The sequence below is a fragment of the Fundulus heteroclitus genome, chromosome 20, assembly GCF_011125445.2.
Source record: "Fundulus heteroclitus isolate FHET01 chromosome 20, MU-UCD_Fhet_4.1, whole genome shotgun sequence".
NCBI classification, from domain to species: Eukaryota; Metazoa; Chordata; class Actinopteri; order Cyprinodontiformes; family Fundulidae; genus Fundulus; species Fundulus heteroclitus.
In genome coordinates this window covers 17,525,711-17,648,355 of record NC_046380.1, presented here as the reverse complement: position 1 = coordinate 17,648,355, position 122,645 = coordinate 17,525,711, and the positions used below count along the sequence as shown (strand labels likewise).

General features: G+C 40.6%; 3 protein-coding genes across 6 annotated transcripts; all 3 read right to left on the bottom strand.

Moving 5' to 3' along the window:
• Positions 1 to 7,955: 7,955 nt before the first annotated feature.
• Positions 7,956 to 70,621, bottom strand: trim62.1 (tripartite motif containing 62, tandem duplicate 1). Of its 3 annotated transcripts, none has more exons than XM_012881383.3 (6): positions 70,521 to 70,621; positions 68,354 to 68,900; positions 25,864 to 25,959; positions 21,029 to 21,285; positions 17,011 to 17,126; positions 7,956 to 11,464 (listed from the first exon to the last, which is right to left on the bottom strand). In XM_012881383.3, exons 2-6 carry the CDS (start codon positions 68,759 to 68,761, stop codon positions 10,914 to 10,916), a joined length of 1,428 nt encoding a protein of 475 aa, XP_012736837.1. In that variant the 5' UTR covers positions 68,762 to 68,900; positions 70,521 to 70,621; the 3' UTR covers positions 7,956 to 10,913. The 3 variants fall into 3 exon arrangements, with proteins under 3 accessions (XP_012736837.1, XP_021163659.2, XP_021163660.1); XM_021307984.2 differs by having other exon boundaries at positions 70,517 to 70,580; XM_021307985.2 differs by lacking the exon at positions 70,521 to 70,621 and adding an exon at positions 70,281 to 70,391.
• A 1,240-nt stretch (positions 70,622 to 71,861) lies between these two features.
• On the bottom strand, positions 71,862 to 83,955 carry tnfrsf1b (tumor necrosis factor receptor superfamily, member 1B). Of its 2 annotated transcripts, none has more exons than XM_012881395.3 (8): positions 83,766 to 83,955; positions 79,872 to 79,977; positions 75,434 to 75,559; positions 75,177 to 75,335; positions 74,689 to 74,925; positions 74,496 to 74,588; positions 74,259 to 74,317; positions 71,862 to 72,578 (listed from the first exon to the last, which is right to left on the bottom strand). In XM_012881395.3, exons 1-8 carry the CDS (start codon positions 83,814 to 83,816, stop codon positions 72,048 to 72,050), a joined length of 1,362 nt encoding a protein of 453 aa, XP_012736849.2. In that variant the 5' UTR covers positions 83,817 to 83,955; the 3' UTR covers positions 71,862 to 72,047. The 2 variants fall into 2 exon arrangements, with proteins under 2 accessions (XP_012736849.2, XP_012736848.2); XM_012881394.3 differs by having other exon boundaries at positions 71,862 to 72,581; positions 83,766 to 83,954.
• A 5,390-nt stretch (positions 83,956 to 89,345) lies between these two features.
• On the bottom strand, positions 89,346 to 106,396 carry LOC105939267 (migration and invasion inhibitory protein). The gene is made up of 9 exons (XM_036124605.1): positions 106,043 to 106,396; positions 103,115 to 103,281; positions 98,785 to 98,890; positions 97,062 to 97,173; positions 96,901 to 96,986; positions 96,683 to 96,809; positions 93,140 to 93,236; positions 92,001 to 92,120; positions 89,346 to 90,524 (listed from the first exon to the last, which is right to left on the bottom strand). The coding sequence occupies exons 1-9, from the start codon at positions 106,281 to 106,283 to the stop codon at positions 90,396 to 90,398; spliced, it is 1,185 nt and encodes a 394-aa protein (XP_035980498.1). The 5' UTR covers positions 106,284 to 106,396; the 3' UTR covers positions 89,346 to 90,395.
• Positions 106,397 to 122,645: the final 16,249 nt, after the last annotated feature.

Genomic DNA, 122,645 nt, shown 5'->3' with positions numbered 1-122,645 from the left:
TTATTGCTCCTTTACGTAAATATTTAAGACCGCAGATACAGTAAATATTAAAAAGTACAAAATTAAGTGTACAAACAAAAAATGTTACATATTTATCATCATATTTTTCAATTAACTCTAAAAACTGTGTCATGAAATAACACATGGAGAAGTGCTGAATTTCTCCATTGTGAGATCAATAAAGACTATCTTATCTTAAAATAACTGTTCATGGTTAAACAAGCAGCTCACCGTCACCTCAAGCTACTTTAACTGAAGTTTTCTCAGTGGAGATTTTAAGCTCCCAAGGTTTATTTGTGATTTATCATGACTGCTGAATGTAGTCTAAGCATGTTTTGTTCCTGTCTGAGGTATAACCCTTGGATCAGGGAAGCTCCCCACCTCATCTGGAACAGAAATCAGTTGTGAAAGGCATCAGCAGAAAGTCCCTTTAACCGTGCTGTGGCACAGCCACTTATCACGAAAATAAACATTTACACCTTCCTGCCCAGTCAAATGTCAGACCTACAGTATTTACAGAGTGTCATTTCTTTCCAAGGTTCCTGAAAAAAACTTTCTTATAGATCTGTAAACTTTTTTAGAGGACAGCTATATTTACAAACAGTTTCAGTCTGGCTTTAAAAAGTATCACAGCACTGAAATTGTGCTTTGTAGGTTTTTTTTTAATTACCTTATAACTCTTAATTGGAGTACCCATGTTTTTCTAAACCGTTTCAATCCAAGTGCTGCATTCAACATTTGATTAAGTTGTTTTATCGAGGCTTTAGCAAAACAGAGGTTATGGTATTTAGGAGATCCCATCTTTCCAATACCAGCTATATTTTTGGTTATTTGTTATTCATTAAATTAGTAAAACAGGGTTACTTTTGTTGTTAGGAATAACTGTGACTTTTCTTTTCAGACGTCATTTTTTTCGTCACCCCTTGTATATTCTTTCTTTCTGACTTGCTGTTTTTTTTCCCCCTGGTTGCCTACTAAAAAAGAACATAAAACTAAAAACAGGTCAAGAAGAAGAACTTGATCCCTCTAAAATGGTCCTAGTTTAGGAGTGGATTAGTTAAACAAACAAGATATCTGTGCCTGAAAGTGTCAGCAGGTTTTTCTCTGCCTAGACAGACAGGGTCGTATATTTGCTCCCAGGATCCTTTGTGCCTCCGTTCGTTATTCTGTTTACCCACATTAACCCTTCTTCCGAACCCTGACCTAACCTAAAAAAGGTTAACCTTTTCCAATCCCTTGATTTAAATGTCCACCCACAGGTCAGGGACGTTGTTGCTCTGAATCTTACCCTGATCCTGATCTGCCTGTTACTCCAGTGTCACGTTTGTGCAAAACTCTGCTCCAAAACACTAATTAAAAACAAAGCCTTTTGTTTCTTTTATGTTAGAAATTAACAGAAAATTTGTACATTTCAGTAATTTAATTCAAAACAAAATGAAGCATGTTTAATATATTTTTGACATCAAAACACAGAGCCTGGAGGAACGCCCATATTTGCGAAACTGAAGCAAAAATAGGTTTCCTGTTTAATTTCTTTCAATGAAATGTTTCCCAATATTCGTCATGACTGCACACTGTCACACAGGTTTTCTAGGTTTTTCTAGTTTAACACTCCTCATTGGGAGGAATTGATGACCTCACCAGGTTGCCATCAGGTTCTGCAGCAGCCTGTTGCCAAGGCATCCCGATAAACGTGATGTGTTAAAGCAGGAAAACATGTAAAACCTGAAGAGCAGTGAGCTCCAGGGAAAGGAACCAGGAAACAATGAGCCAGCGGACTTTGCTGTTCCTTTATTTTCAATTAATAGAGATGTCTTGACATAGAAAGCTATGTTTTCCTTTAACATTAAAACCTTGTCACAGTGTTTAGCTCGTTTTACCCTGGATTTACCTTCCAGGACCTGTTGGATCCAACCTGAGCGTCCAGGAACTCTGCAGGTGGCCTCTGAAAGCGTTTTCCTTTTTTTTAAGGAGTTGAAAAGACGTAGCAAACCCAACAAATAGCCATTTATTTCAATTAGTAGAAAGCCACTGAACAATGGGATGAATTTTAATCATTTTTGTTTCCTATGTTATTACTAAAAGGTAAAGTTAATCCACTGCTTTAATTGAGCTCCCTGACTTGCTCCTGTGAGACAATATCAAGCCGAACACCAGATGGCGCCCTTCTACAGAAAAGGTCCTGAGGATGAAGGTATGTTGGTAGTTTGAGCTCTACGAGGAGAGGAATGGAGAGCAATAAGGGCTGTTAGCAGTCAATTCACCTGTGATCAAGGCCTCTGATCTAATTTGAAAGGGAAAGAGACATTAACATGGATGGTTTCTTAAAGTCCTCAGAGGTTCCCTTTATATGCTCCCGTTTTGGTCCAGGAGCATAAAAATACATCTGATAGATATATTTTGGCTGCAGGGTGGTTCAGTTGCTGGTTATGCATGTCCTGTGCTTGAATCTCTGCCAAGACCTTTTCTTTGTGGCGTTTCTTTTCTATTCCAGCTCAAAAATATGCACAAAATCAGAAAGTGCATATAACGCTTAAGGGATTTCTACTCTTTTTGTTTAAATTATTTAATTATGTCAAATTGATTTCAATATCAGACATTATGAACCTGAGTAAATAAAATAAATAAATCTCTTTTCAAATTATCAATGTGTGCGTAATAATAATTATTACTGTGAACTCACGGCTAAATACAACAAACACTTTTGAAGAGTGACCCATACTTTACATCTGACCATTTGTTTGGAAGAATGTTATTTTGCTAATTACTGAATATACGTTTGATCCCATTTCTTTAGAAGAATGCATCCATCATCTTCCACTTAGCCAATAAAGGCTGCGGGGGGCAACAGGAAGAAAAGGAAGAAAACCCAGACAACCTTCTTCCCAGAAACATCCTCCAGCACATTTGAGGGGATCCTAAAGCGTTCCCTGGCTTAATGGGATATAGTCACACTCCCTCCAGTGAGTTCTGGGGCTGCATCCGAAGAGTGCGCTCTCTTCTCTCTGGACATTTCCATTAATTTCCATTAGGTTGTGTAGGCTGTGCTTTACACATCATGTCATGCAAAGAATTGTGGGATTCCTCATAGTGAAACACATTACAAACATCCTATGCTAAAGAAGCTATGATAGGAAGCATAGAGACAAATTTTCCTACCTCTGCACTGTTTGGACAACACTAATCATGGAGACCGCTGATATAATTTTAAATTATATGGACACTACAATGGCAAAGTAGGAGAATAAAGGAAGAACAAGAAGAGAAAAAAAGAGAAGAGGTGAAAGAAAGAAAGAAGAGATAAAAGGGAAAGAATGATAAGGGATACCTATCTTTTACCTGACTCCGCCAGATAGATTTGCTTCGCATATCCATCTGGAAACCTTCCGTTGAAGTAATTTTGGGAAGGGCCGAAAATACTGGTTAGCTGATTGGCCTATGTTGGTGATAGACGGGCCAAATAAACCAATCAGATCAACGAAGCATATGATGTACTAACAGTGACGACGAAAACACAACCACAAGCCAAGCTACTCTTGCTGCTGCAGGTAAAGGCTCGTTAGCTCAGCAAAGAAATACTCTGTAATTCCGATAAAACTTGCTCCACCATAGCCGCGCTAACGCTAGTTTCATCGGCTGAAGCCGCCATGTTCTTTAGACTGAACTGTCGTGCTTCTCGTTGCGTCACACCTCAACCCGCCTCAAAGCCAACGCTGATTGGACGTTCGTTTGGTGAACGGCTCCAAATTTTCTTTAACGGAGAGTAGCCAGACTGATCTGCGAGTGAAACCTTGAAAGCTCGCGAGATCAGGATGGTCTTCGAGGCTAACCTATCTTAGCATCAGTAAGAAGTCATGTATGACATGTATCTTGAATTGGCGGTATATACATTTTTTTTTTTATTGAATTAAGGGACATTGCGGGGGTTCCTTCTTTATTGACTGCACTATTCGGACAGCACTTATCATGGAGACCGCTGACAGCTTTGGCTAGAGTCCTTTCTCTAGAAGGGTATTCGGATCGAGCCTGGGTCTTCTTAGGGGTCTACTCCCATTGGGACGTGCCCAAAACCTCAAGAGAAAGCCGCCCAGGAGGCATCCTGATTAGACTGTTATTTACCATCTAAACTAACTCCTTTCGATGCGGAGGAGTAGCGGCTCTACTTTGAGCTCCCCTCCTGATGATGAAGCTCCTCACCCCATCTTTAAGGCAAAGTCCAGCCACCCTCCGGAGGAAGTTCCCTTTGGTCGCTTGTGTCCAGGATCTCGTTCTTTTGCCCATGATCCACACCTCATGACCATAGGGGAGAGTCGTAACATAAACCGACGGATTAATCGAGAGCTTTGCTTTTCGGCTCAGCTCCTTTGTCATCGTAACAAACTGGAGCAGCGGCCGCATTACTGCACATGCAGATCCGTCTGTCCATCTCCCGTTCCATCCTACCAAGATACTTAAACTCTCCCCTTTGAAGGAAGAGTCTGACCTTTTCTGGTTGAGAAGCAGATAAATATAATGAAAAAAATAAATGACACAGTGACAAACATACAGAAGCATATATTACCCAAACATTACAGTAGATGGAGGATCTCTCACGTCCTGTCAGCTGTTATTTGTTTCCCACTGTAAGACATTGCTTGTCCTCACATTTTAAGCTTGATTTGAAAACCCTTTTGTCCTGTTCACCAGCTAAATAACTTATACCGTTTATTCGTGAGGCGTTTTTTTTCCCTCCACCTTTTGTTTCACTGCTTCATTAGAGCTTAGTAACAGGCCTCCAGTTCCGTCTAAACCTAACCTGACTCTAGCCAGATGGATGTCGCTCCGCCTAGCTTCACTCACATCCATCTGGGACTGATCCATAGGAATTGCCTTTATTGAAGGCTGGGCCTTATCAAAAATCCTTGCATATGATTGGATAAGCCACTTGTCTGTCATCTTTATCGACGTGCTATTTCAACCACTCACACCGAAGCTAACCCGTGACGCTGATGAGAGTGACGCAGGAAAAAACAAAAATTAATTAATTAATTTTTTTTTAAATGTGTTTGCGGCTCTAGTGTCACACGTTTTATTGACAGTGAGCTGACAGGAAGAGAGGGGAAGACAAGCGGCAAAGCGCCGAAGGTCGGAGTTGAACCCGGGCCGACCGCGTCGGGGACTAAAGGCCTCCTAATATGGTTCACGCTAACCGCTAACCGCTCTGCCACGGACGGAAAACAAAACTTGCCAAATCCGGTCGGGAGAAGGGCGAAAACATGGTTTCCGCCAATAAAAGCCTTCAGAGGCGTTCTCTGATGTTCTTTTAATGAAACAATATTAGGTAGATTGGACAACACGGAAGAAATAGCAGCATCAATGTTAACGCTTGCTTCCTCGATGCGAGCCGCCATTGCTGTCTAAATCAAAACAGTCTCACGTCACGGTCGCTTCTCCACTACGTCACATCTATGAAACTCCAGCCCTGCGTCCTGATTGGCTAAACAATAACATTGGTTGGAGAAATCACTCTCTATGGGAGATGTCCCAGATGGATGTGAGTGAAGCTAGGCGGAGCGATATCAATCTGGCTAGAGTCAGGTTATTCTAAACTAGTGTTGCACCGATACCGATACCAGTATCAGAAGAGGCGCCGATACCGCACTAAAATGGTGGTATTGGTATCGGCGAGTACCAACAAATAGGACACCGATACCATTTTGATGTTTGTATGTAACTTGAACGCAGCCTTCTCTCTCCTGACACTCACTAGTTCTACTAGATTCACTTTGTATTAGTCTTTTTCCTGCTTTACAAAAGGTAGCAGCTTGACAAAGCCAAGATGGCTATTATTTTACATCCAAGTAGTATGCTGTTCTTCATATATACACACACACAAATTTCAAAGTAATGCTATCGGTATGGAATCGGTATCGGCCGATACTGCACAGCCAGGTATCGAGTATCGGGGCCAAAAAATGGCATCGGCGCAACACTAAAACCAGCACTCCAAATAATCCCAGGCGATTTAAAAACGCAGATGCTGATTCTGTCAACGTTATAGTTGAGCTTCTTGTTGTGAAGCAGACTTTAAACACAGGCTTGATTTCTGCCCCCCCACCCTCACACTCCTCAGGAGGGCCATAGCAGACGGGAATCAAGAGTTTTCTAAGGAGAGTTCAGAGCCTCTTTAATGGACACTTTCCCCTCAGGAATAACGTGTCCCTTACAGGACAGGCGCTCAGTCCTCTGATAAAAAAAAAAAAAAATCACAGCAATGAGCTGAGAGAAGCGCTCACATCCAGAGGCTGCGTGATGAATAGATGACATGTAGTTTCTATGGGATCTTTGTCGTGGAGCAGCTGTAATCATGATGCAACAAGACTCAACTGCTTTCAGGTGTGAAGTAATGAAGCCACCCCGCGTTTTTCCAAAGAACTCCGACGTGGAGCGTAACTCGAGCGTCAACGTGTGCCGTGATTTCTGACATTTCTAACCATTAATTTTGCAGTTCACCAGCCGCGCACTTGGATGCACCGCAGATGGCACACAAAGAGGAAGAGGAGGAGGAGGAGGAGGAGGAGGAGGAGGGGGGGACTTGTCAGCGGCTGTGGCTCACTTTGCAGAGGAGGAAAAACACGCATCTCCAGGAGACATCTTCATTCGTCATGTCACACGCCCCGAGCCTCGCACCGTTGCCAAAAAAAACACTGAGAGGAGCGATGGAAAAGATTGCAGAGCCTCCCGCGTCCCGGCAGGAGGTTTGGCGTCTCTCCACTGGAATACGCGGGCATGAAGCTCCCTGACAGGCAGCAGGGATCAAGTGTTAACAAGCAGAGGCAAAGCATTCCTGGGTTTTCAGCGAGGACTCATCTGCTAATTATGTTTCACTTTTGGTTCTCCGTTCTCCAACAACTGCTCCAGATTTCACAGCAATAGGATACATTTCCTTTATTTGCAACAAAAGAACGCAGCTTTAAAAACAGCACCATCTTTTCACACCTTAGATTTTACGCATTTATGTTATTTTCATTTAAAAACAGAATTCATGGCGCAATTACGATTTCAATGATAGTCATAAATATTGATACATCATGAACTTTTACGGGCAACCCATCGAATCCTTATTTTAATTAGTCTTTCAGTTGTGCTAAAATAACAGCTATTATGAATATAAAATATTTAAATTAGTAGAAGACATGTATTTTTTAGACATGAAAACTCTCCTTATTGCCAAGTTATTGTAAAAAATTAAAGAGAAACTAGAAAAAGCTGTTCCTGCGTAACAGCGAGTGAGAATGCTAATCTGCAGAATGATTAAGCAGAAGATGCAGAAAACATTGAAATCAGATTTGAAGAATTTGAAAAAATTTAAGAATTTGAAGAGATTTGAAAAATTTCAAGAATTGGAAGAAATAGAAGAATTAGAAAAAAATATAAGAAATTTGTGAAATTTGAAGGATTTGAAAAAAAATGGAAGAATTTGAGGAATTTAAAAAATTTGAAGAAATTTGGAGAATTTGAAGAAATTTTAAGCAAACAGAAAAATTTGAAACATTTGAAGAATTTGAAGAAATTTGAAGAATTTGAAGAAACTTGGAGAACTTGAAAAAAATTGCTGTATAGCATTCTCACTGACTAAACTTACATGGAAGAAAGTTTGAAACAGGAAAAGGTTTGGAGGACATCCGACAGCTCATGCTGCAAATTGGTTAAATCACCATTAATCACTAATTTGCACAAATCCAAATTTTTGTTGTGAATTTGTAGCAAATAAGAGCTAATCTTTTAAGTGTATATATATATATATATATATATATATATATATATATATATATATATATATATATATATATATATATATATATAAAAACTTTATTAAGTTGAGACTTCTTTTTGGACTTACACGCAGACCTGGCTTTGGGCTGCACCGCACTGCAGCACAAATGTTCATTTCATGAAAAACGTGAAGAAAAGTGTCAAGTTTTGACAGCAGTTTATTGTACATTAAAACATTTCCCACAATTGTCCAGCAGCAAAAGCCCACTGGAGTGTTTTTTTACACAATGATAGGTGTGCAGAGGCCATCGTCCTAAAGACACAATCTTCATCATATCCATATAAAGTGTCATAGTTATGAGCAGTATATATAGATTCAACCAGTGACCCATCATCGCCTCATAATACTCGTAATATTCCCACAGCAAACCGCAGTGAAACTCTTTAAAACCTGCGTGTCGAGATTTACACTGAAGGAAAAAATTTTTTTAGACCAACAGATCAGAGAAAAGAAAATAAATTGTAGTGAAAACTATCCTCAATGTGTGGATCTTTATCCTGAAAACCTACAAAATAAATCCAAAAAGCAGGCTTTGATGGACGGTGAGCAGGTCCAGGTCTTGCTCTGCACCGTGACTCACAACTCCTGAATCGTCACAGGCTCCTGCAGATCTGTGCAAGTCCAAACAGCCGCCGACACGCACTTTGGTTCGCTTTCCTACGGCACATACCAGAATCATCTATCAAAGCGAGGGCACTGCCCCGATTTTCACTTTAGGAACCGACAAAGACGACGCACGCTCACAAAAATGCAGAAAATGTAGTGGAAAAAGGAAGGCGGCTGCTTCTGTGTCATCATTAAACCTCCTAAGACTGCTGTGCAATTAACACTTTTGGGCCTCATTCGACACAAACGAAGCTGGAACGGAGATCCCGGCCGAAACCAGGCGGCACAAACTGATCCCAGCTCCTCCCGACCACAAAAAGACATAAAAACAAACCCTCTCCTCAGTAGTCTGCCTCTGCTGACTCTTGCAGCAGGACGTCTGTGTGACTAATGATGAAACGAGCACTTGAGGCACGGCGGACAGAGACGGACACAGCCGAGCCTCGGGGGAATCATCTGCGATATTTTTATTTATTTGTCATCATGCAAACACCAGCACACCAACCCGACGCCTTCTCTCTAAAAACTCTCAGCTCATATTTCATCTAATAAACGAGCCGAGCTTAAACTGGCTCTCCACATCTCAAGACAACAAGATTCAATATTTACTTAATTTAATATTCATTTAATATTAAGACATAATGAGGAACGAAACACTAACTCCATTGCTGGAGGGGGTGTTAGGAAAGAGACAGGAACCTAAATACCATCCGACTCCACTGGAGACTCGTTCCTTTTTCACCATTTCTACCTTATATACAAACTGGAAGGTCCTTGCTCCACCAATAGCAGCATATTCCTACGCAATGTCCTGTCCCTTTAATAACACCTGCCAAGCACAGTGCCTCACAAAAGTATTCACACCCCTGAACCACTCCACCTTTCAAGTTACAGCTGTGTTTTCTTGGGATATTTGGTGAAAACAAGAGAAACTGTTGAGAATAATAGAAGTTTTTAAACATAGAAATCTGACAAGAGTGGCATGGATTTGCATTTAGCCCTCTTTACTCTGACATCTACAATAAAACTGCCTTCAAAAGAGACTCAAACCTACGGTAAAAAGAGCAACAATCAGAGGCAGCTGAGAGGCCCATGGTAACTCTGGATGGGCTGCAGAGACGCACGGCTCAGGTGGAAGAACCTGTGAACAGGACGACTATTAGCCTTGTGCTTCACAAACGTGGCCTATAAAGCAGAGCGGCGAGAAGAAAGCCATCGTTTTGGTTCTCAGTTCTCTACCGGAGAAGCAAACAACCTTTTTGACCAATATTGACCAGCCTTCACTGGAAATACCACAAAGCCCTACTAGAGACTGCAAGATCTTAGACCAGGGTTCATTTTCCAGCTCTACAAAGACTCCAAACATGCAGCCCAAGCAACAGTAGAATACCTGTGTTGGAACGGCCTAGTCAAAGTTCAGACCTAACCAATGGAGAATCATAGAAGGTCTCCATCTAATCTGACTGGACTAGACTGATTTAGCAAAGAAGGGTTAGCAAGTAGGTTGACTCAGAGGGGCCCCGACTAAAAATGCAAGCCACACTTTTCAGATTTTAATTTCTACAACTTTAGCAACCACGTATTCATGGTCACCACTTACTGCCCGCTGATGTGTCAAAAACAAAATCTAAATAAAAACCACACTCGACGTCTTGAGTTTTTCCACATTTTTTTGCCCCATTCCAACCAGAAGTGTAAATACGTTTGCAGGGAACTGCAGGTAGTGCTCTTTCACTCACTGAAGACTTTAGAAATTAAATAGACTGAACACACACACACACAGGTTTATCTTCACAATGACAGACTGTACAGAAAGTGACCAGAGGAAGAAACTTAATGGTCCACAACAAATATTGATGCTTTCTGATTTAAGGCTTTTTGAAGCCAGAAAAATCAACGTATTAACTTATATAAAAATAATAATAATAATAATAAAGATACAGCAACAACCCCAAGATACCAATACACTTGATATGAGTGAATCACTGTGGATAAAAGAGGAAAAACAGGGGGTGCTGTCAATCACATCCCGCACAGGAAGCTAAGCCAGCGGTACAACTGAGAAGACAAGCGACCGTCGTTCACTGCGCACTTATTTGGAAACAAACAGGCGACATGGAGCCTGACAGCCAGCAGTTTATAGTGGGTGAACCGCCTGGCAGTGTGCGAGGTGCGACTCAGACATTTACCCTAAGAGGAATGTTCTTTATCTCAGTATTTATCTGTCAAACCCCATGACAAACCCCGGTCTCTCTGCTTCTAGTCATCTTTGTTCCTAAAATAAAAAAGATGCTAAATGAGGTCCAAGTGCAAACAATGACTTTAAGGTCCTTAAAAAAAACAAATAAAATAAATCAACGTTTTAGAGAGCAACATTGAGCAAGATTCCTGACAGAACGTAACAATTTAAACACCCCATTAATCATCATTAAACATCTTCCCATCATTTATTCATCCGTTTTGGTCAGCTGCGACCGCGGCGCAGTCGCTCCTAAAGCCGCACCGTGTTGATCCGCAGCGGCTGCACGTTCTTGCCGTTGGCGTGGCTCTGGCCGGGGCTGAAATACGGGAAGACCTTGGAGGTGAATTTCTCCCGGTACGTGTAGAGCCAGGACATGTCGTCCGCGTTGTAGAAGATGAGCAGGCCTTTCGGGTAGTCCAGGAACACGCCCACCTTCTCCAGCTTGTTCTTGACGTTGAGGCGCGTCCAGGGCTCGGTGCAGGCGCTGTACTGGTTGCCGTCGTGCATGACGATGCAGTAGAAGCCGCGGCTCGGCTGGATCTGGATGCTGCCCTTGCGGCTCACCGTCTCGTTGGCCACGCCGATCATCCACTGCGTCTTCTCCGACACCATCACCTCCCAGTAGTGGACGCCCGACACGAAGCCCTCGGCCCCCAGGACGGACACCTCCACGTCGAAGCGCCGGGCGGAGTCCTGCAGGGGCTGCGGGTGGAGATTCCCGTAGGCCACGATGGTGCAGTCGTCTGAGAGGATCAGTCTTTGGTGGGCCGTGATGGGGTCAAGGGTCAAGGCTGCTGGCACTGTTGAGATAAAAAAGGAGACTGTTGCTGCTTACAGGTTCCATATATCAGAAAAATAACACCACAAATGTTAAAATTGGTAAACATAACTCGAAATAACCTTTCCGTTGATTTTCACAGCAGGTTAATCATTTTAAAATGCACTTTTCTAAAACAAAAATTGTGCTTTCCTGATTTGAGCCCACCAAAACAGGAAAGCACGACCATATATGGAGGATATCTCCCGGGATAATCACAGAACAGGTAATTTTCTTGTTATAAATCCACAAAAAGAAATAGTTTTCAAACTGATTTACAATATTAGATTTCAAATGGATGTCAAGCCGATAACTCGCTACACAGAAACAAGAAATGGTAAACTGGTAGGGAGGATAGAGCGCTTCTCATCCACCAAATACAGTTTCTCTACTGGAAATCCAACCAGCATTATAAAAGGGAAGCAGCAACTTAAAGCTGAGATGATAAGGACATAATATGGTTTAAGCCCCAGTCAGGAAGGATGGCTGGAGCAGGGAGTTAACAGCCGGACCACTGCGCGTGCGGTTTAAAGCCAAAAAGTTTATCGGGGAAGAAATGCCTTCATTTACGATAATTGCGTAGGTGCATTATCAGTTTCTCTTCTCGAGCTGAATAAAGGCGTAAACCTTTGAGTGCATGTGTCCTCAAACTTATTTATAACGGTTTATTGTTTAACAACCATACTGTGGTGTAGCTAAACCCTCACGAATAAAACCTAGAATGATTATGTGCAGTAAAGCGTGACTACAAAGCTTCCTAATATGAATTATTTGTTACTGTGATGAATTTCAGGCAGGTTGGGCTCACAGAGTTTTTAAATACCTGGGTGGTGTGCTGGTTTGGTAGGTCTCCACGGTACTACACTCAAACAGTTCTCCTGACTTCCGCATCTCCACCTTATGTACACAAATTAAACTTGAAGACTGCCTTTATGACTTTTGCCTCAGGTGTTCATCGTCTTATGTACCGTCTCTGGTTAGTTTACATTTTTCGGCCGTAACTGTAACATTAACATTAAACTTCATGACTTGGAAAAAGATGTCAATGTTACTCGGAGTCATGCCAAAGAGATTTATTGTGAGCCGGTTGGTAAATATACTAAAGCTGCTGATAAAACGTAACAAAATAGGTGTAGCCACAGGCCCAAAATGTTCCTGCTGATTAAAACGCCACGATCGGGAATGAGAAACCAAAAATGCTTCTTTGGACAACAGCTGCATCCATGATGATCCAACTACACCATGTTTCTTTTTATCTTCAACACCACCGGTCTTCAAAGTAAAGTGTCCTGCAGGGCAGCTCATTTTCAGCAACATCAACCTACGCCGGGAGTGTAAACAACACAGACAGACAGTAATTATGGGGATGGGAGGAGCAGTTTCAGTTCACAGCTCTGTACGATGTCAAAGTCTCTGTGCAGTTCTGGGTTTTAGGGAGGGTTTGTGCCCAGTGGAGCTGCTTGCAAGCATGGCTTCTGATGTAGAACCCCTAGGAGCGCTGTAATAGGGTGTAATAATGCATTCAGATTAAACATGGGGAAACAAGAGCAAATTAGTTTTCTTCAATAGAGTAAAGCTTTCAGAAATCCGTAAATGTGTAGACCGGTCCAGTTCACAAAATACTAGTCTGTATATTGAGTGTAATAACAAACATAGCACTTTCACTACAAAGATCCACTATGCAGGTCAGCTTAGATGCAAACAACAAATAAAGAGGACAAATCTCAACCACTGAAAAACCTCTCAAATACTTTGTGTCATGATTATTTAATAAATGAAATATTTGATTTTAAGAAAGCAACAATGCAGTTCAGGGGACAGTTAGGACTAGACGGCTCATTCAGGAAAGTAGGGCTGCACGATACTAGAAAATATCTACAATTATCACCGCCGCAGACATTAGTTGCGATAGATGACAATTTTCTTTCATCGCTTTCTCATGTGTGCGTCCATCACTCTGTGACCTTTAGCATTTTTGGCAATTCCATTTTATATCTGCTGCTGTGGGGCCGTGCAGCTGGCTAAATGTTAGATTAGCCTGTAAATTTCAAGTTTATACCCCTTGGAATATATTAGCCAACAATTATTTCACTCTAAACAGTCGTTAGTGATATGAATATCGCACACACTAATATTGCGCTGACAATATATTCACAATATATTGTGTAGCCCAAGCAGGACGTCATCAGCCAGGTCAATGTAGAGATTGTTTATGATTACAAGTAGGGCTGAAACTAACAATTATTTTATAATAGTCGACCAATCTGCCGATTATTTTTCAATTAGTCGACTAATCCCGATTATTTATGATCTCCATCATATTTTGTAATAAAAAAAGAACACTTTGGTTGCTAGTAAAACCTTTTAGTCACTTATCGTAGTCTACACACCTGTAAATGTCCCTTTATTGCCTCTTGTAGTCACTATCCTTTATTACCCTTTATCTTTATAAATTAAAATACATACAATATTCATTGTAAATTTAATTGACTTTAAAAAAACTTTTTACAATCCTTTATGTTTCCCAGCATAGACATTAAAGAAAGCTGCCTGAATCATTCATTACCAAATATATTCTCCATCGCTCCAGTTAGACATTCAAGGTGAATAAAACTATCCCGTGATGTAGCTTCACATTAATCCTAAAGCCCCAGTGTGTAAAATGTTCACACAGTGAAAATTAATTACAAACGACTTTGCTGTTAAGCGCATAATAATTACCACAGAAGCTGCGGAGAGTCATAAATGTAACAATGTAAAAACATGTCCTCCATGTATTAGCTACTGCTAATAACTAATGGCTACGGTTGACTAATTCTTGCAGCCTTAATTATAAGGTTTATGAAATGAGATTATGATAATTGACGATTAGCTGCAGCAGCATTGTTTTTGTCTGTGTCTGACTCAAATGAAGGAGAAAATGCCTGACAGCAACTTTAATGTTTCTCTTTTTTACTTAAGTGGTAATGACGTTAATGCATCGAGAATGCACATTTATGACCAACGATGCTTTAAAGAATCTCCTCAGTGTAGAGCTAGCCAGTCAAGTAATACAAGGTGGTGTTTAATCTCTATTGACAGACTAAAAACTAATTCAGGACATAATTGAATGATACGTTTATTGTTTGACCTCCCCTGCTTGTCTTGATTGAATGCCACCCTGGGCAAAGAGCCATATCACTAAAACCAAAATCTAGCCCAGTTTGCCTGCTGCAGGGAAAGGTAAATTTTTTTTTTTAAACCCGTTTGAATTTAAATCTGCAAGGATAGATGGAGGTGAATTCTGTGGCCAGCGGACAGGACGGCTTGTTCGCTGATCAATGACAACTCAAGTGTTCGTTACAATCAGCTCATTAAAGATTCATACCCTGAGCGCCGGTTTGGGTCGAATGAAGAAACGGAGGAGATTCAAATTGTCCTGCTCAACATAAGAGGGGGTTTTAAAAACAGCTCAGAGTCCAATAGTTGTTCCTCCTTCCCAAACGGTGGATTTCAGGGCTGAGAGATAATGGGAGGAATGTCTTTGTTGCCTCTCTGGCAACTGCTGCTGATGGATCACAACCAATTGTTCAATTTAGCAGCCAGTCAAGTGAGGCCAAGAAACTGTCTGGCCTCCCTGCGGGCTGAGAAAGGGAGAACTGATTGAGAGTAAAAAAAAAAAACAACAACAAAACAACCAAAAACCATGAAATCCTCAGCGTGATCGTTGAATTATCAGTTTTGAGTGAATTATAGCTGTAAAAAGTCTTGCTCCACTCAGGACCTTCAAAAACCCAAACACACCACCTGAGAAGAAGCCCAAGGCTGTGCAAAACACCTTTTCCTTTCCATCAAAGCTCTCAGGTCTTTTTTAGATAAAGCAGAGGCCTGGCACATCTCGACTTTACATTTTTATTTCGCTCTTCTTTGCAAATTTATTTAAAGCCCGTCCAGCTGCAGCTCCCCCCCCCCCCGTAGCTTTTCAATTAGAAACAGGTCTGGGCTGGGAGTGAGGCATTCAGAGCGCTGATCTGCTGCTGAAGCCCCTTCAATTTTTCATCTGGATGAACGCTAAGGCTTGTCGTTGAGCTGAAAAGGCAAAAATCTGTCTTCATCTTCAGCTTCCAAGCAGACAAGCTTCAAAACACGGCCCCGAGCTACATGCTATCCATTATCATATTACCATAACATCTGCACAGTGTCGTTTTTCTGCTGCGAACCGTTCATAGAGTTACAACCTGAAAAACTAACCCTGGTTGCGTCAGACAATAGAAAATGTTTCTAGGTCATTATCGTAGACTAGATGTATACTTTTGCACACCGTAGCTTTGGTTAACATTTTTTTTTTTTTAGGGTTTTAGCTGAAAGTCTTTGTAGCCCAGAAATTCAGGCGAAATAACCACAACATTCAGGTTTTTTCTAAGTCTATTTATGGGACGACAAGAAGTCACCCTGTTTCCTCACTCCATCAGTCTTATAGGAAATTTTTTTATATTTTTATTTTTTTTATTAGTTTATTTGTCAGGGACAATGCAGCGCGCATTACTACATTCATAATTGTAATAGGCAGAGCCATAACAAAATGTGTAGATGTGTTGCATGAAAGGTTTCTAGCCTATAGGCTAATTTGCAACCCCAGTCAGGCCTTTATAAAATACATTTTTCTAAAACATAGCTCACATTGCACTATCATATATAAAATACATTATAAAAGACAACCATTAACATTTTACACAATCCTAACAACATTACACAAAACAACACCTCACATCCAACATAATCATAATGACTTTTTAAAAAAACAAACAAAAAAAAAAAACAGATCCTGCACCTCTAGTAGGAAGATTTCCCTTTATTGCAGGTAAAAGTAAAAACTACCAACTGGTATCGGCCTTAAACTGGTCGACTCTGGGTGCAGCCACCTCCTCAAATAAATGAAATGTGCATCATTGTTCACCTGAATTAAGTAAATTTTTTTATGTTTTTTGTGCCGAATATAATCAAATATTTCAAAACGTTTTGATATATCACATTTCTTATATTACTAGCACCACCAGCAACAAAATAAAAGGTAGCTTTCCTCCAAAACGGAGTGAATTTTCCCTCTTGCTAGATCAAGGATGATTAAATCCAGCAGGCGGCTCATAATTTATTAACAAGCAGCATCTTGTTTGTTTAATCTCAAAGCTTATCCTACAAATTGGGACTGCCAACACGCACGCGACCCGAATTCAGCTGCTTCAGCTATAAAAGCAAACCTAACTAAACATGTGAATCAGGCCCCCCTCCTTCGGCATCATACTTATAGAAGGACATGGTGGGATTCCTGGCAGCTTTGAACAGACTGAATTATTTTACTTGATCATTTCAGTGTTTGGCTTGAGGCCCCAGAGTTTCATACATAAATGCTTTGGTCTGCCTTGAAGCACCACTGGGAACTGCAAAAGATCTATTTTACAATGTTTTTTTTTTTTTTTGCAGAATCAAGCCTAACTAAGCAGCAAACACGTTTCAGATCTAGACAACCTTCAAGCCGTCACGCTCCCTTACCTGGTGAAATGTCCTGGAAGAGGGATTTCCATATTGTGTACTGTAAGGGCCCCATGTACTTGGAGGTCGGGAAGTCCTCGTACGTCAGATTGGTCTCGTGTATCTTCCCTTTAACCCTGAAAAACAGATCAATAACCGTCTGAACCGAGGTCGTCGTTCGCAACTTCATATCGACTCTCGTGCTAAGCAGCGCCGACGATTGATTAAAAAGATTTTTTTATTAATGCATTTTGAATTTTCCATTAGCTTGCAAACGGCATCATTAATCACGGCGCCGCATGGATGAAGCTGGCAGAACAGGTGCGGGGTTCACACATCCAGATATGCCCCTCTACGTGAAGGACGGTAAGCTGCTTTACATGCAGACACTTTTTCCCCCCACGCCAACATTTCCATTCACGTGTTACACATCCATAAATAATTAACACCACTTCCTCAGGCTTCTCCTGTGCCAAAATGTGCATCTTATCCTGCAGCCATCCTGCTCTGCATTAACCCCTCCTGCTGTATAGCAGGTGTTGTCTTTCTGAGTGATAGAAACCAACAAAAATGGACCAGGAGAACTAAAGCTAATTTCCTCAGTGTGTTCAGGCAGCATCAGACCAGGCGGCTTAAACAGCACTACTCTGTTCCTACAATATTTCCATTTTAAAGCTCCTTAAATATGATTAACATTGTGCTTACTGACTGATTTTATGTGGTACAATGCACTCAAAAGAAAATCTGTTAATATGTGCAAGTACGACTTTGGTTAGCAAATATTCAGAACATCACGGTACATTGTGTCACTACCTGATCGGACCCCTGAGCTGTCTACAAGACTGCCTGACTGTAATGATTAAACTAGAAGTGCATTCATGTAAGGCAGCCTGGGCCCAGGGTACGCGCTAGCAACAATAAACCAAGTAAATTAATTCAATATGAAAAGTTTATTTTGGCTTTATGTTAGAAACAAGGCAGCGTAGTCCAACTACTCTGTCCTCCCGGCAGAGATGGATCGCTCTCCCTTTCAGGAGAGAGCGATGCAAACAGAGGGGCGGAGTGATATTACACACAGACATATATACGTAGACGCGTCATAGGGCGCAGGTCCGCACGTCAACGTCACCGCCATATTGTATGTGGCAGAAAAAAGTTGGGTTCTGTTATTTTGAACGTGGATCAGAGAAGATGCCTCATTCCTGTGCTACAATAAACACACACACACACATATACACATATATATACATATACATATATACACACACATATACACATACATATATATATATATATACACACATATATATATACACACATATATATACACACATATATATATACACACATATATATATACACACACATATATATATATACACACACACACACACACACACACACACACACACACACACACACACACACACACACACACACACACATATATATATATTTTTTTTTGTGTGTATGTGTTATGAATATAAGGATCAATTTGTTAAATCTAAACATTGTGGTCTTCATTATTTCATAAAACCGTGTCACATGTGAACCTTTAGGAACAGACTTTTTGGGTGAGTATTAAAGAGGTAAAATTAATAATATGAGAAAAAAAGTCCTAGGTCAATAAAGTAAAAATAAACAAACAAACAAACACAAAAGTGATAATGTTATGATAAAAACATCATATTATGAGAATTAAGGGGGAACATTTCCAAAATAATCACAGTTTGCAGAATTATTTCACTCCTGGAGTAATAGGTCCAGGTTAGATTATTTTAAATATTTTTATTCTTTAGGAGAATAAATTCAGGAGAATGAAGCTAAAGGGTACGAAAATAAACTTGTAATATTACAAAAAATACTACGAATACAAAGTATATTCAGAGATTAAAGTCCCTCTGATACTGTTTAAGTGACTGAGTAACTGCAGATTTGCCACATTTAAGATGGCGGACGCTCTGACGCATCGCAGCATAGGCAGAACCCGCCCAATGACGCGTCTACTCTTATATTATGTCTATGATATTACACACTTGGGAAGAATATTCAATGCACCTTAAAATCCGGTGTGCCTTATGGTCCAAAAACACTTTTTTTTTTATTGCCTGGGTTCCTTCAATGTTTTTAAATTCCCAGCAACTTGGAGACATGAAGGATGCTTTGTGGTTGCAGCTCTAATTCAAAGATTCACTCCTCCCTTAAAGCTGCAGTTCATAGTTTACTTTTTCAATACTTTAGTATTCAGTCTACTGGTAAATGCTTACATGTTACAAGTAAAACTGATCAACACAGGTGATTAAGGATTTTAGGAATGTTCTACTTTAGAGAAGAAGTGCCATTTAATAACCTCAAGAGAGCTGAACTGCAAAGTTAAACCTGCTTGACTACAAAGAGCTCTCAAAATTTCCACACCTAATTTTAATCATTGTATTTCTCGGACTATAAGTTTCACTTTTTTTTTTCCATAGTTTGGCTGATCCTGCTACTTATATTCGGGTACGACTTATAAATCAAATTTAAATAGTAATTTATAATGACCAACATGAACCAAGGAGTAAACATTACCGTCTATAGCCACAAGAGGGCTCGCTAGGCTTGTAAAAACTACCTTGCTCCTGTGCCACTTAAAAATTTGTTGAAACATTAACTTATAGACAATAAAGACTGAACACATGTTTGTATATTGTTTCGTTGTTTCAGTATATGCATTCACACAGGGGAGCGTTTCGTAGTGCAGCTTTAAAGTAGAGGGGCTGTCTGTAAAGCTAATAGCAGCTAGCGTTAGCTGACAGGTAGGTTGTCCGGGCGTGTGATCAGCTTCAGTGATGCATGTGAGCTTTATATGGTTCTCAAACATCCGCGTCGTACTGTTAGCTTAGCACGTAGCACCGTTATGCGCTCGCGGTATAATTTAGCTTTTACTTTGATTACTTTCAGCATAACGGGCCGTTGCTGGTTGGAGTTACTAATTCAGCCCATTCATCCTCCCAGGTGGGTTCCACGTTATTCAGCTGGTTGTAGATGCAGCTGTGTTATTTAATAAATTCACTTACCAGATTAAATATCAGTGTTTAGTCTTGGATTGTGTGAAATAAATGTCTAAATAAATGTGTATAGTCTGGTGCGACTTGCACGTTTTTTCCCTTTTTATGACGCACTTTTTGACTGATGCGACTTATATTCCAGAGCGATTTATAGTCCGAATAATACGGTAATTATGTTCAGTATTGTAAGACAGCAATTATTATATCTTAATTTATTTAGATTTATCAATTTTATAGTAATAGCTACCAGCATATCATGCTCACAATTCTGCCTATAGTAATAGCCATCTGTACATATATTCATAGTACATGTAAACTCTGTTATAATAACAACCATCTGTATATTATGCTATTGTACATATCTGTAAAACTCTATAGTAATATCCACCTGTATATTATATTCAGTACATATCCAGCTGTAAATTTAGTTCACAATACTAGTTATCTATACATTATATTCATAGGACAAATCTATCAGTAAAATTCTGTCTATAATCGTATCCATCTCTATATTTATTCAGTAAAAACCCATGTCCTGTACTTATGGAACCATTGTTTATCCTGCACTTGCTACTATTGCACTTCTGGTTAGACCTAAACTGCATTTCCTTGCCTCGTACCTGTGTACCTGTGTAATGACAATAAAATCTAATCTTAATGAAAAATTGTGTTTAATTTGAAGAATCTTTGCCATTTAATGTCTTTTTTGCCATTACACTATTCTACCTTTTTTCTGCCTTCAGATATTGAACGGTTAAATTAAATCCCCATCCACCTCCTGATTAGACATTACGGCTGGTTTAATTCAGCCCCAAAGCTCCATCTGTTCAGGGATTAGCTGGTGCTGTTGCTCAAATCTCTACTTTCTCCAACTGGTCAGCAGCTTTTGCACGACGCTGCACCCACATTTAACACCTTCTGAGCCATTTTGACAAATATTCTCGGACTCCCGAATCCTTCTTTGGAGGACGTTCACTCGTGACCACACATACCTCTCGGATGTGACGGCCACGCCCTCCAGGAAGTCGTGGCGGCCCGTCTCGTTGAGGCGCTCCTGCAGGATCTGGATGCCCTCCTTGACGTCGCGAAGCTGCTGGCTGTAGCACTGGATCTTGTGCTCGATGTCGGACAGCTTGCGGGCCGTGTCCATCTCCAGCTCCTCCAGCATGCTCTTCTGGCGCTCTCGGAGGAAGCGGTGAAGCCGCTCGAAGGCATCCCCGATGGTCGCACGCAGACTCTTGGCTGAGGACTGGAAAAAAGGAGAGGCGAAAGGTTTCCGGGTTAGGAAAGCTGAGCTCATTCGTTGACAGCTTAGGTCTAATTACGCAGAAATCAATAAATCCAGGGTTTGTTGAGCACTCTAAACTGTGCTAATATGACAAACAGTAACTCATTGACGCAGCATGTAGATGCAATGATTTTAAGAGGCTCTGGTGGGCAACGTAGGAACACAACCTCCTGAATATTAGGAGTATTTCAGAATACTGTACACAAGCAGGGAAGGAGAGCCTAGGGCAGGGTTCCTACAGCATAAGGCAAGTTAAATTCAAGACTTTTTAGGACGTTTTAATGCCACTTGAAATAAAAAGTTAAGACCAAATTCATGATAAACAAGAAAAAACTTGGTTGCGACAACTTCACCCAAATGTTTATTTTAACATAAACCATTACTTTCTGGCCCAGTAGACATGTTTAAAACTTTGAGAAGCATTTCATATAGGAAGAAAGCTAAAAAACACAAATTACAGATATATTTTTGACAACTACTGAACTGAATTCTCAAACTTTGTTTTGTTCCCTACTAAAATAAACTATTTTGGTATCTGGTAAACAATTTTAAGACCTAAGAAAGACTGATTTAAGACATTTTAATGCCAATTAAGGCCTTAGTTTTAAGTTACAGAATTCAATGCCTTTTAAGACTTTTTAAGGATCCGCGGGAACCCTGGCCTAGGGGAGCCTGGGTGCACTGCAAAAATGGAACTAAAAGTAAGTAAAATTTTCTTGAAATTAGGTATTTTTCCTTGATTTGAGCAGCTAAATAAGACTATTTGCCAATGGAATAAGAGTTTTGCACTTAAAATAGGAACAATTCATCTCCATCATCTTATTTCAAGTGCCGGATATCCAATTATCTTAGGGGTACAATTACTCATTCCATTGGCAGATAGTCTTGTTTAGCTGCTCAAATCAAGGAAAAATATACTAATTTTAAGAAAACTTTACTTACTTTTAGCTCCCTTTTTGCAGTGTGGGAGGACCAGTGGGCAGACGGAGGAGCTAGATCCATTAAACATTCCAGCAGTTTTAAGTAAAACCGAAGAATTCAAACCGATGAGTAATTTAGAGCTTAAGAGGAAAAAAAAAAAAAAGTAATGTGTCAAAGGAAGCGATCACAGTATTTGCACTAAGAACTAAAAATACCCGTTTAAAGGCAAACATGTCGAAGCCTGTGTTTCATACAAGCAGACGCGTCTGGATTAATAAAAATGAAACCGGTATATTATATTGATCCCTTTACTGTGGTGAGTTTTCATCCAACCTTCACCGCAACTTTAATTAAACAAACAGCCTTCTGCAATCTCTAAACTTCATTTGAATTTTTTCCCCGCACCCAAAACGTCGTCGTTTCAGCCGACCCGCTCCTGCTGGGAGCTCGTTATAACGGCCGTCCCTCAGCGAGCCAAAGCTTCCTACCTAGTTAGGAGCTTAACTGATGGTGTGGAGCGAGGGGAGGATGACTGCAGCGGAGCAGCCATCAGTCACGCTGACATGTTTGTTGTTTTGGCCCAGCAGGCCGTGATGGCACCGAGTGGGTGTCTGCAGCCTTCAGAGACGTCAGGCTGGACACTTCTCACGGCGGCGTGTCATCGAGTGAGCCCCTGCGGAGGTTTTCAGGAAATCTGACATCCTTCGCAGTAGTAAAAAAAGTTTTAAATAAAAAAATAAATTAAAAAAAAACGCAACCACCTCGCCTCTGACTAAACAAAAATAAAGAGAAAAAAAAAGCCGGGAGTCATTTCATTGTCAGCTCCCCTAAATGCACCAGAGATCAATGCGGTCAGAGCGTGGCCCACTTCCAGGAACAGCACTCTCTGCAAATGGATGTAAAACTAATGAGATCAGCTCATTTCCAATGAGCTAAAAGACCTATAACAGGCAGTTGGAAAAAAAAAAAAAAAAAGTCGATAAAACGGACCAGAACTGCAAGACTCTGACTGGGCAGAGGGACGGACAAGAAGGCAAGCGATGCGGAAACGTCGCCGCAGAGGCTGTAACCAACACAGCTGAGCAAATAAAAAAAATAAATAAAAAAAAACTCTTCTCTGTGGAAATCAGAATACGACTGACGGCTAATCCAGCTCCTGGTTTTGTTGTTACGGGAGAGAATAATGACAGTATCTATGCAAAGGGTGCGTGAGAGTGAGTGGTTGAGCAAATATTTATGACTCACTTATTAACACGAGTTCTTAAGAAGAAAAAAGACACACAGACCTGGTTAGGTTAGAAATCACCTGTGATAACCAGGAACCAAACACACCACACCTACTTAAAAAACACACAAAAAAAACTATTTCCATCAGAATAGTTGAATTATAGATGGATTTTGGCATTTTACTTTGCAATGCTTGAAACTGAGGCCAAACTCTCTCTCTCTGTCTGGCTTAAACTACTCCCTTTCTGTTTGATTCAACACTACTACTCTACGTCCATCAAGGAACCTGCAGCACCTCCTTTTCTTTCATGCTTTTTATGTTCACCTGTGGAATTACAGTATGATTATGTGACAGCATAATGGTGGCCTAGTGGTTAGAGCATCACGCTTGTCTCATGAGAAGGCTTCAGGAACCCGTTTCGAACCCCGCAGACTTCCATTATGGGTCCCCTGAGTAAGACCCTTGGCCCCAGATTGAGCCGCGGGCGCAGGAAAAGCTGCCCATGGAACAATCCCCTAAGGGCGATGCTGAAGAAAATTTTTGTTGTAATGTACGATTAAATGCAAGACGACTTCTTTGAAACACAACCCTGGGTCTTTCTGCATGGAGCTTGCATGTTCTCCCTGTGCATGAGTCCAATAACAAGGCTGTTAGGTTAACTGGTCTCTCTAAGGCTACGTTCACACTGCAGCCTGAAGTGACCCAATTCTGATTTTTCTGCCCATATGCGACCTGTATCTGATCTTTTTATGACAGTCTGAACGACACAGATCGGATTTTTTCAAATGCGACCCAGGCTGCTTGGATATGTGGTCCTGAATCCGATACGTATCTGAACTTTTCAAATGCGACCTGTGTCTGTACGGCCGGGTCGCATTTATCCGACCTGTACGTCACCGATACTCGACAAACGTCACTATTCTGCTTCCTGCTATGCAGAAGCGGGAAGAAAAACGACACCCATAACAGACTACAATGAGAAGAGCAGTCAATGGAGGGAAAGCTCCGGTTAGAAAATAAATTAATGACCACCAAATGCGCGGCAGCATTATAATCCATGTTTACTTCGGCAAACACTGAGGACGCTTGCTACGTGTGACGTCATCGCGTCCTCGAGTGCGCATGCGGGACACTTAGGTTGAACGCATTCAGTTCACACAGGAGATCATATACAAGTCGCATATATTTGGAAATGTAAACGGACACGCAAAAAAATCCGATTTCACAAAAAAAAAAAAAAAAAAAAAAAAAAAAAAATCGGAATTGAGCATCAAGACCTGCAGTGTGAACGTAGCCTAAATTGCCTTTAGGAGTGAGTTTGTGCAAGGTTGTCTGCCATGCATGTCTCTGTACTCGCGTTTCCATCACTGTTTTTAAATGTGCATTTGAAGTATCGCATTAGAAGGGTTTTTTTTCTTCTTTTTTTTTTTACACTTAATTGAGGTATTTGTCGTATCAGTTCTGACGTAGCGAATGTTTGCCTCACGTGACCAATCAGCTGTTTCTGTTGCTGCCGCCTGCTTGGATGTTCCCATAACGCTGGTAAACAGGTCTGGAAGCAACAACAGGTACGTGTGGACCAACGAAGAGGCGCGAGCATTACTAAGTCTCATCCGTTAAAAGACAAAAAAAAGAAAAAACTCAGTACATTAATTTAAGCCTCACTTCATTACTTATCTGAGGTCTGTGCTAGTTAGCAACATCTACTTCCTGTTTATTGCAGTCAACGTATGACGATGTTACGCTATGCGCCTCCTGGTTAATTCGCTACAAACCAGTGAATGGAAACACGTCTGATGAGCTTTTTCTTTTTTGCAATATTTTAAGTTTGCTCAAAAATCGCATGAGAATTGGATGGAAACAGATTTCGTGTCTCTGCGATGGACTGGCGACTTGTCCAGGGTGTCCCCTGCTTCTCGCCCAATAACCAAGAGATGAGCACCAGCCCCCTGGTTACCCACGGATAGGCAGGTGCAGATAACAGATGAAGGGAATTACACAGTTTTTATAGGCTTTAGGAAGAAAATTGGAACAAAAAAAATAAATAAATAAATAAATCAGTCGTGGCAACTGAAGCCCGATCAGTGAATCTCTAAATAGCATAATCATTTTTAGTTAAAATAAATAAACAAACAATCTTAACCAGTTACCAAGAATCACCAGCAGATTTGGGTCCTCAGATTGACAATGAATTGTTTATTTTTAGATGCATCATCACTGGAGCTTTAGACAACAGCGGGGCAGATCAGGGCTGCCGGGTTTAGACGCTACAGAGAAAGTGATCTTTATAGTTAGTCTTTGGGGAGATCTTTGCTCAAAAAGGTTCAGCTCTGTATGACAAATATTTGTTTTGTTTTTTTTGTTTTAAAAAATGAGAACGGTTACATTACCTTGGTCTCAGTGAGTTGTCTCTGCAGGAGATGCAGGGCCTCGGTGTGTCCCTTCTCGCTCTCCTGCAGCGAAGCCAGCTGCTCCTTCATCTCTCTCTGCAGCACAAACAGGAAAAATAAAATAAAAATCAGCCATCAATAGCCAAACAGCAATGTGTCACAGCAACAGATCTTAACTCGGTTACCAAACACATCGAGATGTCTTTCCTGTCAATTTGGAGCTACTGCTGTATTGAAACATTTCGGCTACTTTTGAAATAACACCTGAAAGACATTTCCTTCCCAACTCCCAATCCTGCTGTATTAAGATAAAAAATTATATTACTTGTGTAAGAGCTCCGTTTGATCGGATATGAGGCTGCAAAGATTTAATCCCCGACACCAAAACAAACAAGCCAGATGGAGAGTGAGATATGAAAGGGAATATGAAATCTCTGGAGGTTCGTGGCTGTGTCAGAGGAAACTGGGTCTCATCCCGCGTCAGACACCAGCAGGAAAAAAAAAGCTTTGCCAAACACCACCTCCAAGTCTGCCTGAGGCAGGAGACAGGTGCACAGATTAAAGCTCGTAATAGAGACTAAACCACAGCATGCTGATGGAGCCATGCAGGCACGGGCCTCCATTAACAACGGCTACAGCAAGAGATCCTGGTAATATCACGTTAAAGAAAATCCATTTGGCGGTCGAGCTGCTTTATAATCAAATACATTTTTGTTAACAGTACTAAATTGTTCCTACAAATGAATAGAAGTATGAAGAAAACACAAAAGAGAACGATTATATTTTCAACAACGTCTGCCTTCATACGAAACATGCCCAATCTTTTGTTATTATAACAAAGCTCTTAGTTTAAAATATAAAGAGTAGCCAGAAAAAAAAAAGAAAAAAAAAAAAAAAACTGGCAAAATGTTCAAAATGAGAAAAAAAAAAAAAGAAAACTATTTGATACCAGCATCTGAAAATTCATGAGAAACCAGTTGCGTTACCCCCATATAACAATCCCCTATTCATTAGAGGAGTAAATTACCAGTTTATCACAATACGCTGTTATATGGCTTTGTTTGGATGATACGATGTTTGCCGATATCACAAAGTCTGTTATGATACGATTTCAATTAAATTCACAAGTCTGTTATTACGCAATGCCATCTGCCCATCTAACACCATTATTTACATTAACAAAAAACAAAATATGATTTGATAATTTTATTTCTAAGCTCATATATGCATTGAAATAAAAAAAAAAAAATCAGCATTCTTCTAATCTAATAATAATCATTATCACCACCATCTCAGATCACCTGATCACTATAGTCTCATGTCCTGTGAATTTCGAATTAAAGTTGCATCTTAAAAATGACGATATGTATCGATATTTTCATTTAGCATCAATTCAATATTTGATGCAAATAATAACTGATGCAAAATGAAAAATATCGATACATCGTTACACTACTTTTCATCACAAACACCAATCAAGCCCACTGTAGACATCAATAGATCCTTTTTATGCTTGTAGAGGAAAAAAAACAACTATAAACATTAAATATAATTTCCCTGGCTAAAACTAGACCTCACGGCAGTTTTGTGTTCTTGTAATGATATAACTGAAACTTTTGATGCTTTTCTTTCCCATTTTCTTTAGTTTTCTAGAAGAATTCATAAAACATTATTTTGGCAAGCATTAACAGGACTATTTTTGTGGTAGTAATATTGGTGTGTTAAATATTAGAATATTTCAAAATTGACATTACAGCATTATTTTAAAGATAATTTTAAAAACAAAGCAAAAGTAGATCAGACCTCCAAGTGAAAAATCTGCTTTTTAAGAAACAGCAACAGTTTTCTGTCAAACCAAGCTGATGGTTTTAAAGTCCTCTTCAGAAAAGCGGTAGGGACGGCAGCTGATTGGACCATAGTTTTAGTAGCCCCTGCTCCACACTGCTGAGCACTGCCTGTCAGCTGGCTTAAAAAGGCTCATTTACTTCCCTCTCAGAGAAATTTGAGAAAGGAATTCAACAGCTGGGAATTATGCCCGGCTGTATTGACCAGCTGATCATAACAAGAGAGGTAGCTCTTCTGACTGTAAATGGTAGACGGCAAAAATGAGCGCTTCTCCAGCTCTAGCTGGCCCATTAAAGCATTTTACACCAGAGCCATGTTTGTTCACGCTTACAAATTCACACTTTCCTAATGTGGCAGGGGAGGAAGCTGGAATTGCACCCTAAACTTTCTGCTTGCATGATGACTGCTCCTCCCATTAAGCCACAGACTCCCCGAACTAAACGAGGCGAGCAACGAGCACATCCACGATCTAACCCACTGCAGGCTGGTTACCGGAGCCTCTGGCTATGAAACAGTCAGATTCTCATACCGGCCCATGCATGTTTGGCATTAAAAGGTTGGGGAAGCATTTTAAAAAGTACTGGCTGTCAACGTGCAAAAGTACAAAACGGTAAGACACGTCTTCTTGTGTTTGAGTCTGATTTGTTTTGATAAGTTTGGAGCGGGAGTTTATTTGGTTCTGTATGGGGTTCTGGGTGTAACCGGATGGTTGGGAGCAGAAGAAGAGGACCGCGTTGGGCGCCATTCTTTTCACTGGCCCCACCCTAAAAAGTTATGGGCATAGGGTGAAATGAGATTTGACCTGTGAGTTACTTCTTCTGGACAGACGCATAAAACGGAGTATAGTGAAATAAATGCATGAGGGGGATCTTTGATGGAAGAGAATACCTCTCACTCTCTCTCCACACACACACTTCATCAAAATGATACTAGAAGATTTTCAACTGTATTTTTCTGTCAAATTTAAGAGGTTTGTGGAAAAGAAGCCAGGTTCCTCTAAAAGACAGATGAAAAAAAAAAAAAGGAGAAAGATTGCTGGTGCAGAAAGGATGGAGCGTGACTCTCCATGTTAATGATAGGAGTGCAGCAGGCTCAGCGGGCTCACCGCCTCATCGCTGCGCATTTGTCTGCGGCGAGTAGTCGGCTGCTCCCACGGAAAGGTAGAGCGATGCTGACAGACCGGCAGAGAAAACATGCTCCCCCTCTCCTCTGCTGCCGGCTGACAAACGGACCGACTGGTCAAGAAAGGGCAACTTTAACCCGCCGTCGCACAGATGCATCAATATGAACTCAATCCACCGCCCTTCCTTTTCAATTTTAGATGCTAAGTTTGAACATTTCTCCCCACTCAGCTCTAGCTAATGAATGGCACTTAAAAATCAACTTTAAATGGAAACATGCAGATGTGGATTTGGGCTTTCATGAAGAGTAAGAATTGACCTTGGTGCTGGCATTACTCCCTTTAAGGTCCTAAACCTCCTTTACAAACATGCTATTGCATAATCCTGTAATCTTCCTAGAAGCAAAATGCACCCTTCATATGCAAATCTCGCTGGAGCGACATTTCTAGCAAAGGAAAAAAAATAAAAAATAGACAGCTGAAGATGCACACAGGGATGGGATGTAAGGAAATGACAGGTGCTGGCAAAGAAACATTCTAGTATACGAGGGAATATAGAAACTAAAAACGCAGGTAAGTAAATGCTGGGAGAAGCAAACACTGACGGCAGACTCTGTATGTCTTGTTTTGTGAGGCCTCTCCCTCCTGCATATCCAATCTGACCAACATGACTCTGACATGACATTTCCCCAGGACGCCAAGCTGCAGGGAAATGGGGAGGAGGGGGGGTCACGTCTGAAGGATTATAAATCTAAAACTCATTTCATCCGGCTGTCATTTCCTTCCTCCTCTCAGACTCCTGTCATGTCAGCCGCTCCTAGGTAGATCTACATAAAGAAAAAAAAACATGAATAAAATGGGGAGCAGTTTTTTTTTCTACCCCCAGGTTCCCTAATAAAACTGCACAAGGCTTAGGAACCTTCATGCCGTCGTTACAGCTCTGAGCTTCTATATATTCAACGGCTTCACTGCCAGCCTCCACAAAGAGCTAAATAAAACCACCACAGCCTGCGTCATTATGAGCAAACGGGACTACCTTGCTGTACATCTCAATCCTCTAATTAATGTGGGAATCTATCCATCTATATCTCCCATTTTTTTTTTTTTAAATATATATATATATATATATATATATATATATATATATATATATATATATATATATATATATATATATATATATATATATATATATATATATATATATATACTGTCAAACGATTACAAATTTTAACTATAATGTCAAAAGGATAAAATATGCGATTAATTTGCGATTATTCTCGAGTTAACTATCATTTCTGAAAGTGTAATAGCCTGTTTGGGCATTTTAATATACAAATTTTGCAATAAATGACACTAATAAAATACATGCTTGTACAAAACATATTTTTATGTTATTTTTCAAGCACTTTTCAGAATTGGAATGAAAACATCCTGGTGCCAAATGTTAAACTCTGGACTATAATGGCTAAATGACTAATCATGATACCCTGATGTTTACACAATGTGTAAACAAATGTGTAAATTGTCAGGATTTGTTTATTGATGAACTCAGAACACACACAGGACAAAAGTTTGAGAGGTTTATTGAAGGGTAGATGACTGATGGAAGATGTAACCAGAGGTGCAGGAATACAGCGGCTCAGGGGTGCAGGTGAAGGCAGGGACTGACGGCCAGGAGAGAGAGAGTCCAACAACGCTGAGCGGGGTGGCACAGAGCAGAGCCTTCTCAGAGCGGCTAGTCAGGTTAGCAAATCACTGGGGACACCAGAACACAGAGCAGAACTTCCCAGGAACAACGGTGAGGCACAAAGTCTTTCAACGTGGCAAAACTAACCTTAAATCCGAAAACAGAAATAGACCTTCCAAGGCAAGGACGAGGACTGGCATGGAGTGGATGATACAGAAGACGGACCAGCACTAAAGTGAGGCAGAGGGAGGTTTAAATAGGAAGACTAACAGGTGACATGCATCTGACTGAATAATTACTAACAGGTGTGACTGACTGCAAGGAGAGTGAAGTGAAGGCTGGGTGGAAGGGAGGGCTGAAGTGAGGGGAAGGAGAAACTAAAAACAATAAATAAAGTTAACCCCTAACTAAAACAAGGTGGAAAAACCGAAAACCAATGGCAACAAAAGCCGAATCAAAACTAAACCATGACATTACCCCCCCCTCAAGGCCGGTCTCCGGACGGCCTAACAAACTAAACAACAACCAACCTAGGGTGGGTGGAGGGTGGTACGGATGGCGGGCTCGGGTCAAACAAAACAGATCAAAGCAGGGTGGGAGGAGGGTGGTACGGATGGTGGGCCAAAATCAAATAAAAAAAAACTACCCACTCAGGGCGATCTGAAACAAAAGGAAAAACAAAAGCGGACTAAAAGGGGTCACTAACAACCCCTGGTAAGCAAAACAAGAACGTCTAGCAGATGCTGGAAAGCAAACATCGCCACAAGGAAAGTCAGGCGAACATTGCCACAAGGCAAAACGGGCAAGGCCAGACGTGCTAACGCCAGGGGGAGAACAGGCGCACGACAGCGGCAAAGGGAAGGAACGGGCGCACGACAGCGCCAAAGGGAAGGAACGGGCGCACGACAGCGCCAAAGGGAAGGAACGGGCGCACGACAGCGCCAAAGGGAAGGAACGGGCGCACAACAGCGCCAAAGGGAAGGAACGGGCGTACTTAACGCCAAAGGGAAGGAACGGGCGTACTTAACGCCAAAGGGAAGGAACGGGCGTACTTAACGCCAAAGGGAAGGAACGGGCGCACGACAGCGCCAAAGGGAAGGAACGGGCGTACTTAACGCCAAAGGGAAGGAACGGGCGTACTTAACGCCAAAGGGAAGGAACGGGCGCACGACAGCGCCAAAGGGAAGGAACGGGCGTACTTAACGCCAAAGGGAAGGAACGGGCGTACTTAACGCCAAAGGGAAGGAACGGGCGTACTTAACGCCAAAGGGAAGGAACGGGCGTACTTAACGCCAAAGGGAAGGAACGGGCGCACGACAGCGCCAAAGGGAAGGAACGGGCGCCCTTAACGCCAAAGGGAAGGAACGGGCGCACGACAGCGCCAAAGGGAAGGAACGGGCGTACTTAACGCCAAAGGGAAGGAACGGGCGTACTTAACGCCAAAGGGAAGAAACGGGCGTACTTAACGCCAAAGGGAAGAAACGGGCGTACTTAACGCCAGAGGGAAGGAACGGGCGCACCACAGCGCCAGAAGGAAGGACGGGCGCACCACAGCGCCAGAGGGAAGAACGGGCGTACGACAACGCCAGAGGGAAGAACACGCCGGGGCGTGAGGGAAACGCCGGGGCTTGGGGAAGAGAACGCCGGGGCGTGAGGGAAACGCCGGGGCACAAGGGAAGCAGAAACATCTAAAATGCCAAGGAACTAGAACGGAGGGCGTACTAAAACGCCGGGGAACCGAGGGCGTCCTAAGACGCTGGGGAACCACAAATCAGAGGGCATCCTAACATGCCGGGGAACCAAGAATCAGAGGGCGTCCCAACACGCCGGGGAACCAAGAATCAGAGGGCGTCCTAACACGCCGGGGAACCGAGAATCAGAGGGCGTCCTAACACGCCGGGGAACCGAGAATCAGAGGGCGTCCTAACACGCCGGGGAACCGAGAATCAGAGGGCGTCCTAACACGCCAGAGAGCCAAGAATCAGTGGGCGTCCTAACACGCCAGAGAACCGAGAAACAGAGGGCGTCCTAACACGCCAGGGGACTAAGGAACTAAGAGGCCAAAACAAAAACCAAGGAAGCTCGAACCAGCCAAAGCTAAGGAGCATGAAACAGCTCAGGGCCAGGGGTCAGAAATCTAAGTGAGCGCTAAGACCTAAGGAGCGCTGGAAACTAAAGCGCAGGACAAAAATAAAGAATCAAACCAAGAACTAGAAAATAAGGCAAAACTAGAGCAGGGATAACACCACAAAAGAAAAACTAAGGCAAAACATAAAATCAAAACACTAAAAGCAGAAAATGAAACTAAAGCTAACTACGAATGAAGGAAAAAAGAAAAACTAGGACTTGAACAAGTACACTAACGTGACAACCAGAGAGCTAAAGCTAAAATGACAAGGCTGGGCAAACCTAGAAAACTAAGGCAAAATCTAGACTCCTAAAACAGAGCAGGAAAAAACAAAGCAAAACAGAGACTAAGTACTCTAAGAAAACAAAGAACCCCCTAAATAATTCTAAACTGAGGAATTCTAAATCAATCAAAACTAAAGCCGAGCTTAAACAAAGTAAAACAGAAAGCACTGGCCTTAAGGGCGTAGGCAAAGACGGCTGCTAAGCCGCAAGAGTTCTCGTGGAGGTCGTCCTGGACGAGGCAGGCGGCGGAGCAGCATCGCCCGACTAAGCCCTTGAGGAGGGCGGCCCTGACGGGGCAAAGTCAAGCGGCCTGGAGACCGCGGTCGGCAGCTCCGGCCGAACAGAAAAGTCAAAGGCGGGCGCCGTGGTGGACGGCCCCGACGAGGCAAAGTCAAGCGGCCTGGAGACCGCGGTCGGCAGCTCCGGCCGAACAGAAAAGTCAAAAGCGGGCGCCGTGGTGGACGGCCCCGACGAGGCAAAGACGAGCGGCCCGGAGTCCGCAATCTGCGGCTCCGGCCGAGCAGGAAAGTCAGAGGCGGTCGCCGTGGTGGGCGGCCCCGACGAGGCAAAGTCGAGCGGCCTGGAGTCCACAGTCTGCGGCTCCGGCCGGACAGGAAAGTCAGAGGCGGGCGCCGCTGTGGACGGCCCCGACGAAGCAAAGTTGAGCGGCCCGGAGTCCGCAGTCTTTGGCTCCGGCCGAACAGGAAAGTCTGGTGCGGGCGTCGTGGAGGACGACCCCGGCACGACGAACTAGAAATAGGAGTAGCATCAACTAAGGCCTCATCCTGAGGCGAAACTACTCCCTCGGAGGCCTCATCCTGAGGCGAAACTACTCCCTCGGAGGCCTCATCCTGAGGCGAAACTACTCCCTCGGAGGCCTCGGCCTGAGGCGAAACTACTCCCTCGGAGGCCTCATCCTGAGGCGAAACTACTCCCTCGGAGGCCTCATCCTGAGGCGAAACTACTCCCTCGGAGGCCTCATCCTGAGGCGAAACTACTCCCTCGGAGGCCTCGGCCTGAGGCGAAACTACTCCCTCGGAGGCCTCGGCCTGAGGCAGGGCGGCTCCCTCGGAGGCCTCGGCCTGAGGCAGGGCGGCTTCCTCGGAGGCCTCGGGCTGATCTGCGTCGGCCGGCGGAGCGGAGCTTTCAGCGGCCGGCAGAGCGAAGCCTTCAGAGGCCGGCAGAGCGGAGCTTACGGTGGCCGGCAGAGCGGAGCTTACGGTGGCCGGCAGAGCGGAGCTTACGGTGGCCGGCAGAGCGGAGCTTTCAGCGGCCGGCAGAGCGAAGCCTTCAGAGGCCGGCAGAGCGGAGCTTACGGTGGCCGGCAGAGCGGAGCCTACGTCGGCCGGCGGAGCGGAGCTTTCAGCGGCCGGCAGAGCGAAGCCTTCAGAGGCCGGCAGAGCGGAGCCTACGGTGGCCGGCAGAGCGGAGCTTACGGTGGCCGGCAGAGCGGAGCTTACGGTGGCCGGCAGAGTGGAGTTTTCGGGTGGAGGCGGAACCATCTCTTCAGCTACCTCGGACGCTGCCGGGCTACAGGCTTCAGAGGGCGGGTCCTCCTGAACCCCCTCACGGGACCTGAGCGGAAGCGAGTCTTCGGAGGCCTTAAAGTGTCGGAGTGCCCGGCGTCCTAGCCGGGAGGAGCCAGACGGGGGTACAGAGGCTGTCAGAGGGGTGGCTGCAGGCCCACGGGGAAGAAGGTCGTCCCGGTCACCGTAATAGAAGCTCCACAGCTGGTCCTCCTCGACATGTGGGGCTCTGATGGATGGAACATTGAGCTTTACTCGGGGAGCCAGCTGCGAGTCATAGAGGTGGTGACATAGGCGATGAAGGGATCTGCGGCTTCTCTTCTCGTGCCCTGGGGTAGCGGCAACAACGCCCACGTAGAACACCTGGGGAGTGGAGTCGGCCTTGATCGGCGGCGCAGGGTCCTGGGCAGAAGCCATCCTGGCGTACCTCTCTTTCATCAGGCGTTCGCACATGTCCAGGTATGCACGGATCTCCGGGGTGTCAGCCCCTGCAGGTAAGTTCCATGTGGTGTCTGAGTTCATCCTTTTTGGCTGGTCCGTACTGTCAGGATTTGTTTATTGATGAACTCAGAACACACACAGGACAAAAGTTTGAGAGGTTTATTGAAGGGTAGATGACTGATGGAAGATGTAACCAGAGGTGCAGGAATACAGCGGCTCAGGGGTGCAGGTGAAGGCAGGGACTGACGGCCAGGAGAGAGAGAGTCCAACAACGCTGAGCGGGGTGGCACAGAGCAGAGCCTTCTCAGAGCGGCTAGTCAGGTTAGCAAATCACTGGGGACACCAGAACACAGAGCAGAACTTCCCAGGAACAACGGTGAGGCACAAAGTCTTTCAACGTGGCAAAACTAACCTTAAATCCGAAAACAGAAATAGACCTTCCAAGGCAAGGACGAGGACTGGCATGGAGTGGATGATACAGAAGACGGACCAGCACTAAAGTGAGGCAGAGGGAGGTTTAAATAGGAAGACTAACAGGTGACATGCATCTGACTGAATAATTACTAACAGGTGTGACTGACTGCAAGGAGAGTGAAGTGAAGGCTGGGTGGAAGGGAGGGCTGAAGTGAGGGGTAGGAGAAACTAAAAACAATAAATAAAGTTAACCCCTAACTAAAACAAGGTGGAAAAACCGAAAACCAATGGCAACAAAAGCCGAATCAAAACTAAACCATGACATAAATAAATACCTGTTTTCATGCCGACATTTTTTTGCCTATTTAACAAAGATAAACATGGTATTACATATAAACATACAAATTAATAAAAATTTTACATTTCAATAAAGTCATAAGTTTTGTTGATTTTTTTCACTCTCACACACATCTAATTCTGAGCTTTCACACCAACAACATTAATTTCTTTGAATATTTTTGCTTGCCGTTTATATCCACAGAGTTTAAGCCTGGAAAAAGGTTTTAAATTTCCAGCTCATTCCAGTGTTACACTTTGCTTGAAACTGGGCAGGAGCTTAATACCCTGAATGAGACTGTTTAACAACTGTTTAGTAACTCTAGGTCCTTCGTTTGGCAACGTATTTCAGCCTTAGTTTGTCAAATACAGAGAAAACGAATTATTAAGCATTAAAGTACGGTTTATGGGTTGGTTTTCTGCAATGTTCTCAGCATGTTAAAAGCTCATCTTCAGAACCAATGTCTGCTCAAAACAGGAAACACTTAAATTAACCCTAAATCTAGTAAGTTAGAGTTTTACTTCATGTGGTTATTACATTACACACCAAGCTGTCACTTTATTAGGTACGCCTGTTCAATAAACAGCTGGTCAGCCAATCACCTGTCAGCCACTCGATGCATCTAGATGTGCTGCAGACGACTTGTTGAACTTCAAACTGAGCTTCAGACTGAGGTAGAAAGGGAGGTCAGATGACTGAACGTGGTGCGGTTGTTGGTGCCGGACAGTCTGGTGCTCAAGAAATGGCTCATCTACTGGGGTCTACACATAAAAACCATGCCGTGTTTACAGAGAATGGTTTAAATGAGTAGAAATTATCTCGTGAGCACAGTTTTAAATAGAGAAAACGCCTTTTTGGAGTCAAAGGGCAGCATACCACTAAGGGGGCACTGAATACCATCTCTGACAGACGGAAAACTGAGACTAAAGTTAACACAAACTTTTCTAAATTAAGACAATAAGACTTAAACAAAAAAGGCTGCCTGGTCTAAAGAGTCGAGTTTAGCTGCGGCGTTCAAATGGTGGGGGTTATAACTTGGCATAAACAAGAGCCTGGCTCCATCCAGCCGTGTATCAACAGGTCAGGCTGCTGCTGGTTGTGTAACGATGTGCAGGACTCTCTCTTGGCACACGTCGGGCCCCTCGTTACCATCTGACAGCCATCTAAAGGCCAGTGGGTGTTTGTGGCCATTTAAGGAAGACGATGACAACAAAACACATTTTAGTTTTCGCTAAAAATCACCAGTTTGTTTGTAAAAAAGAGTACAAACAGAAAGGAAAATGTGATTTTTAAATCAATCTGTGGGTGCAAACTATTTAGAATATTTAAGAAATTAGTAAGAAATCCGTATACCGTATTTTCCGGACTATAAGTCGCAGTTTTTTTTCGTAGTTTGGCCGGGGGTGCGACTTATACTCTGGAGCGACTTATGTGTGAAATTATTACACATTTTTACCGGTATATCATTACACCTGTTATTTTCACACCAAACCGCAAGAGGGCGCTCTAGGCCTGTGTTGAATCAGACGTAAGCGACGTAGAAGCAGAAGTGGCGCATCTTCTACGTCCGGAGTTAACGGAGTTATTTGAAAGTGACACCGAGAAGTTATTTTGAGTGACATGGGCGCTTTGGTTAACTTCTTCGCATGTTATTTATGCTATAGTTATCTGAATAGCTTTTAATATGTTATGTTAACATACCAGGCACGTTCTCAGTTGTGTCATGTAGCGTAAGCTAACCGTACAATTATTCAGCCGGTTGTTGCCTCCGTTCTATTTTTATTTAAAATTGCCTTTCAAGATGACATGTCTGTTCTTGATGTTGGATATTATCAAATAAATTTCCCCCAAAAATGCGACTTATACTCCAGTGCGACTTATATATGTTTTTTCCTTCGTTATTATGCATTTTATGGCTGCTGCGACTTGTACTCCGGAGCGACTTTTAGTCCGGAAAATACGGTAACTGTGTCACTAATGACTTGAAAGGTAACAAAATAGTCGACATTACTCTTAGTTTCTGGTAAAATAGCAGAAAAATAAAGTTTGAGAAGTAAGTAAACCCATTTACTGAGAAGGTAAACGGATTTAATCTTCAACACTTACAGAAAGGAGCGGCCGCTTTGCTCACCTCAGTGGCCGGCTGTCTTGATAATGATCTGATGAAAAGTGACAAGCTCCTGTGTGCTCCCGTCTGCCCAGTTCAAGGACCCTTCACATCACTCAACGCCACGGGAAGAGAAGCCCGAGGACCGTGACGGCGTCAATGAACCAACAACTAACCTCAGTCGGTAAAGAGCAACGACTAACAAGCCTTCAGAGCTGAAGTCAGTTTTGTCTTTCATTGATCAGCCATGAGAAAGATTAAAGCGCTGATTAATAACATCTGAGACCGTGTCCCAATTATGGATAGAGCAAAACTAAACAACTGATCTTGGAGCATCTGTAAAATCTTCCTGCATATCCAAAGATGGGGCACTAGTTGTAGATTACCTTCAATGTAATCAAATTTGTTGTTCTTGTTTCTTGTGTAATTTGTGTTGTAGAATAAAGAGGTTAGATTAAGATTTCTTTTATGTTTGAACAAAGCGTTTTATTTTGAAGGGCTCTCATGAGACCTCGAGACTTCCGGTTTTTCGGAGTTGTTGAGAAAGTTAAAAAGAAAACGGTCGACATATTAAAGTGTTAAAAGGTTATTTAAGGATATTAGCTCCTGGCTAAAAGGGCACAAGGTTTGTATTGTATTTTGTATTATATTGTGTCCGGTTTTGAGTTATATGTTTGTTTTTAAATAAGTAAAGTATGTTTGTGGTATTGAGTGTTAGCATCGTGCTGATCTATTTTTAGCTGAGCTAACACGGTAATTTGTCTATAAAGGTTTAAAACACTGTTGGAACGTAATTGTATTTTTATTTTTTAATTTCTTTTAGCTCTTACGGTGAGTTCATGTGATGCCTTTATTGACCGTTCAAATAAAAAAGGATATGAACCATCAGTAAAAGAGTTAGACCATCTATTAGCCAGGGACGCTACACTAGTTGTTCAAACGTTTCCCCTGCATAGTGTCTTTTCTGTTGCCCTTTTAAAAAAATCCAAAATCATTCAACTTGCTTTTTATTAGGTCAAAACGAGCCTACTGTTCGGTTCAGACTTGTGCACGTACTTGCAGCAGTCACATCAGAAAGCATTAAAAGATAAATTAGGGTTAGGAATGAGGGGAACACAAACAGCAACAGCATAATTTTGGACGTTATTCTACGCATGGTGATGGTGGCATGTATTTGGTGCATTATCCATGTTATTCACAGAACACAAGCAGCACAGACTAGGCAAAAAGAATGTGAGGTAGATGGTAAGTATTAAGCTGCAGAGATGTTTGGCCCTTGCCCTTTCTACTGGTTACGCCTTACTCCCCAGTTTGGAGCATAAATTACAAAGAAGGGCGTAAACCTCTAAACTATGTGGGAACCCAGCTGCTCTGGATGACGGGAAAGAGAATCTGAAAGTTTTTAAGGTTGCAGTAAGAGTGTGGCGTCAAAGAAAACCCCTGATATCATATATGCAGATGTAGGGAGAGGAAAGAGACGTGCATTTGGCCGATAAACCTAATAAAACGTGATCGGACCCTTTCGTCTGCACTTTCCCGTCGCATCAAAAGGAAAAAAGTTGAAGAAAGACAAAAGTTAAATAATGTGGTGTCATGCTCCAAGCTCTTTGTGTTTCTGGCGTATATGAATCGGTCCAAGCTGTGCTTCACATTCCAGAGCGTTGCTTCTTCTGGCATCAGCAGAGCCTGCAGTTCTCTCTCGGGGGACCGTTGTGTCCGCGCAGCCTGAGCTCAGCCATCACAGCAGGCCGGAGACAGCTGAGCTGACTAAGCAGGCCGGCCTCACAGGTCTGGAGGAGAGCTGCACTATTCCCCTCCAACATCTGTCCCAACAAAACCCGCGCTGACCGATACCAGAGCCGCTCGTGCCGGGCTGGAGACAACTGACTTAGAGTAGAAGTATTTGAGGAAAAATGCACAGAATGGGGGGGAAAGAATATGATTCGACATGTAGCAACATGTGTGCTCTCTAGAAGGGGAGTCATGGTTTGACTGCATGATTAACTACAGATTACAAGAAGGCAATTTTGAGCCATCAACAGATTTGTACTGGGAAAGTCTCACCAAAAATATAACAAAGCAGTCAGAAAGCGTTGCTGTAAAAACGACACTTCAGGGTCACCAGGTTTTTTTTTTTGTTCCAGTGTGGACGGCTGGGTGTGGGGGCAATAACAGCTAGAGTTAGCTTATGTTTTTCCGAAGGTTTATAGCGTTCAAGAGCTTTACTGACTTTTGTGTGTTGCTCTCTAACATCCATGTTGTACTGGCCATGTTGCGGTCTAATTTCAGCATAACCTTTACAATTTACAGCCTAAACATTGTGCTAAAATGTGTTGGCGAGAACCATGCAGTTACTTCAAAGACCCTTGAGAAGCCCTAAAATCATAAATTGCACCAAATGTCAGGCAAAATAAGCAAACTATTAAAAGTTTTATTTTGCCCAAGCAACATCCTTCAACTTTTAGCACAGAGCTCTTTAATTATGGATTTTGTAAAAGACAAAAAAAACAACAATACTGAACAATAGTATTTTAGGACTCTAAACTTTTTTTTTTTTTCCATTTAAACTACCGTGGGATCCTTTTACCATAGAAACAAAATATAGGGGAACCAGAATCTGACAAAAGTTTGCAATATCCTTCAAACGTAAAAGCTTTAGTGCTGAAGAAATCTGACGTTCATTGAATCCAGGCAAAAATCTCCACCAAAAATGTGCAGAATTTGTCAATAATATATTTCAAGTTGGGTTTCATTTTATGTGATAGATTACAGATTATACATCTAATTTTTTTTAAAGATTGTTAGGGAAACATTGATCTATAAACTGCAATATTAAGACAACCCGTCTCTTTCACACAGCCCTGGATCCAATTTGATTCCAGTTTCAGACTGTTTAGAAAGCAGGTTGTTCACACAACATATGCAGCATATGACAGGAGCCAAAAAATAAGTAAAAAATTAAAAATCTGTGCCTTTATTCTATTAAAAACAACCAACACCAGCAACACTAGTGGGGAGTGAATATGCCAAAGCATGCCGCCCAGGTGACCCTGTTTAATTCAAAATTGGCTGTGTTTCTTGGGGAAACGAGTCAAATCTATTAATATTAATTTGTTCTTTATTTGCAATCTGGAGCACAACACGTGAAACACGTCAAGTAACAAGCATCAACGCTTTCACTTAAAAACCTGCCTTTAAGATGAATATATTTAAAAAAAACAAATGGCACACCGCTTTATTGACCTACCCGCAGAAACAAACAAAAGCTTTCACAGTCCCACTTTTCTAAATCGCTGTTCAGAAATCCATAGCAAGGGTGAAATAATTACAGATGCAGCCTTAGAAGCACACTAATCAGGCGTAGTGGTAGGAGTATTGACAGCAGCACTGCTGACGAAGAGATAAAACACACATTTAAATTGGTAGTTGGTCATCATACTGTCTTGTAGGCTTGTGGCACCACGGAGGTGTTCGTTTAACCTGGAAGACTACACAGACACCAAAAATATTTTCTATTATAAAAAACAGAGGTCTACATAAAAAGATCCGATTATGAATCTGATCGCTATTGACCCTTTCACCTAGTACTATAATACCACTGAGAGTTGAGGGAATTGCCTAATGCCGGCGGCCTTCATACGTCCTCTGAATATGGGGCACGTCATGCAGATGATAAATGCTCAGAGGCTGCTGCTCCACTTCCTGAAGGGAGAATAGAAGCATTGTGTGCAGATGTTTTATTCCAGCCACGAGCAGCTAAAATAAAAACTGCAATCTCTTGTGCTATTCCAGCTTTATAAAATATGGGAATTGCTGACCAAGGTCTACAGTTTCGGCACACCTAGTTGAGGCAGGTGCAGGACATTACAGAATAGCAAAGTAGGTTGTGATGTGTGAGGGGTTTAAGAGAGATGGGCAGATCTCAGACCGGTCAGTGTTACGGTGGACAATCAACACTGAGGAGAAGCCATTAAAGACGAACAGAAGGACTGTTGTTGGTGCTGGAGGGGAAATCTGAGGCGTTTCCTGGTAAGAGTCAGCCTGCTGCTTGTCCCTCACTCACTCTGCTTCACCTTCAGCCTCAAGGCTTTTACAGCTCACCCTTTGCTGCCTGCTGAGTGGTTTCTCCATCGTTATTCAAGAAGAGTAGAACATCTGACAGGTGGACATTTCAATTTATTCTTTAGGGCAGGAGGTGACCACAGGAAAATAAAAGGAACAGAAATGAGATGTATCGAAACAAAGACAAATACACAAAGAAAAAAAACCCAGACCATTATGTTAGAAAAGACAAAGAAATACAAATTTAAGCAACTGATTTCTAAAACTGCATGCTTGAGGCCAAAATAATGACTTGTCTTCTCTTCACTAAACTGGGAGTAGGTTTTTTCACTCCTCTGCATGTCATCAGGTGCAGCAGAAGCCTGTTAGACATCAATTTATCAAACAACACAGACAAGACAGTGGGCCCCAAGAACCAGGGTTGAGAACGTGTACTCGATATTGCTGACAACACTCTTCGTTGTAGATGGTGTGACTGAGGCAAGAAGACTCAAAAAGTGTAAAGAGTTTAAAAATATAAATCGGTCAGAAGACGCATGTGGGGAAACCATTTAAAAAGAAACTACTTTCTACAGATGTCCAAGGTTTCCCCCACTGTATTATAGGTCTTGCAGGCCATTGTTTATTTTAAATATGTTTTTTAATACACCAGTAACAGTAATACCAAAGATGGAATATAGAGGAGTTGTCAAAATAATTGATACCTTGATGTACTCTATACTAAAAAAAAAAATATTTAAAAGATACACATCTGCCCAAATTGTTGCACACTCCCGTCTCGTCTCTACAGCCGCACACTTTATCTAAACAAGGAGCTGATGTTGGAAGTTTTAAAGTCTGCTAACATGTGGAGAACAGCCAGAGGGAAACATGTGCCTCTCTTTGTAGAAAAGAATAAACAAATGCGTTGTACGGAGAAACTACTTCAGGTAGACATAACAAAAATGTAATGCTAAAAAGGTGCTACATGCTAAGCTAGCAGTACGACTGATATTTGACAGCAACATAAAAAGGACATTAAAGCTCCTGTATCTGCATCAGTGAAGTAGAAAACCTCCCAGACAACATAAGCTAATGCTAGTTGCTATTAGCTTGACGGACAGCCTAATGGCCAGGTTCTGTCAGTCTAAGCCCCCCTTTGAGCCAACGCAGTTGGAAAAACTACTGAAGCAACGAAACAAAAATGTGCCCCGACCATCACAACCCCAATATTTATCGCTAAGCTGTCAAAATCCTGGTAAGAATCCTGTTTAGTAGAAGTTCTGGGGTACGCTCCAACTAGCAAGTTCAACATAAAGAACAATATGAACGTATGTGGCTCTTCTATAACTAATCCTGCCATTGCAAACTGCACCAAGTAATAAAAGCTAACTAGAAAGCTTCTCATCATTAATGAGATGCCATTAAATCGGAATCTGTTTAATCGGCAAGTTGCTTCATACAATATGGAATTTGACTTGGGTACCACTTTGTGCTCAATGAAGACAGTTTACAAAAAAGGTAAATAGAATTGTTTTTCTTGTAAATATGAATATACACATTTTAACAAAAGAGGATTGGAGCAAATATGCTTGGTAATAATATTGGTGATTTTGTTGGGGACAATGATGAAGATGAAGGGAAATCACAATTTCAGGCACAAATAATTTGTACGTTTTGTTGCGTTCTTATTTCTTTAATAAGCAGCATATGCTTCCCATCAATGAAGGATGAGAGAAAGTTTAAAGCTTTAAAAAGGAAACAATCATGTTTTACACGTAATTTAACCTCAAGTCACATTCCAGAAAACAGGGATAAAGTAAATATTTATGTAGTTTAATACAGTACTTTTTCTTGGCAGGAACAAACTTTAGAAAAAAAAAAGCAGTCCCCATTCTGGTCTAGATTTGCATCATTCTGCAGAGATTTTTCTCATGAAGTGAAAGTCAAACAACTCAAACTCAGTCAGAGGAGACTCCTTCACTTTCTGCACACAGTCGTCTTTCTTTTCTTCCATTTTCTCCAGGGATTGACTGATTGAGAGGCAGCGTTTTCTTATCTGGAAACCTGACACACCGCAGGTAAGGTTTCCTGCATAAAATTACTGTGATGATAGATTCATGAAACAGGTAACACTAGGAAACTGAAAATCCTCAACTGAACTTGAAACGTTATTGGAGTATCATAACTTGAAAAAGAAAGGGGAGAGGAGTTATTTGTATAAACAAACAGTAAAATATAAAATTACTGTTGATATTACAGAAGGGTTGACTAAAACCAATCCACCAAACAATGTTTATATGTTTCCCAGCTAACCAGGATAAGAATCTTAAAAGTAGCTTCGGGTCAATTGACACCTTTATTAATTCATAAGTATCAGCATCTCAGCCCTTCTTTGGTTTCCAGCCTGTAAAAAAAAAAAGAAATGTGCCGTAGTGATGTAATTACAACCACAGCACAACCATCTACTTTCATTAGCTGCTAATAATTTTGTTTTATTAAATTTTGGATATAAATAGACCTAAAAAACTGTAAAATCATATTTAATTAATTATCTTCCTTTCATAATAATCTTTGTAATAAACTACTCCCATTACAATTAGTTCTGATCCCTATTCAGCCTGGTTTACGCTTAAAGGTAAATAAGGTAAACCAAAGTATACATCATTTACCTGTTGCTTGTATAGGTGAGCCAAGCATTATTCATCCCCCTGGCAGGTTTAAATTTAAAGCAAATATTTTAATGTAACCAACATGTTTCTTCTGCCTGGAAGTAGTACTGACATGTTGGAATCGCCCAGCCAGTCCCAACTTGAATTTGACAGAGAATCTGGGTGGGAGCTAAAGATTAGGTTGATGGGAAAGGAGGCCTTTTAATCTCAAGGACTTGGGGCTCATCACCAAAAATGAATCGTCGCATTACTAGTGGAGAGCGGCCCATCGCCAATAATATTTGATTGGATTGCTTTAATGTTAAACATTTTAAGGTCTACTTTTTCAAATAAGACCCTGTTAAGACCCTGTTAAGAATCCTGCATAAACTCTGCATCTTTTAGCTGGATATTTTAACACAGAGTTCCTTTAACAGAGTTCGGATAAACCGATGGGCCTAAAAATCCCAAGACAATGACAACAATAAACACTGAGAACTGGGTGGCTCTATGTTTTTCCAGTAATCTCTTATACTGGATAAGAGCCAATCTCCTCTCATTAACAACAGATCCCTTTTTCTACCGCAGTGTGACGTCAGCCTTTATTTCCCAAACAGTAAACACACCCCAGGGGAAAAAAAAAAACAAAAAAACATTGATATCTTCATTATTAACCCCTTTTAATTGCAACCAACTTCATGGACGTCAACCCTTCAGCTTCTCAGGATTAGTCAAGACTTCATACAGTCAATGTGTTAATTTAAAACTGTAATGTGCGTCAGTCGTCTTTAACTTGCAGCTTTGTAAAGACACAAGCGCCTTAAGCCACTAGTCCGCCAGTGTATTAATGTATAGCCATGTAGGTAAATGTGTAAAAACGTGACGTTATTGCAGGACAACCAGAGTTGAACAGCTCAGATAGCTGGTTTATTCGTCAGGATTTCAACATGGAAGCCGCTGTGTTGCATCTCTGCAGGCTACAGCTCCGAACAAATAAACTATGTGCCTGTTTCTCATTCGCCGAGTCCTCGGACTTCACATAAATATTTACAAGGTTTGCCCCTTTTGTCACGTCCCTCTGTGACATAACAGACTGAGCCAGTTCTGCTGTATCCATTTTAATTATGGTTTCTAGTCAGCTCTGCAGGTTTGTAAATCCCCGATGATTTCCTAATGACACATTCAGGCTCTTCTAGCTTTAGATGCAGTCCCAACAAACAACAATTGGCTCCAACACGCCTGCAGGCACAAACTAAACAGGTTTCGTATCAACCTTCAAGAGCAAGGTTTTCTCAAACAAAAAGTATAACTCCATATACTGCATTAGGGCTAGAGCAACGGAACTGATAATTTTAGTCAAAATAATTTATGGTACTTATTGCAATAAATGAGGTGATGTTAAGAAGAATTTAATTTGGTTTTTTTTTTGGCTATAAAATCTGCCAATGCATGCAGCCAGAGCCTCACAAACAAATAATGCTCTGGAAAAAAACAACAACAAAAAAAGCTATCAAACCATTATCAAACAGCTCCCTTCAAAGCACCCGTTACATTAAGCATTGCCACTGGACAGCAAATCCAACAATAATCGCATTTAACAATATCTGTTAATGCTCTCACTGATCAAACATTACAATAATAGACTGCAAACAGCAATCACCCCTAATTCATTTGGTTCACTTTATGATATTTTACTCGTTCTATTTTGTAATCCTTTTCATTGTATGGTAAAATTATGAAGCACTGGTCAACTTTTGTTTTTAAACATGCAATACAAATACATTGGACACTGACATAAAATGTTTTTTTTTCAGTGTGATTATGAGAGATTACAATTTATATAACTTTATTTCCCACCACCCTCCTCAAAACTTAAAGTTTTACACTACCTGCGCCTACAAATAGAGTATATACTTAATTTAATCAACACTGTCTAGGAAGGGGAACTACTTATGCAAGCTAACACTATTTGACGAGCACAGAATAGGGCAATCTCATAATAGATGTACGGACAGAAACATTTCTAAAATAAATTCTGCTTAGTCTTGCTAAAAAAAAAGGCAAATATAGCTGAGCTTTAACTATAAATGGAACTGTCAAAAGAATAATGCTGAGATTTAAGAGTGATTTGCTAAACTAATAAAACTAAATAAATGGAGCTGAAAACATTTGTAAGGCATCGGAGCTTCGTGGGAGTGTTGCTGACTGTTTTCAGATTAGTGAAGATTTAGAAAATCCACCTTTTGTTTGTTTTCTCAATCCTAACAACCGGATGTCCAACAGAGAGCTGTTGCTTAACTTGACATCATTTACCTAAGCCCACAGCTATGACTAAAAACTAGGCTTCCAAACAAGATGGAAATGGTCTGACCAACTGGAAACTTGTTGCTGTGGGAACAATACCAGGTTTTGGATCAGTTTCCCGTGTATGAGCACGGAAACTGATCAGACTTACGGCTCATTATTCAACGGGTACAAGGTCACAACAAAGCATTTACTGTCTGATGCATTTAACCAAATAGGTCTGACACCAGCATGTAGTAGAAGGTTTGTCTGTTTTTGGGCTGCACGCCGTCAGCTGCAGACGACCTTTCTTAAAAGGGACAGACGTAGACGGGCTGAGGGACCCTTTGAATTCAGGGTTACGTCTGTTGAGTAAAGGCCCATTCATACCTCACGTAAAAGACGGATACGGATACGTGTGGAGTGTTTTATACGTTCTAACCGTCGATTTCGTCCGTATTTTGACACGAAAATTGGGAGTTTACGATTACTGACGAAACGGAGCAATACTACCGGAAAAGGTGGGGGCGCTATTGAGTTTGTAGTACAAAATGTCAACAAAATCACGAAGGTTATAATTCTGGGCTTTAAACAATGGCGGGATTCGAGGAACGACTTGCGGAGCTTGTCCGCAACTACTGACACATATGATGTGTCGTGTCCGGGGCACAGGGACAAACAAAAAGTTTACTTACGGAGCAAATACAACAAAATCACGTCTTGGACCATCGCCATGTTTCATCAATGACGAATTATTGGCACCCAGCACTGCCACCTAGAGGAAATATTGGTTATTGTGCACCTCAACGGACGGAGGTATGAAGGAGTCAACGGATAGAACGCACGGACAGAAATACGGACATGTAGGCCAAACGTAGGGTATGAATGGACCGTAATAATTTCTCTCATCAAGAACTTTTTTTTTTCCCTCAGACAAAATTAGAAGAAAACTCAATAAAAGCCCCGTACAGTACAAGCAGAGCTGTAACAAAATATTAACCTAGTCTACATTAAAGTGTGAATTGAAATCAACACTATAAATCGTGCTATTAAATTATGTCACAGGCATTTTAGTTGTTTCTCTGCCCGTTAACTACTTCCAAACGCAGGCTTTTACAAGAGCTGCAGGTTCTTGTAGCTCGGCTCGCAGTTTGACAGGTGAAAACCTCCAGGATTCATGACTTTCTCCCAGTGACCCATGAGGTCAGAGACATGCATCTGACTGATTGGGAGCTTAAAACCAGGACTCCTATCAGCAGCTAGTCTAATTAAATCAACTCCAGCAAATCACGAACACTGGGATTTACAAGAGATTACAGCCTGCCCAGCCTAGCCCAGACCTCCTGAGAACAATGGCCCGTAATCTGTCTTAATTCCCCAGCTAATCAACCCGGGGGCTCTCAGTCTCCCGGCTGCAGAGGGAGGGAGCATCAGCTCACATCCGCCTAAACATTATAATAAATAAAGAGATTGCTCTTCAACCCTCATCTGCATCAAATGTAGAGCATGGATCTGCATTGACTTTAATACAAATTAACAAGCACTCACCAACATCACCAGTGGATTTCTCAGGCCTGAGAAATTAGAAATAATGTTTGCTGGGAGCCTCTCTTGCATACAAAACCTGACATTAAACAGAACTATATAGTTTATTGATTACATCGGACAGCAGTTTCATCAAAACCTATGATTGTCTCACATATTGCTGCAGCAATACGGGACTTTTAATTAAGGCTTTGCTAGGTTGTGTGAGCAGAGGCAGGACTTAAAAAGGACCAAACTTACTTTGATATTACGTATATTTAATGGTTTTTGTCTTTGTTTCACTTGGTGTTGTAGCTTTGTTAAGTCAACAGTAGGGCTGGGTATCATCTAGGATGAGCCGATTCGATATGATTCTCGATACACAGCTCGCGATACGATACGATTCTCGATATATAGCTCAGCTTGATTTGATTCCAATATCGATATTTATTACTTTGAATTAATGCTCAGTGATTCAATCACCAAAATCAGCCAAATATTATGTTTATGTTCTATTTATTGATCACAGACATATTAACAGGAAAATAAAGTGCATTTGCTTCAATGCATTTAACGTGTCACAGAAACCAAAAATGTGCCCAAACATCTGATTTTAGGGATAAAGGAGCTTCTAAAATCCTGTCGGCCGTTCCACAAATTCGTCTCACTTGCTCTCCTTCGCTGTGAACTGTAATGGTTGCGCTGTAATAACGCCCCCTAGAGGTTGGGAGTTATATCGATATTGAAAGCCAGAATATCGATATTAAATCGTTTTTAAAAATATCGATATTAATCTTTATATCGATTTTTATGCACAGCCCTAGTCAACAGCATCCCAGGTAATTTAAGATTTTCAATAAACTGAACTGCAATATTTGCAAAGGACTGTGTCAATGCTGGGTTTGGTATGCCGCTACATTTGCAGTGAATTTAAACTTCGCAGCATAATGATACATTTAAGTGACTCAACTATGAAAACCTGCAGCTAATTTTTTTGTCTCTTATTTGCTTTATTCCTGAAAAAAGAAAAAGAGGGAGAAAAAAAAAAGAAAACATCAGAAATGGTCAAAATTAGAATTCAGAGGTTAGATGGATCTCTGAATCATCCAGATAAAGCCAGATGGGTGTAGTAGTAGTATTATTATTATTATTATTATTATTATTATTATTATTATTATTATTATTATTATTATTATTATTATTATTATTATTATTATTATTATTATTATTATTATTATTATTATTATAAATATGAGTTGATTCGCCCTACTTTTGATGTGTAAATATTGCATAAATGATAATGTCAGATGTTTGAGTTCAGGGAGAGAGATGGAAACATTGTGATCGCAAGTAAACAAACCAGACTTAGAAAAATTGAATATCACCACAACACCTCACGTTTCCTAATGTAGTTAGTTTGCAGTGGTGGACACAGTCGCGTTAATCCGAAAGTAGACAATTGTGAATAGGGCTGGGCATCGATTCGAATTTCAAGAATCAATTTTATTCTCAAGATTTGGGACTGATTCAACCTGATCTCAAACTTCATGACTGTGTAGGTATGAAGCATATTGATACTAGTATATTAACATTTAACTGCAAATTAATAAAGTAGTGGTAGCAAATCGCGGCTGTAAGGACCAAACCCTCTCCCTGAATGTTGAGACATTTGCCTTCACAGACATGCTGTGGGGCAGAATACCCAAACAGGTCCAGGGTAGAAAATAGAGGACACCAGAGATATCTACAGCTGCCATTTCTATTCAATTCAAAAATACTTTATTAAACCAAAAGGGGAAATAAATTTGGACACTAACCTGGTGCATTATTAAAAATATGACATCAGAAATTCACCTCCTGGACTGAAGTGTGAAGGCTCGTCTGACACATGTTGCATCCATGCTTCCGACCACTAGGTGAAACTTGGCACTGTTTTGTCTTTGTCCTGCTGAGGTTTAGGAGCAGAACTAATAAACAGACTAACGCGGTTGTTAAGCTAAGTCGGCTCTCTGTGTGCTTTACTGATAAAAGCACAATATTACAGCTCCCCCATACATGGGCGTGCTGTGCGCATAATGTGAGCCACGCGGACTCTCCACGGACCTCTGAACCTTCATAGTTGCCTGCATTTGTTACAGTTTCCTACAATTCCCACAACTGGGTTTGTCACCAGCATCGCGTGAGGTGGAAGGAGACTGGACTTGGAGGGCTTCTGGGTCGCTGCATGGGCCAACGGGATTCATCCCCCCCACCACTAACACTTCTGTACAAAACACCAGCTATCTTAGTGCCTTACACCAATCCTCACGGGACATTTAACCAGCATGTGTAAAACAAGAAAACATGTTTCTTCTATACAGCAATGATGAAACTGATCTTTATTTATACTTTTCAATTCAAAAATAGAACACGTTAAATATATGATACCACTGATGTTACAATAATAAGTAACCCAAAACGTCACCATTTGTTTTGCGTTTGTTAAAGAATGATGATAGAGGGGGAAAGGGACCTCCAAAAAACGCTCAGCAATGTGTTCTGGGCTTCCAGCAGTGTTGCCATGTCCGCTAATTATCAGCGGCTTTGGGCTTGTTTATCTATACTGTTTACAAGGTATAGGTAATAGAGCAGAGATACCTGATAAATAATGAAATTACCTATTAATGATAAAAAAATATATCAAATAATATTCTTTCCATTAACAGTTGTTAGGTCACCCTCAGCCTTATGGTTTGTATAGTTGTTTTTTATTCTGGGGCTATGAGATGCGTATTTTATGCACTTGAGGAGTCAGCAAAACAGTACCCCCTACAGAATTTCGTAGAAAATGGTGTAACACCGGACTTTGACAACACCTTTGCTTCCTCAGCCATTCTAATGCCCTCAACACGTGCAGTAGTCCATTAAAGGCCTTTCTGTCAAACTCACAACGACAGCAGTCAATTGAACAGTAACAATGCCCACAAGGATAATTATAAAAGTTAATTATAGGCTACCATCATCATTTTTCAAATTTTCAAATAATTATAGTACTTGACTGAATACCAATGTCAATCAGGGGTATTTTAATGAAGGCTGATGGGGGGAAGAAAAAAAAAAACACAAGGAAACAGAATCGCTGATAAAACTCATTGATTTCTGCTCAGTGTGACCAATGACTGAACGGATAAGGCACCAGGATTAACTAAGCCTGACTGTTAGCCTGGTCTGGAGCAGGCTAGTTGCACAGGATAAATTGCCATGGTAACTTACGCGTTACTGCTTTTGTGAAAACAAAGCTTATGAGAATAATATTCTATCCATCTCAAAAGTTAAAGTTTAAAAGTAATTTATCCTGAACTAAAACGGCTGCTCCGGCCACGTGCGTGTCTCTTTTGTCTGAAGACGAGTGACAGACTGACAGCCAGTGGTTAGCGGCTAGCGTTAGTTTCCTCAAATTTAATTTACCTTCGGCTTAGCGGCTGCAAAATAAGCTAATATTTTTGAGTGCAGAATAGAAGTTTGCTAACCCTTTGGTCAGCTGTGCCCACCACTGTTAGTTTGAAAGAAAGAAAAATATAGTGCAAGGAAGAGCTATGAGAGATCAAAAACAGGGACTCAGGCATTAAACTTTGAGAAAGAGCAGCACCATCACCCGTCTAGCCACAGCTGTCCGACTTCCCCAGTTTGCTTTCAGGCTACAAATACTGTAACCCATACACAAGATCAACCAAAGAGCTGAAGATGACTTACTCCTTTTGTTTCGATAAAAAAACACATTTCTCTAATTTGCAAGAATGCCCAGCAGTTATTAACCATACCACATAAAATGTTTTCACATTTCTTTGAAAATGAATGTTTGACCGATGGGTGCAAAATCTCCCAGGAGATGTTTGGTTGGTTTAAGATCTGATTGGGTTAAGGAGTTCATCCTGCAATTGTTGGGTTGCCGGTTTGATCCCCCGTTCCGACCATCTCAGTCGTCGTGTCCTTGGGCAAGACACTTCACCCGAATTGCCTGCTGGCGATGTATGGCAGCCTCGTCTGTCAGTCTGCCCCAGGGCAGCTGTAGCTACTAACATAGCTCACCACCGTCAGGGTGTGGATGGGTAAATGAAGTACAAGCCATTTACCATTTATGCATTTTCCTGTAGCTTTCCCTTGAATCCTTCACATTTCAATTGGTGTTTGACATGAAACACAAGGCAAACTGCAAGATCTATTCCTCTTCACAAAATGAGCATATGAATATATCTAGCACACAACGACACAGCAGATGTGCAGAAATCTGACTCACTTAAGTGAAGCGTGAGCCGAGTAATCATATAAACAAGACCAAGTGCTCCATGTGACGGATGTGGCATCGGCTCAGTCTGTCCTCCCATCGGTTGCAGCTGTTTATCTGTTAATCTATCAACAGCGTGGGCTGAAGTAAACACGCCGCCCCGGTCTTCTCCTGCCTGCAGCATCATCAGCGTTATCAGTAATAAGTCCGGCAGGAGCTGCAGCTTCTTCCTGGAAGGGAATATTATGCCAGGAGCCTTCTAATGAAACGTGACTGATCCGACTTTCCCAGTGGCTTCAGGTTGTGGATGAAAAAAAGACTCTCTGATCTGCCTCACTGACAAAAAAAAAAAAAAAAACATTTGTTTCTAGGTTGTTTGGCAAATAGAGGGGGAACTGAAGATGCACATGTATCCATAGACTTTTAAAAGAAGGCTCTTTCACAGGAAGTGACATTGGAGCAGCCACGGGGGAGATGGCAGCCATGGGTGCCCTTGAAATTGCCTGACTCATTACTGCAGCAGCGGCAGCACTGCCATGCGTGGTGATGGCAGGCGCAGGGAGAGCTCACGGTCAGGCGCTGAAAGGCGGAGAGTGAACGACTGTGTGGTTTCACCCCCCCCGGCTACCAGGAGATCACTTCAGTGGCTGCAAGGCTCGGTCTCCTTTTTCAAAATCATCAACATCAAGAGAGGCAGATGGGGGGAAAAAAATGCTGTTGCATTCTCGATATTAACTTTCTGTCTGTGGTCTGATATAAAATAAAACTGGTTATATGATTGGCATTAATAGAGTCTGGAGCATTGACTGACATCCATGCTGCAGTGTGGGCTTCACCTAAACTAAAAAAAAAAAAAAAAATCAGCACAACTGCACAGTTTCCATTTGTTCCCTGACAGCCTATAGTATAACAGTCAGATCCCCAAACATGCATGGATAACAGCAGGATACAGCCCATTTCTCCTGGTATCTGCTCCTTCACTGCTGTTAGATAGAGCGGAAACGTATCCCGAGGGCGGCCCAACAGCAGGAAGAGTCGGTCCGGCGCTGCATCACCGAGGATGCACACAGCTCGCTGGCAGTCGCCGTCATCACATTTAAAGCTCAGCGGCTGCTGTGGCTTCCATTATGTCCTCTGCAGGATCTCGCTGTCGACTTTAGGCCACAGCTGCTTGATAATAAAGTGGCTCGCTTTGTCCAAACCCAGTTACTGTTACATCAACCTGGCCAGTTTCCAAGTTACAATTGAAGAATTTTCAAAATAACACTTAGCTTTAGTGTCATGTGGTGATACAGTGATCCACAAATATAACAATTTCCAAAACGATAGCGCCGATCAACCCTTGGATTAATTTTGACAAAACATCCTTTAGGGCTGCCATGGTACTTTTGTATAGTTAAAAACCTTTTCTGCGTGAGACAGTAGATACAAAGGTGGGTGATATGGACCATTTTTTTGGCCAAGTGCTGATACTCATCTTGCTATGTGTTTTTCATAAAAAAAAAAAAAAAAAAAGGCATCTCTGAATCAAAGCTTTACCTCGAAATGTCTCACAGGCATATGTTTTTAAAAACAAACAGCTGTAGATAAATGAGACATGGCTGAAAAATAACCTACTGGAATACATAGAAGTATAACTAGCATAGCATTGACCATTGATAAACAGTCTCATCTATTAAAAAAATAAAAATAGAAATTTTTAAAATCTCAATATATTGCCCAGCCCTATTAGATACTTGTTTCCATTCATCTGATTAATAAACCACTTTGCTCCAATCAATAAATATTGTTTTGCAAGTAGTCTTAATATAAAAGCAATTAAAACGACAATTCAAACCATGTTTATTTTCTTATGGAAAACTGGATGCTAAAATCTCAAAACAAAAAAGTTAGGAAAGTCTATTAAAAAAAAAAACTTGTGGCAGAACACACTTTATTAAGAAACCTGTAAAGTTTGTGTTTAACCACACTACGCAGAGACTTTTAAGGCCAAAAATCCCTCATGCCATTTTTTAAATTATTACACAAAATTACAATTCTGTGCTACAGAAGGCTACCATTTGAGGTAGGAATCATGATATCAAAAAGATGCAAAACCCCTACTGGAAGAACACATTAAGTTTAGACGAGGTAGGAAAACCGTGGCAGGACACACTATGGAAAAGTGTGCAGAAGCGAATCTGACTGGTTGTTGTAGAGAGCCTTTGATCTGCAAATATGATCATTATGATTATGGTGCAAATCCAACACCTTCCTTCCCTTGGTGCATGCTCTAACAACACTGCAGTGGGTCTTGATAAATGTAGTTAAAAAAAAAAAGTTTACAATTCAACTTCAGGTGTGTCACACCTCTTATGCCCAAATTTTACCCGCTAACCTGTTTTTAATAAACAATTTTAATTACTTAATGTGACAAATCAATTGTAATTTGCTTTAAAAGATTTTTTTAAGTTGTATTTTATTCATTTATGGTAAATTTATTAATGTATTGCCTAAATTGGTTTGTTCCATGATGTGAAGCCAATAAGAAAGAAAGGGTAATTCTGTTTTGCATATAGTGTTAGAAAATGAAGACTGAAAAATCAAGTAGAGGCCTTTATTATGCTCTTAAATGACACACATTAAAAACATTCAATGAATGTGTTACATCATGTTATTATTTGAGAACAAAAAATGGATTCTACCCAACCCTTGTTAAAAGTACACTTTTGTTTCGGCACTCCACATCCAAATAAGCTTCAGTGCCGACCCGCGCGATTGCCAGATCACATCCAATCACAAAACGTTTGCTCCAAGTGAAATCCCAGCGCCCTGATCCAAATGGCAGACTCGCAGACAAATCCTCCTCGTTCCCACCGTAATAGCCTTTATGTGCAAGAAAGCAACTATGTGCCGGGTGCCTGTGTGCCAGGTGTGTACACATCGCCGTGCAACAAATCGGGGATTCGGGGCGAGTACGTGGCTTAAAGCTTCGGCCATGTGGACACTTACGGGGTGGAAAAGGACGCAAATCAGCAGGAGGTAAAGCTCTCAACATGACGAGGCTTACGGCCTGAGGTCAACATAGTGACATGGCAGGCTTAGGGGATAACATCCTGACACACACACACACACTAAAAGCACGTGTGTTACTGGTCAGCCAAAAACCTGTCAACAGACTAATGGCAGAGAAGCCCTGACATAACGGATGGGTGACATAACTAGCCCTAGAAAGCCTCATGATAATCAGTATTTTAAGTTTCATTATAAGAAAAAAAGATTCTTATTACACAGGTATATCCAGAGCTATACTGGTCCAAACTGGCAAAAACCATCAAGTTAAAAGTTAATTCAGATCATTCAGATCATTCATAATGCCAGCCTATTGAGGCGTTTGTTTACTCAGGAACTCGCAGACAAATCAGCCATCGGCTGTCTGAAGGACGCCGTTTGTGCAAAAAAGGTAAACGAGTACATGCCGGCACTATTGTGCTTTTTGACTCCAGCCTCGGCGAGCTTTAGAGGCGAAAACAAAGAAATTTATGTTGTTTTCTGGGTCCGTATAATGAGCCCGTTTGGAGAAGGACGTCTGTGGTAAGCCTTTCATCTTGTAAACAGACAACAAATCCATCCATCAGCTGAACAATAAGCTATAACCTACACCATGCCACCTTTGCACAGCTGATTCAACATGGTGTTTACACAGCATACGAGCGGAACAAAGGGCCGTTTACATTTCCTACAATGTAGAGAAGTTGCTCAACGTTTCTTCAAAACAAACGGCAGAAGAATAACTCAATTTAATGTTCCTTTGTCAGGGGTGTGTAGACTTTCATCCCTTGGATCGGATGAGATTTCTGTTTATTTGGAGCAACTAGCCATAGGTTTGTTTTTAGCGTTTATTGTTATCAGCCCCTCTAACTATTAAAACTGTATCTTTACATTTCCCTTCAGGGAATTGCTTTCAATCTGAAAGAGCTGGGAAAATAAAACATGTTCAGCTGAGATATTATAAATCCTTTGATGGAAATAAAATGCGACGCCTGGGTCTCCGTTGATTCGTTTCTTCTGAAAGCCGGTGGGTGAACCGCTGCGTAGGGATGCCTGCACAGAGCTGCTAGATTCCCTGGATAATATTTTCCACCTCTCCTCTGAAGGTTTAGCCTGATGTCCAAATCAGGACGCAGCATCAGCTTGGCTGGGCTCTTAGTGAAATTAGGATTACTGTAGAGAATGCAATCTGGACCGACAAAAAAATTTGTGCATGTGCACCAATTTATTTCTGCCAATAAAGCCATTTTAATTAGAAGAAAGCGAAAGTGCCAGAGTTACTTGGGTTTTCCTTAGCTGATAGAGTACAGAGTAAGGTTCCCTCTTCTGCATCCGTCACAGTGCACTGCCTGCCAGCTGGCTGAAAGACGGCTGCTACACGTTCCCTCTGCTTACTGGTCACACTTTCTTCCATAGTTTGGCTGATCCTATAACTTCTGGACAGGTGTGACGCATATAAAATATACAACATGTTTTTAAATGTTAATATGGAACAAAATGAACCATGGAGTAAAACATTCCAAAAAAAGTAAAAAACAAAAGCAACTGGACTTGTTTTCCGTAGTTGAAGACGTTTCACTTCCTCTCCAGGAAGCTTTCTCAATTCAAAAATCTGGAGTAATGTGCAGTACCAAGCTTTATACTACTGCCAAACAAAGGCCGTGTAATGGCTTAGACAACATGCAAATTCAACAGAAACACGTCCACCCCTTAGTAATGGACGGTCGTTGAAGCCATTAAGCCAGCAGATCGAACAGAAACTGGTGCAACATTTGCATGTTATCTAAGCCATTACAAGGCCTTTGTTTGGCAGTAGTATAAAGCTTGGTACTGCACATTACTCCAGACTTTTTGAATTGAGAAAGCTTCCTGGAGAGGAAGCGAAACGTCTTCAACTACGAAAAACAAGTCCAGTTGCTTTGTTTTTTACTTTTTTTGGAATGACCATGACCTGGATGACTGAGAATCTTCACCAGCACATGGAGTAAACATTATAATCTATAAAAAGGCAAAAGGGCTCTCTAGGCTTGTGGAAACTATATACTGCTCCTCTACCACTTAAAAGATGTAAACATTAACTTATAGACAACAAAGACTGAACATGTTTATGTTTTTGTGGTTTTATGTGATGCAGGTCGAACAGGGAGCCCAGACCATGAGAGAACCCCGTCGCTAAAGCTAATAACAGCTAGCGTTAGCTTATGTTGTCCGGGCTGTTTACAACTTCTCTGATATACATTCAAGGGCTTTACTGACCTTTCTCCGTTGATGCTGAAACACCCGTGTCGTACTGTTAGCTTGGCACGTAGCACTGTTACGCTCACATTGTCTAATTTAAGCGTAATTTTACTGTTTCGCTGAAATGCACTGGATAAAACCTGGCTGAATAACTCGCTAGTTGGAGTTGCTTGCTTGTTATGCTAATTGACCCAATTCAACCTCCCAGGTATGTTTCATGTTATTCAACCCTTTGTGGGTGCAATTGTGTAATTGAATAAGTTGCCTTTCCAGATTAAATGTCAATTTTTAGTCTTGGACTTTGTGAAATAAATTTCTAATTGGTGCCACATAGTCCGGTGCGATTTCTCTGTTTTCCCCCCCTCTTTAAGACGCACTTTTTGAATGTTGTGACTTATATTCCAGAGCGACTTGTAGTCCATAAAGTACGGTACAAGAAAAAAAAAACACATTTGGTTTTTAGGAAATATTTCTCGCCAGAAAATTAAAACTAAAAACCAGAAAACAGACAATTAGGGTGTGGAAGGAAGTGCCACCCATCAAAGGTCACCTTACTAACTAACTAATACATCGAATTTAAAAAGAAATCCATTTTTGAGTGAAAACCGTAACAATATACTGCATTGATTTAGCAGCAGTTTGGAGTAATGTTCATTTTTTACAGTAAATAAAAACTATTTGATCATATTTTTGTGCAAATATTGACATCATTATGCCATCATGCCATGAAATTTTCATACAAATGCCTGTTTTAGCTGCAGCTTCCGTTTAGGCCATCTTTATAGGGCTGGGCGATGTGGGGAAAAAAAGAATATGGATAAAATAGAAATCATATTGATCGATAATCAACAATTTCAAAATATATATTTTAAGTGCAGCCCTGGCCATTTTATGCTGTTGCTTAGTGACCTAATTTTAGATACAGAACACAAACACTAAATTCAAACTCAACGTTTATTCAACCAACTTTTTACCTGAACAGCCAGTTTTTAAAAAGAACGTGTGCTCTCTGAACTCTGAAGGGGGCGGAGCTTGATGGCAGAGCGTCTCTGGGTCTGCATTTGTGATTGGTTGGGAGTATGTAATGACTGTAATATTAACCTACATCCCTAGAATGTAAAAAGGAAAACTTTTATTCTATTGAACTTTTTATTGACCAGTTTCCCCCCCCCCCCCCATCAGCGACATAAGTCTATCAATAAATATTGTTATTGAGTTATCGTCCAGCCCTACATCTTTATGAGCCAGAATTATGAAGGTGAGTGCGTTACGCTTGACACCTGATTTCCATGTTTGAGACTAATTTTCAATTATTTATTTTTTTTCAGAAGCAGGATACAAAAAGTAGGAACTGTAATCACCACCGTCCAATAATGCGTTAGAGGCTTGGTAACATCCAATCAGTGCTCAACTAAAGGCCTATTTCACAGTTTTTTCAATGTTATCACTAAAGCAAATGTTAACTCAAAGCTCCAATACATACATAACTGTACACTACCACACTAAATATAGATGTATAAATCCTTTTTGTGAGAAAGGGGATTTAGATTTAGATGTGTGCAATACTAAAGATCTCTACAATATTTAATTTTGTTATACATTAAATGGACAATAATTACACCATCATTAAAAAAAAAAAACAATAAAAATTGTTTATATTCCATTAACAATATAACTGGTCAACAGTTACAAAAAGCAAAACATTATTATGGTTAGATGGTACTACAACTGAAGAGCAGGGAGTTGACAGCCCCCCCCTTGACTATATATTTATCTACCAATCTCCTTGCATGTAAAACAAGAAAGCACATTAGATTTGTCAAACTGAAACCTCCATCAGCGGCTGCATAATGTTCCCGATGCAGCCACTCGGCCTGCTGTCACTAACAGCAGGAAGCAGTGGGAATTGATCGACTGTGAATCACCTCGGCGGCACAAGGCGACCATATAAACCCAAACTGGTGGCAGAAAACACACGATAGGCAATGAAGTGAAAAGATGAACAACACTAAATGAATACACTGTTGGAGAAAAAAAACGCACTATAAAAACAAAAACCTTTTATTTCTTTGGTTCATTCTCCCTCAGAATGAAACCATGAATACCCTGAAATGATTTGAGAAGTGAACAATATTTGCCGTTTTCTTTTTTCCCCCCATCTCAGATACTAAAAGATGAGTCACATCTCCCAAACAAAGACAAATTCAGAAAGCATAGGGAGGAGAGGGAGACACAGCTGAACCGCTCTGGAATACAAAACAGTTCAACAACAAAAAAAAGGGGCAAAGTTCTGGCTCTCTACCTATCAAATCCCATTTTGCTCATCAGCGAACTTTCCCACACTACAGACACTCTTAAGGTTTATTTCATAACATGCCACCAAGCTGCTTTGGCATGTGCCTGCCCCCCTCGGCCACATTAACGCCGCAAAGAGACCCGATTGCTGCCGCTCTTTAACACATCCTCATCATATTGTTTTGGCATTTAGCTAAGCACTGCTAAGCCTCATGTTAAGTGAAGTTTGCGCCTGCAGGCAGAGCTCACACACATTCGTTCCTATTTGACACAAAGCTCTCGTCTGTTTACTGGAAACAGAAACGAAAAGGAAAATTATGCAGGCAACAGCCACTATACACACACTATGCTATGGACCAAATTAAAAAAAGAAGAAAAAAACAACATACCCACTATTAAGGGCGGCCTCCATCTCATGTTTGTTTGTCCAGTAAGAATTAGACATTACATAAATCATCCAAAAAGGAGAGCACAGGGCCAAGCTTGTCGGGGGTCAGGGCTGCTTTTGGACGGAGCGCTCGCTCTCTTTCAGCGTTTGTGGATCTGGCTAAGCGTCCAAGGCTCTTGCCAGAATACAAAATGCTAAACTCGCCGCCTTGAAAAGAAGTCTAAGCAGCGATGAGGAGCTGGTGGCCAAGAAGAGAGAAGCATCTTGTGCTGGGCCTAATTACTTCTGTTCAAGGATTTCACACTGTTGACCTTTCTCAAGCGCGGCGCCTGATAGGAAACTAAAGATGACAGCGCCGATATTAGCTGTACTCCGACATGTTGGTGAAAACGCCAGCTCATAATGTTTAGAGGTTACACTTCTGACTTACCAAGATGGCTACTTAGTAGTGCGTCTAAAACCTTTAGTTAGCCCTCAAAAACATGCAAATTGATCATATTATAAGTCAATGCATTTGTATTTATTTCCCCAAGATGGATTGGGACTTAATATTTTAAAATCGGCCAACTGAGTAAAAGTTGTACGGATGAATTTATACTAGGGGACGAAAACAAAGTGATGAAGAAAGAGTGTAGAGAACCTCATGCAGTGCTGCAAAAAGCTTTATGAGGATGTCGGCTGGTTTAAATTTAAGCTCCACAAGGACTGCAGAAAACAGCTTAAGTAATTCAATAACTTTCAACTATAACTCTATAACTTAAGCAAGTTAAATATAACTTAATATAAAGGGGTATTCTTTGTCTCTGAATGGAAAAGCAATAGACTCCTAAGCCAGTTTACTGAACTTTAGCCTGTTGTAGTGCTGAAACAGTATTTAGCTACTTATTCCTGCTTTTAAACCAGGCATCCAAAAACATTCAGTCTCATGGAGAAGGAGCTTAAAGGCTATAAATTATCTAGACGTTTTGATTTCATTTTCCAAAGAAGCAAAAGGCCAGCTTCAGGAGCCCTAATTTAGGACATCTTTAAGGTAATTTCAAACTTATTATGGAAAGTTCAGACATAGGAAAAGCTTTTTAAGGCATTTAATTTGATAAGAACTTGACATTCTTCAGGTATTTCCTGGATTTCTTAACATTTTAGACATCAGCTTTCAGATTCCCTCTGCTGTGTGTCGTTTCTAAGCACCTTTCTTCACCACTTAAATCATCCGTCCCATTAATGGGCGTAAAGTTAGAGAGAAATCAACTATAGTCAAAATAACCTGCCATTGATCCAAACTGCTTTACGGGATTACAGAAGAGTCTGGCTGTGTGGGAAAACATGCAGTAAACTTACTAGAGATAATAAGATCTGCTGGTGATTAGAGTCGGACGATTTCCGGCTTCGCTGGTTCTGAGCGAAGCTTTTCCGATCAGTGATTGCTGCATCAGTGGTTCTCAGGAACAGGACTGCCCTTCGTGTTTTAGATGCAGCTCTGCTCCGGCGCTCCCGATTTAAATGACTTCTTTATAGTCACCAGTTGCAGCAGAAGCCTGTTAAACATCTATTTATCAAATATACACTGCAAAAATGGATCTAAAAATAAGTAAAATGTTCTTAAAATTAATGTTTTTGTCCTAGATTTGAGCAGGTAAATAAGATTATCTGCCAATGGAATGAGTATTTTTACACTTAATAGGAACAAATGATCTCTGTCATCTCATTTCAAGTACAGTATATCTAATTATCTTATTTTTGGGGTAAAGATACTTAGTCCATTGGCAGATAATCTTATTTATCTGCTCAAATCAAGGAAAAATACACAAATTTCAAGAAAAATGTACTTACTTTTAGTTCCTTTTTAGCAGTGTAACAGCCAGGTCAGTGGGTCCAGAGGACCAGGGTAGAGAAATGTCACTAATTGATAGCGGTGTCAACACTCTTCGCTGTAGATGGTGTGACTGAGACAAGACCGACTAATGGCGGATGTACACTGCACGATATTTCCAATCATTGTACCTGGTTCCTTTTTTTTTCTTGCATTCATCCCAATCCATATCGTTATCGCAACAATTACCAATATCGAAAGTTTTCCCAATACCGTGCAGCTCTAGTGCACCTCTTAAAACTATAGATAATTTAAATATGCAGTTATGATTTTTAGTTATAGGCCAAATCCCTCAAACCTTTTAAGCATGCCTTTGATCCATGCAATACAAAAATAAGCAGCCATAAATTTACTTTATAAAACAATCTCCATTTAATTCTTCATGCTCCTCTTGGGGGATCTGAGGCCAGCAGGGAAATGTAATCCCCCCCCCCCCCCCCCAGTGACTCGTGCTCTGAGCTCGACTGAACCTGGAAGACCTCTAAACGACATGATGGCTATTATTCAGCAATTCTGTTCCCTCATCAGATAGAGTTCATAATTCAGTCACAGTCTGCTCTCCGATTCGGAGCGCCAGAGCCAAATGGACCTCTCCGTGTCAACGGTGTATTTTTAGACGAGTCAAAGAGGACCGCATCATGAATAGTCAAAGGCTGCAGCAACCTCAGAGATGCAGCACAGCTGAAGCAACAATGTTGGTCATGTGATTTGGGATCTGACTGGCTAGACTAAATTTATTATGGGTTTTCTCCAATCTACAAAGAGTCAAAATATACATAAAGGCAGAAATATATAAATACATCTGCACCAATATTTGGTTAAGTTCAGCTCCGTTTGTAGCAATCAGGACGCATGTGAAATAATTCATAAAGTTTATTCAACTCCAGGAGTATAATGTCATCTAGTTTTATACATATTAAAACCAGTTTTGAGACATCTTAGAAATCACGTTGGTACAACCTAGATGGCCAAATTCAACAGTCTGGTAGAGCATCTGGTTTATTATTCCCTTAACCTTGTGTTCACAGTAGTATGCAGTCAGCACCATGTGCCACAGAGGATATTAGGGGTGGGTAATATTGGCCTTAAAATTGTATCTTTTTTTGTGGCATTTATTGTAATTACAATAAAAGATTGTTTTAAAAGTACTTTTTGGCAGAGTTTTCTAGACAACTCAATGGCTGTGACTGCATGTCAAAGCCCCTCCAATAAATGCTGCTCTTCAACACACCCATTTCAAAATAGGCACTTCAGGACACCTGTTATATAGGGAAGTGTGGTTCATACAGCAAAACTCGACACATTGAAGCAGCACCGTGCAAATTTTAAACCAAGTAAATTGAGATGTATTAAATGAAACTTTGGGTCAATATACAGCATTTGACACTTATAGATGCTCCGTGCGGGCTGCCCTTCTCTAAAACTCGCATTTTTTACCTGAGTGGATTGAACCCGTCACTGAACGCGTCATGAGACCTAGAGCGGCGCTTAAAGTTTAAAGCATGCAAACAGTGTTTAGGGTCTGATAAGATTCATATCCAAGCCCAAAAAGTCCCATAGAAGTCCCTTTGCGAACATTTTAAATTATGACACTTACCTGACCAGACATATTTTTGGTTCTCTGATGTAAGATTTAATCTAGAGGGATGAACGTGGGCTTGTCTTTACAAGTAACAGAATGACTTCTCAGACAGCTGGTCTAAACTGATCTGCTATCAGATTTCAAAACACGGAAGGAGATTTTTTTTTATTTTGCGGCAGCACAATGTTGTCAGTAGCCTTCAGGGGTGCTAAATCTGGAAGTTACATGTCTTCTCCTGCATTGTCTACATTTCAATTGTTTACTTTTGAATCACTGCTGCACCTTATACTGTACTGTAATTTAATTTTACTGCAATTTACAAGCTGTATGCAATGAAATTTCGTTCTGTAAACACAATAATTACAGTTTTAAAAAGAATTTTTGTACAATTTCTCTGCATACAAAATGACAAAGTTGTCTAAGTCTAAGTCTAGTGCCCCTAGTGGCTAAAAGTTACAATGTGCTGCTTTAACTGTATCTAATCATATATTTTTATTTATTGATTGATGTACTCATGGAACCAATATTGGAGAAAATAGTAAAAGTAACAACCCTGACAATACATTCACCATTGCTTTGAATTTGTGTTTGCCACAAGAAGTCAAAATTCTTTCACAATTATAAAAAAAAAGGTGGAGTGTCCCCTCCAGGTCAGTCTTTACCTCAAGCGGAGGAGTTTAAGCATCTTAACGTCTTGTTCAGGAGCGATCGTAGGATGGAACGAGAGACTGGCAGATGGATTGGGGGTTCTTCTGCAGCGATGTGGGTGCTGCTCAGGTCTGTTTTGGTGAAGAGAGAGTTGAGCCAAAAAGCCAAGCTTTCGACTTACTGGTCAGTCTACGTTCCAGCCCTCACCCATGATCACGAGGCATGGATCATGCCTGAAAGAATGAGATCTCTGATACAAGCAGCCCAAATTAGCTTCCTCCAGAGGGTGACGGGCTCAAAGTAGAGCCGCTGCTTCTCAGTCAGTCGAGTTGGTTTGGTCAACTAACCAGGATTGCCCCCTAAAAACCTCCCTTTGGAGGTTTTCAGGACATGTCCCACTAGGTGGAGACCAGGGGAAGACCCAGAACTCAATGGAGGGACTACATATCCTGTCTGCCCTGGGATTGCCTTGGGATCCTCCTGAATGATGCCGCTAGGGAGGGGGATGTCTGGGCCTGTTGCCCCAGTTCTAGCCAGTTTCTTTGATCTAAAGCCAACGGATAGATGGTTGAACGTGGGACAATCTGTTGTTCTGACAGTACACTGATAAAAAAAACTAATCAAAATAGGTTTTGGAACAAATACATCAGCACATATCAAGCTTCTAGAACAGCCTTAATAAAGACTCAGGCTAAATCCCATTTAAATTTGAGGAATAAGCTGAAAAGCCGGGTCTGTCCCCGGACACTAACCAGTTCACTCAACACCAACTCTTCAGATTATGACAACAGGAGTTAAATACCCAGACTGAATTTTACCAGAACCATGCATTCATAGCTAAATAACAGCACTGTTACGAGTAGAAGTTGCCATAATTAATTCAACCGAACATTAGCTGTGCTTACGCACACATCTAGGCCCGTCTGTGTAATTATGAAGCTGTGTGAACAGGAGATAATCCGCAATAAATCCAAACTTGCACAACCAAGTCTTGAGGGTGTTATTTTTTTTTCCCCACTCAATGATTATTCAATCCAGGAAAAAAAAATTAAAAATTAGAAAATAAAATATGAAGTAGGCCACAAACGTACAATCCCCAAATAATCGGTTTTCGCAGCCATGGTGGGTGTATGTAAATTTCTGACCAGAGCAATACATAGGTAATGTGAAGCATGAAAATTGGAGAGTATTAGAGGGGAGGAAGCTGGAATGCGTTCCTATGCATCGTGAAGCGCCAAAGGAACCGGATTAGGAGCTTTGTTTCACAGTTATTGGATTTTTGGCTCAGCGGGAAAGGAATTATTCAAACACGGAGAGGAAAGGAAAAAAACACTGAACCATTCTTGTTCACGTGGAAAACTCAACCCAGCATACAAACATATGACACACTTGAGCTTTTTAGGGGGCGAGTTTATGTCCTTGCAGCCACTGCCAGCTCCTGTCAAAAAATCCTGGATGTGAAGGGGAATGAATCATTGAGGGGTCAAAGCATTACACTGCTTGTACTTCACAAACCCTTTAAATCTGCCGGCACATTCAAATTTCATGTGCTGCTGAGTCAAGATCTCTAAACCGAGACAAACCAGACAAATTTCACATTTATTAAAAACACTACTGGGGCGTGAACGTGGCAGGAAATGTTGGGGGGAGAAAGAGAAAAGCATTGAGTAAAGAGATTCTGCCCCTCCCTTACCTGCCGCTGCACACTGCAGAGTCAGATGGCTGAAAACAGATCATTTCGGTTTTCCCTCGCTGATAAGAAATTAAACAAATGAATAAAAAAATAATAATAATGCATTTGGCTGTTTAATATTTCCAGTTTAGGAAAAACTTTGACAGTAATGGAGAAATAAAGGAGCACCGCCATCACTCCTATTGATCTAATATTTTAAAACTGCAGACGGGCTACCTGAGCAGTAGGGCTGTGCATAAAAATCGATATAAAGATTAATATCGATATTTTTAAAAACGATTTAATATCGATATTCTGGCTTTCAATATCGATATACCTCTCAACCTCTAGGGGGCGTTATTACAGCGCAACCATTACAGTTCACAGCGAAGGAGAGCAAGTGAGACGAATTTGTGGAACGGCCGACAGGATTTTAGAAGCTCCTTTGTCCCTAAAATCAGATGTTTGGGCACATTTTTGGTTTCTGTGACACGTTAAATGCATTGAAGCAAATGCACTTTATTTTCCTGTTAATATGTCTGTGATCAATAAATAGAACATAAACATAATATTTGGCTGATTTTGGTGATTGAATCACTGAGCATTAATTCAAAGTAATAAATATCGATATTGGAATCAAATCAAGCTGAGCCATGTATCGAGAATCGTATCATATCGTGAGCTGTGTATCGAGAATCGTATCGAATCGGCTCATCCTAGATGATACCCAGCCCTACTGAGCAGATAGCCTAACTAACCAGCTAACGGCTTCTCTTACATAAATTCCTCAATAAAAAAGGTGAATAAAAAAAAGGATATCCTGAGCTATAACCATGATTAATCAAAATTCTGTTAAAACGTTTGAAGCATTTATTCTAGATTTTAGCTTAATGTATAATCATGTTATAGAGTTTAATTTAAAACCTCTGTTGCAAGTTTGTGGATTTTTTTTATTTATTTAAAAAAGTACCACATCATCCCGGCCCATCAGTACCTGCTATTGGAGCAGAGGCGGCGTTCCAGTCGGGATTACAACCTTTAAATCCATAACTTTGACGGGACCGTTTACCTTTATTAGCCTCCACAGACGCTGAAAGCTGACGTCCATGTTTCACACTGCGAAAACGAAACTGAAAATAAGTCAAATTTTCTTAAATTAGTCTATTTGTCCTTGACTTGAGCACATAAATGAGTTGTTCTTATTTTAAGTGCAAAAATCTTATTCCATTGGCAAATCATCTTATCTCCATCATCTTATTTAGAGGGAAGAATATCTAATTATCTTATTTTAGGGGTCAAAATACTCACTTCATTGGCAGATCGTCTTATTTACCTGCTCAAATCAAGGACAGACTAATTTCAAGAAAATTTGACTTATTTTTAGTTCCGTTTTTGCAGTGGCATTTACGCGATTCGTTTAATATCTATGCTAAGGTTAGCTTATTTTATTTAAATGTTAAAAAAAAGTAAATGATTTTCACCATTAGGTGTAGGTTAAATGTTGTTTGCAAAAAAAAATAAAATGCCAACTGTTGTTTGGTGTGAAGTAAACAGAAAATGTGGACTACAGAGGAGCTTAAATTGAAACATAATATTATGTTTTGCAACCTCTGAGTAGAAATTTCAAAGTAGTGAACAGAGTACTGCCCCCTTCCCCACATGTTGTGTGTGGGGTAGATTCCCACCTTGATACTCTGATTTGTCCCTGCAGAAGAAACAACCACAGGCGTGGAAGCGTGGCCCCAGGAATCTACCCGGGATCCTGGAAAAGGTTGTGTCTGTCTGGCTGCACCTTACAAGCAGCTCGCCCCATGCCGTCTCGTCTCTTTGCTCAGTTCCATTTATCACCGCAGAAACAATGAGTTCAACACCCTCTGATTACAGCAAGAGTCACAAACCAGAATATAATGGCTACCTAAAGTCAGCGGACTCATCCTGGGCTTCAGTAATAGAAGCAAACTATTCACACAAACCCGCCCCAAACAGCTTTTACTGTGGGCTCTGAGGTTTAACTCTAAAACAGACCAGGCAGCTGCTGCGGTCTGAAAGAGCTCGGCTGTGAAGTTAGCGTTACTAAAAACGAGCTGCCGGAGCGCCTTTGCTCCTACTGACCTGGATCTCCTCGAACGCCTCGTCGATGGTGGTCACCTGGTGCTGCTCGTGCAGCGCCGGCTCGTCACAGAAGAAGCACACCAGGCTTTTGTCGGTCAGGCAGAAGAGCTTGACCTTCTCGTGGTCCTTGCAGGGGTAGGAGCTCCTCTGCGCGTTCAGGATGGCGTCGAGCGGGAACGCCGAGTACCGCTCGACGATGTTGGACAGCTTGAGGCTCGGCGACAGGAGCGGGTCGGCGAAGGTCCTCCGGCACTCGGGGCAGTCGCGCGACCCGTGCGGCTCCTGCCTGCTCCAGTGCTCGGTGATGCACTTCCGGCAGAAGTAGTGCTCGCAGCCGAAGCTGACGGGGTCCTGGTAGATGCTGAGGCAGATGGAACAGAGGAGCTCGTCCTTCAGACAGCAAGCCATTTGCAGAGGCGGAGGCGGAGCGGCATTCAAAGAGGGAACGGCGTTCTGAAGCGGAGAGCGCGCTCGGTTTAATCTGCGAGCAGACGGCTCACGGCCATGCGAGTGCGGACTGGGAAGATCGTAGGAATGCTTCAGGACGCTGTTGGAGAGGGGGAAGAGAGAAGATACGATGCATCAAGCCTTTAACCTGACTGGTCCCCTTTTTAAAAGTAAAAAGTGACATTAACTAAATGGACTGAGATAAGAGCTCATTAACTATTAAAGGGTTTTTATAACTTCACACGAGCTGCTACAGAGCTGAGTCTAACCTAAAGCTGGTGAGAGATTATTGAATCATACAAATCATTGCTACAACTCAAATAATCCTAACTATTAAGAGAGACGCTACAGAAACCAGAGCTTCCCGCCTCTTAAGGGTCAAGTGTCACCTGATTTCAGTCATTCTAGATGTGGCCTTGTGGCTGGAGCATTGTGCTCGTGTCCTGGAGGTTCTGGGTTCAACTCCCACAGACTGAGCAAGACCCTTAACCCCAGATTGCTCCCCGGGTGCCGCACAGTGCCAGCCCACTGCTCCCCGAGGTTAAATGGGTTAAAATGCAGAGAACAAATTTAATTTTAATGTATGTTGCAGTGACAATAAAGATTATTATTGCCATTTTACCCTGGATTTTGAATTTATTTGTGTCTCCTGGACTTTGACTAGGCCATTCTAACACATGAATGCACTTGATCCAAACCATTTAAAGTCACTGCCCTGCTGGTAATGTCAGCCCGTGCCATCCAGCCATTTGCCGCCTCTGAAAGGATTTCTTCCAGGATCGTCCTATATTATCTATCTTCAAATCCACTCAGGACAAGAGAAGAACCCGCCTGGTGTGTTCCTAAGAAGTCTTCAGGTCGACGTTTAATTCATTGATGTTTTTCTTCTAAATTTTTGGGGCTCACAGGTTGACTCTAGTGTCCAATTAGCTGATTGGTGGAGGAAGCTGGTTGATTTTATTTAGAGCTGTAAGGGTAAAACGGGGCTAAACACAAATACACACTCAGATTTCAATAATTAAAGAAGTTAATTGGCTGTTAGTTATAATTAAGATGCTGCTGCCTTATTTATACCCTAAACATATAGTTTCCGTGTAGATTCCATCTATTCAGCGCCTATAAAATAAAATAAAAACCCAGGTAAGTTTCACTTTAACAGCTTCCCGCTTATCGGCGTCGACACCTGGAGCGTTTTAAGGAAACGCTCTTTCACTTCCTCAACTCAGTAATTATTGCCCTCTCTATCTCTCTTTTCTCTCTCATAACGCCAACCACAGACTGCCAGGCGACCAACAGGCAAACACCTGCAGCCCTGTCCTCTGTTGCTGTCGACCTACCTTCCTACCCGGAGTCCTTTTAAATTCCCCCCCTCATCGGAATACTTTTCGACAGCCCCGAACAGGTCATTTCATTGCTGTCATCAATTAAAAACTACCCCGAGTGAGACACATACTATAAAAGAAGCACATGCTTCATTTACCTAGCTCGATTCGATACCTAGCTGGATCTGGAAACACAACAGACAAGGCAAGAAGAAAAAAAAGAGCCACGACAGGAGGATGAATGACACAATAAAAAGGCGTAGCATCAATCAATTAAACCTGCTGGTCAATAATATGTAACCTTATTTAAACACACACGGCGTGAACTTAACTTAACGTGACATTTCCCACGACAAAAACGCGTTAAAAGCGGAGGGAACAAGCGTTAACCTACCGACCTCTCCGCAGCGACATCAGCGGCTTCGGTGTGAGTGTCTTTTCAGGAAGGAGACCAACACACAGCGGCAACGGACGATACCAACTGCGTTAAACACGGAGGGGTGCTGGAAGGGGGTAAACAGTCTGTAAAAAATAAAATACGTGTCCAATATGAACACTTCAACAAAATAATATAAGTTATATAAATAAGCGGAGTCTTTTTAAATTAATAAAAAAAGATTTTCAGCGTGGAGTAGAGTGGTTTAAATCTAACGGATAACCCCCCCGCCCCCTCCGCATTTCTAAGAATGGAGTGACCCACACTCGGCTGCTCTCCCCGCTGTTAGCGGTTACATTCATGGGAAGAAAACAGCAAAACAGTCAAAGAAACGCTTAATTCGTTCAATAAATGGCTTTAGTTACATTTCGGTTTTGGGTCTGACACAAATAAAGAGATTTGTCACAGTTCGGAAAACGTTTTCATGGATCGAAAAAGACAGACTTAGCAAAGGGCTGCAGTGTTCGTCTTCCACCAGCAGATGTCAGCAGTGTCCACAGAAATCATTGAATTCAGGCTACAAGCATTAAATAAAGCTGGTAAAGATTTCTATCGCAGCTTGACTTATTACATTTAACTATTTAAATATTTATACAAATAACTAGAGCTACGTTTACTTGATGTATGCATTTCCATTTTCAAATTATTAAATCTGATATTTAATGATGCATTTATTTTGTGTCATTTTGCGTTTAGTTTTAAACTGTTAAGAACAAAATAAAGAACTTAAAATGTACTTTAAGAGGTTAAAAGATATTTTCAGTATGTTATCCAAACTATCATTGTTTTATCAATATATATTTTTAACCTTGTATCATGTTATTACAACCACAAACTACAATGCATTTTATTGGGATTAACAATTATGAATCAATTTAGTGGTGCATAATTCGTAAGAGGCACATTATATAATCCACTTGCTCTCCGCTTACTCTACTGGAGCAATTAGGATGCCCTACCCCTTAAAAACATACGGCTGAGGGCTAAATATTGCAAGAAAAGACACGAGAATCAGCCTAAATGTTATTTGTTCCATTTCTCACTCAGTTATCTGTGTTTGCCATTTTCTAGCCTGAAAAACTGAAAAATGTTAAGAATTAGAAAGATTACGATATTTAATCACACAGACAACCTTAATGCTGGTTCTATTCAACCATACTGGGTCATAAATAAATATGCTCTGTGAGATTTACATAAGGACTCTATAAGTTCACTTGAATGCTCCTTTATTTTGTGTCCACTGTACAAATCAGATATAAATGTAAGAAAATATTAAATAAACCTTGACTTAGAACTTTGTAAAAAAAAAAAAAAAAAAGTATTAAAACATTCATGTAGTTTACAATATATACACATAAACATAAAGTGACAGCTAAATTCAAAACAAAGCATTTGGTTTTTGGAGTGCATTTGTTTGTCAAAACTTTTTACAGTTACACAGTTTTCAGAAAAAATGTAGAAGAAGAAATGTTCAGATGGCACAGGAGTTTCATACGTAATAACTGGGACTCTCCTGGACTGACATAAACGACAGTTTGCCTGCTTCTTGTTGAGGAGAGCTGACAGACTCCTCTTCCTGTCCAAAGGGAAGTTTATCCGCGACGTGGTTGAAGTCTGTCGGGTGAAAAGGCGGCGTCCCACAGGAACCGTTTCCTATGTGTAAAGTGATGTTGACGTTAACGTGGGGATTGTTCGTTACGGGGCTCAGTATCAGCGGGCTTGTGGGCTGAGAGGAGCTCTGCGCGTTGACGCTGGGTAGAGCAGCGTGAGGATCCGTGATGGACTGTAAGGCCATGGGCTCCGATAGGACACAGCTTAGATTGTCACGGCCTAAAGTAGGTTGTAGAGGCCTGAGGGACTCGTGGCTGCTGAAACCATCCGCCTTGGTTGAAGTTTCGGTATCGCAGCTGCTCAGACTTTGGTCACTGGCGACGTCCCCCTTCCCCAGCAGACACTCCTGCTCCGGTGAGGTAAGTGTTAATGAAATCATCCGAGAATCTCCAGAGTTGCTGTGACCGTTCTGCTGAAGAAACAAATCAAGATTCAGCGGTTTTTTTTTTTTATATCATCGCAAGTATGTTCAGATAACTACAGCTAACTGAAGGTGATTGTTAAATTAGATTTAAAAAACACAAAATCTACCTTTTCTATGTGTAAAAGCAGACAAAAAAGATTGTCACACATTTTATTTATTACCTGTTCAACTCAATTGCAAAAACTATAATTTTAGTCTCAACCATTCTAAATACTTTCAGTGTTTTATTTACAGTGTCTTTAACATCCTGCCATGATAAAGAGCAATAAAAAGCCTTTACAGAGTCTATTTAGAAAGCTTGAACCCAATTGAGTACATTTACTTAGCAGGGGAATACATTTTTGGTTTTCAATGAAATTTTTACTTTTTGAAATTGATCAATCAGTGTCTCGGGAACTTTTGATTGGAGAACAATCAGACTTATGTTCCCCGAGTTAAAAATATAATGTGACTCAGACTCAGACCCTCATTCGAGGTTGTTTACTTGAGGGAGGAAGTTTGTGAAGTCACCGCACACAGTGAGCAGGATGGTAAAGCAGCTGAAAACAATAATCTTTCCAAAGCTCACTGTCACAGAACTGCTGCAGCGGTTGGGTTACCAGGTCCTCATAATACCCTTTAAATTAAATTTTTCTTTTAGGAGAAAAACAGTGTGTGGAGCTGGTGTGTAAACAGTTGAAGAACATGAGACAAATTACATCAGGCCTAATGTTAAGTATGGTGGATGATGTGTGATGTTGTGGGCATGTCTGTCTTCCAAAGGCCACTGTAACCTTTAAGAGTTGGATGAATCAGAGCAGTGACTACAGTCACAAAGAGGTGTCAATGACCTTTGGATTAAAGACAGGTCCTCTCATCCAGATTCAGTGTTTGGCCTCAGAAATGCACTTCTGGAAGGAAAAAAATTCCCTAAAACTCGCCGAAAATCTTCCCAGAGTTGCTGAAGCTGTTATAGCTGCACAGAGCAGGCTGACATCATAATAAACCTTATGAATCAACAAGGGGTAATCAAGTCCACATATGCATGAAGCCAAATGATCAAATATCTGTGGCAATATCTTATATGGTCCGTTTATTGAAAACAAAATCTGTTTTTGCTTCTAATGAATTTTTCAACTTGGAAGTAGGGTTTATTAGAAAAAAAATCTGAACAAAGCAAAAACTCTGCAAAAATGGATCTAAAAATAAGTAAAATGTTTCTAAAATTTGTGTTTTTGTCCTTGATTTGAGCAGGTAAATAAGATTATCTGCCAATGGAATGAGTATTTTGGCCCCTAAAATAAGATAATTAGACATCATGCACTTGAAATAAGATGGAGATGAGTTGTTCCTATTTTAAGTGCAAAAGTCTCATTCCATTGGCAGATCATCTTATTTACCTGCTCAAATCAAGGACAGATACACTCATTTTAAGAGTTTTTGCAGTGAAGTCCCAAAGGTTAAAACACGTTTTGTCTACTGTACTTAAATAAAAGCTCAACATTTTATGGTGGTTTAAATCACAGAGAAAATTGGACAGCAGAAATATTTCTGAAAAGATTTTCTAAACCTATAAACATCTGATAGAGCACCATTTATTTAATCACGATAGATATCAGAGATGTACTTTACTGTATATAGAAAAGAAGGTATGTCGGGAATGTGTTGCACAAAGACAAAACTCACATTTTCTGCAGTCTCACGGTTTCCATTTGCATCTAATTTAGGTGGGATGTTTCTAGAATCTGGGAAAAAAACAGGAAACAGAGGAAATTCAGTACGTACTGAAGTGAAACTGTAACCTGAACAGTTTCAGGTAAAGACTTAACAGACTCTTTTCATTCAGCAATTTAGATTAAAAGTAAATGTAATCCAGCTAGAGTTGCAGCTCTGATTGATAGACTCGGTTCAGGAGGAGGTTACCTTTGGCCCGCTTTCGTTTGCAAAGGATCAGCAGGAGGACGACGACGACGATAAAAAACAAAAGGGATCCAGCGACGCCGGCAATGACAGGAACTGAGCAGAGAGCGGAGACACATGCAACTCAAGATCAGACAAGACAACCAGACATACTGAAACACTGATAATACACCACTGCTTGATTTGAAGGCTGTACCAATTTCACTGATAGGTTGACCTCCTTTAGAGGTTTTAGTTCCCAGGATGGAGGAAGCCCCGGCAGTGTGAGTGGACTCTTCTGGGGCACGAGGCGTCGTGAAGTTTGAGCTTACAGTAACTGTGGTCATATCTGGAACTGTGGTCATGACTGGAACTGTGGTCATAACTGTAGTAGTACGAGGCTCACAGGGATCGGTGGGACACTTTTCGCACTTCACATCAGAGTTTCCTGTGCCTGATAAGAAAACACAGAAACGTTTCACAAGATCAGCACATCTGGTAGAAAAAAAACAAAGCATAATAACACTGATGTGAACGAAAACTAGAATGCCATAATAAACAAAAGACGTGTATAACAAAAGTGTTAGATGCACAGTCAAAGAAAAGCACAAATTCAGAATTACTGGTCGATTAAATCCACATGGTTCAAATAAAACATTTAAGATAGATGTATAAACCTTAATATTTGAATGATTAAAAATGTACCTTTCACAGAAACCCTGTAACCACGTTTGCAAACTGAATAAGGCACACAATGTGTGCAATAAGGGTCATCAAACTCCATCTCACAAAACATTCCTGCTTTGCAAACACACTTGGAGTCTGTGGTCGGGGTGCACACCTGGGCATACTCCAGACCTTTTCCTGGTCAAACAACAGAGAATGAACAAACACAGTTATTAGGAATAAACTATAGCGTGGATGAATACATTGCAACAGAGATTCACAGCACATCTACTGACTTTCTTTGCACTGGGTGCAGGAAAAACAGTTTTGGTAGAAGTTCCAGTTCTCCATGTACTGCCTTTGTCCGCATGGTACACACTGGCTGTCAGTGGCACGATCGCACTCTTGTTGCAGTCGATGCCCTGTGAAAACATCCATTTAATTACTGAACAGAAACATTAAAATCGTGGATTTATCCCAGTTGAACAAAGTCAACAGATCAAGTCTGCATTTGGCTGCAATGACCGTTTCTAAATGGTCTGTTGCTGTTGTGACGCCCCACTGAATTTTTACTAACACAGGATAGTTATATGATGTTGTGTTCTGTTCCATTTCTGGTCCGCTTCTCTTACTGGCTTCCATGTTTACAGGCTGCTGCTGTTTTGCCAAGATAAATTACCAAATGCTGCGCTTCGTTCTGGAAACCCTGGGAACTCTTATATGATTGGCTCAGGAACCAGGAAGTAAACACGGGCTACACACTGAACCAAAGTAGCTCCGGACCGTACCTCAAGATTTGAAAGGAGAAAAACTTGACTATTACATTGTTGATGGAGACGACCGTTTGTTTATTGGGAATGGGAACAAATGAGAATGATTTAAGTTTATTTTTCAGTAAATACCTCTAAATTCTCCTTTAAGTTGGGCTACGTACTGCCCGAATCCATTTTTAAACCTTCAAAACAACATGGTAAACCACTATCTTTAAAGAAAAAAGAAAAAAAAAGGACGTAAAAAGAATCAGAATTTATCATCATCTATAACGTCTGCCAGACTGGAGCAAGGACATGAGGTTGTGCATAGATCGGGTGTGTATTCTCCTGCAGGATAGTAATTGCTTGGCGGAGGCGACGAGTCCTCAAGATACCTTCCACGCAGGGGAAGTCTGGTGATGATTGTCTCAGCGGTTCTGATCACACATCTCAGGGATTTCCTCTTTGTTTTTGTGCAATTCGTGTACCAGGCTGTGATGCAGTAAGTTAAAACAGACTCAGTGGAGCAATGGTAGAAAGCCCTCTGTGGATGGGCAGACAGGTTGTGTTTCCAAGGTGTTTGTAGGAAGCAGAGCCGCTGGTGTGCTTTTTTTGATGATTTTAGTTTGTTGACATCCCATTTGAGGCCTTCTGTGACGAGGATTCCTAGGAACTTGAAACAGGGAACCATCTCTGCCTCTTGTGCTGCCTGAAGTCAACGATTTCCTTGGTTTTCTTGGCATTCAGGGTCAGATTGTTTTCCGTGCTCCAGTTCAACAGTGTGTCAACCTCCTCTGAGTAGGCGATCTCATCGTCTTGGGAGAGCTGACACGCCACATTGTATCATCGACAAATGAGTCTGATTAAAAAGAATTGGTTAAAAAATATCAAAAAGAAGTCACAGCAATGCTTGACATGAAATGCTGTCGGTATCCCTTAGAGAGAACTCTTAATTTTTCTTTTTTTCTGGGCGTGCTTTGGTGGCGCAAAGCATGAGATAACCCTTAATTTAAGCTTTTTAGATAAATGAAAGCTCAACTTTGGCAGGATGCATACAAATTTGGTTGTTTCATTGATGCATTTGCAGTTTCAGGGTGACTAGGGCATTATTTGACACCATATCCTCTTTTGTAGCCTGGCTTTAGAAACAGCCTCAGTGGCACTACCACCTACACGTGGAGTTCCCCAGGGTTCAATACTCAGTCTTGTTCTCTTCTCCCTTCATGGTGTGCTACTTGAATCTATTTCAAAACAAGATTGTTTTGCTTTTCATGATTTTGAAGATACCCCTCAAAAAGAACATAATAATCACATGTAGTGTTTCCAGAAAAACTTTAAGCCTGAATGAAAGAAAAATCTACGCCACTCAGCCGTGCTTTTGGCATCACTGTACAGGGCCGATGCCTCTGACACCACTGGTGTCAAATTACAGTTTTAAACTGGATAGGCAACTTAGGCTGTCCAGGCTAAACCCACGAAACTTTAAAGCCAAGTTTCTTTCAACTAACTTATATCTCCAAGCATGTACAGCTTTTGTATGTCTGTGATTTTGATATATCCCATCTCCTGAAGCTTGTCTAAAAAAGGTCATTCGTCATATTTCATATTTCCAGTGAAGTTGCCTTCCTGTATTGGTTTGATGTTTTTGTCTTGCCTGAACCTTACACTAAGGAACTTTTAGAAGTTTGCAGACCAGCACCCCTCTTTCTTGTTCCTACATTATGGCTGGACAACATAGGAAACGTGGTACTTTTGGCTATAGCGACTGGTGTTGCACCGATACCATTTTAATGTTTGTATGTCACTTGAATGCAGCCTTCTCTCTCCCGACTAGTATTATACATGTTAGATAAGTTCATGAAAGTTGCACTATTTTGGCATTTGAGAGCCAAAACTCAGGGTTTAAAAGAGATTATTCAATTATTAATGTAATTTTACTGTCTTACTGTTGCACTACTATTATACATGTTATAACATGTTATAATTTCATGAATATTGCACTATTTTGGCCTTTGAGAACCAAAAGTCCTTGTGCTAAAGAAGAGTTTTTGTATTGGTCTGATTGATATTGCATAATCTAAGTAAAAAACAATAAATGCAAAGCCAAGTGGAAATAACAATGGAACATTAAAGACTAATGCCAAAATAAAGCATCCACGCATGAAATGGTCTGTTTTAAATTCCCACATTCATCAGCTAGACATTTAAGACATGATTCATTAATTCTGTGGATGTGGGCAAGGTCTTGATTTACCAAAACAAAAATGATAAGCTGAAACAGTCCAGTAAAGCCGTATTTTAAGTCAAGCTCACTGAACAGTGAAGAACATTGAAAAGCTACTAAGTGCACTCTGGGAAGCAAAGATAAGATTAGCAGGAACAAGGCATCAAGTCATTGCTTGAACAACGGAGGTAGAAAAGCCTCCAAGTAAAACTCCACTTCTGCTGTTCAAACAAAACCATTGTTAACACAGAACTTTTGTCACCGGAAGGATAACCTAAAAGCAAAAGTCACTGCAGCATGGGAATGCTTGAAAGAACAAGTAATATTCAAAAAATAAAGAGAAGAAAGCATGCATTGTGTGGAATCCCCATTGAAAATGTGGAAGGAAGTGAATCGTGCAACATTGATGTCACAGATTGAGCAACCGTGAGCAATCTCGATTGATCTACATACCTACAAACAATTTCTCAGAGAGATCAAAGATAATGCACTTCACAAGCAATTCATTCCAGGGTTGCAAGAGAGTTCGTCAAAAAAAAAAAAAATCCCCTGAGAGTTAGCCTTGCTTTTCTGCATTTCCTTACAATTAAAAACATAAGTTTAGATAAAACTGTACCCCGTTTTCAATAATCGATCGCACTACAGCTTCTGTCCCTTTTCATGCTAACAGCCCTGACGCTAATTGTGTTCAAAACTAACAACGTTAAACTCCACGAGCAGAAGTGGAAACTGTGAGATCATCACTGCGCGTGCATAGTTTCTTTTGAAATGGAAAAACTACGGTACACACAGAACACGCCCCGCTCTTTGACTGCATCGGTAATTACAATCATCCCATTCAAAAAAAATTAAAATATGTGGAACTGCTGGTTGGCGGTATAAACCGTAAGAATACCCAACAGAACAAGTTCAATTAAAAAATAAAAAACCTTATTAAAAGCAGTCTTAAAGGGACATTTCACTCCAACAACCAGCGCTTCATTACCTAATGAATAAATTTACTGAACGAGGTGGCCACAAAATGAAAGATATGGAGCGGCCCAGTCAAGGTTTTCATAGTTTTCTTACCTTTTTGAAAGAAATAAACACTGAGATGAAGTTGTTTCCACCAGAGCGGCAGCTTTTTAGAACTGTATGCAGCCTTAGAAAGCATTGATAGCAATCAGCGTTCACACATAGGAACGCTGTACTACTTTAAAACCACAATGCTTACTATTACAAAACACCAAGAACGAACCTTAGAAGAGCCACACGATTACTCAATTTTAAGATTAGAAAGACAATGAAATTTGCTATAGCGAGGTTTTTGCTTAATATTGTAAAGTTTATTGGCAGAATAAATGTAATTTGTCAATTCATTATAATAAAGTGTCTTCTTTTACCACATTTAGTTTCCCCCCACAGTTTTCAATAATGCAATATAAGTAATGAAAAGCTTTTAGATTTGTATCTCATTAAAAGCAAAATTGGTAACAAAAAAAATTGAAAATGTACAAATTTTAGTAGTTTTTAAGTAGTACATAGCTCCACTTTAGGCTTTTAATTTGCCTGTCTTGTTCTGGAATACAGTAGGTGCATTTTTTATTTTTTTTTAAGATTTTCTCTCACACCTCCACGCCCAAAGTTTCACCACTGTGTTTCCAGATCTGCATCATCAGGCAGCTTTTTCTACTGTAGTTGGTTGCATGAGCCTTACAGGGTGAGAGTCTCTGTTCTGGAAACTTGTGTTTCATATCTTAGAAGAGGTAAAGCACTCACCAGGGGGGCACTTCTTGCAGCACGAGTTAGCAGATTCAACAAAGTACTCTGTCGTATGGTTGCGGCAAATTCCATAAGAGTCTGGTTGATAGGGGAGCGGGTGAACCTGTGGGGAAAAAAAGCAGAAATATGTGCACCTTAATTTATTTATTTTATTTTTTTTAAATATAAATGACTTTAACTCACATTTTAATACATGTGAGAACATGCGCTCACAGACTGATAGTGGCCCCCAGGCATTCATGCTCCCTAAACCTTTTCACGTTTCTGTTATACAAATACTAATTTCAGAGTACTTTATTATTTTCTGATAATCCAACAAAAAAAAAAAAAAAAAACAGTCCATAGATGTGAAGTGAATGAAAAACATTACATAGTTTATAAAATATATATTTTACAAGTAAAATCCTGAGAAATGGACTGCATAATTGGTCGGGCTTTCTGAGTCTGTACTTTGTAGACGCACCTTTCAATGAAATTGCAGCTGTCTGTCTTCAATTTGTAAGTCTTGACAGTCAACCAGATTATCAATTGCATTTGGTTCGATACTAATACTTCTGCATATGCATTAATCTAAACATGCCAATGCAGCAGTGGATGTTGAGGATCCTGATTCAGCATTAAGTCTTATGCAGCATCGCTTGTTTTTCTATGATTGCCATGTGTTTTGCTCCAGCCTTCCTTCTGAATAATAGGAACAACCAGGGGGGAAAGCATCCCCACAGCATGATACTACCACCTCTAAACCCTTTAATTATAGTTCTGGCTGCAGGCTGACCAATGGGGTTTGTCAAGAGGGAGCTACGGCGCCGCCCTCTTCAAAAATGTGGGGAACACGTATTGACACATTAAACATAAATTACAAATTAAAAAGTAATTATTACATCTGTTTTTTTCATAAAACGCATCTAACTTTTTTTCAGCATTCCCATTTGACTTGGGGGTTCCTGCATATGCCTAAATGCACGTCTCAATGGCGAGGGGCACCAGCCAGATGAAGGTGTATGCATGTTAAACTTCTGGCTTCCATGTGACATCAGGCTTGACTCCAATTGGCTGCTGAAAGATTCTCTCTGAGCTCGTAGCCAATCAGATTAATTTATATGCATGGAGCAAAGCCACACCACTGGCAGGAGAGAGACACAGCCGTAGTCGTTTACACATACGAATGCAGACAGAAGAGCATGAAAGTTGTATCCGGTTTTTATAAAATAATATCATCGCAAGGCTTTTGCTGAAGGAAAAAAGCGGATAGAGCAGGGGTCAGCAACCTGTGGCTCTGGAGCCGCAAATGACTCTTTGGACCTTCTTAATAACTACAAATTATATTTTTATTACGCTATTTAAATGTAATAAAGATAATAAATGCAGGTTTTAGCAGTTTTTCTTGGAATAATTGCTTTTAATTTTCATAACAGAATGATGCTAAAAGTGCCAGTAATATAAAATGTTAAATCAATATTTTTTCATTATGTTAGAAACTATGATTTTTTTTTTCTACATCATTATCCACAAATATCAACATCCTGTCCATCCTTTTTTTTTTTTTTTAAAAAACCTCAAAATAGACACAAAAGGACGTTTCTTTAACGACTACATCATATTTCCTACAGTAGATCTTTATCACAGATATAGATCACAACATTTGATGCTCAGAACGAGTTTAATTCAAGTGGACTGGAGGTAAAGTGGCTCTTTAGACTGTAAAGGTTGCAGGCCCCTGGGATAGAGGAACTCAGACTGGACCGACCAGACTTAAGAATCCAGCAGCAGGAAAGTGACCGTGGACACATTTATGTCCAGATAGTCTATCACTGTGTGTTTCAGAATTGACCTCTAGTGAACCTCCAAATCCCTCTAAAGTCTCTTGAAGTCTTTAACATCTTTACCTTGGGGATCATTCCTGTATTCAGCTCTAATAAACTCTCACCAGTGTTCCTGTCCTTTTTAGAAAAACAAAATAAAAGCTTCCCCACAGCATGATGCTGCCACTGTTATCTTTCCCATTATGTTTTTATTTTTTGCTGACGTGCCATGTCCATTATCCTCAACAGAGCATTCTGCTTGCAGTCCCAAAAACCTCTGTTTTGGTTGCGTCTGTCCAGCGCTCATTCATCCACCTTGTTCCATCTCTCCTGCATGGCTTCATGCAAACTGCAAATAGCACATCTAATGTATTTTTTCCCCCTTTTCTTTCGCATGATCCGATGACATTGTATACTTGTGCTGCTGACAGATTCTCCCACCTGAGCTATAATCCCTGCAGCTCCTCCAGAGTCACCAGAGTATCTAAAAACGTCTGGGGCCCTTCATCGAGAAGCTGCATTTATACTAAGAAGCTGTTCTTCAATTAGCAGCCTTCTGAAGGAAGTTGGTTGAACTGGAGTTTATTTATAGGTTTCAGGGGAAAGGGGGCTGAATACACCTACGCTTTTTTTTTCTTTTTTTTTTTTGCAGTAGAGGTTAAAAGCTGTGTATAAATTTCTCTTCCACATCACAAGTATGTCTTATCTAGTGTGGTGTATCAAAGAAAACCCCCAGAAGACACACTATACATTGGGTGGATTATCCTATCATCGACCTGGTAAAGTAAACCCTGGCCAGTTTCTCGGTGAAAACAGCCAATTTAAATTCACGAATTTAGTCATTTGCTAATTAGGGGAACAGACAGAGTGGCCGATGAGTGGTTATGTTATTTTAAATATAGAAGCCGGAGCGCCCACACCTGCACCCACCCTTTTCTGTTCTAGAGACGCCTGAGCTGCAAATTCAGAAGAGAAAAAAGGGATCCATTGTTTGAGCCCCCCTGAAGGTCCCTTTAACTCCGCATTCCTCTCTCTCTCTGCCAGGGCGCTGCGCGGACGCACAACCTAAAAGGTTGTTTGGCGAGGTGCAAGGAAGTGTGGCTGCCTTTGCAAGTGATCACACACACCTGGGTAAAAAAAAAAAAAAAAAAAAAAAAGCTGCCTCACCACAGCACCGATGACAAGCCAAAGGCAGGATTACGCTGACAGCAGCAGCAGCAGCAGTTTCTGGTGTTACAGGAAACCAGAGGCGGCAGTGTCGAAGCCCTGGGTTTTCTCTGGTATCTACGGGGACGCGTGCTGTTTGACCACGGACTGACGAGAAATACGCGCTGCAACCTGGTGTAGTGCAACATCAATGGCTTATCGCTCAGAAAATTCAGTTATTTCCTCTTGGCTGTCTGCCAGGAAGGGGGGAAAAAAAGCAACAACCTTCAACAAATTCATCAGGGTGTCTGAAACGGCATTAATCCAAGTTAACGAGACTAAAGACACTCACACGGGCTTACATTTCCACAGTAACGCATTAGACAGACCGAGAGGAGGGAACGGCGTTCTTTGAGACAGCTGGTGTAGAAATATGTGAAACACGTGTACCTTTTTTTTTATTTTGGCTTTACTTTGCACTAATTTTAAAAAACGTTATTGCTCATTTTTAACGTTTTTTTAAACGATCCAGCCCCATCGCATCCTCCTTATGATCTCAACATCCACGCACCTGTGAGAAACTCCGGTCAAGCAGCAATAAGTTGCTCCTCAGACATTAAAACTCATCTCTTTCCCACGGCTTTCAAGGCTGATTGTCTCTAACACGCTTAAACATGTTTCAGAAACCTCAATTCTGTGTTTTTTTTTTCTTCATCATCACTTTCCTTCTATTTATCATTTAATAACCGGCGGTGTAACTGTGAAGCCCTTTGGTCAACCCTTGATGCTTTTTTGAAGTGCTCCATACGCACATTTGACAACGACTTTGGATGACTTTCTCAACTTTTCTCTTTCTTTCTTTTTTTTTTTTTTTTGCAGAAGCAGCTTTCTGCATTTCTTCCCTCATAAAACAGACCGAAAGAAGAAGCTTGGTGGAGCCTACCTTGTTAGTATGGAGCGTCAGCAGAACCAGCAGCGGCAGTATGTCCTTCATTGCGTCTCCAGAGAGAATTAGCGCAGAGCAGGCAGCGTGTGCGTGTGTCTGTGTCGCTACTGTTCACGGAGGCGGGTCATCTGAGCGCAAACCAGACCCGTTTCCTCGGAGTGAATCTGAAGGGGAGGAAACGAGCATGCAGACTAACTCACATTCAGTTTTTATTTGCTCTGGTTATCAGAGTTGCAGCCTTGAAGTTAAATTGCGCTTTCTAGGCTATAGCTGTAATGTTTTTTTTTTTTTCTTTTCTGAATGTAAATCGGTTGCATTTTTTTTGTCAATGTGTGGGTAAGAAAAAAAAAAAAAAAAAAAACACAGAGTACTTCCAGTGGCGCCTCTAGAAATATTTCGTAGGGGTGGCCAGATGGAGCCACTTAAACTCTTGGGGCGGCACTAAACCTAAAAGTTGTAATTTCAGGATTTTATTCTACTCTTGCATGTAGAAAACTATCAGAAAGACTTAAGTAAACAGCTACTAATATATTTAGGTTTTCAATGGTTGTCTGAATTTTTAATGTTCCTAATGATCTAATGTGCATAGACCACTAACAGTACAGTTAACATTTTGAGTTGAACAAACATTCCTCTTTATTCTGTAATTATATTTAGAATAAGATGTACATTATTTAATTTTTTTAAAACAAAACAGTTACTAGGGGAAAGTAGATACTGGCAGATAGAAATAAAATGGCGATAGAAGGTCAAGAAGAGGGGCTGTCTTGCTGGCTGTGCCTGATGGGATGAAATGCTAAACTGACGCTACTATAATTTACACTGGCACAGGGGGGGGGGGGGCATGGCCACCCCTGGCCACCCCACTGGTGGCACCCCTGAGTACATACACAAAATACCTCACTAGTTAATTATTCACACACAGCGGCCCAATTAAAGTTTAAAGTTCACCTTCAGTGAGTCCTCGTTAGTCAAAAGCCTTATTTCACTTGGAGAAGAAAAACCCATGCTAAAACTATAGCTTCTTTATTGGAAAACGCAATGGTATCAAAGGGTTTTCTTCTGATTTCTTTTTTTATTATTATTTGCAAGTTTGTCACACTTAAAAGTTTCAGAATATCCAACACATTTTAAATATTAGTCAAAGACAATACAAGTACACACAGAATGCTGTGAGTGAAAAATTTTATCTTCAAGGGAGGAAAAAAAAAAACCCTGCATGGCCTCTTCTGTTAAAACATAACTGTGGTTTATCACACCTGGGTTAATCGTCTCTACTCACACCTTCTCAGTCAAGGAATCACTTGAGCGTGTTTTGTTGTGAAGCACAACAAAACACGCTCAAAAACCGGACATCACGCTGCGATCTAAAGAAATTCGGGAGCAAATGAGAAAGTAAGTTGAGATCTCAGTCTGGACAGAGCGATTTCTAAGGCTTTGGGACTCCAGAGAACTACAGTGAGAGCCGTTATTATGGTGAACCTTCCCAGGAGTGGCTGGCCGACCAAAAGTACCCCAAGAGCGCAACGACGACTCATCCAAGAGGTCAGAGAAGACCCCACAACAGCATCCAAAGAACCGCAGGCCTCACTTGCCTCAGTTAAGGTCAAACTTCATGACTGGGCAAATGGCCTGCATGGTAGAGGTCCAAGACCAAAACCACTGCAGAGCAAAAAGAACATTAAGGCTCATCTCGTTTTTTTTTTCCAGAACATCTCGATGATCCCTAAGACTTTTGGGGAAATATTCTGTGGACCGGCGAGACAAGTGGAGCGTTTCTGAAGGTTTACATCCGCTGTAAAAGTAACACATAACGACAGTAAAACATGGTGGTGGCTATTTTGCTGCTGATAGATTTCAAAGATTTGCTGTGATAAACAGAACCGTGAATTCTGCTGTCTACCGGAAAATCCTGAAGGAGAAAATCTGGCCATCTGTTCGAGAACTGAAGAGCTGAAACCAACTAGGGTTCTGCAGCTGGACAATCATCCGATACACACAAAATAACGACTATGGAGTGGCCTAGTCAAAGTCCTGACCCAAATCCAGTTGAGATGCTGTGTCATGACCTTAAAAAGGCTGTTTATGCTCAAACATGCTCAACCTTCCAACATGGCTGAATTACATCAATTCTGTATAGATGGATGGGCCAAAATTCCTCCACAGCCTGGAAAACACTTAGTAATTTATCACAAACGCTTGATTGCAGTTGTTGCTGCTAAGGCGGCCCGACCAGCTATTAGGCATAATTTGTCACAAAGGGTCATTTAAAAATTGCATTTTATTTACTTGAGTTGTCTTTGACTAATTAAATGTTTGATGTTCTGAAACACTTGAGTGTGACGAACATGCAAAAAAAAAAAGAAGAAGAAATCAGATGTGTTGTCATTATGTAACCATAGTGACATTTTGGGGAGACACAGGCTCGGAAATCACACGTTGCATCACAAACAGATCAGGACATGATGTTCAGCTGGATGCACCAACAACACCTACTGAGAAGCTAAAAAGAGTGCACTGTAGGTTTAATTTTCTCTGAGTAATTATGCATAAGGAGGATTTCCGTGTGCAAAGTGTTGATAGTTTTGTACAAATTTTAAACCTGGAACACGCTCTCTGAGACCTTCACAATTGTATTTACCTTAAAGTAAAACCATTAAACTCGACATCTTCTCCTGCACCACGATCTCATTGTGCACATTTAGGAAAAACACATTTCTAAAGCATGCCTCGGAAATATCATTACTCATTATGGTACAAACAAACTTCGTCGTATGTATTTGTACGATAGACCTGATAAACACAAAACGGATCATAATTTAGAATAAGAAGGAAAAAATGTCAAACAAAAATCTGGAAAATGTGCCGTTCACTTGGATTCAGCCCCTTTAACTCTGACACCCACAACTATAATCCAGAGCAACCAATTGCCTTTAGAATATGGCTAATTGGTAAATACAGTCCACCTATACGTACTTTGTTCTCAGCTGTGCTCTGAAAGACTTGGTTTGTTGGAGAGCTTTAAGAACAAACAGCTCCATAAAGACAAAGAGACTCATCAAACAGGTCAGGGAGAATGTCGTAATGAAGTTTAAAGCATGGTTAATGCTAAAACAAAACCCAAAGCTTTAGGCATCTCACAGGAAGCTGTTAAATCCATCATCTGAAGATGGAAAGGGAATGGTCAAACTGCAAAGCCGCCAAATCATGGCCGGCCGCCTGAACCGACAGGCTGAGTAGTTGAGTAAGCTGAGTAAGTTGTGCATTAATCAGAGAAGCAGCCATGAGGCCCAAAGTAACTCCAGAGGTGCTGCAAAAACTCAGGTGGGAGAATTTGTTGACAAGACTCTTTCTTTTACAACTCTAGCCTTTAAAGAGGAACGTCAGGAGAAAAGCCATAATGATTATGGACACAACAAACATGTCATCTTATCAGATGAGACCAGATTTGGACTTTTCTGTGTGGCAGAAAGATACGCGACTCGTCACCATAAACACATCGTCCCCACGGAGAGACATGGTGGGTGGCAGCGTCATGCTGTGGTGATTTTCTCCAGCCGGGACGACTTAGCCGGTCCGAGTTGATGGGAAGATGGACGGAGATAAACAGTGGAAGAAAAGCAGTTAGAGGTACAACCCTAAAAATCCAGAGGGGGGGTTAAATATCGTGCAAAAATCCACTTTTTACTTTTTTTTTGTTGTGTACTTGAGAGTCTCTATGCATGCAGAACATTTGAAGTCTGTCATCTTTGTAGTCTGCCCAGGTAGTGCATAGATATATTTATCTTCTTTTTTGGGTCGCATTTTTTCAAGCTGTTCGGTTTTCTGTTTTCTATTACATTTTTAAAACTATTACGTCACAGTATTGGCTAAATTGTCCTAAACAAGGACATCCAAGCTTACAAATTTCACAAATTTGCCAATTTTCTTTTAGATGCAATTTTGCGGTCCAAGCTGAAAGATGCCAAAGCTACAAGTGGATAATTAAAAATGTTTGGTTGTATCATCCCCCAGGTTACTACAAAGATGGCCGAACGGGATGAAGTGGAACGCTCTGCGACCACTGAGCTATATTAAACACTGGAGTGCTAATCGCCCGCTGTTAGAACGAGTCGCTTTGAAGCCACCAGCCACCATATTGGTACTCCCTATTTTCCTCCAGTAACTAGGGAATATGTGCGCTACAGCATCGAATAACGAGGATTTTCTCATGTTCAGGGGGGGCTTAAGACTTTTAAAATGTCAAATGCCAAATACTTTTATGTCATGTTCTAAAACTATCAAGTACTGAGAAAGTAATGTGCTGAAATATTTAGCATTTTATTTATTTAAATATATATATTTAACATTTATAAATATATAAATAACAATATACAAAAACATATATTTACATATGTGTATACATAAATACATATAAACATTCTTATATATACATATATATATATTTAATATGAATAACATGTAAAATATTTCAGCACCTAATTTCCTAGTAGTTGATAGTGTTAGTACATCCACTGACTGTAGAATTACCTGTGATACGTTTTCACACAGCCAGAAATCTGCTTGTTGTTGCAACCAAATCCTATGGGATTCTGTGAGAGTAGGGAGTAGCAAGATGGCGGCCAGTGACTTCAGTTTTTCGGCAAAATCAGCACTCCAGTGTATTATATAGCTCAGTGTCTGCGGCCTGCAGCGGCCCGGGGTGTGAAGTGCCTCCTTTGGATTTAAAGAGACGGCACCAAAACGAGTTGTTCTCAGATGCAGCTCAGAACAGGGGTAAAAGAGGGGCCTGTGAGGCAACAATTACGAGGAATTCAGATCAAAGTGTTGCAGCTCAACTTTATATAGACCATCTCCGCGTTATTTAAATGTGAAGAGGAAGGATTTAAAAAGATATGTCCCCTTTTAAGAACAATTTGCATATCCACGTTAGAAAGGTCTGGTCAAACTCCAGACATAAATCAGGCGTTCTACATCCAATCTGAGCTTTAGCCAATTTCATAGAGAACGGGCAAAATAAAGGATTTTATAAAGCTGGTAGAGACGTACCCCCTAAAGACTTGTGGATGAAATAGTAGCAAAAGGTGGTTCTGCACAGCATAAATTACGTTGGAGTTTGTGGTCGAGGATGTGACTAAACGTGAAAAGGTTTAAGGGTACTGAACATCACCTCTACTAAGTGTTAAGTGCAGTGTGTACAGCCACAGAGCTGTACGCGAACATGTCGTGCCCAGCAGCTTCTTGCCCCTGTCAATGGCGTCTGGTTCCTGTGTGATGCTGACATTTCAGAATAAACTTTCCCCTCCCACATGTTCAGAGGTTCTCTGGCTCCAAAGTACAACAGTAGCTGCCATTTTTGTCCATGTGCGAGTTATTTTGTTTACCTTGAGTCATATTTACCACCACCACGGCTCAAAAAAAAGAAAGAAGCTTTTTTGATCATCGTGATCTTACACTTTCACATATTAGTGCACTGATTTAGTTTACAGTATGTGAGTGTTTATTTAAACAGTATGATTAAATGTTTTTAAATGACAGTCATATTTTCATGTTAGTCAGGGTTGGCCTTACTTTAGAACCATGTTCTTATAAGGCTGCATGATAATGTGGTTAAGACCTTAAACGGCACTCTCAGGCTGATTTTTCAGACTTTCCTGTTTGTACTCATGGCAGTCGAGGATTTCCTGAAGAAGGAAAACACCTTTTCCTCAGCAGCAGCAGCAGCAGCAGCACGGCGATGCTCTGAACTATTAACGATGAGATTCTGGTTGCACATCGCTTGCGCCTTTCTGAAAACAATCCCCCTTCGTTTCTGAGAAGTTCAGCCCCCAGTGATGGGATGATTACAGTTCGTCTGCAAGGATTTTTAAAGCGAAACCCCCGTCGCAGAAACTGAGCGCTCAGACAATACGCTATGAATCAATCCGTCGTCGCTTTAAAAACGTTCGACTGCGTTGGCCTTTTAGACACAAACCTACACCATGCCAGGTGCGATGTGACGAGCACATAAGTGTGAGTAAGTACAGGGTGTTGTGGCTTCCTGTTAAGTGCAGCTCCTGTATTGCACATTAGCCCCTGCTGATCTAAAAGGCTCCTTGTCCTGCAGTAAGGAAGTTAAAAAGGAGAAGTTTGCACAGAGCCAGGGGCCCGAATCACACAGCTGGAGACGGCAACAAACCCAAATATGCTGGGAGTGATTCAACGCGACTTCCTTAGGTTTTGCAAGACGCAGCTCAAACATATGTTTAGCCTTCCTTATGTTCTAAAAACAGTCGACTGGTGTTGAGTACTGTGCATATCCACTGTGGTGCAACCCTTTGACTCTTGCTTCACTTCCACAAAAGCGACTGTCACATGTGGGGTCTAAATCTGCTCAAGCTTTAATTCACATTGACAAAAAAAAAAAAAAAAAAGGGGAACAGTGAGCAACATGATTTTTGTCTCAAAGTTTAGAGGTGGCTCATAGTCCAATGCACTTTATGGTTTAGTTCCATATAAAAATAAACTGTGTTAGAATGACATCTGACAGAGACGGATGAGGGTGCACTAAAGATGTAAAGCGGCTTTTTGGACGACAATAAAGAGTCTCAGGTTTTGATCCTTTCAGATTTATCGATGATCGGTCGGTCAGCCCACGGGGAAAGAAGGGCCTCTTGGTTTGCTTTTCGGAGCGAAGTGCTGAAAGTTGAAGCGAGCCAAGCGACGCACATCAGAGATCCGCTCCAGGCTTTGGTCTCTTCTGGGGGAAGAAAGATCCTGGAACGAAAATATTTAAAATATTGTAAATCACGTTTTTATGCAACCACAGTGAAAATGTCAAAAACAAAACTTGAAATCTATATTTTTTTGCAATGACAATCTCAATCTGAACAATCAAAAACATCCAACCTTTGAATTTGTAACATTTATTAAGTAAGGGGGGAACTCAGAATAAATATATATGTTTTTTAGCCAGATCAGCAATGGCACAATTTCTTGTAACCCTGCTTTTACAAACCTCCCTGTGCCAAACGGACAGGACTTTAGTCTTATTGCTTTTTATAAAAGGTTGGGGAGGGATCTCTGCAGAACATCTCTAGAACATCTGGGTCTCCTCTTATGCTCCTTTCTCTTCAGCTCAACACACGCTTTCTACAGGGTGTACGTCTGGGGACTGAGATGGCTGAGTTTACATCTGGGGAAACATTTCTGTGTTGATTTGGTCACGTCTTGGATCAATGTTCTGCTGAAAGACGCAATGATTACCGGTTTTATGCTCGAGTTCACCAGGTCTTTATTCATAATTACCTGATATTTCAGGTGTTTTAAGATGCCATGCACCTTAACAAGCCTGGTTCTGCCGGAGGTTTTTCCGTCCGGCTCATGGGTGGCTTTTCTTTCCACTGTCGCTTCATGCTTGCTCAGTATGAGGGATTGCTGCAAAGCCATTGACAATGCAGACAACTCTCCCTGTAGCTCTACGCTTCTCCTGGAGTGAATGCTGCTTTGATAGAATCAACTAGTTCCCTTATATAGGAAAGTTTTGACCAATCTGTATAATACGATTGATTCTGACTTTGTAAAGTGCCTCGAGATTACATGTTTCATGAATTGGCGCTATATAAATAAAATTTAATTGAATTAACAAGGATCTCAGAGTCTTTCAAAGAGTAACAGTCCCACAGCATGACAGGTCCTCTACCGTACCAAGCAGCAGGTAAGAGGCGCTTCTCCACATTTGTAATCTGTCCACAGGAAACCAGCCTGGCGTGTTTGTTGCTGAAAAGCTCGATCTTAGCCTCGTCTGACCAAAGCACACAGCAGTTTGTTAATGTTTACATTTCTGACGGTTGGAGAGAAACAAGTTCCAAGCAACTCTAATCTTTAAATTAATTAATTAAGAAGATTCTTTAGGTATTTTCATTATAAAAGTGTGTGAGGGATTCAAATAATTGTGCTACTGGTGATTTTGTGATTAGTTATTCCTCAACATGAGATTTTGTTCCACAATGAATAAATTCACTTAAATAAAAACGCTGTTTTTTTACCAAAATGTTCCACGTACAGTCAAGCTACTGCAATGCAAAATGAATTTAATTTTCCTAATCATTGCCAAGGTTGCCGGCAACTCTCTATAAGAAGGTTATGGGAGGTTTGCAATGCTCAGAGGCCCAAGATGGACACCATAGGTGGTGTGACAGAGCTTTCATCGTCATTTAGCGTGAAAACGTTACCCGGTTTTCTGAGTCTTACCCGTAGCTCTGGACTCAGGGAGCCATCAGAGTTCTTGGTTCTAATGCTGCTCCGCAGGTCAAGGCTGCTGGGCGGTGGCGGGATGTTCTGACCTGCATTTGACCATCCGGAGAGACAGTGCTGCACAAGGACAAGGAGATTAATGACAGGAAGACCCGGAAGCTGCATTCAAATACCTAAAATGATCTTCTTGCCGTCCTCAGCAGAACTGTCTGAATTATATAAATTTATGAAACGTCTTTTATGTCAGGCACAGGAAAGCCTTGGTCCTGCTTGAGTAAAGGAACTGGTGCTGCTCAACAACGCCTCGCTGCCGGAACATACAAGCATTTTATACAGAATATTCTCACTAGCCTACATTTTTTCCTCAGGGTTTCATGGTTGGGATCAAACCCCAGACATGCGCTTCGAACACTATAGCCTCTATATCTGGGGCGCCTGATCTACCGCTAGAAAACACGCCGTGCTATTAAACATATTTTATTTTCAATTTGACAATTTCTGTCACCAGTTTGTAACGAGTAGCATCAGTTTTATTTTATTCGTTTGCCATTCAGACATGAGTGCAGTTGACAGCTGCTGTAAATATACCCCCCCATAGGACACACATAAAAGACTCTTATTGTGAATTCTCTGCAGACGATGTAGCTAAACTTTTACTGCAGAACAATGAAATGAACATCAGCCTGGCACGAAGGCATGTTTGCATTTATGCAACCATGTGTAGTCCGTAGGTCACACCCACTTATCTCTTGGAGAAGCCCCTGAAAACGGCGTGCATTAAACGCGTCTTGATGCCACGCTGACATTCGTCGTGCACATCTCTGGTCTGGAGCCTCTGGAAACTCAACACGGCACTTCTCAATGTTTCAGGTTGTGACACCTGCAGATATCTAAACGCAGAGTGCTACAGGGGAACCCACACTGAACCAGGATGTGCTATTTTGACAAAGTATGCACAGAGCTTAAAGTCTGAACGATTACTGCAACGTTTTTGTCAAATTTGATGCACGCCAAAACAGATGCGAAGGTGCAGCCCTAAGAAGAGACGGTGGACGACTGAAAGACCAGTGGAGAATAAAACAGAGAGACAGACTCAGAGAGACACCAGTGGCATTCATTGTTTATTCCTAACTCACAGACGGTAATCCCAAGCTGTCTGAAGGATCAAAGCTGCTTCGCCGATGGGCTTTGTACTTGTAAGGCGGCAGGAGGTTGGTGCGAGGGATGCTGACCCTAAAAAAAAAAAAAAAAAAAAAAGCAGAGATGTAACAACAGCTGGTAAAACTTTCACATACTTTAGGTTATAATTTAGAGAAGGCACACGATCCCCCTCTGGATGGATGGATGGATGGATGGATAGATGGATAGATAGATAGATACAGTACTGAATAAAAGCAGGAAAGGGCTCTAACCATAACAGAAGCTTCTGTTTTTTGGGAGTTTCCTGGAAGGAAACCACATACTAATACCGAAATAACAAAATAAAAAAAATCAGTTTTCATGTAGAAATATTGTGCCTTTTTCAAAAACGTTTGTGTTCTGAATTCATTTTTAAGATCTAAACACAAAAAGGTCCAAATACGCTTACTGCTGACTGTTCAACGGAAGTCAGGCTTTAAATACAGAATCTGGGAATCATGCAAACCCAGTGGAGGGAGAGACATTCAAGGTTCGAGGTGCTTTATTTATGCTTAGGGACAAAAATTATGAAAATAAAACCCTTCAGAATGAAAATAAACAGACATAAAATGTAATAAGTAATTAAATGCAGCAATACAGCCAGTGCAATTTAGCAGCCTGAATTAAAAACGTTGTTCTTTTTACATATCTGGTGATGAAGCAGACTGAAACCATTTTATAATTTTCTCTCTTTTATCTCCTTTTTCTTTCACCTCTTCTTTTTTTTTTCTTTTCTTGTTCTTCCTTTACTCTTCTACTTTCCCCATTGTCCACATAATATGATTACCTCCCGCATGAATCACAATAAAGCTATTTACATGCATGAATCAAGCGGAGCACTATGTCAAAAGCTGACTGCTCCACTTGTGAAAGCAAAATCTGTCGAGCTTTATTTGGCATTAAGACATCAATTCTTATGGCCACATTGCCAGACAAGACACTGGGGAAAAAAAACAAAACAAAAAAAAAAAAACCTTTGGACGGAAAAAGAGTGATGTGGTGGGACTGAATAAAAATGACTTTTTGTCAGATGATGGACGGACAAATCGGTAAAAGTGGGAATAAAGTCTGGAAGTATCGTTATAATTATCTGGAATTATTATACGATGTTTATCGGTGCAGCATCACCACGACAAAAGCGAGAGTCCCCCAGAACGGATATGTGGTTATGAAAGTGGAACGTTTCTATGTTTTTTACAGCAATACCACATGTCCTAAACACCCATTTATACTTTTAGTATTTTGTTTTAGTGAAAGAGAAATCTTCTGCACATGTAGCCTACATTCAGTTTTATCATCGACATGTAAAGTTGGGCGAAATGCAAGAATAATTCTGAACTAAAACGTAGAGAGAAAAAAAAAAAAAAAACAACAACACTGGGTCTTAGTTTCTATTCCAGCAGCCGAACATTTTAAACATCTGAAAATGTTTTCCAGCGAGTGCCAACGGTCTTGCTGTTCCACCGTGGTTTCAAAACCAACCCTTTGATGCGCAGCCGTCAGGGTATTGAGCTACGATTTCCTTTTCTGGTACGTCTGCGGATGCTGGTGGTAAATTCGAGCATAAGCTCCACTAGACGCCAGTTTTCATCCCATAAGATGCCATACTGCTGATAAACCAGTAGAAGCCCACAAACAAATCACTCTGGCCAGACGAGGGCAACAAGCCGACAGACATCCTCCCCTGTCCTACGGTACGACACCCATACTGGTAAAAAGACAAACATCATCACTGCAAAAACGGAGCTAAAAATAAGTAAAATGTTATTAGAATTTGTGTATTTTTCCTTGATTTGAGCAGGTAAGCAAGATGATCTGCCAATAGAGTAAGATTTTTGCACTTAAAATAGGAACAATTCATCTCCATCATCTTTTTTCAAGTGCAGTATATCTAATTATCTTATTTTAGGGATTGAAATACTCATTCCATTGGCAGATAATCTTATTTACATGCTCAAATCTATGACAAAAACACACATTTTAAGAACATTTTACTTATATTTGTTTTTGCAGTGCAGCAACACGACGATTCTTCTCAGTTATTTTCAAGGACTGACTTTATGCTGGGATGAAAATTCAATAAATTTTTACCTGATATGTTTACCAATCCAGGTACTATATTGCTTTTGAATACACCTCTCCAGCGGCCAGAGAACTCGTTTTTGTTACACTCCAACTTACTAGTTTTGTAACGACAATATTTGTGGATGAACTAGTTGTAGTGACAGTGGCGCCGAGGGAGGCGGAGAGATACAGGGATGCTCTGGGAGCTTAGGATGTCGAAGAAGTGGAGCATCTACCACCTAAAAGAGCTCAAAGATAAACGAAAGCAAAATCTCAGATGTCTGGAAGCTCGGTAAGAACCTCTTTCACAGCGGCAGGCTTGTGTAACATTGGCAGCTTTCATATCAGCTTCTTTCCATGGACTAGATTTTTGTTGTGGGTGTGTTGGTAAAACACACAGTGAAGGGAGGGTCTAAAGTAGGGCTGAACAATTAATCGCATTTTCAATATAATCGCGATTTAAAAAAAAAAATGCAATTTCCAAATCGCAGAGGTGAGCAATTTTTTGTTATGTAACAATTAGGGAATTAGACACATCCATTAGGTGTAAAATGTGTGAAGTGGGTTTGCCTCCACATGGAAGGGAAGACAGTTGCAGCAGTGAGATAATTTAACTTTATTACTTGTTTTAGAGTTTATATAATCATACATAGCATTAAGTACTGGTCAATCAGTTTAATACATAGACTTACTTGTTGGTTGGACATTTATGTTCAACAAGGGTTGATGTCCAATTAAATTAAAAGCTGTTCTCTTGAACAATATTCTGATCAATAGAAACATTAAAAATTATTTTTTAAAATAGTCCTTGTTTAAAAACATCTTTATTTAGAGGCCATTTTTGTTGCTTGTGGGTAATGCGGAGAAAAATCAAAAATTGCAATTTTGGTTGAAATATATTGTAGGCAGAACGCAATCATTACTGCTCTGAGTTTAGATGCTGTGGATCTTTTAGCAACTAATCCGCACGGCGAGGAAACAAATTGATTTGTTGTTTGTATATATTTCAAAACACATGATAAATTAAACTGGGGAAGAAAAGAAAAATCGCATTAAATTGCAATATAAAGAAAAAGAAATCGCAATTAGATTATTTTCCAAAATCGTTCAGCCCTAGTCTAAAGGGCCGAAAGCAAAGCCCTGAACGGACGATGGACGGGACAGTTGATAATATAATAAAAGTTTACAAATTTAGAACAAGTTTACAATACTTTTTAGTTTTTACATAAAGAAGCATAACGTAAGTTTTTACAGACGTCTGCCCTAATCGTAAGGTTATGTATGGGAGAGAAAATAAATATTTAACGTCAAAACTTGGCTTAAGCCCCTTTAACATTATTAATCTGATTGTCACGCATCCATTTTAAAGAATAATCTCAGTCGTCCAGGTTATCCTAATTCCTGCGTGCAAGGGTCAAAGTGCACATGCTCAGTACCTGATGAGAGCCGGTTCAGCCGCAGTGTGAGGGTGGGATGATTTGGTCTTTCTGCACACTGGGCAGCATTCCTGAGCGTGAAGTGGGACAGGAAACAGCCTGCTGTTGATCCTGTAGGAGAAAGTGCCTGAACAAAAGGAAAGCACACACGGGGGAAGTGTTGGACGAGCTGAGACAATCGAAACGACGAGGCTAATCAAATAAATTATCCGTCTTACACTGATGAGAGTCCGTGTTTCCTTCTTTGTCGTCGTCGTCCTCCTCTGCTAGGAGGGGTGGAAAAAGACGCTTTTCCTCAAAAGATCTGAAACGACTCAACAGGGTCAGAGGACGAAGCTGCGGTTCTGGCTGACGTGAGCAAAGTGGTGAGGAGACTCACTTTTTAGGCCCGGGGTGAACGCACTCGTCTTTATTGAGCGATCGAAACACGTGGAGATCATTGAAGAACTCATCGGAGCGTTCTACCAAGGAGTCATCAGCATCTAGAACCCCTTATAAAAAGGAAAAAGAAGAAAACCGTCAGTCTATTAGCTGGTAAAAGTTTTTGATCACCCCAAACATTTGCTTTCCAAAGAGGCACGCTTGCTTTTCAACAGTTTTTACTCATACCAGTCCAGTAACTTTACCAGACCATTTATCCAATGGGGTACCGCGCACGTGACGTCACCGTCTCAAGAGCAACGCCCCTTTTGCCGCTTAGGTAGGGCATACAGGAGAGAAAGCACGGATAACCCAGCTATTACAAGCGCAACAGAACCAGCGATCTGACCGACTTTACAGCCGTTAAACTTTCCCAAGACGATGTCCCAGGCACACGGATTACTGGTCGAACTGTCGAAGAACACACCAACCTTCAGCTCAAACGATGGCTTGAGGTTCGAGGGCTTAAAAAAACTGGAAAACTGGCCGAGTTGATGAACGGTAAGCTTTGTTTTTTTTTCCTGCGCGGCGATCATGGCAGCGTCGGCCGTTTTTTTTTTTTTTTTGTTGTTGTTTGCAATCACCGTCCAGGAATGGGTATATGTTTAATGTTTGTCTCATTTGAAATGTTTTTGAGTAAGCTATCCTGGTAGCAGGGTATCATGTTAGCGCCTGCTACCATGATAGCCTATATGCTGTCATGGTAGCAGGCGCTACTTTATTAACATGTCGGCCACCAAAATACTCTTACCTTGACTTGATGTCGCTGGAATTGGGTCAGGATGTTCTTCGGTTGTGCCCTTTCCTCCGACAAAATGCTTGCTACATATGTACTTGAATTTGGTAACTTTTTCCGGGTTGAACTGTTGTGTAGGCCGACCGCCCCGGTGTTCCAAGCACACACATTTCTCCTTGGCAGTCTTGAAGAAAACATCCTTCATATGCGGCCGATCAGCGTAACTCGAGTCGCTGTTGCACGTTCCATAGCAACAATGTTTAAAAACCATGGTCTTAGATTTGGAAAAAGCAGTCGTTTACCGAGTAAAACCTAGGCTAACGCACGTCTCTTACAGCGAAACAACGGCTGGTTTCCGGAGTTTGCCCCACTGCGTACCACGTGATGTGACGTCATCGTGACGTTGTGTTTCTAAAAATAGCTCGCGCGCGGTACCCCATTTCCTTACAAATTAGGGAAATTGGATAAATGTGGGACAACAGGAGAAAAAAAAACAGACCTGAAAACTATCTACAGCAAACAGCAGAGATCTAAAACAGGGCTGATTTTCTAATTTCATACAAAGATTTCCACTAAAAGCTGCTTGGGAATCATCTTACATTTCTGTATTTAATTCAGCAAAAGAGATTAAACAAATGGTGTCTTTGAACCAAAGTGCTCAAATACCTAAGCAAAAATTGGAGTCTAGACTAAATTGCATATGAACACAATGAAAAAGTTGCAAGAAGTGAGGTTTTTCCCCAGACGTTTTGAGACAAATCAAACGCTGTGAATATGATAGAAACGCAGGTAAAGGACAAACTTTGAAAAACCTTCAGACAAATCAACCAAAACCACCGTGAAATATGATCGGAGACTCTTTGGAAGCAAAAAGTGTCAAGAAATGAGTGATGAATCAAAACTTCAGTATATTAATGTGTCTGTCAGCCCAATGAATGAGCTGTACCTGCTATCCAATCATATCCAAGCAAAGGCTGCACACGATGTCTGTCTGACGCTGGTTTGCTTCCAGAGTCGTCTGACTGAAACCGGACTCCACTGTGGACCTCCTCCTGTAAAAGCAAACACACGGTGTAGTTTCTTAGAAGCCATCTTCTGTCAGTTCAATCCTTTTTCACGTAACATTTTTTTTTTAAGTAAAACACATTACACTATTGCACCTTTTAGGCAATGTTTTCCTTTTTACTAGAAGATGCGTTATTATCAATTAATAATTGCACAGTAAAGTTCATCCTCTTCTGCTTTACAGCTTAAAGGTAGAGTAGGAGAGATTTTTGTGGAAATGTAGATAAGAAAAGCCCAAGTCATCCAAGCGATTTTTCCAGAAGTTTCCCCCAGTCCCTTTTTGATTAACTGCACATGAGCAGTTACCCGTCTTACCTGCTCTCCCGCTCCTCAGGGGGATCGTGGGAAATAATCTCCCAAAAATCCACTCTTTTATTTCTACTGAGGCCTTCCTCTTCTTCCCATAAACTTGTAAGATAGCTTGCAGCAATCTTCAAAGTATACGGTGAGAGCAGTGAAGCTACAATGAGCGGCTAACACTGAACCTAACGGCTAAGCTAACTGCTAAGCTAACTGGACACATAAACACTAGAAGTGCGCATACGGAAGCCCATAAGGAACGTGCGTGGACACTGGTGTTACGTGAGCGCGTCAGAATGATTGCCAATAGATAAGGCGATACCCCCCAGAGCTTGTGGGACGGAGGTGAATAAGGCTACGTTCACACTGCAGGCCTTGATGCTCAATTCCAATTTTTTTGCGAAATCTGATTTTTTTGCGTGTCCGTTCACATTTCCAAATATATGCGAGTTGTATGTGATCTCCTGTGTGAACTGCATTCATACACCTAAGTGTCCCACATGCGCAGTAGAGGACGCGATGACGTCATACGCAGCAAACGTGTTTATTGTTTAAGGAAGTAAACATGGATCGTAATGCTGCAGCGTATCTTGCGTTCTTTACGTTGTTCTCCAACCGGAGCCAGCACATTACCAACGCAATCTTTTTAACAAGATCGAAAAGGAAGAGAGACAAATTTTTGTGATATGAGCGGCTTTACTGATACAGACTTCATTCATAATTTTCGAATGACAAAGGTAACCTTTATGTGCGTCTGAATGGATCTCTTTAGCGCTCTCACGTAAAAACACACATCTTTGGCGACCATAGCAGCGAGTAAACGCGTTGCTGTGGGGCTGTATTGACTTGCAACAGGTGCTTGTTACCGCACAATAGTCAACCTCTTTTTTTTTTTTTTTTAACCAACCTCTTTGGCATAGCCAGGTCCACCGTTAGTGACGTTTGTCAAGTATCAATGACAGGTCGGATAAATGCGATCCGGCCGTACAGACACAGGTCGCATTTGAAAAGTTCAGATACGTATCGGATTCAGGACCACATATCCAAGTGGCCTGGGTCGCATTTGAAAAAATCCGATCTGTGTTGTTCAGACTGTCATGAAAAGATCAGATACAGGTCGCATATGGGCAAAAAATTTTTTGGAATTGGGTCACTTCAGGCTGCAGTGTGAATGTAGCCTAAGAGCAGGAACTAAACTCTGACCAATCACTGCTCTGCGGTGCGAATGGCAGGGATTGGTTAGTTTTTACAGACCTGCTGCTACCACAGAGGTTTTTTTTAACCTCCTTTCTCTGATTTCTTGAGCACTTTCAGGATGGAAGGACCATTTCACCCAGTATAATAAGAAGTGTTTCTGAATAGGATTACCAACTATAGCTTTAACTTTAAATTACCTTTTTTATTCATTACTCAAACTAGTGTGCAACTCTGGTGTAGTCTACGTGTTTTTGCCACTGTCACACTCAAACTTCCCCATTGTTAGACAATAAGGGTATTTCTATTGTATTCTATTCGTAGGTGGAAATCTATACAGCAGCTCCCCAAAACAATCAAAACAAGTTGTATTTTTTATTAATTTTTTTTGCTATCATGACCAGAAAGAAATTCATGACGACTATTTAAAATTTCTTTTTGCATGACTACATCAAACTAATAGGCTTTTAATACAACAGTGAGTGCAAGCATCAGTAAATTTAATGAAACTATTGGCATTAACAATGAGACTGGAAATTCCAACAACTGACTGTGAAATCTGAAAGAAAAAAAACCCAAGAAGTAAAATTTCCAGGTTGGGAACTCCGGTAAGGTTTTATCGACAATGACTTCCACATTTTGAATGATTACTCAGACAGGTAACTTAATAAGAAAATAAAACTGATTTGTCCATTTTAATCCAATCAAGAGCTCAACAAAATACCAGTGAAGCATCATTAGTTCACGGTGAGCCGGGTGGTGGTTGCGCTTTTAGGGTTCTTTGAGATCAGGTTACATTTTTATTTATATATAGCAACAAAAATCCCCTCTTCGTTTGCTCAGCAACCAGACCCGCATCGAGCCAGATTCCTTTTAATTCATTAAAATACCACCCAAACCAGTCAGATTCAGTAAGTTGTACAGTGCCAGCTACAGTAAGGATGTGTAAAGTGTAACTTTCCCCACAATCTACATTTTTTTTTCAGATAAACTGTATAAACTGGGCCTAAGGGTGCTACTTTAATGTTACTCTGCAATTTCTTTTTACATTTTGAGGGGAACTTGTTTCGTTCCGCAATAGTTGCCTTATAACCATCTTAGTGCTGCCCTCTTAGGGTTGAACGGTGGCTATTAGTTCACACTTTAATTGCTTTTGTCACCATAGCCCTGCGTTTGTGTATAAAATCATCTCACCACACTTCCACCCTGCCCCCTCAGGGTCTCTTGGCACTCTGCTGGCATTTTCCAACGTCTGTCCGGTGCCGGGGTTATGCTTACTGCACCAAGCGGTTCTCAGCTAACAACATTCTGGTCATACAAGTTCGATTTTAGGCATGCAAATGTACACTTAAATACGTTGTTTTCATTTTTAAATCATGTTTTTTCTTTAACGCCTAAAATATATTTTCTTTGCTTGTTCCTCATTCAAACAGGAGCCGAAACTTATGTCGAAGTATTCTGAGACAGGTGGAACCACCACAGCTCTCCGAGGCCGTGTTCAGACCTGCATCCTGGCAGAGCAGATTGTAACCAGACCAGTCTGACAACAATAATTCAAAGCTGGCATTAAAATACGTCCTGATCTCAGTGAACTACTACGCTACATGCAAATGAGCGTGTGGTCCCGTCACAGAGCGGATTGTCAGCTGAGGGATCACCGGGTCGTCTACAGATTTATTTACATTAAAACGCTTGAGCCAGGCTGTTATTCAGACACGGATGAAATTCATCTGTTGACTTTTTGTGCAGATATTTTAGTGACAAACTCTCTCCAAGCCCAGCTGTGTAGTTTTATAGACTCAGTATGAAAGTGGTGACAAAGGCTTTGCTGTTGCTGCTCCAGTTCTCTGGAATAAGGTTCCCTCTGCACGTCCGAGCAGCTTAGTCAGTAAACACTATTAAAAGAACGTATTTATTTTGCTTGGCATTTGGATCCTACAGACATCACCGGTATTTTATCCTTTTAAGCTTTGCTTTTTTAAATACTTAATGCATATTTTGATGTTTAATCATTTTCCATTTTATTGTGCAGCACTTAGGTCATTGAATGCCGTTTTAGATGTGCAATACAAATACTTTTAACCCTGAAAGAAGTAAAATAGAAATAGAAAGACAACATGGGACCTGAAAAGCTCAGCTTCTGTGGACAGAGGTTTTGAACTCGTAAACGACAAAGCAGAAAAACCTTGCACAACTTTTGTTGCATGAAAGTAAATGGCCACACAAGCATACAGATTTTTTTGCTTTGCGTGAGCCGCTTTATAATCCAGTGATCACAGCAGGTTCAACCAGCTCAACAAATGATAAGAAATAAACGGCAAATGGGAGAAGAAAGTCAATAGCATCTAAGCTTGTCAGGATGTTTTTCTTTTGTTTCTCTTTTCACTTAGGAAAATTCCAGAGAGTAAAACTTAAAACGAAACAATCGTGTCTCTAGAGAATCCCAGATAGCTACCCTCTAGAATGCTTCTAGATTTCCTTTTTTTCCCCGACTGAAACAGCTGATTCAGTCGGTCTGAAGAGGTTCACACCTGCATGTAGCGCTATCCGGACATGATGAGATCACTGAGGACACATGATAGTGGCAGGTGTGACCAGAGCCTAAATGTATAAATACTGTAATAAGGTGTGTTTTGCCCGATGGCAACATTTTATTTGTTACCACTACTGGGATTTAGGAACCTGGTTTGTGGCAGGGATGCTGCTTAGGTGCTTACCTGGACTTTACTGTGGATGACTGGGGAAGACGGGATGCTGAACGACCTGGAGTCTGCTGCTTCATCGTAGTCCTGAGGATTTCTGTGGCTGTCTGACAGTGTTGTAGGTTCAACAGGTACTCTGTGCTTGGAGGTCCCAGAATGACGATGGGTCCCTTTGTGCATCTCTGATAAAAAAAACCCAACAACACAAATTAAGCTTGAGGAATATTGCTGCACGCATATCACTAAATATCATCACCAAATAACATTCTTATTGAAATGTCTGCTTTAGCTGCACACAAATATGACAGCGCTACTCTGACCATCAGGAACAGAGAGCTGTCAGTGGAACCAGTGCTGCAAAAATACTGTATTCAGAAAATATATAATAAATTGTTGTTATAACGTAAAAAAAAAAAAAAAAAGTCACCTGTGAGTGTCCTCAAGAGTACATAACACAACTATGATCAAACTATGACCAAATACTGTAGATCCAAATGGCGAATAATGCTAAAGGACGGCCAGATTTACTGCACAAGTGAAGGAAACGTTTCCATAATCCGATATTTAAATCGCATTCAGGGGATATATATATATATTCAACAACTTTATTCACGCACAAGAATGCAAATATAGTCCAAGTAATGCGCATGTCTTACACTATTAAAATAATTTTAAAATGAATGCGATGGACTGTGATATTTGCTCTTAAATGCTGGATTAAAACTACTGGTTGTTTGAAAAATAAAATCTTTATTTAAATGAATTAGAATGTCATCAGAGAAGCCCAGGTTGCTTTAATAGCGGCCTTCCGCTCGTCTGTATTGTTGGGTCTGGTGTCTCTTCCTCTTGAGCAAACCCAACAGTTTCACTATGATGTTTTGGTGGCCCGTTGAGCGAAGTGATACCATGGTCACTAAGGAAGGTATTAGAACGCTAGACAGGTTGTGCAGGAGCCAGGTTCTGCTGAAAAAGGAAATCAGCATCCCTGTAAAGATTTTCAGCAGAAGCAAGCGGTAAATGGACTGAATTCGTAGTCTTGGCCAATAAACCAAGTTAGAGCAACTCTTCAGCAAGTGGAGGACTCATTTTCAATTCTCATCGCAACCAAATGACAGATAAGCACTTTCAAATGTCTCTCTTGGTGCGCTACAATCGTCTTCACTGGACAGTCGATTAACAATATACTATAGGTAGATTGGTGGCTACTCATTAATATGTTTGCCTTGAAACAAAACTTCCCTCTTTTGTTTACATTAATATAAAACAGTACTTTTAGGATTCTGCAAATGTCTGTTATTGGGAAAGAGGTTTTTAATAATCAGCAAGACCATACTGGACACAACCTTTGTTACATTTTTCTCACTGTATTTTTGGTTTAGTTTTTGTATTATATTTTCTAGCATAGCTTTCATTTATTTTATTTTGTGAATTACAAAGGGGAAGCAAAAATGTTAACAAAGTGGCTCCTACGTTCAAGTACCCCATCACTTTATTACAGAAACAGAAATATAATCTAACACCAATAAAAAGGCAAAAATAATTTTGAGTTAATTGGTCATTGTTTTATCATTTTTTTCTAACTAATAGCGTTTAGTATTTAGATGCTTGTTTTCCCTTAGGAATGGCTCCCAATGCATAATGTGACATTTAATATGAAGTTTTTAAGGGGAAGTATTCCAAGTATTTAGAATACAGTACAATAATTAAGCAATTAATGGGGATGTGTTAGAAAAAACATTTTGAAGCAGGTATTTAGTATTCAGGAATCTAACCCTTAACCTTCCAATTACTTCTACTATTGCTCCAGTGTAGTATAATTTCAAGCTGACGGCTTTGACAAAACAAAGGGGACCAGCAGCAACAAATGGCTCCCGAGATGATTCCTGACTCAAGAAACTTCATACTGTCCAGTTTTAAAAATGAAATGTAAAATCTGCTTCCATCTGAAAACAAATCTTAAAACCAGTGTGCAAACCCCACTTCTTTACTCAGGTAAGCTGCTTCTCAAGTCGTCTCTGGTTCATGAACAGCTTAGTAGTAAGTGATGTGAAAGTCTGAGGCGATGTCTCTGTATCTGTTTCTGTGTGGCGGCTCCTGAAGCACTGACTCCAAGAAAAAAAATGGGTTCTGCTTCACAGTCCTCTAAATACTGCAGCTATCCCTCATGCTTTGCATCTTATTTTAAACAGTTTTTCCTTTCACTAAACTTTCCATGTCACTTTCAACTAGTGGACATGCGTGATGTAAACAGCCAGCTTCATCAGCAAATATCACTTGTGGGTTTACCTGTGGAGGGTGTCAGGGGATATTTGAATTCGGAGTTTGTATCAGCTGTTATTTATAATGACCAAAACGAACAGAAATAGAAGTATGAAATGTATACTTTTGTTTTTGTCAGGAGTTGTACGTTTTTTGACTCGTAGAGCTCAAATACATTAACTTTGCTATCCTCTTTGCGTTTGGCGTTAAAGTATTTAAAGTAAAAGAACCACAACTATGCAGTTCTTTATCAAATTTGTGTTTCGTTTCGACTCATAATTGAGAATAAGGAAATCTGGGTCTTATTGAAGCAGAATTGCTTGCTGAAGCCACAAATGGACTCTGTACCACAGAGTATATTACACGGTTTTAATAATACTCTCCTGGATACCGTGAATAGCACACTGTCTATTTGCCCTGCATTGTTTACATTGTTTTTGACATCGTTTACATTTCAATTGTTTACATAAATCGCTGCTGCATCTTTATCCTGAAAATTAGTGCAATTTACTGTGAGTTTTCAAGCTGTATGCAAACGAAATTTCGTTCTGTACGCACTTTGTGCATACAAAATGACAAATAAAGCTGTGTAAAGTCCAAAAGAATTGCTTTCCGTCTTTGTAGCTACTGCTTAGCTAGCTTGGTCAATATGCAGGGACATGCCCGTATGAACAGTTTCTTTACCGGTAAATCTGACTGAAGGCTTGGCCAGGGCTGCCCTGGCAGGACCTCGGTCTCCCTCCGTCAGAGTTACCATCACTTCGGGCTGCCTCCGCTCCTCCTTCTCCTCTTCCTCGTCCTCTCTCCCCCTCTTGCGGCTCAAACTGTTGCCGCTCACCCGCTCCAGCTTCTCTCTCTGCTGCTTCAGCTGCTCCAACAAATATGTATTACGCTTTCGCAAAGCATCCATTTCATACGTGGACATTTTTCGAAAATAACCTGTAAACTAGCAAAACTTCAGGAAAAATTACAAAAAACACAAACGCACTTGGTTTGCGTTTTTTAAACGCGCCGACTCGGCCACGTCCATAACAACGCATTGACAACAGCGATTTGATTGGCTGGGAAGACTCCATACGCAACTCTTGGCAACCGTCGACAGCTTTTCTTAAAGCGACAGGCGCACATTTCAGTCAAACTGCACTTGAGGGTGTTGAACAACAGAGGGCGCCGCAAAGTCACTGCGATAGTCAAACTGCGACCTCAGGATTCATGTAAAGAGGATACTTATGACTTCAGGAGCTTATTTGCGTAGTTGTTTGAGTAACTATCAACTGATGTGGTTCATAAATCCTTAAGCACTATTCTAACTTTACACATTAATGCAACTAAGTTACAGAACACATCAGAACCTGACTAATGTTTAAAAATGTTTGTTTCAACCAATAATTTCCTGAGTAATATGTTCTAAATGACTTGAGAATTGTGGATTGTTTCACGTATTAATGGCAACTGTCACCATTCACTAAAACTACACTGCAAAAGTGGAACTAAAAATAAGTAAAATGTTCTTAAAATGACTGTATCTGTCCTTAATTTGAGCAGGTAAATAAGATGATCTGCCAATGGAATACGATTTTTGCACTTAAAATAGGAACAACTCATCTCCATTGTCTTATTTCAAGTGCAGGATGTCTAATTATCTTATTTTATGGGTCAAAATACTCATTCGATTGGCAGATAATATCATTTATCTGCTCAAATCAAGGAAAAAACACACATTTTAAGAAAATTTTACATATTTTTAGGTCTGTTTTTGCAGTGTAGGTTTAAATATACAGTTGAAATAAAATAGTTACACACATCAGATGAATTAGAATAAGCTTTAATGGCCAAGATTGTGTGTACCATCAAGGAAAAATATTTCAGTTCCAAGAGCTCACAGCCAGCAGACATTAAGCGTAAAAATATGGACTTCAGAGGAAAGAAGATAAAGGCTACAGAAACAGTATATACATGTATATACAATGTATTTGCCCTTGCTTTGAGCAGGTAAATAAGATCTTCTGCCAATGGAACAAGTATTTTTTTACCTGTAAAATAAGATAATTAGATAGACTGCACTTGAAATAAGATGGTGAATATGAATTGTTCCTATTTTAAGCGCAAAAATCTTATTCCATTGGCAAATAATCCTATTGACTTGCTCAAATCAAGAAAAAATACTTAGTTTTAGTTCTATTTTTGCAGTGCAAGTTTGTGACACAAGGAGGGATTTGACTTTGGTTCCACTTTGTCTTCAGTTAAGACATTTTAGACATGCATTTAAGGAAAAGTAAAAAGGCAGATTGTGATGGTGTAAATATTCTTATTTTTTCACAGCAGATTAGCTGACTACTCAGGCTGTGAGGTGTTCGTTGTGTTCCTCAGAGAGAGACAGCCTGGGGGAAGAAACTGTCTCTGTGGCGGCTGGTTTTTGCAAATCGCACTCTGTTGCAGCAACCTGAAGGTAAAGGTCTAAAAACAATGTGTGTGCATGATGTGTGGGGTCGACAGAGATCATTTTAATTGTTCTTTTCCTGACCCTAGAGCTGAACAAGTTCAGTATGGAGGGAAGGTCAGCACCGTTGATCCTCTCTGCAGACCTAATTGTTGTAGTCTGGACGTGTCCGGTTTTATGGAGTGTTTGAAGCATGGAGGGAAACTCACGCAGTTCCAGACTTGTTAAGGATCTGAGTGAGATGGAGGTCAATTGGTCAGTGTAGGCTTTCAGGCAGAAGGAGGAAATCCCATCCATTTGTGTTAAAAATAACAAAAAATCTCACTAACATTAAATCATGATAAACATTTACTGCATTAGCTCAGGTAGTATGTCAAAAATATTTTAATTTTCTAGAGGCTTTAATAGCAAGAGACAGATTTTGCTATTAATCCTTTTGAATTACTTCTTAAGACAAGACAAGACAAGACAAGATAAGATAAGATAAGATAAGATAAGATAAGATAAGATAAGATAAGATAAGATAAGATAAGATAAGATAAGATAAGATAAGATAAGATAAGATAAGATAAGATAAGATAAGATAAGATAAGATAGTCTTTATTGATCTCACATTGGAGAAATTCATATGTCACATCAGCTCAATAGTCAGTCAATAGTCAGGTGTAGAAAAGGTGCATCAATTATATACAGTGGATCAAAAAGAAAATGAGAAAAACATAAGAATATATATTTTTTTCCAGATAGCAAGATTACTTTGCCGTTCAACAATTTGTGATTGCCCAGATGATATTCTCAGTTGTTAAATCTCATGTTCTGAGTTACAAGGAGGCTCAAAAGTAGATTTAATTTCAGACCCACGGCTAACATTCTGCTCCCTTATGTGACAAACTTAGGAAAATGAAAGGAATTATGCCAGATAGATGTCTGGTTTATGTGTGTAAACGATTGTGCGTGAATACACACAAAAGATCATGCAGCCCCTGTGCTGTCCATAAAGAACGTGGTTTCTGTGTCCCAGAGATGAACTTGGTTTTGGTGTGAAATGTTTGCATCGGTGCCAGGACAAAAGCAAATGGCCTCGTTCAGCTCCTGGCTGAAGCTGATGGGAGAGTGTTATTTTTCACATTGAAAGGAGTCCCATAAACATCATAAAAAACTGCGTATGCATACTTTCCACTACTCCCCTATTCAGGGGTCAACACTGCAGAGTAATTACAATCTTCACACAGACTTGGTTTTGATTCAAACCTGCGTCCCCTGTATCAAAGGGTCAGGGTAAACTTACCCCGCTAGACCATGAAGGCACTCATAAAAAGCTACAATACAGTCTCATGGTCATGCTGTATGAGTGTTTTGCTGCAAGAGGTACTGGTGTGTTTCACAAAATAGATGGCATCATTATGGGGAAAAAAATTATGTTTAAAGATTGAAGCAACATCTCAAGTAGCTGGACTTCAAAGGCAATGTTTATGTCAGGATGAATGGACCATAAAAACAATAGCAAGAAGCCAGTGTAAATATAACCACAATATTTGACCCAGGTCATACAGTTTTAAAAAACAACAAATAAATGTATTTGGCTTTTCAATTTGAAAAAAAACATTTTTTTTTTAAGTCCAAATATGCCTCATTCATGTTTCTGGCATTTAGCAAAGAGAAATAATTACAGAAATAATGTTGTCTGACCTGAGACTAGAGTCTGATTTTAGGTAAGACAAAGAAAAACAGTTTAATATAATTTATGTTGTTAAGTTATTAAGCTGCTGTTTAATTAAATGTTTTTTTTTTCATTTGTTTTTGTCCTTTAATGGATTGTAATAATCAGACTGTCTGAGCAAATTCCAATGTGTTTTAAGGGTGGCAAATAAGGAGGCATCTATTAATAATGAAAATGCCACTGATGATTTGCCAATCCAAATTAATCTGACTGGTTCTAATCTTAAGGCAGTTTGTTTCAAAGAACAAAATAAATCATTGACAATACACAACTAGACACGATAACAAAAATGTTTGCTGAATCTAACAGAGACAAAACAGTTTTTGGTTGATCTTCAAAGAAAAGATCTGCAAAACGCCCCCAAACAAACCCTGTTAGGTATGAGAGAGTTCAGTAAGTTTGGAGAAAGCTTCTACTTGGACAATAAAACCAGAAATTAAATCCTAACATCAACAAACCCTCTGTCACGCAAGGACATCTCAAGTTCCTTCTGTTCCTGACCTGTTATGGATTAAAGTTTTTGATGATCATGATAAAAATCAGAGTCTCCTGTTCCTTTATAGAGATTTACTGTAAACAGAGTTACAACATAGAAAAATAACATCCTGATATAACTCTGCAATCCATGAGGGAAGAAATACTCTTTATACCTTAAAATTATTAGAAAACTGCTGGAGTTGGTGTCCTGAAGTTCAGGGAACACAATTGTGAACTTGTGGCCCATAAAATGAAAGCTAAGGGGCAATGAAAAGACAAACAGCACACTTAATCTTAAGGCTGTTCACAACCCTAATGGGTCAAATTTAATTTCAAATAAGATACAATGCTGTATAATACAGAGTTTAAATAATTTCATTCTATTGTAACACACCCAAGTCACATAATCAGATTCAGACTGAATTACATACAATCCGGTTTATTCCAAACTATAATGCTTCACAGTCACATTCAGTTGATTATGTAATATTAATTTATAAAAACTGTCCATTAGAGCTGGGCTGATTGCTTCAAACTTTTGATTTACAGCAATTCCTCCTCCTGAACAAGCATGTGGGGACAAAGGAGAGCACCATCTGTCTTTTATAACAAGAAGAGAAAATCCAACAGAACAAAACTCAATGTGAGTAGCCATCTGCATCAACAGGCAGGTTAAGAGGACCAGAAGCCATAAAACCTGAAGGATTGGTCCCAGATTACTTTCTATGGCAAATAAAACAAAGAATATGCAGAGTAAATGACAGCAATAGCTCCAGCAAAGGCTCAATCTATAAAATATATACAACTAATCACATAAAAACCCTGAGCTAGGATTACTTTTTGAGGGTGAGAAAAAAAAGAGACAAAACAGAAAGTAACATTTTCATCAGTGGTTCCATCTAAGAAGGGGACACTGTTAAACATATACATACTTATTTTTGTGTTAGAAGGAAAAACAAAGAGGGTATACAAATTAAATGGAAGTCAAAGTTCAACCGGGAAAATAGAAAAGCACACAGCCAGGAGAACTAAAGCCATAATTCGCCTTATCAATAACTTGGTGAAAGAAAGAGACACATCTAAACAGAAGTGCTGAGTCGTGTGTATTTTCTCATAGGAAGGGAAATTAAAGAAAGTTCACATAATTAACTGCGACAATGCCTCTGTCAATGGTTTTATCTAGAAACAGACACAGTTAAACACAGGAGAAATTAAAAATAAATACAATGAGAGCACGCAGAGTTATTGGCCACAACAGTTCTGTCAACGCTTCCATCTAGTAAAGAGACACATATTAACAAAGAGATACAAACTCTGAGTACTTTCTAGGGGAAAGAATTACAAGGAGGGTACACAAAGCTGTACAGTAATATTCCTGTCAACTTGCCCATACAGGAAAGACACACAGCTAAACTCAGAAGGACTGAGCCAGGGGCACTTTCTATGCAAAGGTAAAACAAAGAATTCACACATTTAATGGCAGCAATAGTTGTGTCACTGGTTGCTTCTGGAAAGCAGCCACAGCTTAACAAGGACCTGCGAGCCCATTGCATTGAAATAAACGGAGAATATTCTAAATGAATGTCAGTCGTAGTACCATCAATGGCTCCATCTAGAAAAGGAGCACAGCAAAAAACAAAAGCAGTGAGCCAGGGTGACAAAAATAAAGATATAAAACAAAGGTAATGGCAGCGATATTTGCAAATAATACATACACTTAATAGAGAATAGGTGAAGAAAATGAAATGTATTATACTGTCAAGTTGAATGCTTTCACTCGGTTATATTTGCAGCATTGGTGGATCAACTTGTTATTTTTCTCACTCTTACAGGACAACCAGTGCTTGTCGAACTGTTGACAGTAGTATACCATCTTGTAGGTGGATTTTTTGTTTATTTACAACAAAACCTGTCCATCCGTGGCGGCGCTAATGACCGGGATGTGGGTGATGCAGGGTGTCTGCCACAGTCCTGGGCTTGATTCCCCGCAGGGCGACGGGTGTTAAACTGAGGGGGTCGAGCTGCTGCTCAGTATTCCGGTCACGGCTCGGACGCACTGAGATCTGTCCTGACCGGTCGGCTATGATTAGCTGACCACGGTACTGTGGCGTTGCTCCCCATTATCATTAAACGGTGCCAGCCATGAAGCCATACTCTCCTCCTTACCTCTCTAATTACACCCCCACTGCTGGGCTCCAGGCAATTACACCTGCCTCCATGACGCTTCATTGCTCATTAGGCACAGATAACAGTCACATCAACAACAAAAACATGGAGTTACTCATTTTGTGCTTACGAAATACTAGTTCGCTGTGCAATGGTATATAACCAGATAATTGCTCTCATTAATTACATTTTTTACGATTCTTTATGGCCTGTCCACTGCGAATGAACAGTTTAGGTCTTGTGTTGTGTAATTGTGAAGCAGATTGTCTTCCTTAAAGGGAAATACCTAGTTGAAGTTCTACAAGTGTCTGGTCTAAAAATGCATTAACTCATCCAGGCTTACGTAATAAGAAATGTGAAGCTGATGTAAGTCTGAGTGGCCGGATGAAGGTTGCAGCAGCTTATTAGGCTGATTTCACAGGACATAACATGTAAACCTGATGTGGCGTGTAGTTAAGTCCTGGAGGTCTTTTTTTTTTTTTTTTTGCCCAGGAGGGTGAGTCTAGGTGACAGGAAGGCATGTGGAGCTTGGTGTTGACTGATGGTCAGTTTAGCAAAAACAGGCTGCCTACCTGAAGCATATGGAGAAAATCCTGGAAGCTGCTCAAAGTCTCTGTGGTAAGAGTACAGAGGGGAAATTAGTTGCCAGTTTATTATCACGGTGAGCTGACAGGTGGAAAGTAAAACCAGGAGAATAAATCAACAGAAATGCAGGAAGACACAAAATAGGACATAAACTAGAAAAGGCAAAACCAAGATTATTGATGATATTTTAAAAAGGAGTGTCCAAAAAGCAACATCTAGGGCATAGCCCAACAACAAACAGATGTAAGAAAAATACAAAGTGTTATTCAAAGTCTGCATAACAGATTTGCAAGAGGTTAGCTGGCGAATCATAAAAACTGGCCTCTGCATCAACAAGACCTGCAACAAAATCAATAATGGGATTAATTAGGCTGGAAATAATATGGTACAAATGAAAGAATCTACATGCAATTTTTAACAAAGCTTAAAACAAAGCTCCACTAAATCCTGATAGATAGATAGATAGATAGATAGATAGATAGATAGATAGATAGATAGATAGATAGATAGATAGATAGATAGATAGATAGATAGATAGATAGATAGATAGATAGATAGATAGATAGATAGATAGATAGATAGATAGATAGATAGATAGATAGATAGATAGATAGATAGATAGATAGATAGATAGATAGATAGATAGATAGATAGATAGATAGATAGATAGATAGAAAAAAAGGCAGTTCCAACTTAACTCAACTGCTTCGATTTGGAACAAGTGAATAAATTAAGTTTAGCCAACCTAATTTATTTAAGAATTTATTTAAGATGGTTTAACTTGACAACTTATTAGCTAAATGAAGTAAGTTGGCTCCACTTAATTCAATTACATGTTACCAATTGAAGCAATTCCTATAAGTTGAAGCTGCATTCTCTGGTGCCCGCGGTCACCAAGTTGCCTCTGAGGACCACATGTGGTGCCTGGGAGCCTGTTCTAAAAACAGCACAATCCACCAGTGAGCTGCATTTAAAACTTTATCTTATACTGTTACTGTTCTTGTTTAATTACCCTTGCATTTATAGAGATTTTAAAATGATAATATCTATAACAAAGGACCAAAAATGTATTTATTTTTACTTAAAGTTAAGGTGAACTCTGACTCTTCTAGTTGAGATGTCAGTATGGGTAGCCCTTCATATGACACAACACCAGTGAAGTAGCTCTCAGTTTCAAAAATGTTGGTGACCCCTGATCTATAGAGTGTGTTTTAGAGTACATCCAATGATCCTGAGTTCCTGAAAAGCCAAATTCTCATAAAGATGAAACAAATGACGCTCCAGATTATGATGTGGCTGAAACCTAATGATATACAAAAGAGATCAAACATTAAGTTAAAATGTGAAACTGCTGATTCCTGAACTTAATTGTCATTCAAATCCAACCTGGTAGAGAGAACCATCTATCAGGTTAGGCTACCTTACACTAAGACATGATATAAACAAAAGAAAGGATTGGTGTCTATGTTATCTAAGATGGTCAAAAGCTTCTCATTTAAAAGCTCTTTGATGTGACTTTGATGTCTGCCTGTTAAAACACAACCTTTGCATTTTTCTTGTGTTAAGTAACTATCCAGGGAACCTAAAGTTTGTTGGTCCAAAACTCTCCATGTGGGCCCTTCAGAGGAGAAGAGAAGAAAACTTGGTAACAACTCTTGGTCCTTTTCCTCCGGCTATCTTTTTTTTTTTTTTATTCTAAGCTGAAAAGTCTCTTTAACTCCCCTGTTGCAGATTTGCTGTTATCACACAGGGACAATTAGAAGGAAGCAAAACAACCTGAAGGTAAAACACATATTTAGCCTGTTTACCTAGTGTCTGCCTGTTTGTGTGTGTATAAGTGCATGGCTGTCTCTGCCTTTTAAAAGCATGCCACCAGTGCCATGCACTCACAAACATTTTAGACTTTCTTGGAAACAGGAGACTCTACATAAATAACACAAAAAAGATTTTGACTGAGTGCACGAAGATAGGGTAATCAGAGGGCGAAAGGCAAGCAAAAGAGATCTGACAAGAAGTGGTGGGTGACAGGACTGGCGAGGGAAGTGTTTCTCGCTGATAAAAGAGGGAGAAGGTCGATTGTCCCCGCAGCTTTGGCGATGGTGCTGGAAGTCATTAAGATAAGGAAGATTAGACGTCACCTGCCACACCGCTGTCCTATACCTGCCACCACCTGAAGGAAAGGATGGGAGTAACAGACCCCCGTGTGTGTGTGTGTGTGTGTGGGGGGGGGGGGGGGGGGGGGGGGGGTGGTGGGATTCATTACAGCTTCAAGCCACTTAAGATACCAATTCAGTAAAAAGTGTGATGTTTGAGTTTCATATCACTGTCATAGTTTTAGAGAAGGAAGAGGCCTCGTAAACGGTGGACCATTAAATGTACCAATTGATAAAGCTGTTTAATTAAGTTCCTGTAAACAAAATTCTCATCTTGTGAATAAAATGTATTATTCTCACCTGTCTCATATTCGATTCAATTCAATTCAATTTTTCACCCATTCTTACCTGCAAGATATGTCAGGTTGACTCAGACTGAATGGAAATTACAGTATCTGTGAAAGAAGGGTTCAAATCTTGCCACAAATTCTGAATCAGTTGTTTGAGGTCAAATTAACCACTAATGGAGTCAGTGTTTGAAGCTGCATGGTGGCACCGATGGTAAAATGGCAAAAAGGCCCTGCATTAAAATCCTGGACTTAGTCCTTTCTGCACGGAGTTTCAATGTTCTCCCCTTGCATGTGTGGGTTTTCTCCAGGTACCCTGGCTTCCTCCCACAATCAAAAAACCATGATCATAAGGTCAATTAATTGCTCTAAAGCATCATTCCGTGTACATGGTTTTGTATCCTGTGTGTCCCTTTTCTGACCTGTGATAGACTGGTGACCTGCCCACGGTGCGTCTCGCCTTTTGCCTAATAACTGCTGGATATAGGAGAGGATGGATGGAATATATATATCACATAAAATCCCAATAAAAAGCATTGAAGTTTGTGGTTGTAATGTGACAAAATGTGGAAAAGAACAATTGGTATATACATAAGGCACTGTATTACTGCAATTATAGTTAGGGAATATTTTCTTTATAGCTTAAGGTTTCATGTTTCGTGTGTGATGGGTTGATTTCATGCATCAGCAATGACGTATAAAATTAAGTCAGTGTGAGTTGGGAGGTTTTAGGAAACTCATATTTTAGATTAGTTGGGGAAAGTGTGAAATGTTGGTAATGAAAAGTAATATTTTTGATTTGATTTGAACCAGAGTTTCCCCAGAAGATAGCAGGGTCTTTTATACAGTTCAATTCAATTGAATTTTATTTATACAGCGCCAATTCATGAAACATGTCATCTCAAGGCACTTTCCAAAGTCAAATTCAATCAGATTATACGGATTGGTCAAAAAATATAATCTCTCAGTAATCAATTAAAAAGTTTTCCTTAATCAGTGAGCCTTGATTTCAGTTTCTAAAATTATTATCGTTCTCCCAAACTGCCAGATCCATGTGGACACAGCCTAAACAACAAATTACGCCTAATCTTGTTTCCTTGTGGACAGGGCCTAAAGTCCCTAACTTTATCAGAGGGCAATGAATTATAAATGTCTTTCTTTCTCATAAAACTAAACTGAAGTTTTTGTGCATAATTCGGAGCTAAAACGGCCGTTATAAATCCTATATATATAGCAGACACAGAGAAAGAGATACTAATAAGCACTGAATGATTTTCATCATCTCGGCCTGCACAGTAGAGTATTCTTTCTTTTTAAGTTGTCTGTTTACGTGTCTCTTTTAAATAATTCATCCCCAAAAAGTAATTATGCGCTGGCATGCTTGTGTTTTGTCCGATGCTGGAGAAGACAAGTCATGTTCTGGTCGCTTGTGTTTCAACATGCTACCCCAGCAGACGCCTATCTAACAGATGCTGATTTGCGAGATGAAGATGGAGACCAGGAAGGCTTCCTTGCATGAGGTTTGTCGACGTTAGCCTGTGGCAGGACCTCATTTTGGGGGGACTTTTATGCTGGCAGGGTGCTTAATAGCCTTTGTGCCTGCTCTAAGGCCTACTGAACACGAGCAGTAAATCAGCTGCTGAGAACATAGCAGTTAATCAGTGCCTTTGTTTCGGGCTGAGGGAACACAATGAATCTAGCTAAACGCCACCATGCTGACATAAAGTGTGTAAGGACAACTAACACTGTCATGTCGTTCAGACGGACTGCCTCAGCTGCCACCTGCGCTTAATCACAATCATTACTGCTGCTTCTTCCACAGGCTAAACCTCTTAATATAATTAGAAAGGTGGCACGAAGTAACCTACATAGCTGTGAAAGAATTTTGTAGTTTAACTAGGATAATTTTCTGAGCTAAACTAAAATATTATCAAAAACTCAGAAATGGTTACTGCTTCTGGGACGGCTTGAGTTTATCAGCAAAAAAGCACAAAAGTAGGAGGGAGTGTCCGATAAAATGGGTCAAACCTTTTTGCTAATTATAAAACTCGACATAAATAGATCGCATTTGAGGTTCTTCAAGGCTCAATTCTTGGGCCACTTTTATTTTATTATGTACATGCTCTGCCTTGCTCCAATTATACACTGTTAAAAATTCTCCTATGCCGATAACGTACAACTCTACATGTTCCAGCTCATTGCAGAGAAGACAGGTGCCGTTATTTTAAATTTTTCATTGTTTTATGAACAGTAATTGATTATTTTATCTGTTTAGCTGATTAGGTGATTTTGATCATTTCACTGTCTGTGTTTCTAGCAAAATGTTTTTTTTGTTTTGAACCTCGGTTTAGCACTTTTTGTTACAAAAGACTATGGAAACGGCTTCAAAAACAAAGTTTGATTGACTTGTTAATTTATTGATCAACCAATTGCATTGCCAAACAAACCTTTATGGTGTCTAGATATCTGTAGCTCTAGAAATAATTTCCTAAAAACCCTGAGATGTGCAGAAACTGCCTGCTTTCAGTCAGGACCAAAACTGTTTATTGCAGCTTTCCTATAAAGGCGAAGGCTTGTTGCACTTTTTCCTCCTTTTATTCTGCAGCTCACTTTTTTTTTTTGCATGTGAATAGTCCCGTATAAATAAAACTGCCTCTGATGTGCAACAAAAGGTTAAACCTAAATGACAAGAAGCTATTATTTCTGGATTTTCGGGAACGTTCACCTCTAAATCCCAACACTTTTCCTTTCAGTGACCGTTGCAAGCTCTCAGTCAGGTTTTGCCGAAGCAGCAACCGCAGCCTCTCAAACGTGGCATTGTCTTCCCTCACTGTAAAGCTCATGTTTGAGAAGAGCCCACAAGTCCCCAGTTGGATTTAGGCTGGGCGAATGAAAGAGCAAAGTCATTATTTGGGTCGGCTTTGAGGTCTTTGGCAGCTTGGCAACCCAAAAAGTCTGAGGTTGTATCTGAGAGGATCGTATGAAGATGGTAGATACAATAAACGATTGTCATACACAGTGGATAAATGCAGTTTGCCTTGGTGTGTTGTGAAAATACAAAGAAACCCTCTTATTTAGAAACAAAAAGCAACATTCTGTTATGTCATCAAAGTCTACATATAATTTCAGTAAGACAGGAACATTTCGGTAAATATGTGTGTATTTAAACAGCGTACATGGAGCATATGCTTTTGAAAATCGGATTATTCGTGTTGATAGCTTTAAATCAGCTCATGTTGCAAAAGCAAACAGGATCATCACCGTTTTGTTTTTTTCAGTTGCCTAAAATAGTCCAAGATTTGTGCTTCTGATCTTCCCTTTTATCACCAGTGTGCAGTAGGTCTCTTTGCTCCTGCAGAAAGTTCAGTCCCTGGCTGATTTAGATTTCACCAGCCCAGTGGCTTTGGGGTATATCTCTTCTGTAAGCAGCTTTGTCATTCCCAGACATCAAATTCAACCCCGCCGTGTCACAGGTGAACCTGAAAAAAGCAGAGTGGGAACGTGAAATGAACTCGCTTGTCTTGTATACAACGAGCGCAGTAATGGACTTACAGTTTACACATCACTGTGGGGTCCCAGCGTTTAGGTTTAGATCTTTTTTGACTGCTGCTGACTTCAACTTCAGACGCCCCCTATGTAAAATAACAAGTGTTTTTATTAATGAACTATGTTTGGTTTTCAGGTAACTGAGAAAGGATAAATACCAAACAGAAATGTGACCAAATGCCACATTTGGTGGTCCTGCATGGACATAGATATTTACAAGAACTGTATAAACATACATGCAAGCATCCGGCTAAACCTTCCTTGTTGTAGGTCACCTGGATTTCTCGAACCTATTTGCTAAATGCATATAACTATAATAAGGGATTTTCTTTTATTCAGAATTTTACATACATTTCTCAGTATTTTGTAGATTATTCAGAATTTTACATACATTTCTCTGTATTTTGTAGAATTGCCTTTTAACTTTTAGGACTTGGGTCTCAAAATAGTTAGCTGGAATTTCCGGCCATTAGTCCAGCTTCTCCAGAACATTGACTTTGTTGTCCTTGTGCCACTTTTTAACAACAATTTGGTGGTATGGTTAACATCTTCCATTTGGAAGATGCATGTCAGATGTGCATTGTGATTGTAACAATATAGTCTGTCAATGTCTGTTATGTTGTCTAAGGTTTGCAGTTTGCAAAATATTTGGAATAATTTACTTTTACTGAACTCTTTTTTGGGTAAGTTGTTCTTTGAAAACGCTTGCTGTAATTGTCCAATTTTAGTAATTGAATTCAAATCAGATTTTAATGCACCAAAGTCTTTAAATGTAATTTGAGTAATTAAATGTCATTGGATAGAAGTGGAGAGAATATCAAAAGTGTGTTTATTAAAAGGTGAATACTTTGTGTTGTACTTAACATGGGCCGCTCTTTGGACATGCCTGCCTTAGCTCCTGCGCCAAACTTAATTAAGACTTTAATTTCAGTAGATGTGTTCAGTAGGCCAAGAAATAAATGAATGCCACCCCCCAAAAAAGCTTTTCTCAATATAGGATGTATGTTTAAAGGTGATCTGTTGGTGGACTTCAGCTCAGCCTTCAACACCTTTAACCCAGACATCCTCCATCATTCAGTCTGTCCTATGTTCATCCTCCATCACTGTATGGTGTGGCTCATCCAAAAAAAAAACAGGACAGGTCCGACTGTATCAAACAATGAGGTCTGCAGAGAGGATTACTGGGGCTGATCTCTACGATGAACATAGTCAGAGTACCCTATTTAAAAAAAAAAAAAGATCCTTAACTTCCTGTGTCTTAGCTGTGCCACAAAGGCTAGGTTCGTTCTGATGATCATAAGAAAGGAAAGAAAATAGCCAAACACCAAACATGCCTATTTCCACAGTGAGAGCAGCAGTTTAATTGTTTATTTGTGGAAAAACAAGGAAATGCAAGGTACTGTCCGTATCTTTGCTGCATTCACAGCAAACATGATTGTGGAGTCTGTTGTGTTTTCGTAGCACAGTTGTCTCCTGTAAGAAAACCAAAATAACCATATGATTATGATCACTACTGTTTTTTTCTGCTGTTAGAATCAAGAATTAAGAGTTTTTATTCTCATTATGTAACCACAATGCGTTGTTTTTGTTTGTTTTTTTTGGGTGAGAGAGATAATTTGGGAGCCCCAATCAACAAAGTCCTTCTGTTCTTCTTTCTACCCTGACATTTTCTGAGCTCACGCTCATATAGCCATAGCGCTCTGTGCTTATGCGTGTTTCTCCTCATCTTCTGATCGGCAGGTGTCCTCCTGCAACAGCAGCTCTTCCAGCCCAATCTGAACGAGCACAAAGAGGAGCAGAGTCCTTGAGGCAGATGCCAGATTGTTTTGCTGACATGCGAGGTGATCAGCCCTTCATTGTCTCATGGATCTCCTCAAAGTTCTGGCACTTACCTTTTTGCTGTATTTTTAATTTTATTTAGTGTTTTTGGCTGTAGGAACAGTTTTCATCACTCATGCTCAGTTCTTGCTTTTCCTGTGCTCTTCATTTCTTGCTTCAGATACCTGGAGGAATCCTCTAAATCTCCTCATTGGTCCTCTGGTTGCCCTCCTGTTGGATTCCTCACTCACTCACCTGCCTGTCCTCCCTCCAACGCCCCTCTAGTCCACAATCCTCTACTCTGAAAAGACCCAACAAAGGAAACATTAATCCGGCCGCTGTACACCACCACCTGTCAGTCTCAGACTCAGTGGAGGAGGCTTTCCTTCCCTGGAGCTTCATCCTCACTTCCAACAAGCAGGAGCCTCTCTGCAGCCACTGTATAACATTATTCATAATTTCCAATCTCATACATTAACCACTTACCTCTTCACCTCAGTGCCGATCTGGACCGTTGTAAACCTGCTGCAGCACCGTAGTTTCAAGAAACGTTTAAAACTTTTATTGTGTGCCCGTGATTGTTGCCAGTCAAACACATTCACATTTTCTGCTTCCTGCTTTTAGCAAAGTTGCACCGCCGTCTCCATCAAATATGTACAGTAGCATTCATCAACAGCAGCCTAATTAAAAAGCTTTCAAGCCTGTTTTTCGGATCCACTAATCACCAAGACAGTCCCGCAATCGTTAATAGCCTGTGTGAATAGAGACGGCCCAACGGCAAATAAATCTCTGACAAATGAAGTCGGGGTTCTCTACTTAAAGGTAATTAGACTTCTTTAAAACCCGAGTACATTGGGTGCTCTCAAGGAAAATATCTAGATGGGGAAACTGCAGCGAATGAATGAATCATTGGATGGCAACAAAGCAGCGTGTTTGAAGTTAGATAAAGATCAGGACAAAATGGAGCAGGAGGAACATTAACCGAAGCTGGAAGCACCAAACAACATAGTAAAACAGCTGAGGAAAAAGCAAGGTAAACTAAACAATCTCTTCATCTTTATAATTTAAAGGTCTTATAAAGAATGCATTAGCAAACAACTAAAAGATGGAGGAGCTTTCATTCAGAATATTTCTTGACATTATTTTAATTTTTTTTGTAATACTACAATGAGCCGTTTGCATTACCTCAGCTCCTGTGGGATGATTTCATAGTTCACGGTGGGAGGAGAAAGACATGACTTAACCCATTTTTATGCTTGATTACATGTTCTGTCTTGACCTTTTGTGATCTCTGTGAGTAAGAGTCACTTGTTATTTCTACCCCGCAGGAAGTAACACGGAGATGTGGCTCTGGCATTTAAGTCAGCGCTGGTAGGTGTTGAAATGTGATACTTTGTGAAATAAAAATCGTGTTGGGTGAAGAACACATTCCAAAACTGTTTTTAAGACGCACTAGCTGCTTTGTAGAGATCCTCGGTCGTTTTTATTCACACGGTGCACCATAATTAAGCATTAATCAGCTTTTACAGATGCAGCACTGACATGACAAGTTAAATTATATTAATATACTAAATAAAATGATCTCGCAATCTAAACATCTCTGTCTAAAGGATGAATTATTTCCACCCCGTTGAGCAGATTCAGTCAGAAATTTTTTGGATAGAGATTTACTGAGCATCAATCAAAATGAATTACACTTCAGTCAAGGACTATAAGAAAAGCAAAACATCGGGATATAATAATGTAATCAAAGTAAACATGTAAGGAACAAGAAAAAAAAACATAAACAGAGCTAAAACCAAAGTTAGCAAAGATGATTCTACTCAATGAACTACACAGAGAGCTACAGTTGAGCCCATAATTATTCATACCCCCGGCAAATTCCCTCTTTACTCCTCAGGGGCTGGTGCCCATTCGGCATGAAAATTAGACGTGAAAATAAAAATAAAAAATCATAGACAGGAAGCTTCTTAGTTCTGATAGTTTATTGGATGTTTGGTTCTTCGCTTTCTATTTGAAGCTATGTGGTTCAAAGAATGAATGCTGAGTTACTGAGTGACACAAAGCAAACCTTAGGTGTTGAAGAAAAGCAAAT

What these genes read in the sequence shown, in the direction of transcription:
- LOC105939267 (XM_036124605.1), bottom strand. Translation starts at nt 106,283, where the DNA reads ATGTCCACGTATGAAATGGATGCTTTGCGAAAGCGTAATACATATTTG. An exon ending in GTTCACCCCGGGCCTAAAAA is followed by an intron (nt 96,987 to 97,061) that starts GTGAGTCTCCTC and finishes GAGTCGTTTCAG; the next exon opens with ATCTTTTGAGGAAAAGCGTC. An exon ending in CCCTGAGTCCAGAGCTACGG is followed by an intron (nt 90,525 to 92,000) that starts GTAAGACTCAGA and finishes TTTTCGTTCCAG; the next exon opens with GATCTTTCTTCCCCCAGAAG.
- tnfrsf1b (XM_012881394.3), bottom strand. Translation starts at nt 83,816, where the DNA reads ATGAAGGACATACTGCCGCTGCTGGTTCTGCTGACGCTCCATACTAAC. An exon ending in TGACGCTCCATACTAACAAG is followed by an intron (nt 79,978 to 83,765) that starts GTAGGCTCCACC and finishes TTTTCCCCACAG; the next exon opens with GTTCACCCGCTCCCCTATCA. An exon ending in TCAACCTATCAGTGAAATTG is followed by an intron (nt 74,589 to 74,688) that starts GTACAGCCTTCA and finishes CTCTCTGCTCAG; the next exon opens with TTCCTGTCATTGCCGGCGTC.
- trim62.1 (XM_021307984.2), bottom strand. Translation starts at nt 70,536, where the DNA reads ATGTCGCTGCGGAGAGGTCG. An exon ending in ATGTCGCTGCGGAGAGGTCG is followed by an intron (nt 68,901 to 70,516) that starts GTAGGTTAACGC and finishes CCTCTCCAACAG; the next exon opens with CGTCCTGAAGCATTCCTACG. An exon ending in CTTCCAGGACATTTCACCAG is followed by an intron (nt 11,465 to 17,010) that starts GTAAGGGAGCGT and finishes TTATCTCAACAG; the next exon opens with TGCCAGCAGCCTTGACCCTT.